Source organism: Rosa chinensis, chromosome 7, assembly GCF_002994745.2.
Source record: "Rosa chinensis cultivar Old Blush chromosome 7, RchiOBHm-V2, whole genome shotgun sequence".
Classification (NCBI taxonomy): Eukaryota; Viridiplantae; Streptophyta; class Magnoliopsida; order Rosales; family Rosaceae; genus Rosa; species Rosa chinensis.
The window spans coordinates 32217288-32332223 of record NC_037094.1 but is presented as its reverse complement, the minus strand read 5'-3'; the positions used below and the strand labels follow the sequence as shown (position 1 = coordinate 32332223).

Here is a 114936-nt window from a genome sequence, read left to right as displayed (position 1 = left end):
CCAGTGAAAGCCCGAACCAGCCCTTGAAAGCCCGACCCGTACCCCGGACGGGTTGGGCCCTATTTTTATTTTTCGTCAAAACGATTCGGGCCGGGCTTTAACTTTCGAAATACTGTTTGGGCTCGGGCCTGGATTTTCAGAAATGAAAAGGCCCGTCTGGCCCGTTTGACATAAAAAAAGAAGAAGACATGTGTCTCTATACTATTGGCTATAAAATAATTATTATTTTTATGTTGTTAGTCTTCATTACTAATATAGACCTCCCCACACCAAATCATCCTCTCTAATATTAATTCATAACCCTACTCTCTCTCCTCTCTCTCCCTTCTTCTTTTTTTACTCTGCCGCATAACCCCATTTCTCTCTTCTTCTTTTTTGGTTACAAGAACTCCATTTCTCTCTTTTCTTCCTTTGATTCTTTGAAGTTTCTCATCTTTGAAATCCAGAACCTTCCTCATGGCCATCGTCCCATCCCCTCATCTTCACTCACCGATCTCATCGTCTCACAGATTTCCATAACCTCTTTCTCTCTCCAATTGGATCCTCCCCTTCCATGGATCTCACGGTCTGCTCTTCCTTTTCTGCCCGCCATGGAAGGATCAGTTAATTGATTCAATTTTTATTTTTTTGATTTTTTTTGGTAAAAATCAGATTTGTTAGTTATGTTGTTCGTTGACAACTATATGAACATATATGGTACTTGTTGATATCACTTATATTACATACCGTCAAGCATAAGTAATGACCTCATAGGTGGGCCCCACAACATGGCTAGCCCCGCCTATGGCATGCATCCAGTAGACCGACACCCGAGCTACCCTGCCATGGTGGAGGTTGGCCGATACCTTGTAGGGAGGCCACCCTCCCATGATCTCCAAGAAGCTTCAAGAGAAGTAAATATGTGTATTATGTCCCACATCGAAAATGTAGAATAGAATGAGACTTCCTTTAACTATAAGAGGAAGTCCTCCCCTTCTTGGAAAGGGATGGGATCTATGATTCCCACACTTGTATCACTACAAAGGCTACTTGGCCTCATATATAAGAGGTCAGGAGTTCGAGCCCCATCAAGGGTGGGAATGGGGTGGGGTTTTTTTTTTAAAAAAAAAAAGGCTACTTGGCCTCACTCAGAGTAGAAATATCTAAGTGAAACGTAGCCTTGTCTCAAGGGAAAGGTGAACCATTATACATGCTTGTGTCTCTCTCTCTCTCTCCCCATCACGATCCATACTTAGTTCTAGTTCCGTATTCTCACACAGAAACAGTACTCATATCTTTGTTATGTTGTTCAGTTGTTTTGGATTTAGAACGCTACTAATCTTCTTCTTGTTTTTTTTTGTTTTTTCTGTTAATGGAAGCATTATAAGCCTTAATGCCCAGAAAAAGAAATAAGAAGTATTTCTATTCAGCCAAAGCTTAATGGAGGCATTAAAAGCTTAATTGATTTGTATTTGGAGTTTATACTTTGAATATGTTGAAATCTGGAAATATATAGAAAATAATTTGGGCTCGAAAACCCGGAAGCCCGGCCCAAAATGAAACGGGTTGGTCCCTGATGGTTGCAAAATGGGCTTTAGGCCCGAACCGTTAAAAAAGGGCTGGTCCCGGCCCGTGCCTAGGCCTAGTAAACACGCAGTATAAGAAAGAAGAAACATATGGAAGCATCTAGTATATCTAGGTCATGGGGGAAAAGCAAGGGCAAAAGACTCCTAAGTCTGCAATTGATAAGAACAACAAGGAAGCAAGGACATAATCGTAATTCCAATCATCAGCTCAGCTTAGCTCGGCTCGAGTCAATACACCAAACGGCTTGATCAGAACTAAGACGAAGCAAGGGCAGAATCAGCTCAACTCAACTCGAGCTAATACACCAAACAGCTTATGAACAGTAGTAGCAGTAAACCCAACTTTAGTATATTTAGAACAATCCCGTTCACCTGGTCACCTACTGACCATGGCTCATTTGCTCAATAACCATAAGATATGACCCATATTAATCTAAGGGCTGAGAAATAATTGCTCCACTTGAATTAAAATATATTATTTAACACTTATTTAATCACTTTCAATTACTTTATCATCTTCATTAATTAAAATTATTTATTGATAGAAACCATCAATCTTCCACAATTCCACGTTTTCTCCTCTTCTCACAATCCCAATAAATTTTCAGAACCCAAATCGTTCCCGTCAATGAACCATGTCAAGAATTTGATATCAAACACGTCTTCTCATCTCAATACCCAGAAGAATTGCACAACCCAGTTCTCATCCCGGATTTGTTCTTGCCGAAGATCCAAAATAATAGCCTCCGTGGTCGCTGCCGCTCTCCACCTCCGACGCTGTCGCTCTTCACCACCTACACACTCTCTGGAAAAGTATATTCTCTATCTCTTTCTTATCTCTTAATAGTTTTTGTTCCCTTAAAGGTTTGCTTTGAGATTCCATATAATAGAAAGAAAGTTTCCTATGTAATTGAACTACGACGTAAGCTATTGGGTTTAAAAAGGAAAACAGATGTTGCAACATCATGGAAAGGAAAAAGAATGTTGGGTGAATTTCTTTGTTCCCTTTTGTTTCTAGTCAATGGAGCCCAACGTTTTATTTATTTTTCTGTTTTTTTTATTATTTTTGTTTATAATTGATGTTATCGAGTCTTTGACTAGTTACAAACACGTGGACATCATGGAAAATACATCGGAGCAATGAAACTTTTTCCCAACAAAAACACAGATGGCATATATCCCTGATGTTGAAAATGATATGAAACCAAAAGCTGGGCAGCAATTCGAGTCATTGGATGCAACATACAATTTCTACAATGATTATGCACTTAAGGTTGGATTCAGTGTCAGAAAAAGTAAGGAGACGAAGAAGAAGGGAATAGTATATTGGAAACTGAGTTCAAGAAGGGGAAACTGATGATACATGGAGAAAAAAAAATGAAATTGAGGAAAGAGACCGAGGGAAGACTCGAACAGGGTGCAATGCAAAATTAATCGTATGTTATGATGGAAGTAATTATGTGGTCAAGACTTTCAATGAACACAATCATCCTCCTACAACACCAAGCAGAGTTCACTTGTTAAGATCACAGCGTATTATGTCTACCGCAAAAAAGAATCTGATACATGACTTGAGGTGGGTGGACATTCCTATATACCAGCAATTTGAATTATTCGAGACACAAGCTGGTGGGCATGCAAATGTTGGCTGCACTGAAAGAGATTTAAGAAATGTGGTGCGAGATGAGAGAGAAGAAGTCAAAGGTCCTGATGTTAACATTTTATATGAACACTTCAAAGCTGAGCAAGAGAAAGATCCAGATTTCTTTTTTGAATTTTATACAGATGAAGAAAACAGGCTTGTCAGATGTTTATGAGTTGATTCAATTGGAAAAAAATTCATATACATATGTTGGTGATGTGGTTGTTTTTGATACAACATACAACACCAATCATTATAAGATGATTTTTGCTCCAATAATAGGGAACCACTATGGGCAAACCATTGTTTTTGGATGTGCATTTTTGAGCGATGAGACCTTTGATTCTTTTGTTTGGTTGTTGAAACCATGGCTTGTAGCAATGCCCAAAAGTGCCCCGAATGTTATTGTCACCGATCAAGATCAAGCAATAAGTAAGGCAATTGCTCATGTTTTGCCAAACACATTTCACAGGTATTGTGTGTGGCATATTCTGAAAAAATTTCCAGAGAAGACTAATGTAGCTTTTGTGCAAGATTACTATGAACTTTTCAAAACATGTATATGGGATTCGGAGTGTCCAGAAGAATTTGAAAAGAGATGGTTTGAAGCATTGGAAAAAAGTCAACAGACAAATAATGAATGGTTAGAAAAAATGTACGAGTTGCGTGGTAGGTGGATTCCAGCATACGTAAATAAAAACTTTTCAGCATGGATGTCAAGCAGCCAAAGAGTAGAATCTGCACATGCATTCTTGAAGCATTATTGTGATAAAGAAAACACCTTGATGGATTTTGTCACGCGTTTCAATAGGGCGGTTGGTCATCAAAGACATGAAGAATTGGTTGAAGACCATAGAGATTTGAATGAAACACCTAATTTGAAATTAGGGATGCCAATGGAGGTCCAAAAGGGTCAATTATATACCAAAAAGTACTTTCAGCACTTTCAAGCTCAGCTTCATGATGGTAATGGTTATATCGTAAATGTCGTAATGGAAGATGACAGTCGTTGTGTTTACAAGACTAAAAGGGTATTTTCTCAAAACTTTAGAATGCGGACGCTTATACATGATAAGTATCAAACATAGTGACATGCAATTGTAAAATGTTTGAATTTGAAGGTACTCCTTGCAGACATATTTTGGCTCTGTTACGACTAAAACAGATTTTAGAATTGCCAAAGGAATATATTCTGCCAAGATGGACAAGGTTTTAGAGAATTCGTAGAGAAAGGTGCTAAGGGCAAGATGGTGCAGATAATTCATTAATAATGAGACACAACGATATGTTCAAAATTACATCCAATTTAATTGATGAGGTGGTAATTTCACCAGAGGAGACTGAACTTGTGCAAAAGGCATTTGAAGGACTTATGGAGCAAATTAAGAAACTAAATCTTTTTATTGGGCAAGCTTTTATCAACAATTCCTTAGTAGGAACTTCTGAAGAGAATCGTTTCCTAGATCCTTCTCTAGTGAAGACTAAAGGTAGTGGAAAACGCATAACATCATGGAGAGACAGGAAAAGAAAAGTCAGACATTGTTCTAAATGTCAAAGTACTAAACATACTAAAAAGACATGCACATTTGATAGGGGCGTTTTGGTTTATATACGCAAACACTATGTTTTCTATTCTAAAAGATTACTCCTTTGAAGTCGATAAAGCATTTTGTTTGCTATGTCAGAGAATGTGGAAAATGATGTCAACAATGCATTGGGTGAACAAGATTACTTGGTTGATGACTATAATTTGTAAGTTGTTCCACTTGATGCTTGTGTGTGTGCATTTTTTCTTCTTCTTGGTATTCTAATAATAATGTAATGAAATTCTATACGTGGTATTATTTCTTCATGAAAACTGAATTCATATATTAATTTATGCAGGTAACAGACAAAACAAGCTTTAGGAAATTTGTAGTTAAGAGCATGTTTTGGATAGTCTTGATGCTTTGTGCAAGTCCTGCTATGTGTGACATATTCTACTACTTGTGGAGTTCTACTTTTTGCATAGATAATTTACTTGCAGTAGATTTTTGCTTAGATAATTTACTTGCAGCAGTGGTTTGGGGCCACTGCATTCTTCTTGTAAGTTGAGAGTTTTTTTGTATATGAGAAGGTCAAAAACATCCTGGTATCTATTTCATACGCATGTAGACTGAGATCTAGTGAAATTTCTTTCCTTTGACTTATGAGCAACTAGTTTTCTGAGTCGAAAAAATGGAAGTGTAGCATTTAAATTGATATATTTCGATGTCAAACACTTAAGCTTTAATATATGCACTCCTTTGAAGAAAGATATAAGAGGAGATATGAACTGGTGTAAACTTTACTTGGAAATCAGTAACAAGTAACAATTCAAAAATGTAGTCATACAAATACACTTTTATTGAGAATTGAGAGTCTAACATCTTTCAGTGGCAACATGCTCAACAATATATACACCAAACGTTGCCAAGTCAACCGAAACAACAATGTTCAACATCCTTATACTCTCAAGTTAAAAGTAGAGTTCATCTACGGTTGGTACATAAGCATATTGTTGACTTAGAACTTCAATAAGCTAACCATGCTAACCATGAACTTGGTACTTAAGCAGATTGTTGACTCACTGTTTGTAAACCTCTGAGGAACTATTGTCAACACTTGGCAGTTTCAACCTGTTGAGGCAAAGTTACATTTCATAGACACCCCAACAACATTTGTCATATTTAGGCTAGCTAGGAGACTGCATATTGGCTGGAGCTTCTTCTTGATCACCATTTTGTTGTATCTTAGAACCAAGAATGCATGAACTCTAACTTCCAAAAAATCATAAACAACAATCAACAACTATTCCCAGAGAATAAATAAAAGCAAACTCAACCAACCATAGCTAACAACAATTACTTACATCTTCTCCAATATTTTTTTTTTTTTTTTTTGAAGTGCCCGCAAGCAATAAATATATTCATAAGCCAGAATAGGCTATTACATACCCTTCCGCTGCCATTTAGACAGACAAGAAGATAGTGGTAGTACCCACAGTGGTACATAGAAATAAACCTACTCATTGTACAATTAGGTACGTAGAACATAATGGGAGCCCCCTTTGGTACTACGCCGGAGGCGCTAGAAGGATCCGGCCCTCCCAACCTAACTATTACCCAGTAATCTAGTCGCCTAGAGACCTCAATTGGTGTACTACTAGAGACACTGAGAATTAAGTCGACAAGACCAAAACCAATAGCTAAAACTAGGTGCACAGAAGTGCCTAGACTGTCCCTGAAAATAGGGAATTATTGACTAAAGAAAACTAGATAAAAGGCAGGGCCCACAGACCCCAACCCAAACTGCAGCCCATAATAGGCCCACAGCCACTGCCAAAGCCCAGAGAAAGCAAACCCAGAAGATTGTCGTCCCCAACCCTTCCCGGCCCTAGACCAGCCTCGCCGCGCCGCCCCCCATCTCCACCACTGATGTCGGACAGAAAGACGTCGTCACCGCTGGACCACCAGTGAGAAACACCACCAATCATCATCCCAATCCCACACCAGGCCGCACCCTGAACTCTGCGCCATAACCAAGCCGGCAACCCGATCACTGTTGACAACCAGTCGAGCCAACATCAGATCCAATCCGGCGAAGTGGCCCTCCGAATGCAGACCGTCACCCGAAGCCGCAACTCCCCAGCAGAGCCCTGAGTCCGCACCGATCCAATCTGCAACCACAGCTCGACTACACCATCCACCGAGAAAGAGAGGGTAGGACATCCCCGGATCTCCTCCTCCAAGCCTGAAGCACAGCCTTAATTACCCGTCCGGGCGCACCCAACGTGCGTTGGCTAGGCCAGAGGCCGTCGCCATTGCCGGGGCGTAGCCGGACAGGCGCTAGCACAGTGTCGGCGGCTAGGGTTTCTAGAGAGAGTTTATTCTTGTTGAGGTTACAGAAGAAACTATGTGTACATCTTCTCCAATATGAAGACTAATATGAAGATTAAATTCTCTTTTCTATTTAACAAATCTGTACATGTCAAACTAACCAAAGGCCCCAAAAACAAATCGAATATCCAACAACTAATGCATGTATTGTAATAGAAATCATAGAATATAAATTAAAAGATGCAAATATTCATAGCGCAAATCAAATAGTAAAGAAAGAACATAATAAAAACCCCAACTTTCCAAATATTCTTTGAATTCAACTGGTCAAATCTTGTTTCACTTACACGATTCAAAATTTGGCCAAAGAAAGTGCACACTTGATGGAAACATTTCACCAAGGAAACAAAAACAGATTGATAGAAACCATTTCAGAAAACAAGAGGTCGAGAACTAATCCAAGTTTAAACCCAGTAGTTTCCAAGTAAAACTTCATATGAGATCGTAGAAGAATGTTAATTTCGGCTTCACTAATCTTTTGGAAAACTCTCAACTACATAATAGATAAGAAAAAGAGATAGAGAAGGTACCTTTCCAAAGAGGGCGTAGGAGGTGGAGAGCGACGGCATAGGAGGTGGTGGAGAGCGGCGACGACCACGGAGCTAGGCTATTATTTTGGGTCTTCAGCAGGAACGAATCCGGGATGAGAACTGGGTTGTAGAATTCTTTTGGGTATTGAGAAGAGAAGACGTGTTTGATATCAAATTCTTGACATGGTTCACCGACGGGAACGATTTGGGTTCTGAAAATTTGGGACTGTGAGAAGAGGAGAAGAGTGGAAATGTGGAAGATTGATTGTTGATATCAATAAAAAAATTTAATTGATGAAGATGATAAAGTAATTGAAAGTGATTAAATAAATGTTAAATAATATATTTTAATTTAAGTGGAGCAATTATTTTTCAGCCCTTAGATTAATATGGGTCATATCTAATGGTTATTGAGCAAATGAGCCATGGTCATCAGTAGGTGACCAGGGGAACGGGATTGATATTCAGAATATGCCTTTCTTGATATTTGCGAGCAAAGCAATTGTTTCCCTTACCCAAACTTTTTGTGTCCTTGATTGCAATGTATGAGGAATCTTTGATTATTACTTTGCATGGCTCGCGTAATCTCAGCCATATATGCAGCTTGCATGGTTATTGTCATGCCCTGAATTTTGAATAAGTAAATTCAAATCCAGAACATAAAATTCAACTAATTTAATTAATCGTTTAGAATTTTTTTTGAATAAACCACACAACAAACCACTCAAATTACACATCTCAATTTCTTTGAGCTAATTATTACAACACTCACTCACCAAATAAAATGTAAAGCTCAAAATGAGCATACACAATTCATACACAAATTAATTAGGTCTGAGCCTAATACAAAAGCGCTACTCAACTCGATCTCCACCCTAAATGTCCTGACCTACAGGATTATCCGCTAAACTGTTTGAATAGTGTACCGGGATTGCAAACACAAAACCCGGTAAGCTTTTTGCAAAGCTTGTATGAGTAAATTCAAATAAAAGGAAATAATACAACAACCTTTATTAAATCAATATCCTTTACAAAATTAAATTAAAGAAATCAAACATCAACTTCACAATTCATTCATTCCGAAGTCCCATGGGGACATCTAAGAAAGGACAACCGCACTTTCTTTTACACAAACATATACTCATGAGCACGATAACACTATATATCCCACATGCAGTACATTGTACTCAAGAGCACGATCATTCAAAATTATCCCCCAAGAAGTACATTGCACTCAAGAGCGCCATAACTCAAGGTTATCCCCCAAGCAGTGCATTGGCAGACAGACTAGAGTTCTAACTTAATCGTAGCCTGTCACCTTGACCAAGGTTCAAGCATACGCTAATAATTGCCTCGATCACTTTTGTGACAAATGATACTCAAACCGAACATTTTGAAGGTCCACACGACCCAAATACCACACTCTACTCAATTACTCTTTATCATAATCAAATCAACAATTATATTCTTGTAAGAGTAATGCTCGGAATGGTAATTCAGTCAAATCATAGTCATTACTTTACCCAATGCCACACCATCGAATATATATTTCACGTAAATATATATACGTAGTTATCCACACAGGAATGACCATTAATACCAACTATAGTTCACATGCACTAAAAACTAAGAAATTCATTTTTATAAATAAAACCTGTTTTTACTTACCCATGAACCATAGAGATCAAGTCCATTTTATTTAAAACAAATATTTATTTCTATAAAATAATTTGTGAGCCCCAGAAAAATGTATCGAGCTTAGTGGGGATCGTGTGACAAATTGTTTAGCGATCTCGATAAAAGTCAGGCGCTCAAGATAATTTTCAGAAATTTTCATAAAATGAAATCCTCAAACCAGGAGTTGGATAATAAGGTACGCAACACGATGAGTTTGTGGAAATTTTTCGAATAACCGAGCTATTTATCGTGACTTTCCGAAGTTTTGGGATTTTGGAAATTAATTCAAGAAACAGAAAACAAGTGGAGCAATCCTAGCCATCCACCATTCCCACTGCTTGATCCTAGCCGTCTATCATTAATTGGACACATCTATATAAGTTTGGGAACAGTAGGAAGACACAGGAAGATTTGAGAGAGAGAGAGAGAGAGAGAGAGAACGAGAGAACTCGGTGCTCTCTGACCCGGACTCCATCGACCCGAGAACTAACCCGACTATAGTGACACTGTCCGGCCACCTCAGGCCTCCGCGCGAGCTCCATTCTCTTCTCTCACTGTCGCCTACCTCCCTGTAGCCTCTGATCATCCATGCACTGAACGGAGAAGGAGTCTCGACGACGGGAAGCCCCGAGCTTTCTCTGGCCACCTCTGCAACTTCCGGCGACTCCGGCCACCGTTTAGGCCGTCTGTGGTACAAAACCTCCTCTCCTCGTCCTGCTCTACATGTCTGTATAATTAGTTTTTAAATTGGATTGGGTTAACCACTGCAAGTGGCCTAGTGGTTCTTGCCTAGTTGGGTGTGCTCCCCAACCAAGGTTCGAACCCCAAAGCTGTCAAAGTGACCAGGCACTGTGCTGCAATGCACAGTTGGAGCATTTCACATGCGCCAAAGGGGTTTATCTTGGACCTAGGAAGCCTTTGGGTTCCCCTTGACAAAGTCAAAAAAAAAAAAAAAAATTGGATTGTGTTTTGATGGTTTGCGTTTCTGGGTAGCTACGGCCCCGTCGCGGTTCCTCGAAGCCGGCAGTTTTCCGAGCTCTTCTCAGCTTGGTTTATGCCTAACCTGCATGTGTAGATGAGTGTCTATTCAGACTCGAACTAAATTCCAGAAGTACTAGTTTGGAGAAGCATTGAATCCTCAGTTCATCATTAATCGATTCTTGAAGGTATAATCCGAATTCTTGAATTGAAGTTTGGTTCTTGTTGTGCAAATCAGAATCTGTTGCTGGTAGTGAACTTTGGATTAGAATCGATTGTTTATTTGTGCAATGAACTGTGGAGTTGTGATGGAGCTCGGATTGCCATGGTTGTGTGCTTAGTTTGTTGAGTTGTTGTGAGTTAATAGTTTGATATTTTTATTATGGTTTGGATATCGATGTTCTGCTCATGTTGGTTAAAGTGGGTGAGAAATATTGTTGGTGAATTGGGCAGGGAATAAATATTTCAGTGAAAAATATTAGTTGTGTATATGGTTGTTGAAAATTGAAAAATGATCAAGTTATGAAGTTTGGGTGTCCTTAGTGTTTTGAGTAAACCATATTTGAGATTAAAGTGTGGGTGTCCATAGTAAATTTTGTCGAATTACTATGCGTCAAAATGTGAATTGGACATCGGAAACATGATCTTTGCTTGTGCATATGTTAAATTGATAGTAAGTAAAGAAAAGAAATTATATATGTGTTGGGTGGCCTTAGTAAATTGGGTGCACTTAATATATATTTGGTCAATATCGTAAACTTCAAGTGAATGTTCGGTAATTTGGGTTAATTGTCGAACTTGTTGCGATTGGTCAAACGTGGTCAAATTGGTCAACTCCTGGTCAAACCAGGAAAACTTGATTGTACGATTTCTAATCGTCGAGATTTCAATTATTAATTTAATGAGATATGAACTATCGAAATGTCGGGACTTAGGACTCCAGTTACCCGAGGAAAGGAAGGTTGGCGACTCTCGAAGTACGTGAGAGAAAGCATCGGAATCCAGTGACACTCCTTCACCGGATTTCATCTCTAGGGTTTCAAATTCTCTTCTGAGAGCTTGAAGGTGTGACCTCTTGAGTCTTGACTCTTGCATTCCCTTTAAACTTTTTCTTCATAGAGTCCCAGATTTGCTTGATGGTATCTTTCTGGAGTATGGTCTCCAGAATTGTTCGATCTATGGCTTGGAAGAGATAATTCTTCACTTTCAGATCTTTCAGCTTTATCTCCTCTAGCTTTCGTCGTTGTGCTTTTGTGACTTCTGCTTCATTCTCTGGCTCAACATATCATGTCTCCACGAGAATCCAACACTCTTTCAATCTGAGAAAATTCTCCATGAGCATGGCCGAATGGTCGTAGTGGCCATCGAACTTAGGTATTGCAGGCTGGACAAAGCTGCCTCCTTCAGTTGCCATCTTTTGTTCACTCTTTCTCACCTTCTGTTTTCTCTCTTTCTCACCTTCGTTAGGAAACTGCAATTCCTAACCACACTCGATCAGGCCCCTTGAGGGAGCTCTGATACCAGCTTGAATTGATAACACAAACTCGGTATCAAAATGGGAGAATGACTTAAGTTTTATTGAACAACAGCTTTTGGCTATATAGCCTTACATGAAACCCTAACAGAAAGATTAAAAGCAGCCCATGTTATCAACTAACTTGGTAAGAGCCTCCAGGTGTGGAACCCCCACACTCGGGTTCGAATCCCGCCGACGCTTATTGGAGTTAAATCCCAATATATTCTTGGTGGCCAGGGGAAGGAAGCGTTCTGACAAGATCCCCCGAGCACAGATTAGTCTCTGGGCCTAGGAAGCTTTTGAGGACATCGTGTGATTGACAAATAAAAAAAAAAAAACTAACTTGGTAAATGTGCAATGAAAGAGTCAAAACAATAACTGCACTACCCTAACAAATAGGTAGGCTATTAACATAATCATAAACTCTAACTGAAAAACTCTAAAATCCTAACAGCCACATCGATAACCTAAAAAGTCATTACTTATTCGGAAAAACCAATTTCCATCTTTGGACTCGAAAACCATTTCTGGAATATTGTTCACCATCTGGGGCTGGGTGCTTAGCACGTTCTAGATTTTCTCCCTCGTGCACAAAGAGAGAAATGGAACCCAGGACCCAGTGACCGAACAAAACGCCCTCTCGATTCGACCACAACCCCAGTATGCTTCCTCACCAGCACTACATTAGGCAGCACCCGAAGAACCTTCATGTCTGAGTCGTAACCCCTAAGGTGCTGCTCCACCATATCAATGAGTCTAAAAATAGCATTGCTCTCCGAGCAAAATAAAAATGAGCTCGGGTTTGGCTAAACATGATAGAGTGAAATAATGAGAAAGAGAGGGTGGTTGGTGTTACCTAGGAAAGAGGTTTTCTTATTGGGATCAAGTTATGGGATAAATTGAATTACATTGAAAATGTTAGTATACTAAGCACACATATAAACAAACAGTTTCCCTAATTTCTTAATTAATGAGAGTATTTGGATTTCTTTGCCAAGGACTTCCAAGTCTAATAGGTGTGTGTTAGTCAAGCCTTGTAATTGTCTTCTTGAGTCCAGTTCTTGGGTTAATATATAGATGAGGCTAAGCACAAACTCAGCAAATTCAGCAAAAGTAAATTGACAAAAATACATAAGAGCGCAATATCAACTGCAAATTGAGCGAGAATTGCGGGTGCTTGAGGCTTAGGGATTGGTTGAGCGGAGAGTTTTTGGTTTGCAATTTCATTATCTTGCAATATGAGTTGGAAAATCATACGAGCAAGACGTGAAAAGATTGATGTATAAGAATATTTTTTAACTTTAGATATTCGTGTTCGGATAACCACAGCGAGTCCAACAAACAAGAGCCATGCTAGGGAGAGAAATTTGAGAGGAAAAAAAAAAAAGATAGAGAAAAGAGAAGTAGAGACACAGACATGGACTGAATTTCACTATGAAATTGTGAACAATTTTTGGCACCCAGAATCCACCAAAAATTACGCTACAAATGGGAAACCATTACCTGTGCATTATTATTCGCGGCTTATACCCACCGAAAATACATTAATAAATTTTTTTTTTAAAGATGACGTAAGTTAATGTAATAATTGAATGACGTTTAAGGAAAATCATATATCTGCTCAAATGTGACCGATAACGTTCGTTCATTGGACTATTGGAGGGACAAATATGGAAAAACAAGAAATTCACCGTGTAAGATAGGGGAGATTCAAATTTAGCCTCACGTACTACGTATGAGGTCAAGGCAGGAATTTTGAAATCCCGCAAAAAGAGGCAGAGACACTCTCTGCGGCTCTCTCTGATTTCACGAGTCACACAGATGAGCTTTTGGCTAAAAAAAGCCTCAAAAAAGCGCCTTGCTTTCATTTTCACATCTCTCTCTCTCTCTCTCTCTCTCTTTTTCTCGCTTCTGCAACTAATAAGTTTTACTCAGTCTCTGTCTCTGTCTATCTATCTACTGAGCCACTGCCACCTCTCTCTTTCTCTATCCAAGATTTCTTTCCTTGTTTGGTTTTAAGCCGTAAATAAATATGATTGAAAATCCAATGCTCCTCCAGATCCCAATTCCGCGGTTTTGAATCGCATTTCTAGGCGCATTGGATTTGGAGGAGGGAGAGAGAGAGAAGATGGGATCGAGCGGCAGCAAAGCCACGTCGTCGTCGTCGTCCGGCGATAGTGGTCGGAGGCGACGATCCAAATCCATCGCCGGCAGAGTGTTCCGCTCGTCTTGTCTCGGAATCAAATCTCGATCTCGCCACGCCGACGATGACGAGCAGGTCACTCTTTCTCGCTTTAATTCAAAGATATGCATGTGATTCTAGATTTTAATGGACTTATCATACGGAATGCCTTGAATTTGTGTTGGATTTTGAAGCATGAACGCAAATTTGGTTGGAATGGTTTTTGAATTTTCATTGGCAATTTGATGTAGTTTTTTTTGTGAAATGGTAGTTTCCTATAGGATCACATTGTTCAGGTCAATTAGTCTTTGGTAGCCCCATTGATTGCCTTTGGGGCCCCATTGATTGGAAATTTTGTTCTCTGAAGTTGTTTTGAAGAGAATAGGTCAACTAGTTTTCGATTTTCATTCGCTGGATTACTTATAGTTCTCGACACCAGATAGGCTGTCAAGGTCAGTGCCCTCAGTGGAGGAGTTTAAGGCATGGTCAAGATAAACGTTTTCAAAAGTTTTGGTGTGAAAACCATTTGTCGTCTTTTAGTTAGTGTATCGATCATGCTTGCCATATTATAGAGTAAGAAATGTTTTTGAAGACATATATTCTTCAAAGAGAGGCCTATTGATGAAAATGTTTAACAGCCACCAACAAGTTTGGACTATAGAGCCTTGTGTTCTAACTTGGATCCTCCTTTTCAAATGTAGTCCATGGCTAATTTTTCTAATAAGGGGTTATCTATAACTTTTATCTATTTAACTGATGTGGGGCTAATTGGACAGCAGTTATTTACTAACAGTTGTGCAACTCATGGTGTAGGTCTGTGAACATCGGAACAAAGGAAATAGAATTATTGCTCCTTGTACAAACCAGACCGTCACAGAGCAGGATCGTGCAAAGGAGTATTTCGGAAAGGTTAACATTGAACAATCTGATGAAATGCCTTGTATATCTTCAAACGCTGAACTCAATGAATGGGGTGATGCTAGCATCACTGATACTGTCTCCAGAACTGGTCCCGGCTCTGCTCAAGATTCTGCTGCTCCATCTTTGAATCCTTCAAGTCGTTTCCTTTCCCGTTTTAGTTTTGTTCCTGGCAATGTAAGCTTCAGGCTAAGCCGAGCAACCAGTTTGGGGTCATCCGGGTCTTATCCTGTATCATCAACAAGTGTCACAGTATTGAATAATGATGATGACCTACATCTGCAAACGGGACCTTCTACCAGTTTGGTTGGTAGAGATGAAAGTCGAGAAGGTTGTGAATTCCTTCCAGAATCACTGGTTAATAGGACTCCTACACATTTTTTTGAAGACACTTCTGGTAGTTTAGGATTAAATAATGTGGAATCTGGTTTTTCTGACAATTTGCAAGATAATCAGACAAATTCTTCTATACAAGATGGCAGAAATGCTAATGGTAGAATAATAGGGGTACTTAACAGATACCCAGTATCTCAGGAACCTGTAGAACGAAATGTTCGTTTTAGCAGAACCTTAAGTGTTGGGAGACTTCGTGACAGGGTTCTTCGTCGATCATCTTTGTCTGATTTAGCATTTTCTTCTTTGCAACAAGAGGGAGAAGTGAGAGATACAAATCAGGGGGATGATACAGGGACATTGGCACCTGAAAGTAGTGTTGTAAATTTGCAAAATGGGTCTGGTTATCCTCCATCCAATATGTCCAATTCATTGTTTAGCAACCAAGACTATGAGGCGGAAACAATAAGACCGAGAGAAGCCAGGTATCATGATCTACTCGAACACAGATCAAATTTCCTCGAGCGGAGGAGAAGAATTAGATCTCAGGTTTGTATATATTCCTGTTCCGAGTAAATTTTGATACTTTGGGGTAAGATTGAGTATTGAATAATGTATAGCCCACAGGCATGTGATTTTCTATTTGATCACAGGTCTGTAATTTCTGTGCAGAGTTTAAATTAACAGCCTTATGCCTACTTTAATCCCATATGTGGATGGTCTTGGTGCGCCAACCAGTTGGCTGCCTTTCTATGGACATTTTAAAATTTATTGTTCCTGGTGGTTGGTTTTTAATATAGAACTATAGACTGTGCTTAAAGGCATCATCTAAACTTATTCATGCTATGTTACTCTTAACTATCTGTTCTCGAGATGTTTTCCCATGCCTTCTGTTTTCCATTATGAACTTAAAGGCAGCATCTAAACTTATTCATGCTGTGTAACTCTTAACTATCTGTTCTCAAGATGTTTTTCCATGCCTTCTGTTTTCCAGTATGAACTTAAAGGCAGCATCTAAACTTATTCATGCTGTGTAACTCTTAACTATCTGTTCTCGAGATGTTTTCCCATGCCTTCTGTTTTCCATTATGAACTTTATAATTTTAGATGTTACTCATTTGGTCATCTGATACACATGCCACTTGTTGCAGGTTCGTGCACTTCAGCGGTTAGGGAGCCGTTTTGAAAATGTGTCTGGACATGAGAGGTCTTGTATATTATCTGGTCAGCAGAGAACCGGTCGGTGTACATGTCGTTCAAGTAACCGAGATGCCCATCCAAATGATAACAGCAGTGCTAGGGCAAGCATATCCCGAATTGTTATGTTGGCTGAGGCTTTGTTTGAGGTAAGGTTAATGTATATGATTACAGTATCCTCAGCCATTCTTATTGCATAAGTTGAACCCTTTATACTTAATTTAATTAGGTTCTGGATGAAATTCACCAGCAATCTGTGGTTTTATCCTCCCGACCTTCTGTTTCTTCAATTGGATCTGTTCCTGCACCTAATGAAGTTGTAGAATCTTTGCCTGTCAAATTATTTTCCAAGTTGCAAAAACATCAGCATGAAGAGGCTGCGCAGTAAGTATCTTACTTGGTTTATCTACTAGATAACATTCAATTTACTGTAGATTCTGCGGACAGGTTGCTTTAGTTCTATTTTTGTGTTCCCTGATTACAAGACTTTTTCTGTCTTGCATTGTTTTGATGAGAGGCAGTGGCATTTTCAAATTGTGCTAGTGATTGACACGTTCCAATTAATATTTAGCCAAGGACATTTTTCCTTTACTTGCTCTAGACACTGAAAATTGTAGGATATGTAAACAATGATTTTAGTTCGTTTACCAAGTCAGTAGCTTCTTTTTCTTTTTCATTATAATTTTCTTAAATCTGGTAACTTGAGCTACGTTCTTAGTTTTGTCTTGTGTGAGCTTGTAGTCATGACTTGATGTTGATACAAACATTAATAAGACAGTTGGTGTTTTAGTTTTTTGTTTGATGCAACCAATTTAGCTAGTTTAGGTACACACAATAATAGGGTTTTCATCATGAGTGGCTAGTTCATAGCAAAACGCAACCGATCAATTACGTACCTGGACACAAGAAGTGATTAGTTTAATACCCAGATTCACAAGATTAGATAAAAAATAAAAAAAAAGTACCTCCCTGAACCCTAGCAAACTTTGAGAGGCCGGAAAGTCTATCAAACAGTTATATACGTTTGAGGTATTCAACCCCAGACCATACGGGATTCCCAGGGACCACAGGACTTGACTAAATTCTAGTTGGTAAATGATTCATCCAGAAAGAGCCAATACAACAGCTTAATGCCAGAGTTTCAGCTTTCCTAACTCCCCTCCCAAAAAAAAAAACATTCCTCTAGTCTCAGCAGCTTCTTGCAACCACCCTTGTGACTTTGGGTTATGATCATATCTGCATCTCTCTTTCTACATCTCAACCTTGGTTGTCAGTTTTTATGAAAAGAAATGAGGCAGTGCTTTGGAAGTAGCTTTGGTGATTGCGAAGAAAGAGATTCTTTATGGTATGCTGCATTAGAAGTAAATGCTGGCTCTAAGAAAACGGCTGGTATACCGATATTGTGATTCGAGGCTTTAGTCGAAGCCCATGGAAAGATATATCACAAGGCATCAATTCATTTCCTACTTTGTTGCAAGTTTCTCGTGCATAATGAGGAAAGGGTGAGGTTCAGTAACAGTTACTGACTTGTATAGCATGTGGATGTTATCTAAACTTGCATTCAGTGGTAGTAGAAACTTTGGAATTGTATTGAAATAGGGTAGCTGGAGGTGTATTATCCATCTCTTTTGATAAACAGTTTTTTTTTTTTTTTTCTCTTTCAAAGACAATTTTTGGGACGTGGTTGCAGTGTCTTCATTTACTCTTTCCGTTTCTTTTAATGATTTTGATTGAGAACAAGATCGTAAAATGCCTTTTGTTTATATTGTGGCACTATCTTAATTTCTTTGCTTTTGGTATCCTCTAATCTACCAGATGCTACATATGCCTTGTGGAGTATGAAGAAGGAGATGAAATGCGGATACTGCCTTGTAATCATGAATTTCATAAAGCTTGTATTGACAAGTGGCTCAAGGAGATTCACAGGTTTGGAATAGAGACATGAATATATATATATATATACATACATACATACATAGTATATAAGAATCTTCTACTGCGACTGATATCACTGAAGACATACTTGATTGCATAGCACAATTTGAGATGTATAATTTTCTTTTCCGTAGTAGCTGGCTTAGAAAAGATATGAGAGATGATTATCAGTCCATTAGCATAAGCTCAAGATATGAAGATGCTTGTTTCTGACATTTTGACCCCTCTAATACTGGAAAATTGCTATCTTATATTTGGTATGCAGGGTATGCCCACTTTGTCGCCGGGATATCTGCAGATCGACCTCTGAAGAGAACTAAGAGGGGTGATTTTGCACTCTGCCTCCGAAGACCTGAGTTGATGGACTATTGAGCACTGATATGCTTTCTACCTGGGAAACAAAAACTGTTAGAATTGTTTAATTCCTTGTGAAGTTCAGCCCTTTTCTGCTTGTATCATCATGGCTGCTTGCCATTAATTGCTTTCATTGCCAAGTGTAACATGGAACATTAGTAGAAACGGACTGAACTGCAAGTAATCTCCATCTTGGGAAGGCAGAGACAATGAGGGGGGAAAGAGAGAGACGGAGAGAGAGAGAGAGAAAGAGGGAGTGAAAGAGGCTATGTCGTTGTATCTAAAATTCTGTGCATTGATCCTGATTCTAAAGGGTTTTGGTTTTGTTCTTAATGGAAGCACATATTATGTCGGCCAAAATTTGATGTCTGTTAAGTAACTACGTACTATATTTCTGTTCGGGGATGCCTGCCCATTCGAGCTACATGAGTAATGAGCACTGTGTTCGGGTCTTGAATATGATAGGGTTCGTAAAATCAAATCATACTGAATTTGGTCATATTATTGGCTGTTTGGCAAGTCCACAGAAATCACTCTACCATATAAAATCGAAATGCTAGATTCCCATATAAAACTCAAATTCTCTCCACTCTTCCCTTGTGTTCTTCCCCTTCCCAAATTGATCAAATAAATTCTAAAAACCATCTAAACTCAATTCAACCATTACATTAAACGCCATCCACCCCAACTTCAACTTCAATCTCTCAAATATGCAGGAATCTGAGAATACTATCGTTCCATTGTCTGCAACAACAACAACAAAAGATCCAGAGAGTTGAAACAATCCCACCAAAATTCAAAACAAACAAGTCGAAGCGAAGTCAATTTCTTCTACAACATCTAAGGATGAAATAAAGCTTAAGAAGAAATTGAGGTCTTACTGTGTTTGCTTAACAACTGATACACAAATATCCATTCACAATATAAATTACATGGTATTAACTGCCCATATTATTTATGATGGTTGAAATAAGAATACGTAACTTTTGTGTTATTCCTAATTACCAGGGCATTAGTATAGGAAAGTTATTGGAGGCATGCTTGATTGATTCGGAAGTAGAGATAGTGTTAACCATTTCTGTTGACAATGCAAGTGCAAATAAAGTTGCACTTGATTGCATTAGGAATAAGAAGATGAGTGGTGGCGAGAAACCACATGTTCTAGGAGGCCAGTATAGGTGAAGCCCACATTTTGAACCTCATAGTGAGATCAAGACTTAAGATGGTGGACAAATCAATTGCTTCCATAAGGAATGCATTGAGTTATGTGACGAGTTCTTCAATTATGTTGGACACTTTTAAAAAGCTATCTTGAGAGGAGAAGCTTGAGAGAGTGTGTGTTTTTGATGTCCCAAGTCCCAACAAGGTGGAACTCCATCTATATATATGGATATAGCTTTAGAACTCAAAAAAAACCTTTGATAAAAGGGCAGAGAAAGAGGAGAGCAAGTCTCTCAAATACTTTGATGACAATGAAGATGATGATGTTCAAGTTGATGGAAAACAGAAAATGAGTAGGAAAAGGGTAGGGCCACATGTTGATGCAGATTTGGACAGAGCTGAAGTTTTTGTGAATTTTTCGATAGTCTTCTATGATGTCACAATAAGGATCCGTGCTTTCCATGAATTAGTGACAATTGAGGGTAAGATTGATGAATTGTTGATAAGCCTGAAATGTGCACTGTAAGTGACAGTGTGACACAGAGAGAATATCCTGTTTGATATGGCAGTGAGGATGTAGGTCAAGTTTTTAAAGTATTTTGGAAGCACTGAAGACATGAATCAACTGTTATTGATAACATTGGTCTTGGATCCAAGACACAAGCTCATAAACTTCTTAAGAGTTTGAAAATAGTGGCCGAAATGGATGACGATATGGTGAAGATCGACCAAGTCTGAGGAGATGAAGCAGCTTGTGGTGTCTCTCTGGGATCTTTATACATCATCGATGGGTTGTCAAGGATCCCAGACCCAAAAGAATGATAACATTAGGAATAGAGGTAGCTGTATCTGAGATGGAATAAAGAAATAACAAATAACAGAAAAAAAAAAAAAGGAATTAACTCTAACTCTTATTTCCAAAAAGAATAGAAATACAACAGGTTTTGATTTTGTATCAGAGATGATTCTCAAAGATTGTTGAAGTTAAAACTTGAAAAAAATATGTTTCTGTATGATGGTCAACAAGCTAACCCAGAACTTCAGTATACCATGTACTTTCTGATTGTCAACTGAAGAACATGCATTCGATAGAGAAGATACACTTGATCGAGAAGTTTGAAGGACGAGTTGGGGTGGTAAAGCTTAAGAGGCTGTGACAACCGCCTTGTTAAATTGCATGACTTTGGAAACTGAGTTAGGAATAATATTGAATTTACGGAACCAGTACAAACCGCAGATCAAAATGGTTTGGAAGATGAAGGTTTGTACTAAAATTTGACTTCCTATGGCAGTTGTGTGAAGCTTTCTACTGGACTGATAATTCTTAATTTCAAAGTAGAATTACTTCACGTTTCTTTTCTCTTTTGGTAACCAGTTTTGGAATGCTGCAAGCACAACTAGTTTTTCTAAGAGCTAGCTGTTTGGTAAATTTCAGAACATCATTGACTTGTTCCGAACATATATCTATTGGGAACCACCGATAGTTTATGCATGACATTTCTAATTTACTGGTAGCATTGAGATATGAGAATGAAGGCAACTAAATGATAAAGTGACCACCAGATTATTAGGTACTAATTGTACATCAGAAACAAATGCCGAGTTGAAATGAATTTTCCAGCTGATAGGACCTCGATAGCACCTGTAGGGTTCATGTAGGGTCTCAGCATTTTCCAACCTTGTGTTGTTTACTCTTGGAATTTGATGTTAAACTTGGGAGGACGATTCCAGTTCTGATTGCCTGTTTTGCAACACTGCAGTAGTATTTCTTTTGCTACTGAAGTGATATGTTATGAAACCTGTTTAGTTCTGTTTTCTTACTTGGGATCATCATGATCATTTTTCTATCTTTTTTCTTGATGAGATTTTAATTATCCTCTTTAGACTTCCTGGTCTGATCATTTTTATAGTCTGATAGTAAACAGTGTAACATATTTTTTCAATTTTACACAGAGGTCAAGGTTTGTACAAACACTTAAAGTTGATAGTGCCAAGAACACAACTAGTTTCAAATTGTAATAAATACTGTATCATTCCCACAAGCCAATGCAGTCCCAATCCCTTAGAAGATCCCAGAGCTCTGTGTCCAAGCATGACAGTGAAAGTCAAGGCCACTCATCATTTCATTAGCTGTATTGGTTGGTATATCATGACTTTGCTGCCCCAAGTTTTCATCCCTTAATTGTAGTTCAGTTACGGGTTTTTGCACTCCCAAGTCCTCATACACTTGCAAAGAAACAGCTGGCTCATCTTCTAGTGGTGTTGGCTGCAAGAATTGTTGGTCGAACCATTGTTCTAGTTCAGCCCACTCCAGTGATGGTGCTGCGACATTATTATCGGAGCAAGGTAGGAGGCATTGCCGCTTCTCATGCGGCTCCTCCAGCAACAATGCAGGATCGCAGTTCAAATCATTATCTCCATCACCATCCTCAACATAGTCCTCCTCAAGCATCTCCTCTTCTTGTTGCCTTTTTCGCTTCCTTTCCGGCAGTTCATCATTTTTCCTAAGTAAACGAAGAACATAGTCATTCTTGTTTACTTGTTTCTTGGGCAGGAGTTGCGACTTATGAAGTTCGAACTCATACATGATCCAGCGGCCATGATGCACAGAACGCTTATTCTGATAGGTGTAGGTTTTCTTGAAACCAAGAAGAGTGGTTGTTGGCTTCTGATTCTCATCAAGAAGATATATGTTCTTGGCTGCGACTTGGCCTTTCCAAGTTCCACTCCCAACTTTCCGACTTATACGCGAGGCCTTTGCACTGACCTTCTTCTTTTGGGTGAAGAAGTAGAGATCTTTGTTCTTCCTCAAGTCGTTTGTCCGTCTTGCTTCGAATCTTTCCCATATCTTCCATGGTTCTTGGTCACCATAAAGATCCAACTCGCAAATAAGGGATTCTTTTCCAGGTACCTCCTTCCCGTTCACCTTGGGCTTAAGGTAGTACAAGAGTAGTTCATCCTCCATGGGGCAAAACCTATGGCCAGGCAGAAGCATATGATCCTCCATGAATTGAAAACTTAATTCTTTCAGCTAGTGTTTCTTTGTGATCTTTGTTCTGGGATTTGTTCTATACAGAAACTTAAACTGATGAATGGATCGATGGAGAGATAAAGAAGATAATATACGGGGGATTTGAGGCTAAAGAAAGTACCCTAAGCTTTGAAGACAGGAGGTGGATTTTAGAAACTAGTGTGGTGTGGGAGATGTTAGCTAGGTTTTATAGAAACTTAATAGCATGGAGAGCAAGACTCGACTTAAGAGGGGGTTAATTTCTAGATGAATTAGGGGGACCAATCAGATTTCCAACCGATGAATCTTTTTCTTCTTCATTAAGTAATAAACTCTCTATTTATGTGGTGAGGCTTACTACACCTCGACGTAACATTTTACACTAAGAGGGTTTAGTAGGGATTTATAGTTATATACATAAGTTTGATTTCCAACGTCTAACCCTGCCCCTCCCCTGTGGTCAAGTTTAAGCTTGAAATTCTCTGTATTTACTATCAAATTAAGTTCCCCTGCTTGGTAACTTGACACACAACATGTCGATGGAAATTCACTCATCAAAATCCAGTTTCCTAATTTATAGCAGTCTTGCTACATTCAGCCAAATGAAGAATTATACCTTTCTTTATTTTGTATTCCCTTATTGGCAACATAAGTAACATCAGGTAAGATATGAGTTCTAATGACAGCTTTGGTTCTGGTAGTAATCTCAGTTTTATAATTAAGTTATAAGAATAGAAAGGGAGCTAGCCCATTTTTCATATCACAAATTCACAATACCACCTGCAATGTGCTCCAACTTTCCAAACCATTATGTATTTTTGGGTCTCCTTTCATGGATCATCATAAAAAAAAAAAAATCAGCCAGATCAATTTGTTTAGTCTCTGTTATCATCTTGAAATATTGATCTTGCATGTCTATTTATTTTTCAGAACTCGATGACAAAATCGTTTCCATTTGGTTGATTTTTTTTCCTTGTCTTGAGAGCAAAGGCGTAGCTACACACGGGCTCCGTTGGGCTGCAGCCCACCCCAGATTTTGAAAAAAAAAACATAAATTTGTAGTTTAATTATGGTTTAATAGATTAAATATTAAAAATTAACCCACCTCAAATTTCCAAACTTAGCCCATATGTTATTTTTTTTCTTATTTTAGTCATACACTAGTTTGCAATCACATACAGACATGTGTACGGAATTTTTTTTTTCTTAATAAAAATCATTTCTTGTTGTGGAATCATTTCTTTTTAATTTTCTTAATAAAAATTTATTTTATAATTGTCTTATTTATCCTTCTAATTTAATTTATTCTCAAAGTTTTTTAATATTTCAGGGTTAAATCTGTCAAAATTTTCAATTTTGGCTAACAAAGCCTTTTCTCTTAATAATAGTATAGATATGTTATTTATTTACTTGAAGTATTTGATTTGATTTTATTTTGTATTATGCTCGCATAAAAAATTTGTGTTTTTTTTTTTTTTGGGTAAATTAGGTCTGAAAAAGAGTCAACTGAGAATTATAATACATATTCTATAATTAAAATTTTGAGTTAATTAGTTATAAGTCCAAAAACCATGACCTGTTTTGATTGTAATCCGGACGAAAAGTTTTGTTAATTGCGGTCCAGTGACTAAGCATCCACATCAGCTTACTTTCCTATATTAGCATGATGAGTCAACTTCTACTTTTTCACATACCAAATTTACCCAGCACAATATTACTCAAAACAATCAATAATTTGTGTATCAATAAATTGAGAGTTAATGTTGTTTTTCAATCAATTTGGTATTCATAAAAACCATATCAATTATAATATGTCATTAGCACAACAATACCCTTAATTGATGCATCGTCATTAAAAAAAATTATAACTTATGATCATTTTACATACCTTACCATCATTTTTCTACACCCTATATAAAATGATCATACCTTACCATGGATTTAGATGACAGTTCCACTATTTTGGGTTGGGAAGACAGACTTCGAATAGCAGTAGACGCTGCACAAGGTCAGCAACTTAATGATTTTGGTCCATGTTTTTACCTCTTTTTGTTGAAAGTTTTTGTGATGAATTTTGAAATGCAGGATTGGAGTGTCTGCATTATGGTGGTAAGCCACCTATAATTCACAGGGATGTGAAATCAGCAAACATCTTGCTGACTGAAAACTTCCAAGCCAAAGTATCTGATTTTGGCCTATCCAGAAATTTCCCTACAGATCTTGTGACTCATATAACAACTGGCGTTGTTGGTACTCCCGGGTACCTTGACAGAGTAAGTAGTACTTCTAGATTAATTTTAGTTTATTGATCATCATTAGTTTTCAAATCTTTATTTTTCAAACTTCAATCCAACGTTGTAATTTTGCGAAATCATTGTGATTTGAGTTGCATGGTTTGGCTTTGCTGCAGGTACTACCTAACAAGCAGGTTAAATGAGAAAAGTGATGTTTATAGCTTTGGGATTGTGTTGGAAATTATCACAAACCGACCTGTTATATCAGAAACTGTAGAGATAATTCACATTAGTCAATGGGTTGCTTCCATGCTTGCACAAGGAGACATTTACAGTATTGTTAATCCAAGATTAGAGAGAATTCGCAGCTACCTTTATTATAGATTTGGTAAGAAGTTTTTACTTACCTTTAATATAGAATCGATTATGGTGTTATAGGTACGATTTGTCCTAGAATTTGATTAGATATTTTTATTTCACATTTACATGCCTTATTTATAGGTAAGATTTCACAAGTTGTAAAAAAAATCAAGTTTCTCTATTTCTCTATATCTAAGGTTCCATCATTGTCTCACATTTTCTCTTTCATACATTTTATCTTTTAATTAGGTATAAGTTCTATATATACATATTTGTACCTTTTGATTTATATTCTATGTTTTTTTTTTCCCTGCTTCGTATGTCTAGGTAGATTAAATCTCTACGATACAACTTTAAATACCTACTATATAGATACAAATGAAGCAATAATGTTTGAATTTTTGTTCTAATGTTTTTCATCCTATAATGTAGCCATGTAGGTATATAAGTATTAGGCCTACATCTTAGGTATATTGTGTTTATATGAATGCATTTAGTCTTCTTTGTCTGAAAATTATTTATTGATGAATTGTAAATTTTGGAATTTGAATTTAAAATTTAAAATTGAGCTAAAATTGTGATTAATTAATGAATTTGAAATTATATACCTTATTTGGTTCTAAGGGCAAATTGGACTATTAAAAAAAGCAAATGGACCGCAATTAACAAGAAAATATGTGCGGACTAAATCTAATTTTTATATAACAAAAAGGACTTGAATCGAATTAATTAACTCTAAAATTTTTTGCTTCTATTCAAGGGCGCGGGGTATAATTTGAGTAGGTGTGTTCTTTTGTCTTAAACTTTTGTTATCGAATTTCTATCACACGTTATAATGTTGATTTTTTGGGTCATTTAGCTATTTGATTATTTAATATGTATTTAATATATAATGTAGTTTAATTTAAGAAAAGAATAAAACATATTACTTGTAAAACTTAAGAAAAAAATAATAATTTGAAAGCATTAGTAAACTTTTAAGAAATTTTTTTTTTAGCCCACCCTATTTTAAAATCCTAGCTCCGCCATTGCTTGAGAGGACCTCAGATTTGGACCTGTATGGATAATTGGATCAGATTGGGGGGAGCCGCACATATATTAGGGAATCCTTCTTTTGAAGGAGGCTCTTAATCATATTTCAAACTCTGCGGATTCATTTGAACAAACCAGGAATAAGGAAAGTGAGTAAAAGTGAATCAATAGAGAGTTTTCCAACAAATTGTTTGTTTTTCATTTGTGTTACTCCTTTTGCAGAAGGTGAGTAATACAAAAGGATCTCTTAAACTTCATCTCTTGACATCCATGACAAACACAAATATTGGATTTAGAGCCAAATTGGCCCTAATTTATATGTATTAACCTTTTCCATTGATCACACTGGTTGCTAAAAGTAATGGGAATTGGAAGTTTGGTACCTCTTGAATTCTGTTTTGCAAATGTCGAGTTTGGATGCGAGGGTTTGTATTAGATCAGATGCATGAGATCACCAAATGGTGTGACCAAGTCTAAATCAGCTACATTAAGTTCAACAAGGGATAACAACCAGTCAGGTGGATATCCCATGCTAAACAACAGTTTGTTTGTTTGTTTGTTTTTTTTTTGAATAAAAACAACAGTTTGATTTTAACCGCACAAGAAAACATGAAAAAAATATAAGAGAATTACTATGCCTATTAATTGGAACCCTAGTTCTCCTCCTGTTGTTAAACAAAACAACTAATTGCCTTATAACTACAGCCATGAAAAAATGAAAAAATATAAGAGAATTACGGTGCCTAATAATTGGAACCCAAGTTCTCCTCCTCATGTTTAACAAAAGAAGTAATTGAATTGCCATAATGCTCATAACAGCCCCTTAAGCGGCAAGCTCGAAGATTTGGAACCTTAGAAGTAAAGTAATCTTGTAACTCGTCCAGACGACAAGAGCCTTTCTGCTCCTTTGATGAGAGGGAAGTGCGCAAGATCAACTCCTTAAGAAATGGAAACTTAGAAATAAGTTTCACAATATATTCTTTGGTAACGGTAGAATGGCCAAGGTATACATTTTGATCTCCTTTATGTTACCGCAGTTGAGTGCTCCGATGTCCGGCAGCGGGCTAAAGGCCATACAATCGTTGTGTATAAGAGTTTGAAGATTGGCTGCTTCAATCTTGTAGCTATAACCTTGAGGCCAAAATTCAACCTTCTTGAGCTTGGGAAGAACACAAAGTTCAATATATTTATCTATACTTCCACGAGATGGCTTGAGTATCAATATCTCAAGATTAGGGGATCTAGAAAGCAGCTCCACGACTACTCCATCAAAATCAGTCTCAAACAACGTGAGCTCTTTGAGCCGATTAAATCCGGTGTCCTTCTGAATTAGGGTTTCGTCCAAAACACAGTAATATAACTTCAAAATTAACCATTAACGACCCAACATCAAAACTAGTAGGAGGGAAATCTGTACTTTTTAGACCTGCCGTGGTACGGGAAATCTAGCACTATCTCTCGGATAATGTGTTTGGTGATCAAGTTTAGCCAGCGGTCGACATGAATATAATCAGACTCTGCTACAATATTATGCCTTACCCTAAAGCAATGAATTATTCTTTTTTGATCTTTATGGAGTATTGCCAATGATTTGTCAATAGAGTTGATATGACGAGTGCTACGAGGAAAAGAAAAGTAAGAGATTGGTAGTGATTTCCATGTCTTGGATACAGTGCTCATTGAAGAGCGTTGTCCAAGTCTTTAGGGTTTGTTATTCAGTTGAATAAAGTCCTGGTCCTTAGGATTAGGTTATGCTTTGAATTAGTTTTGTTTTCTGTTAAAGCATGTGGCTGCATGTAGCCGATATGTGAGCATGTTTTCAATTTAGTTTGTTAGAGTCTGAGGCTATATAATAGCCAGAGTTATAATTGAATAAGTAATGATCATCAATCCAGTTTAGAGAGTTTTAGTGTGTTGCAAGTTCTCATTCCTAACAAAGTGGTATCAGAGCCCCCACTGGGCCTGAGAATAGAGTAAAGCTGCAGCTTAGAGAGGGAAACACAGAGAGAGAGAGATGAGTGAGGATAAGAGTTATACAAAAATCCCTCATTTCGATGGCGTCCACTATGACCATTGGGGAGAGCTGATGGAAAACTTCCTCAGATCGAAGGGATTATGGAGCCTCATAGAGAATGGTTTCGAGGAACCAAAAGCTGGAACAGGGTTGACAGATGCGCAGCTATCGTTGTTGGATGATGCAAGGACCAAGGATCACCAGGTGATGCACTACCTGTACCAGGCCATTGACAGAGTCACTTTCGAGCAAATTCTGGACAGACACAACTCAAAGGCCGTCTGGGACTCACTGAAGAGGAAATTTGGTGGGAATGCTCGAGTTAAGAGGTCTCTTCTTCAAGCTTAATTTGAGAAGAGACTTTGAGGTGTTAGAGATGAAGAAAAGCGAGACAATCACTGAATATTTCGCTAGGGTCATGGCTGTAGCAAACAAAATGAGGAGCAATGGTGAAACCATGCCGGATTCCAAAGTGGTAGAGAAGATCTTGAGAACGTTGATTGAGAGATTCACCTATGTAGTGGTGTCTATCGAGGAGTCGAAGGACATAGACACCCTCTCAATTGATGAGCTTCAGAGTTCACTAGTGGTTCATGAGCAGAAGTTCCACAAGCTGAATCAAGAAGAGGAAGATCAGGCCTTGAAGATTGAAGATCGAGTTGGTGCTAGAGGTCGGGGGAGAGCAACTCTCAGAGGAAGAGGTCGAGGGATAGGACGACAGTCCTTCAATAGAGCAACAATAGAATGCTTTAAGTGTCACAATATTGGACACTTTCAGTACGAATGTCCGAAGTGGAACAAAGAGGCCAATTATGCGCAGCTTGATGAAGAAGATGAGCTGCTCCTAATGTTGTATGTGGAGATGCATGAAGCAAAGAGGAGTGATGCTTGGTTCCTAGATTCTGGGTGCTCAAATCATATGTGTGGTGATCGAGGTATGTTTTTTAGTTTGGATATTAGTTTTACGCATTCAGTCAAGCTTGGAAATAACACTAGGATGAGTGTGGCTGGGAAGGGAAGTGTAAGACTAGTGTTCAATGGTGCTGCCTTTGTTGTTGGAGATGTGTATTATGTTCCAGATCTTAGGAACAATCTTTTGAGCATTGGGCAGCTACAGGAAAAGGGTTTGGCAATCCTGATCCAAGAAGGAGCATGCAGCATTTACCTTCCACAAAGAGGGTTGATTGTGTACACCTTGATGAGTGTTAATCGTATGGTCATCATCCTGAATGAAGCTTCAGCCTCTACAAAATTCCCTCAACTAGAAGAATGTTTTCATACAAGCTCCTCAGATTTGACACACCTGTGGCACCAGAGGTATGGACACTTGAGTCATAAGGGCTGAGGACATTACAATTCAGGAAAATGGTGCATGGTCTACCTCACTTTAAAGCTTCACAGGTTGTTTGTACCGATTGCTTCAATGGCAAGCAACACAGGAACGCCATTCCACAAAGAAGTTTGTGGAGAGCAAGTCAAGTACTGGAGCTGACTCATGCAGACATTTGTGGGCCAATCTCCCTTACATCCACCAGTGGAAAAAGGTACACTTTATGTTTTATAGATGACTTTAGTCGAAAATCATGGGTGTACCTTCTGCTTGAGAAGTCAGAAGCACTGGATTGTTTTAAGATATTTAAAAAGTTGGTGGAAAAAGAAGCAGAAGTGTCTATCAAGTGCCTAAGGACTAACAGGGGAGGAGAATTCACATCACATGAATTCAATATATTTTGCAAAGAGCATGGAATCAAGAGGCAGCTCACTACTGCATATACGCCACAACAAAATGGCGTCACCGAGAGGAAAAATATAACAGTGATGAACATGGTACGCTCCATGTTATATGCCAAGAAGATGCCGAAGTCTTTTTGGCCTGAAGCAGTGGTTTGGACGTTCTATGTTTTGAATCGGTGCCCTACTTTAGCCGTGAAAGATGTCACACCACAAGAGGCATGGAGTGGTGTTAAACCATCTGTTGCTCACTTTCGAGTCTGGGGCTGCATTGCACATGTCCACATCCCATAAGCAAAATGAGGTAAATTAGATAATAAAAGTTTTCCTTGTATCTTATTGGGAGTCAGTGAAGAGTCTAAAGGTTATAGGCTATTTGATCCGAAAACAAAAAAGGTGGTTGTGAGTAAAGATGTTGTGTTTGAGGAAGATAAGCAATGGGATTGGGGTGAAAAATATGAGGACCAAATTAGGTCAGAGTTGGTTTGGGGTGATGATGGTGAGTTCAGTGATGAAGAAAATGAGGGAGAAAATAGAGGTGATGTTGGTGACGGTAATGTTGAGGTGAATGGTGAAAGACAGGATGGAGAAAACTCTAGTGAAGCAATTGGAAGCACTAGCGAGGTCAATGGCAATAAGGGTAGAGAAGTAGGTCACTCTAAGGGTAGCTTAGTTGAAGGGAGAGAAAGAAGACCACCATACTGGACAGAAGATTATGTGAGTGGTGAGGGTCTGAGTGAAGAAGAGGAGGCAGTGTATATGGTGCAAAATGCACCGGAAGAAGATCCCACCTTATTTGAAGATGCTATAAGAGAAGATAAATGGAGAAAAGCCATGGATAACGAGATCAACTCCATCGAGAAGAACAAAACCTAGGTTCTAACTCAATTGCCGGTAGGAGCTAAGAAAGTTGGTGTCAAATGGATTTACAAAACAAAACGTGATGAGCATGGTGAAGTTGTCAAGCATAAGGCTCGTCTCGTAGCTAAGGGGTATTCACAAAGAGAAGGCATTGATTATTCAGAAGTATTTGCACCAGTGGCAAGGTTAGATACAGTGAGAACCAATATCATTGCTCTAGTAGCTCAAAAGAAGTGAAGAATTTTTCAATTAGACGTCAAATCAACATTTCTTCATGGAGACTTGAATGAGAAGGTTCATGTAGAACAACCTAGAGGATATGAGAAGAAGGGAAAGGAGCATATCGTTTATCAATTGTACAAAGCCTTGTACGGTTTAAAACAAGCTCCCCGAGCTTGGTTCAACTGCATTGAAGCATACTTTGTTAGTGAAGGTTTTTAGAGATGTGAAAGTGAGCAAACTTTGTTCACTAAGAGGAGCAATGAAGGCAAGATCATCATTGTAAGTTTATATGTTGATGATTTGATTTTTACTGGTGATGATGCTAATCTGTTGCTTGAATTCAAGACTTCCATGATGAGAGAATTTGATATGACTGATATGGGGAGCATGAGTTATTTTCTTGAGATAGAAGTGATACAAAAACCAGGAGGGAATTTTATCTTTCAAAGAAGATATGCATTCATTGCATTGGAGGTGTTGAAAAGGTTTGGAATGATGGAGAGCAACATGGTTACCAGTCCAATTGTGCCAGGGTCCAAGATAGGGAGAGATAAGTATGGTGTCACAGTTGATGAAACTTACTACAAACAGCTTGTAGGGAGTTTAATGTACCTAACTTCTACACGGCCTGATCTAATGTTTGTTACAAGTCTACTAAGCAGATATAAGGCAAAACCCACTGAACTTCACTTGTAGGCTGCCAAGAGAGTCCTCAGGTATCTAAAAGGCACAGTAGACTGCAACATTTACTACAAGAATGAAGGTGGTGACAAGCTAATGGCATTCACTGACAGTGGTTATGCCGGAGACATGGAGGAAAGCAAGAGTATGAGTGGATATGTTTTTCTGTTAAGCTCAGGAGCCATCTCATGGAGTTCGAAGAAACAAACAAATTGTGACCCTGTCAACAACTGAGGCAGAATTTTTCGCAGCAGCAATGTGTGCGTGCCAAGCAATTTGGTTGAAGGGGATAGTGAAAGAGCTTGGGCATGAAGAGGAGGACTGTACCTACATCAAATGTGACAACACGTCCACCATTAAACTTTCAAAGAACCCAGTGTTACATGGACGCAGCAAGAACATACATGTGAGGTACCATTTTCTTAGAGATCTCACAAAAGAAGGTTCAATTGCTTTGGTTCATTGTGGAAGTACTAAACAAGTAGCTGACATAATGACTAAACCTTTAAAGTCTGAAACATTCATTAAACTCCGGAGCATGCTGGGAATGTGTGAAGTTAGTGAAGTAAGCTAAATTGTTTCACTGAATTCAGCTTAAGGAAGAGATTGAAGAGCGTTGTCCAAGTCTTTAGGAAGACCTGGTCCTTAGGATTAGGTTATGCTTTGAATTAGTTTTGTTTTCTGTTAAAGCACGTGGCTGCATGTAGCCGATACGTGAGCATGTTTTCAGTTTAGTTTGTTAGAGTCTGAGGCTATATAACAGCCAGAGTTATAATTGAATAAGTATTGATCGCATTCAATCCAGTTTAGAGAGTTTTAGTGTGTTGCAAGTTCTCATTCCTAACACTCATATCAACTCCAACGTTTGCAGGCAACCGTGAGAGGATTTCTAGCTTCATGGCTTCAAGTAACTCCGATATTCGATCCACGTCCTCGCCGTTGATTATCATTGCGGCCATGTCTTGATTTGATGGTCAAGAGTGAAACCCTAGAAGCAATCTTTGTAGAATGATAAATATACACGTACTCTCCCTTTCTAAAAGGTAAAGTCTCCAAACAAAACAATTAGGGCTAGGTTTACACGACATCCTACGCAAGTTCTTGACCATTGGATTTATAACTTTATTTCAATGCTATAGATTAACATTCTTTAAAAAAAAAAAAAAAAAAATTCTCTTAATTTTATTTTCTCCTCATTTATGATGTAAACACCCTCAAAACTATCTAATCACATATAATGGTAACATTGGTTGAGCGCACTAACATGGAACCCCCATTACCAATACCAAGTAAACATACATCCTTAAAACCATCTTCTCTCTCCTCCTCGTTAATTTCTTTCTTTTTACCTTTTTTGCTCCCTATTCTTTTTTAGGGCAACGGGAGACTAATTCATTGATGGTAAATCATACGACCTCACTCGGTCAAGCATGAATGGTACAGACCACCCCTCATATTACAATGCAAGCTCACGAAGAGTACTAAATCCAAAAGAATCCATACTTCAACAAAACTAAAATCCTAAAGGAACTGCGGAAAAAGAAAATGCAGAAGTTAAAAACTCCCTAATCCTACACTGCCCTAAAATTGAACCAATGTCCTGAACATCTTGACACCTAAGACCCTTTTGGTGTACGTCGCAACATTCAACACACCCATAGCAACATTCTAGGAACAGATGCAGGACAAAGAGCAGGACAGACGACCCCTAAAAAGCCCAAACCCAACCCAAGTGTGAGAAAAATAGGGGAATTGGGCTAACCTAAGCCCAATTCTCTAGATTGCATCTCTGCAGCCCAGGAAGGCAGAGGCCCGAGGCCCACTGCCCATACCCTACGCTCCTCACACCCAGCCACGGAATCCGGCCCTTTCGAAAAGCCGCCTGCCACTGCCTAATCAGTCTGGCGGCCTCCCTAAGCAGGAGACCACGCACTATGCCAATAATGTCTTCAGACGACACACTTCAGACGACAGAATTCTTGTTTTCTGTCGTCTGAATTTTTTAAACTTTTTTAGACAACATATAAATTAATTATGTTGCCTGAATAGCATGAGAATCCATACTGTTTTAGTTTTTCTTGCTTTGAAAAATTCAGACGACAGATAACTGTCGTATGAATAAACTGAGAGATTCTCACTTTCAATTGAAAAAATAAGACGACAGATTTATGTTGTCTGAATGAAACGGGGAAATTACTTCACCTTGTGTGTCCAAAAATTATTTTTTGTTACCATGTAAACTTATCATCAATTTGCCTTAACATGTCCGTGTTTTTCCCACTCTCGGTCAAAAAATCAAAAACACCTTCTCGCACCTAGCTCTCTCTCGACCCAGCAGCAACCCTAGGTAACCCAAAGGAACAACCCAGCAACATCCCATCCATTACCAACAACCCAACCTAGATTCCCTTGATTCCTTTCCATCAGAAAAGACAGAAGATTCCTTTGCACTCCCCAAACCAGGTTTTCCCAGAACTGGAGTTCTTCGATTTCAAGAGCTGGAGTCCGAAGTATTCAGTATTGTTAATTGCATGATAAGCTCATTCTTCCTCTTAGGGTTTCGACTTCGATTTGTTTTGGATTTTAGGGTTTTGTTGGGATATTGATTTGGGGGTTTTGCTAATCTTCTTTGAAATTAGATCGGGGCATTAGGGATTTTGTTGATTTACACATTGGAGGTGACTGAAATGGAATTGAATTTTACTCAGGTTTAGGGATCTGGTACTGGGTTTTTGGATTACCTTATTGGTTTATTCTTTAATTCAATTTGGGTGTTTATTAGCTATAACCTTTGAATAAAATTTGCTTAAACTTTATGGGTGTTCTTCAAATCGTTTTGAGCTGGACTCCGATTCATCGTCGTTGTACTATCTCCAGCTCTGAAGCCGTCTCTGCTCACTATACCCAGAAGACAAGACCTTGAGTATGAGTAACAAATGGATGGACGTAAGTACAGATTACAGGGCTGGAAGAACAGTAGTGGATCCTTTTGAGAGATCTACTTAGGTGCGTTGTTCACTTCTTCTTTTACTTTGCTTGCTTTTCATTATTGCTAAGTCATGTTTGTGGTTCTATAAACTCTATACAATTTATATGTTCGGACTCATTTTTGTGGACTGGAATATCCCTTCTCTTACAAAAATCTCTACTTTCTGTCAGTTACGAGTTATTCATTTGCATACTGACAATGGGTAGAGTGTAGTTTGATTAGTTCTGTTCATATAGCTTATCGTCAAATAGGTGCTAAGTTGTGTACAACAACTGTTTGTTAAAATGCCTCACCGATGGTTGATTAGCTAGTTATCATGTACCATTTGAATTAATACATAAACAATGAACTCTGTTCATCCAAGTAGTCCAGTCTATCCAATATAGAATTGTTTTATTTATTTATTTTGATTGATCTTGTTAGTCTTAAATCTCTGTCACATTATGATAAGAGCATATTGTATCTTTTTCAATTCTGAACAGGTCCGCACAAAAGGCTGGAGTTTTTGCTGCATCAATCTGCGAACAAGTCCTATGCAGATTGTGGATCTTCAGATCCAAAATGGGTACGTGCAAGTGTGGCTATGCCTTTTTCTGTCAACTGTCAATATATTTTATTTTTACAAGCTTCTTTTTCTTCATAGCAATTCTACTTTTGGCTTTAAATATATATATCAAAGTATGTACATCTAATAAGATGTCTACATCATATTGCTTTGGAGCAAGTCTGTGATGCATGTTTTCAATTCTGGACTCCAAGGTTTTTGAGACTTTGAGTTCCCTCTATTTTGATCAATTTAATTACTTAGCTTGTGAGTTATAACTTATAAGCAAGGTCTTGTCTTCATCTTTATAGCTGTTTGTGAGGTGGACAAAAGGCTCAGGGTCTGCCGTCGATGGATCCTCGGGATTGCTACGCAGGGGAGAGGACCGTGAACGAGGTTGAGTGTGCGTTCGTTGGCAGATTTGGGCTGGGATGAGAGGAAGCAGAAGGCGGGGGAGGGGTGTTCTGTGATTGTAATATGGATAGCTTCTCTGTTCAAAATTCTCCATGGTTCATACTCACCTTCCAATGGCACTATCTTGGATGATTCTAATAATGGTGGGTGTTCTGCACGAGCGTTTGTATTTTACATAGTGTTTTTTTTCTACTATTGGTTTACTATAATGTGTTGTTGATATCAAGTGGTAGTGCTAAGAAGAGAACTGCATTGCTGGTTGTTGCCCACCCAGATGATGAGTCCATGTGAGCATAGCTTTACAAATTGCTTTATCATGTTTCAAGTCCAATTGGCTTTAGTTGTGGCTGACTTCAGCTGAGTTTCTTTTTAGTGTAATTTATGTTGTGGATCTTGAATGATGGGATGGTATGAAGGAGAATTTATCTGCATCGTATAAACATCAGATTGCCTCTTATGATGCCTTTTGATTTTGATGTCTGCATATATTTTCAAAATTGATTGTTATCCTTGATGATTAACATCTGAGAAAAGTTCAAAGCCTGTTGCAGAAACTGCCCTCTGTGTGTGTGTGTGAGAGAGAGATATTAGGATACTCATAACTTGTAGTCCATAAGTTGTTGATCCAAGAAGTCATGGATAGGTGCTAACTTCTTTTGGAATTCTGCAGAAACTGCCTGCAGCACAGCTCTCTTTGGTATTTGTTTTACCCTACTTACTGATCTTCAAATATTCTGAAATTTTGATATGTTTCTTTTCTGTTAGTTAATAACAGATCTGGAAAGTTTCATCTTATTCTGAAGTAAATTTAATTTTCGGTGATTTTTCCAAATTTGGTCTGCATTTGGGAAAGTTCCAGCATTTTGAATGTATCCTCTGATTTTCTGTTGAGATTTGAAATCCTATTTGAATCATTTAACCTCTTATTTTTATGTATATTGAATTATGCATTTGAAATGGTTGTTTCAAAACTGATTTCATGTCAATTGGACTTACAATGAATTTTTGGTGAATTTTCTAAGTTGACCATACTGCTGAGATTTTTTTATATAACTCCTGCAGTTCAGTCAGATTGTGTTCATCTTTTTCCTTACTTTCCAAACTCCGAATTGTATGAAATTTCAATGTGTTTTACCTTAACATGTTTACTATGAGTCTGCAAAATTTCAAGTTCATGGCTATATCAATGAATTTTTAATAAATTCCTAAAGCTAAGCTGTTCATGCCTTAACATTCCAGTTCACTTACCTTTTGATGTGTGATGCAGATTGTTTTGACTATTTCATGTCGATTTTACTGGGAGAGAACAGCTTGCAGATCGCCATGTCAGTTCCATATATATATATATATATGATAGATGAACTGGTCACTATAGGATTATACTTAGACCTAGCTAGTTTTTTTGTGCCTTCATTGATCATACTTGAACCTAGTTTAGTATTAGGGAACTGATGGGATTGATCACTATATGTATTCATGTATTTTGGTGGAGACAATGACAAATATGGCTTTATTTTGATGACTAATTTTAATGGCTTTGGTGATTGTTATTTATGAATGATGTTGATATGGTTAAAATCCAACACAGGTTTAACAGTATATGTTGTCTCAACATATATAGGAACAACTAAACCAAACTATAATATGTTGTTTCTTCTTACTTTTAAACAACAGAAAAGTGAAATCAAAATCAATATCAAACAACAGAAAAGTGAAGTCAACATCAATATCAAACAACAGAAGTTGCAATCAGACGTCAGAACTCATCACATAGATGTTGTCTAAGTGACATTATAACCACAGATGTTTGTCTAAATCTGTTGTCCAAGATTATTTCCCAAAACATTTATCTGTTGTTTCTTCTTATTACAAACGACAGAAGGTCACCAATTCTTCAAAGTTGGGAACTTCAGACGACAGTTTCTTAAATTGCATCTGTTGTGTGAAGGAGGGTGAGACGACGGACGATGTCTGTCGTCTGATGCCGTAAGAGACGGCAGCTGAATACACAATAGAAAATTTGCATATCAAACGACAGATGATATCTGTCGTCTGAAGGCATTATTGGCATAGTGACGGTAACCATCTCGCCTCCCACCTAAGCTTGTGCTAGCGACCGTACTTGTTGCACTAGGCTGGTTCTTCAAGCACAAAACAGAAGCCTCAACCGGCGATCCGAACGCCGATCTCTAGCATAAATTCTCTGACCTCGCTCCTCCTTTAGTCCCGAAACCGTGACTCCAATCTCCTCCTCGTCAAACTTGATCCGACCAAAGCAGAACGCCGGTCTCGTTTGCAAACCCACAACGAAGTCTGTACTTCGCCTCTTTCCTTTAGAAAAATAGCGGAACGCACGAAGGAGATGAAGCCCTATCCTCTTACCGCTTGTAATGCCGGAGTGCCCTGTTGTAGATCGGAGCCAAGAAGCGCCGCCGCACTACTCACGAAACCTAGGTTTAGGTTTCGGTTTCGCTCTGACTTTTCGGGAGTCCTATTCGTATATTGGAATTAGTCACTCTTGCTCAGTAACAAGCACTTTTGCTCCCCTATTCTTGGCTACTCAGCTAACTGCAAAATTCTAATATAGTGAATGACTAAAACACCGCCGAGTTTTTACCAAGATTGTAAGGCTAACTCCTAATCATCTTGTTCCTGTTCAAAATCAACAGAATTCATTAAGCTTTTTTACATCCGAACAAAATGAAGAAGGATACTTGTGAAACAACATGCCATATCATAATGTGCAAAAAGTGATTTTCAAGTAAAATCCAACAAAAAAAATGAATAAAGATGCAAGTTTTGCAATTTTCATATGGAATTAAAATTTTTAAAGGTCTTGCAGTTGATTCGATTTGATGTTTTTTTTCTTTTTCTTTTTCTTTTTTGGGTTTATTTAGATTCTCTCTAAACATGATAATTGCTATTGCCAATTGTCATGAGCTCTTTTTTTATAGTAAATTATCTTGGTAACTTCATCATCCATTCATCCAATCAAAAGAGAAAAAACCCCAGAAGCATAAATGCTATGTAACCTCAAAATAAGAGAACAAACTTTTTAAAATTTATGGAAGAACTGTGAACCTACACCATAGGACTGAGAGATACGAAAACACAAGTTTTTGAGACCGATTGTTCAGTTTTCTCATAGCAATTTGGTACGGCTAAGAGGCGCGAAAGCGAACGTGACGACAGTTGGTAGACCAACATTTAGTGGTAAGAAAAGAAAGTTCAACATGTCGTAATAATATCATTAATGTTTGCACCGCTACTCGTGGAGTACATCTTGCATCCAACCAAGCCTTTGGCTATGAAATGGGAAAATTGCTACTACCTCTAATAGGCCGGCCAAGCTATGGGAGTAGTGGGAATGAGCTTCCCAAAAACATTTCGGTCGATTATCGGTTTTTCGGAGTCCAAAAGTCTAGCCCTAGCCTAATGAAAAGAAGACATTATATGCTTTCTTGTCCAAGTTATTATGTGGCCTATTTACTATTTGTTTTTTATTTTTCCCTTTTATTAATGTTAATAGATTTCACATTAGGAAAAGAAGGGGGAAAAAAAATCTGACTAGGCCTGTAAGTTGGGCGAATGTAAGCCAGATGCTCAAAAAGATCTAGCGTTCGATCATCCTGTGAAGAGGTTTTTATCTTAATCAGGTCTTGCCTCGGAGTAATAACAGACTTTGAAAGCACTTCAATTAGTAGGAAAAAAAAAGTAATTCTAGTTAGACCTCCTAATTTGCTATTTGGATCTCTCATAATTTTTGTAAAAATTTAATCCCATTTTTTCCCTTCTATCAAAAAAAAAAATAAAAGGAAAAAACACCAAAATTGTCTTCTCCTCTCTCTCTCTCTCTCTCTCTCTCTCTCTCTCTCTCTCTCTCTCTCTCTCTCTCTCTCTCTCTCTCTCTCTCTCTCTCTCTCTGTTGCTCGATCTGGGGCCATCCCAAAAAGAACTTGGAATTTTGAAGGACATATTTTACAGGTCTTCTTCTCCACTAATAATCCAAATTCTCTTAGGCCTCGTTTGGTTCCCAAAATTGAGGACTCAGGAAAGAAAAATCATTACTTTGTTTTGTTTGGTAACCACAAACTCCGGAAATACTTTCCTGACAGAGGGGAAAGTAGGGGGGAAAATCATTCCACTCACATCCCATGGGATTGCTTTTTCCTTCCCATTTCCTAGCATCTATTACAAAAGTTTTGGACAACAATACCCTCTTTTGCATAAAAAATTGGTGTATTTTTGAAATTTTATGATGTTTTTATTTTAAAATACAAAGGTATTATTGAAATATTGATATATTTTTACTTTCCTTTCCTGCACCGAAGGGAAATCAAATGGTCTTTCCTGAATACTTTCCCTGCTTTACCAAACAGAGGAAAGGAAACCTGACAAGGAACTTTAGTTTCCCTTCTCCATGGGAAAGACAAGGGAATTGATTTCCCTTCCGTGAACTAAACGAGGCCTTAGTATTGTTGTTGCTATTCTTTCCAGCAATCTTGCCAAGTCACGTCGCCCAATCACTAACGTTGAGACAAGGCAGTAGAGGACCCAATATTTGTTGGAATGAACAACCTAAACACAATATTCTAAAACTGGAGGAATGTTTTTCTTATTGAATTCAACTACAACTGATGGCTTTATAAGCCTTTACAAGAAAGAAGATAAAAACAAATTTGCACCCCACGTTTTCCTCTAACTAAACGTGGATCATGGTCTAGACTGAATCAAACCTATAAGCACTTCCCTAACAAATAGGGATTATTAACAACAATAATGGAAACAGTAACAAACAAACTTGACCGCTAAGCAACAACTTTCCAACATTTCCTCCCTTAAACTGGTTGCACTTGTGCAATCAGTTTATGTTTGGCATAGAACACATACCCATCATTCCTCGCAGCTTCTCAAACACCTCAAGCTTTAATGGCTTCGTCATAATGTCTACGATTTGATTCTGAGACATGCAGTGAACTAGTTTCAAGGTATCATCTTTAGTCAAGTCACGAATGAAGTGGAAGCGAACATCAATATGTTTGCTTCTTCCATGAAACATAGGATTCCTCGAAAGCTTTGTGGTTGAACAATTATCACAGTACACAGTGGTGCTTCCATGTTGAGCATGACCTAGTTTCTCAAGAACTCTTCGCATCCAAACCACTTGACATGCACAGAAAGCAGCTGCAATAAATTCGGCCTCGGTTGTGGACAAACTAACCATTGGTTGCTTTTTAGAGGACCATGAGACTGCACCCGTGCTTAACATAAAAACATATCCTGAAGTACTTCTCAGGCCATCCAAGTCACCTGCATAATCGCTGTCCGTGTATGCCTCAAGCTTCTCACTTCCATTCCTTTTATACAGAATCCACAAATCAGTTGTACCATTGAGACGCCCAAGCACCCTTTTGACCGCCTGCATATGTAGTTCAGTTGGATAGCTCATGAATCTACTAGTTAAGCTTAATACATACATTAGATCAGGTCGAGTTGCTGCCAAGTACATCAAACAGCCAGCAATCTGTTTATACCGTGTAGCATCCACCTTCGCACCATTTTCGTCTTTCATCAGCTTACACCTAGGAACAATAGGATTCTTTGAAGAATTACTCTCCCTCATGCCAAACCTTTCCAGCAGTTCCCTCGCACATTTCCCTTGACAAATGTAAATCCCCTCATCACTCTGAATTACTTCAACTCCAAGGAAATAATGCATTTTACCAAGATCTGACATATCAAACTCTCTTTCTATAGATTCCTTAAACTTTTTGAACATCTTCTCATCACTACCAGTATCAAATCATCAATGTAAAGGCTAACAATGAGAATATTGCCTCCTTCACTTTGCTTCACGAACAAGCTATGTTCATAAGGGCATCTCTCAAATTCTTCTCTGATGAAGTAGGCTTCGATGCGGCTGTACCAAGCTCGCGGAGCTTGCTTGAGGCCATACGAGGCATTCTTCAATCTATACACCTTTGACTCATCACCTTTCCTCACATAGCCTTGTGGTTGATTAACAAAGACTGCTTCGTTCAGCTCCCCGTGCAAGAATGCACTTTTAAAGTCTAACTAATACACACACCATCCTTTTTTAGTAGCGAGAGCAATTACCATGCTGATAGTATCTGACGCAGTCGGATTGATAACTAGGTTTACCAGCAATAAACCTAAGCAAAAGATTTTGGAGTCCACCAGAGATAAAAGAGAAAAATCTCAATTTTATTGATAAAAGATGAAAGATACGTTATGCAGCCGTTTAAGGTTGCTTATATATGGGAAAGAAACCCTAGGGCGACTAACAATGAAACCCTAAAGCCCACGGATTAAAACAAAACAAATCCAAAATAAACTAGAAAACCTAAAATAAAAAAGAATGTAAAACTAGCCTAAAAATATGAAATCACGAATCGGATAATTAAGACGATACATTTTGGCCTAAATCTGATAGGGCTCACTAAAGTGAGTCTTGAAGATCTCGTCGTTCCCATTCTGGAAAGCTATCATGCATCTCAAACGGACATTCTGGCCAAAAGTTAGTCAAATCTGATTCAAAATCAAAACCTGACTTTTTGTACGAGTAACTCGAAAGGTCCAAAACCAAATCTTCTTGAATATTCCAGCGGCTAATAATCTCATTACGCGTGAGTTACCTATTTTCCAATCACTCTTCTTGATTCTACGCGGCTTCTTTGCTTTTATGGTTTTTAGGCTAAACTGGGCACATTCTCGTCCTACATCAGTATCCCACCTAGCCACTGGTGCAAAAACTTCGGTGTAGTCGATTCCGTATTGCTGAGAATATCCCTTTGCCACAAGTCTGGCTTTATACTTCTCTACCTCTCCATTTTGGTTTAGCTTTGTTTTAAAAATCCATTTGACTCCAATAGTCTTAGCTCCTGTTGGTAAATCTGTAAGCTCCCAAGTGCCATTCTTTTCAATTGCCTCTATTTCATTCTCCATTGTGGTCCTCCATTTGTCACTTTGGACAGCTTCTTCGAAAGTAGCTGGATCAGAACCTGAAGTAAACAACACGAAGTTTTGACTTACTTCTTCTTCTGACAACCCTTCTCCGCTCTCGTAATCTTCCATCCACACAATTGGTCTGCGAATCCTCCCTTCTTCTTGAGCTTCTTCTGAAGTTTGACTTGAATCCGAACCACTTGCTGTTTCACCTTGGCTTGAAGTTGAACCATTTGCTACCTCACCTTCTGTATTGTCATTTGTATCATCTTCGTCTTCACCTTGAGTGAGTTCATTCCTCTCTTCTTCAGTTTCTCCCTAGTCTAACACACCTACCTGCATCTCTTTTGAACTTCTTCCCCAATCCCAGCACTCATCTTCTTCAAAAATCACATCCTTGCTGATCACAATACAATTTGTTGCTGGATCAAAGAGCCGGTATGCTTTGGATTCATCACTCATCCCCAACATCACACACTAGAAACTTTTGTCATCAAGTTTCTTTCTCTTAGCTTCTGGTACGTGCACATGAGCTACACAGCCGAAGACTTTGAAGTAATGAACTGATGGTTTGATGCCGCTCCATGCTTCCTCAGGCGTCAATTCCTTCATTGCCAAGGTAGGGCTTCGATTGAGAATGTGAATGGTCCAGTTTACCGCTTTGGGCCAGAAATACTTTGGGACATGCTTCTCTGACAACATACATAGAACCATGTTCATAATGGTATGATTCTTTCTCTCAGCCACCCCATTTTGTTGAGGGGTGAAAGCTGCAGTCAATTACCTCTTTATTCCATGTGAACTACAGAATGAATTGAACTCTTGAGAGGTGAACTCTCCTCCCCTATCTGTTCGAAGACACTGAATTGGAGCCCCTGTTTCTTTCTCAACCATACTTTTAAACATCTTAAATGAAGCAAAAGCTTGAGACTTCTCAGATAAGAACGACACCCAAATCTTTCGACTGTAATCATCTATAAAAGTAATCAAGTACCTTTTTCCACTGCTTGATGAAGGTGTGATTGGTCCACAAATGTCGGAGTGCACCAATTGAAGTCTATGTGTGGCTCTCCATAAGCTTTTCTTCGAAATGGATTCCCTGTCCTGCTTGCCTATGATACAATCCTTGCACAGCTTGCTCGGTGTCTTCATTTCAAGCAGGCCTCTCACCATCTTTTTATAGTGAAGGGTTCTCAGTCCCTTAAAGTTGAGGTGGCCTTAACGACAATGCCAAAGGTGTGTTTCATCTTCTGTGACAGTCTTGAAACACGTTGGAACTTTTGGCATCATGGTTGCAAGAATTACAAACATTCTGTTTGCTGACATCTTCGTTTGCATGAAAGACCCTTCTTTGCATGATAGCATCGACACACTCCATCTTGAATCAACACAGCAACTCCTTTCTCTGACAGTTGTCCGATGCTAATCAAGTTGGTCTTTAGCTCGAGAACATAGTACACATTGGTAATTACTTTTGTAACTCCATCAACATGCAATTTAATGTTACCTTTCCCAGCTACCACCATTTTAAAGTTGTTCCCAAGCTTGACAGTTTGTCTATACTGCTCGTCGATGTTTGTGAACCATTGTTTGTTGCCTGTCATGTGATTGCTGCATCCCGAGTCAAGGAACCAAACCTCCTCTCTTTTGGCATCGTTGAGCTCAACATAAGTCATTAAAAGCATCTCCTCTGTCTCATCTAATTCAGCATAGTGTGCACTCTTCTCCCAATCGGGGCATTCATATTGAAAATGCCCCAATTTATGACACTTGTAGCACTCAACTAGTGCCTTGTTGAGCTGTCCTCTTCCACGACCCCTTCCTCTGCCTCTAAAGATTCCTCTTCCTCGACCTCTTGCACCATATCTGTTGTCATCTCTTCCTCCTGCTTTCTCATCAAAAGTGACCTTCAACACTTGCCCTTCTCATCTAGTGTGAGCTCGAATTCTCTGCTCATGAACAAGCAGACTACTTTGAAGTTCATCGATCGACATTGTGTTCAGATTATTAGATTCCTCTATGGCAGCCACAACATAATCGAATTTCCCAGTCATGGACCTTAGTATCTTCTCCACAATCACTAACTGCTCCATTTGTTCCCCATGCGCTTTCATTTTGTTGGCAATGGCTAAGGTCCGAGAAAAGTAAGCATCTACAGTCTCTCCATCTTTCATTCCAAGTACCTCGAACTCCCTCCGAAGAGCTTGCAATTGAGCTCTCTTTACCTTCGTGGACCCTTGGTACTTCTGCCTCATTGAGTCCCATATATCTTTGGCTATGTCTCGATTGAGAATCGTCACCATAATACTTCTCTCAATAGCTTGGAATAGATAATTTTTCACTTTGAGGTCTTTCAACTTTGCCTCCTCGATTGACTTGTGTTGCACTTCTGTTGGTTGGACTCCATCAGCCACTGTTGGTATTCCATCCTCCACCAATCCCCAATACTCTTTTGATCCCAACAGATTCTCCATCAACATAGACCAATGGTCATAATGACCATCGAACCTTGGTATAGCAGGTTGAACAAAATTGTTGTTCTTTGCCGCCATTGTTGACTCTCTCAAACCCCAAGTGTTTCCCTCTGACCCTCAACTTCTCTATGTTTCACTCCTATTCAGACTTGAACTCTTCCTGAGAAAGTTGCAATTTCTCGGCTTCTCAAACCCCAACTCAGGCCCTGTGGAGGGCTCTGATACCAGAATTGTTGGAATGAACAACCTAAACACAATATTCTGAAACTGGAGGAATGTTCTTCTAATTGAATTCAACTACAACTGATGGCTTTATAAGCCTTTACAAGAAAGAAGATTTTACCCCACGTTTTCCTCTAACTAAACGTGGATCATGGTCTAGACTGAATCAAACCTATAAGCACTTCCCTAACAAATAGGGATTATTAACAAGAAGAATGGAAACGGTAACTAACAAACTTGACAGCTAAGCAACAACTTTCCAACAATATTATGCAAATATTGAGAGTGACCTATGGAGCTGGCAATGCAGGTTAACTTTGCTATATATGATAGCAAAGGAGAATTGTGTTTTGTGATGCCTCTCTTCAATTTGTTGTTAGCTCTGCTCGTCTATGAGTGATTTGCTTAAAGAAGGAGAGAAAGATCTTATTATTGGACAAGAATTCAAGCAATATGCAAAGTTATATTTGGGGGAGAGGCTTGTGGGTATTAAGGGTTCCTTTAATTATCACAAGTGTGAGGTCACAGTATCACTTATAAGATATATGAAGCTTTGATTCTCTAGTGGATTATCAGACTCCAGTTTCCAGTCATCAAGTAGTTATCTTCTCATTGGTGTCTGTATGTGGAATGGTATTAGACACGAAGTTGATCAAATCCAGGTTGTCCATAGTTTGAAATTATGATTGGAAGCAGTTACCTAAAAACACATGGTGTGAAGAAGATGGTGATGGACGTATAGGTGTGAGATGCAATATAAAGGGTAAGGGTGACACAAGAAGTTAAAAAAAAAAAAAAAATTTAGAGCAGATGTCCAAATAATAAATTTAGAACTAAAAAAAAAAATAGAAAAGAGATTGAATACAAATAGTGATTGAATACAAAGCGGGAGGGGAGCAGGAGTCAAAAGGGCGGAGCATCCTGTAGGTATCAGAGACCAACAAGATGGACTACAACAACAAACTCGTCCTCGCACCCATGGTTCGCATTGTCAGTAACTCCCCCCCTCTACCCAATTCTCATTCTTTTCAAGAAATTTAAGTTGCTCTTTGCCACTGAAATTTTCAAAACCCAAAATTTTTGTCAGGGCACTCTGCCATTTAGATTACTAGCTGCTGATTACGGTGCCGACATAACCTACGGCGAGGAAATTATCGATCATAAGCTCATCAAATGCCACCGCAGAGTGAATGGTAACTTTTACTTTTGCTCCATCCAGTATATTAGTTTCATGGTTTTGGGTGCAAATTTACTTGGGAACTAAATGATTACCAAGTACTTACTTAGATTGAAGAAGCTTTATGGGTTTTGTGTTTTGTGTTTGTTTCCCAGAGCAATTAGGGTCCATTGATTTTGTGGAGAAGGGGACAGGAGCTGTTGTTTTCAGAACATGCGACGAGGAACGGGATCGAGTTGTGTTTCAAATGGGTACTTCTGATGCTGTAAGGGCCCTCAATGCTGCTCACATTGTGTAAGTTGATTTTTGGTCACATTTCGATGTTCTTATTTTGTAGTGAAGTTCATATTTTGTTTGTGTGTTTTCGGTTAATTTAGCTCAAATTGAAGTTACAAGAAACCAGTTGATACACTTATTGCATTGCATCATGAAACTTTAATATGAAGACACAGAATCCAGATCAGAGCTGTGTGGGGGGTTCGGGAACCGGTGACTCTGCCTTTAGTTTGATGTTATGAATGTTTCTAAGTATTGAGTATTATGTATGCATAAAATCAGCAAGTGTAAATTCGATTGGTTTACATATTTGTGCCGTTTTGACTGTAATGTTAACGAAATTTCCTCAATTTGATAAAACTCTTTTTTTTTACCTAATTAAATGTGTGTGCCACTGAAATTAAAGAAAAAAACAAAGAGAAGTTCGAGGAAAACAAAGAGGTTATTTTCTTTTAGCTGGACCATGGTGTTTAGTTGTTACACACTCATGGAAGTGACTACTGACTGATAAAGGTAGAATGCCATGGTAGGTCTACCAAAAGTAAATTTCTTCTAACTTGAATCATCCCCTAAAACACTGTTGTTGATAGATTCAGGTCTGCTTGCAGAACTGGTTTTCAAGAAGTTGCTTTAATAGTGTTTGGTTTCACGGTCCAATTTTCCTGGAACATGTTGTATGTCGGCTACTTCACATGTCCCAGTCTAATCTGCTTACTCTTGGACAAAAGTCAGAAAACTAATTACAAATAAGCATGAGTTGTGTGTCCATATTGATCTCATTGTAGAGTATTGTCTCCTGTATCAACAGTGCCTTGCATACTTATGGATATTTTCTTTTTAGGTGTAAAGATGTCGCTGCGGTAGATATAAATATGGGTTGCCCGAGGTCATTTTCTGTGAGTGGAGGAATGGGAGCTGCATTATTGTCAAAACCCGATCTTATTCATGATGTATAAAATCTTATCCTCTAGAGAATCCCTTTTCTTTTCATCTGTTCAGAGTGTTGGCAGTTAATTTGTAACTCACATTATTGCTCTCTGACTTCAGATTATGACGACATTGAGGAGGAACATGGATATATCTGTGACGTGTAAGATTCGACTACTGAACTCATCTCAGGATACTGTGGAATTGGCAAGACGAATTGAAAAAACTGGGGTTTCCGCTCTTGCTGTTCATGGAAGGTCTGCCTTGTTTGAGAAGTTATTTTATTTTATTTATTTTTTTCATCTGAATACAACTGCTAAGTGACAACTTTATGCTTTTTTATATTTGTAAAATAGTATTTAAATTTTAAAGTATCTTTAATTCTTTATATACACGAAAATATTGTAGATTGCGTAAACTTTCTGTTAGCCCTTGCTGCATTGCTTTCAGAAGGGATTTCTTTTTGCATCTGTTAGCCCATGCTCATTAACAAAATCCTACTTTTTAACTTTTAAAATTTGAAGCACTGAGGGAAGATGAAGCTCAAGTTAAAGTGACTAAGGTGTATTTTCCGGGCTTATTTTTAATGTCACTGGTATAACCTCTTAACAAGGAATGCTAGGTCTCTATGGTCTTTACTGTCGCAAAACTCCTGACCGGTGTGTCATGTTCAAATTGACTGGAGAGACTATTAATCATGTGTTTGTGCAGTGTAAAGTAGGTACTACTCTTTGGCAGAAATTATGTACGGAGGCTGGGGTGACTTGGGAGTCCCAGCTGGGATTTCTGCTTTGTATTGCTAAAACCGCTCTGGTTTTGGTAAAGGAAAAAAGAAAAAGAAAAAGTGCTTGGGGCTGCAGTGTACTGGCTGTAAAGAATTATTGAGTCTATTTAGGTGTAGGGGTGGAAGAGTTTTGGGAGAGAGTGGGATTTTGTCGGCTCTTTGGGCTTCGGCTACTTAGGCTTTAAAATCTAACTGCATCTCATGTATACTTCTAGATTTTAAAGCAGCAGTAATATCGGGTTTTCCTTTTCTTTCGGGCGTCTTTGTGGGTTTCTTGGCTCCTGCCGCTTCTTGTCTGAGCTTCTACTTTTCTCTTGTGTGGACATCTTGTCCTGCTCTCTCTTTATTTTTATTTTTTTGGTACCTTGTTTATTAAATTTGTCTTTTCCCAAAAAAAGAAATGATGGTCACATGAATTTCTGGTTAATAAACTACAGAAGAGTTGCAGATAGGCCACGGGATCCAGCAAAGTGGAGTGAGATTGCTGATATCGTAGCATCATTATCCATTCCAGTCATAGCAAACGGCGATGTTTTTGAGTATGACGATTTTCAGCGCATCAAAGTTGCTACAGGTAGTAATGGCAATGACAAACTTTAAGTAATCTTAAGACAATAATTTCAATTTTGAAGCATATCATGTAGTTTAATGAGGATGGTTGAAAGGACACGATTCAGTGGGATATGATCAACACTTAAGCATTGATGCCAATGGTGCTACCTATGAGAGTCAGGATTATTTCATTTCTTAGGGCTGTCATTTAGGGATTCATTGTTGCACCGCCTTTAAGAAGCCTGCTTCATATGTGATGAACTGATGATGCATTGAAATGCAACCTTGTGTATCAATATGATCATGAAAAGATACACATAAGTAAATTGTACTTATATCTAGCAAGGCTCCATTTCGATTGAAAGTCTACATGTTAAGCTTATACTGGTTAAAAGATTGATACGTAATTACTAGATCTAATACAGAATTTGGATTCGAAATAACTGTGTTCAGGGTATGACTTGAATTCTATATATTTATTTTATTTCTTCCCATTGACCGGTTACTACCCCTCATGCATCAGCTTTAATCATATGCTAACACAACTGGCCTTGAGTTAAGCCAATATAAAATTGAATTATTCCAATCTAACAGGCTGTAAACAGACAATTTTACAAATTCCAGCTTTTAGATTTGAAATCTCACATTTGATATATGAATGCACACAATTTCTGAGTGCTTTTGGTGAATTTCAAGGTGCCTCATCAGTAATGGCTGCAAGAGGAGCACTTTGGAATGCTTCAATTTTCAGTCCGAAGGGCAAACTACCATGGGAAGACGTGAAAAGGGAATACGTTAGGAAGGCAAGTTTTTCACAGTGTCAAGTATTTTCAGTTATGCATCATGGGAAGAATTTGATTCTTCTCCTCAATTGGCATGGAAAAATTCTTTGGTGAAGCCTAATCCATGCTTTCATTTTGGCTACTGATTGAAAATCTTATACAGCATTTACAGCATGCATTTATCTCTGTTATTATATATCAGTGTTTGCAGATGTGATTCATGTATCAGTTGTACTTTTTTTTCTATTTTTTTGAAAAGTGTATCAGTTGTACTTTAACTGGAGCTAGTCTTGCTGATTTGTTTTTGTACTTATGATCACAGAGCATCTTATGGGATAATGACATTAAAAGCACAAAGCACACACTGAAGGAAATGATAATGTATTATTCATCCCTTGAACTACCGGAGGGAAAGGCTGTGATTAAATCAGAATCCTTGGAAGATCTAGCGTAAGTATTACTTCAATTGCCCATCTAGTTCTATTTGAGATGGGGTAAAGTTCTTATATCCAAAGAAGGCACCCATTATAGTACTTTTTTTCAGTTCAATGCTTGCGTGATCCCTACCCTGGTCACTTTAATCTATGTAATATTCTGTTATGGTTGGTGATGGTTAATGAACATATCCGTTTTCAGTATGTATCTGCAAATGAATCCAAGTCTTGGGAGTTAAATTCCTTGGTAAAACTGTTCCTTGTAGTTAATTGTTGTATGATATTCTTGTTGTCAGGAGGCTTTATGCAGAGGAGAAGAACTATGACCTTATTAAAAAAAAAAACTGATTTGTCAATGAAAGTAGATTAATATTCACAGTCCTGATGGCGCAGTGTTTATCACAAACTTCAGGGAAACCAAGTAAGTTTTGCTTTTTGGTCACTGATTTTACATCTGTTTAATCAAAGATCTAACTGAATTGTGTAGCACTTATTCCCTTTCTATCAATTGTTTATTTGAGGGCTTATGTGCGCAATGCAATGCCCTCAATGTCCTCTTGTTTGTATATAAAATGAATATGATTTTGCAAAAAATCTGAAAAGAATACTTTGTGCAGGTTATTGTTGTTATGGAGGAAAAAACCTAATTTTGACGTGCTTAGGAATTAGGAGTGGTGGAAGTAGTGAATCTAGAAAGCTAACAAGAATTTTCCGGCTAGATGCCCATATGTGGTGGGGCTTGTAAGATTCTGGGAAGCACAAGTTTTGCTTTAATTTATTTATACCTACTGTAAAATGTTCAATCAGTGTTGCAGTGTTGAAATTTGTAGGATCAAAGCTCTTAAAAAGCATGTGAAATACTAAGGTGAAATACTTTTGTACCAGTCTGTTGGGGATATCGGTGGAAGAGCCTTCTGGCCTAGTGAGACGAACTGTATCTCATGGTTTGATTGCAGAACAATCTACTGGATTTTAATCTTGTAATATTATTTGTTTGTGTTAACAACCACAAAACCCTTGCTGTGTACACAATTGTGAACAAGTTCTGAACGTTCTTATGAAAGCAAGCACATTGAACAATTCAATGTACAACATTTTGGTGACTTTCATTTCTGTTGATTCCCGCTAAAATTATTCCCACTCTCTGTCTTAAATAGTCAAAACTTCGATGTTTGTGGAATTGTGGATTCACCCTTTGTCATCAGATTTCATTACTTTCCATCAAGTTTTGCGGTAAGCTCACCTCAAAATCTCATATTGTGGTTACTTTTTCTACCCCAATTATTGTGTGCGTGTGTTTTTTTTTTTATTGAAAATGAATTCATTCATCATCAAAGGACTACATCAATGAGTATATGGTGGCCTCATTAAACCCACCACAAAGCTGTTTATTTTGGATCGAATATAGAAAATAGGAACGTGAGCCGTGAGGTGTATAGGAAATAGCTAAAAATTAATGTTAAACTTAGGATATACATAAAGTAGAATAGTTTGATTCAAAAGTAGACTAATTCTACGTATTGATACACTAATTTGTTTTTTTTAGTTTCTTTTTTATAAAAGAGAAAGGTATTGATACACTAGTTTAACACCACATCGTCAAAATGTATTGATACACTAGTTTAAGACTACTCTACTTCTATATCGAATTAATTTATTTCAATATCAAATAAAACCTAATTCATTATCAATACATTAATATACCGTAAAACGTGGCCCAGCCAGTAGAATCCTTAAACCTTCTCTCTTTTTGGGTCGGTTATTCCCGAAAGCCAAATTATAAAATGCCACAAGACCAAATTGGGTTCTTAGCTTTTGGTTAGTTTTTGCCGCTTCTACCAACCCTGTTCATATATATAAGAGTTCAATGCTGCGGAGGACGACTATTCCTGTGCTTCCCCGCCTACCCATTCCCTTCTTCTCCTTAACAAGGTACCAAACTACCCAATCCCATCTCCCTCGCACATTGATTCTTAGTCTTCTTAATCATTTCTACTTGTAGTGGCAGGTCTGTTCCGACCAAAATGAGCTCAACCCAATCACCAATCAAACTCCCAAGATTTGTTTCTGTTCAAGAGAGTGGCATCTCTTCTCTAAGCAAACCTGATGGTACGGTAACCACTTTCTTCACTTATGTTTGTTTCAGTGTTTTGCTCCTTTCTTTTGTTTAGTACGGCTCGAAAGCCAAGGCACCAAGCTTGAATTGTGTGATTTGATATTGCAGGTATCAGGTTTAGTCTTGTGTCGTATAACATTTTGGCTCAGGTATGAGTCACTGACTACATTTTTTTCTCTGATTTAATTTCTCTTTTTTTTTCTTTTTCTTTTAGTTAATGGTTTTGGTGTTTGTTTATATGATTGGTAATTTGGTATTGCATGAATAACAATCCATGTAATTCAGAAAGCACTTACTTTTTGGCTGAATTGACTGAATGGAAGTTACCATTGTGATGAATATTTAGGTTCCTGTAGGATTTACCATCTCGTTCGCAAACGTAATAATCTATACACCAAAGCATTGGCTTTATTGTACATGATATGGTGGGTTTGTATAACAAAACTCTGATGAATTTGTTTATGTTCTCTCCTACTCATTCCTGCTGAACTGTTGTGTCTTTGTGACGTAGATTTGGTTTTATTCCACTGAATTTAGTAGTTATGTTATTTTCTATTATACTATAGTTCTTTTTTTTTTTTTTTTTTTTAATGAGGAATCCATAAGATTAAATGTAAGGATATACCGCTTCTGCATGCTAATATTATATTTCAAATTCTGTTCTCCTATTGTAATCCTTTTTATCTTTTTGATACATAACTATTGTAATCCTTTGTCTAACAGTTTATCTATTAATACTCGATGTGTGTAGGCGTATGTGAAGAGCTCCTTGTTTCCCCACTCTCCATCTTCTTGTCTCAAGTATGAATCATAACTTCAGTTTTTCTTTTTTACTTTTTTGTCTTTTTGGTGAACTAATTACTTCAATAGTTTGCTTATATTGATATTTGTTTTGGGTATCAAAAGAATTGTTAGCTTATATGATATCTGCTTGTTTCATTAAATTAGCATGATGTAGCTTGAATTGGCTCATATGTATCTGGTCTCACAATCTTTAATCTGGTCTGGAAAGTACTAAAGGAACTCGTTCCAAAAACTCTGACAGTGAAGATAACTCCTCCCCCTCAAACCCCAATTCGCAACTCAATTTGGAGCTCAAAACCTCTGCCAAATGCGCAGTTTTTACCTTATGGTTATCTGACGAGTTGTGCAGCTGAGTGAAACTGATTTCGACATGACATTACATGTAATATTAATTAACTTGAGTTCTAGTTATACATTGCACAGAATCAACCCTATGCCCCTGCAATAATAAGAAGTGAGACCTATTATAAGGTAGAAAGTTGGGTTCAATTTCTTGTATATAACACCTGGTATGTGTTTTTGCCTACCCACTTGTAATGCCAAATTACTGTGTTTCCCTACTACATGGTGTTTATGAGTTTACTTGTGATGGCAGTCAACTCGTCTATGATATTTCATTTGTATTGGTTAGTAATATTTGTAAAGATTTGGCAGGGTTCTGCAAATAGTTACATAGGCTTCATATTTTACAAATTCTACGCATGTGTGCCCTGTTTGCTTACAAAGCTCTGTATATGTCAACATTCTAAATGTACTCAGATAGGCATCATCCATTGTTCTGCTTTGAAGAACTCTGTGTGGCATATAATGCTTGAAAGGATTTAGATTTGTACTTTCTGTAATTCAGGGTTTTATATCTTAGTTTTATCTGGTTATTTTGTATCTAGAATGATAAATCCCATATTTGCTAATTATGCTTACCATAGGTGGAAAGCCCGCTCACAGGCAATTTTGAGTGTTCTTAAGAACCTTGGAGTTGACTTTCTCTGCCTACAGGTTTTCTTCCTTTTCTTTTCTTATTTTCTGCATAAGTTACCTCCCTCTTTCCTCGTAATGTCAGCATGTTTGGAGCTTCAAAATCTTAATTTTCTGATTAAGATGAATCCTTACCAGGAAGTTGATGAGTACGAGAGCTTTTACAAAGGAAATATGGAGAGCAGTGGTTATTCCAGTACCTACATTCAGAGAAGTGGGCAAAAGCGTGACGGATGTGGAATTTTTTATAAGCATAACATGTATGTGAAAATTGATTTCTTTTCCAATTTGAGATGCATTTTATATACTTACCAACTAGAAACCACTGTACAGAAAATGCTAACTTGGAAATTTATTATCATCTCTAATTGAGTAAATTGATACTCCAAGAAAAACAGGAAATTTTGAGTAGATCCTTCATATTTGATAGCACCAACGGAGAGTTAACTACAAAAGGCTGATTGAAAAGAAAGAGGGTTAAAAACTAGTGGTGTAGGTTGAAAAGAGTAAAAGAAGTAGGTTAAGTAAAACAAATGTCAAGTCCTATTCACCCCCTCTAGAACACAGGTAAAGTGCTATATGATATTAGAGAGTTGAGAATTTGTTTAGTTATCTGAAATGTCAAAACTTTTTGCATTTTTATGTTTTGAACTTCTAGATGTTACATTACCTATTCAAAATAAGACCAACTTATTTTGATTTTCATCTTTTTAATTATTGGTGATGCTTCAGGGCAGAGTTGGTGTTAGAGGATATTATAGATTACAATGATCTTGTAAACTCAACTCAAGAGGGAAACGTTCTGGATGATGATAAACAATATGACAAGGACGCTATTGCAAGCAAAGATCCTGGATCCAAAAATGGTACCTTTACCATTTTTTTGTTTATTTAATGTTTCTTTCTTTTTTTCTTTTTTTTGTTGTCCGTTTTCAGTTCTGTATTCTCACAATCCTCAAGGCTCGAGTGTCATTGGCTTTAGTTGTGCTGCACTTGTACAATGTTGTTAGTGATGGATATCTACTACACTAGTTACTGTAAAATATACTATAGGCATCCACCCATGCCATATGAATTTGCTGATGAAGAATATTGCAGATAGAAGAAAGAGAAAGAAAAAAAGAAAAAAAAGTACGGTGGGGGAAAGAGAGTGGTCAAGTATAAAGGCTTTATAAGTAATATACCCTTAATTTTCAGATTCCTTGCTGCTTCTGCCCGTGTTATCAACTTTGCAATGGGGTTCATCGTTTATTGACAGATTTTTCGGGAAAACTAGGTTGTCTTTTGTCTCCTTATATGTAAATCGATACACTAATTTAGTATAAAAATTATGTATTGGGCATTATACACATTATGGTTGACAGCGTTTTCTTAACAATAGTAAATCAGTATTATTTAGATATGATATCCAGAGGTAAATTATACCTTTCAAAATATAGTAGTCTACTTCTTAAACAGAAGCAAATGGAGGATTCATGCTGCTGCAATATCTAATCTATTATTTGCTTCATGCTGCTTTTGGTGTACTGACTTTATGGTCATGCGACCCCAATATCTGTCTTTCCTCATCTGTTTGGTGCTTCTATTGTGCTTCCATTGTTCTTATTTTTTCCCATGTTGTACTCTTCTGTTTTCTCTTTTCCTTGGGTTTTGGGTATGTTCATTCTTGCTTCCTTCTTACCATAGAAGATTACTGATGATTATAATCTGGTCACCTATGACACATTACAGTTTCTTCATACATTTTCAGGTTCAAAATCAAAAAGCACTCAGGATCGTGGAGATCCTAATGATCCCCGTGTCAGACTAAAACGTGATTGTGTAGGACTTATAGCAGCATTCAAGCTTAAAAATCCTTCACAAAATGTTGTTATTGTGGCAAACACACACATTTACTGGTAATGGTAAACTGTTGATTATTACTTATTTGTTTCCTACTAGTTTAGTTGATCCTTTCTTTTGTGCATATTGGCTTATTAAGCATGGTTTTCATTGATATTTATGCTTCAGGGATCCAGAGTGGGCAGACGTTAAGCTTGCACAAGCTAAATATCTACTGTCACGCTTAGCTCGATTTAAAAAGTTGGTATCAGATAAGTTTGAGTGCACCCCATCATTAATTGTAGCTGGTGACTTCAATTCAACCCCAGGCGATAAGGTTAATGTCCTTAAAGTTCTTAATCTGCATAGTTTCCTCTCTCTGTTGCCTATGGTATTATTTTCTTTGGTGATTGTGCATGCAGCTGTTCTGGTAGTTAAAATTTCATTGCTGAACCATAGTGTTACCCAAATTTTGGCTTGAATGATTTCTACATTTAAGTCTTCTAGTTGGCATCTGAACTTGAAAGGGGAAGTGCAACGTGTTTTTTTTCCCCTTCTTAAAAGAGGTACCCAGGGATAAAGGCTTTCTATCCTTGCACTTCTTCATTTTACTTGGTTTCCTCTTCTATTTCCAATTGCATGTTTGTGTCTGACTTGTTTCAGATTTTTGAGAAAGGTATGCAGGAAGACCATCATCAGTTTAGTGTTGTCTTAAAATAAAATCCTTGCTTAGTAATGTTAGCCAAAGCTTGTTGGAACATTTGTGAGCAAATAGGTAGAATGACTGAAATAATACCAAAGTAGAAACATGTAAATTGTATGTGGAGATGCACAGCCTTAGCCGTATGGAGCCTAATATGTATACAAGTAAAAGACTTGCCAGGCAATCATTAGTTGCCTGCTTGCTTGGAATTTGGAAAATATATGTCTAAATACCTCTGTTCTCACTGTTTCTAACATTTCTGATATTTCAGGTTTACCAGTATCTTATTTCCGGCAACTCTTCATCTGCACCAACGCTTGATGTTGTTGAAGATCTGCCTATTCCTTTGTGCAGTGTCTACGGTTCTACAAGGGGTGAACCACCTTTTACGAATTACACCCCTGGCTTCACAGGCACACTGGATTATATATTCTTTTCCCCTAGTGACAACATACAACCAGTCAGTTTCCTTGAGCTTCCAGAACCAGAATCCTCTGATATTGTTGGAGGATTACCAAACTTTAATCACCCAAGCGACCATTTACCAATTGGTGCTGAGTTTGTGATATCCCGGGAATATATTCCTTGATAAGGCAAAGCAAATTTTTCTTCCTAAAGTTCATTTAGTTTGTTTGTTTAGGCTTTTCTATGAAACCTCACTGTTCCACATCTGAATGATATGGAAGGAGAAACCAATCAGTTTGAATATTTCTTGCTTAGGATTTCTTGTCAGGGCTTAGATCTTACGTTCCATACTTTTGACTTGCATTACTTTTAACATTCAATTGTTATTGCCTAGATGTGGAACAGATTGTAACATTTTATAGGTTGAATTTAAAGAGAATTTTTGGTTGTTGTTGTTATTGTTGATAACCCCCCACCCCACACTCCCCCACCCACTTAATCAGCTCACTGTCCCTGATTAATACCTTCCAAAAAAAAAAAAAAATAAGGCAATAGTGGTATTTCTCTTCTCTTTGTTGGAATAGGTCCAAACTTGAATTCCCCTCCCTTCACGAACTAACATAGCGTCCTGAAAGCGAGTGAAAGGTAAAGTTCAACCATAGGTGGGATACGTTCAGGCGCCCAGAGCTGTCACGCAGGTTTGGAAGAGGCTGGAACTGTCGGTGTCTCTACCTTTTGGGATGTGGACATGAGGACAGCACAAGATAAGAATTGTATGATCCAACACTTCTTTGCTAGAAGTCTTTGTCATAGTGTTCAAATTGTCACTCAGCTCGGATGATCTACCAGAAGTAATAACTAGCTAAATGAAAAGAGAAATAAACTTAAGACTGTTAGTTCAGAAAGATATGATGAAAACCCAAGTCCTGCATTTGAATAAATTTTATTCTCCATCAGCAATATGAACATTATACATTTTGCAAATTTAGAGAAAGAGCACAAGAAAAGATAACGTAGACTCCAAAAGCTTAACCCGACTCTTTCTCGTACGGTCTCAACTTGCACACAGAGATCATAAAGTTGAGACAGAGAAACAGATCTCTTGCAAACAAGGTACGCCGATATTATGTCAACTATTGGTTGAGGGATTAGCAACAATGTATATGAAGCTAACAGAATATCGATATCAACTATACTTCTTGATAACATAATATAATAACTCTTCATTAATTCTTAAGCATAAGCTTTACATCCACTACAGACGTACATGAATAGTAATTTCTTCAACAAAACAGTACATGGGGAACTATTAGTACTTGGTAGAATAATCATGGGAGGTAAAAGGAGTAATTGGGATTGAAAAATATGGATCAACCAACATGACTTCATGATTATATCCTTGCCTCCTAGTTGTGTCATCACCACCATCAGTTATTGCATCACAGCAGAACTCGTTGTAAAATGCTCTCGCCTTCCTTAAGATGTGACTGATACAAGTTGTCACGTACCACAAGCTTAACCCCCGGTGTTCTTGAGTCTCAGATCTTCCTTTGGCAAACTTGTTCTTTTTTCCCTTCACATGATCTCCATTTTCCAAACGAGGACTGCTACTTTCTAACTTGACATGGCTCCTTCTGCTGTGTTGGTCATGACCAAAATTCCGCTGGCTCACTGATGAAGAATTCATCACCCTTGCATATTTGTGTGATACTGTTTTGGTGGACTTTCTTCTACATTGGGAATTCCAGGATCCTGTTATGCATAGAAGTGAAGTCATGATAGATTGAGAAAACAAAATTATTGGTGATCTGCAATGTGGGTAGGAATGGGAGGTTATACCGGTTTATATGGTGACTGAATTGAATGTAATGTAGTACATGAACATTGAAATATTGGACCACAATTGCTTGCCAATTGTGTTGTCATTTTTTCAGCAACTGTTCATGCAACTTCATGACATTGGCCAACTTCAACCTAATAGTTTCATGGAGTGTGTTAATTGATAGAATCTCTGGCTTAACACCACTAAGGTATGCCTAACCATGAAAACCTTAAAAAAAAAGACAGAGAAAACAAATACTTGGCTATATAGTATTATAGTTAGACCAGATGAGGCTGCATCGATGATCGATCAGTATGGATTTGTATGTACGTAGCAACTGATGTAGATGGTTTACGACTTTACGTCCTGGTGTTATTTACACCAGAATTCAGGAAGCCGTCCTCTTATGATAGTTTCTCATCATGCATGATTTGGTCATTTTCAAATTGCCATGGACATTACTTAACTGAATAGTGTACGAGTTTAGTATGCACGGTACTGTCCTCTAACTTGAGTTAAGGACCACATCTGAAGGTTAGACCATCTAGCTAATAGGTTGCCCATAGCATAATTAAATAAATTAGTAATGCCCATTTCTGCAGAAGAGCCACCGAGTAGGAATGAGGAAATTTTGAGTACTTGGCCATTTCCTGAATAAATTAAAACTTTTAAGCCATCTCTTTCAGAAGCTTAATTAAATAAAACATCGAGTTAATTATACTTTCATGAGTTTCATCCATCTATTTTAGGTTCTGCCTCAGAATTCATTTGGCCTACAATTGAGAGGGAAAGAGATGGCCAAGTGTGCATCTAGTCCGTCCTCAACGGTTACAAGAAACACTGTAGTATACTCCAACCAAACACCGAAGTTTACATCACATGAAAATGAAGGCTAGAGTACACACGCACACTCTCTCTTTTATTTGACATGCCCAAGTGGTAAATTCCTCTATTCTTTGGCAAATTTTTTGATCCTGGAGAAGTTAATTGTCACCCCCTACTTAATTGCAAAACCGAGCTTGAAGCGCGTTTAGTTTGACTTCATCATTTGGTAATGAAGAGAACAAGATCGTCTCTCCGGCAGTCCGGCCTATTCAACTTAATCTCTATCAAGCAACCGATCACTTTTATGAACCGCCTAATAACAAACCCTATTATATTTTGAGATCGAATTAATGAGTCCTCGTGAAATTAACAAATATAAGAATTATCATCGAAAGCTAAACATTTGGGGTTACTGAAGTGGTGAGGGATGATAGGGAAGTGAAGAGAGTTGAATGTGGTTTATTTGCACGTAAATCACTAAATCATACCTGTGTACAATACTACATATGCTTACGACATTCTAGGTACTAGTAATGTATGTTCAAACTCAATAAATTTTCCGATTAGTATTTGGTTTAGTATCAGTGGCAGTGACATTAAAAATTGTTGAAGGAAACCCAATTTGCGTGTGCCTGGCCTAAACATGATTATTTCTTCTAGTTGTAATCAATGTATTAAAAAGCGCGCCTGAGGCTTAGAAAGCGCGAGGCGCTGTAGAAAATGAGTGTGTTTTGCAGGTGAGGCGCAGAGGCGGGCAAGGCGGCGATGCAGGCGGAAAAGGCGGCCAAAGCGCGCCTTAAGGCGTCTAAAGCGAACGCCTGAGAATTTTTTTTTTTTTTCGTCTTCACCAAAACGACGTCGTTTTGGTGGTTTTGAGAGTTAAAACTCCTTCAGGTCTCGAGCTGAAGTTATTTTCGATTCCTTCAGCCTCCTCCATCAAAACTCCGACTCTTTCACTTCCAAATCCCAATTCTCAAGAAACAAATTTGATAAAATCATCAAGAGCCCATGAGTTTTCTCAAGGATTTGGCTCTAAAGGAGGCTTTTTTCGCACTTGGAGCAAGAGATTTTCTCACTTGGAGATTTGGAATCGGATTTGCAGCAAAGGATTTAAGGTATGAATTTGATTTCCTCGATCTTGCTGGTGAATCCGATTTGCAGCAAATGTTTTGTTTTTTTTGTTCAATTAATCACTTTGGTGCAACTGGGAATGTGAGATTATGATAATAGCATAAATGAATGAAAATCATGTATGATAGCAATCGGTGCAGTGATAGCAATTGATACTAAATGAGGGAAAGAACATGGTATTGGCAAGGTTTGCAGAATATGCAGACCATAGTGTTGGGGATTATCATGTGCTTTGGTCATATTACTCATATATAATAGCAATCTGGGATTTTCATGTGTTTCTGGTAATCATTTTGTAATCAAAACAAAGGAGTGGTGTTTCATTATGGCCAAAGTTACTGGCTTTACCTCTAGCAGAATTGCTTTCTCAATTAAGTTTCTACTTATTGTAGTAATGTTCCTTGTATGGCAGATCGAACACCTTCAAGTATAGTGAGGCTGGCTAGAGTACTAATCACTGATAATTAGCTTCTGGTATAGCTTCTGTTATTATCTTTTAGAGAAATTGACAGTTATGTTTGTGTTGTGACGTGACAGTTATGTTTGTTTTGTGAGTTTCAGGGGCACATGATGTGGCTGCATAGACAAGACTCCTAGCAGAAGTTTGAGGGATCTCAGTGAAGCCAATAACAATGATGCTGATAATCAGCTTTTAAGCTTTGAGCCATTACCATCAGAATTGTATGTAAACAATTCCCAACTTCTGTTTTTTTCAGTCTGTGTGATTGGTTTCTGAGTTTCAGTGTGTAATTGGGAGGGAGTAGTCTGATTTTGGTTGTCAAATGTTAGTTTTTGGTTACAATACATGTTCTATATATAAGACTAGTTATATACATAAATACAACTGATTTATACGTAAGGCTTACGCCTTACGCCTCAAGGCGAACGCCTTCTTGAGGCTCTCCCGAAAACGCCTCGGCTACGCCTCGGCTACGCCTCAGCCTTTTAAAACATTGGTTGTAATATGGTAGAATATTCTAGATCTCCTAATCCATAGTGGTTATAAAGAGACCTCTATTATCAATGATGTCCCGAATTCTCTTTTCCTTAAACATATATGACTTTATTATTTTCAAAAAAAAATATTATACAACATTTAGACCATTTGATTTTATAACATTCAAGGATATACATCATATCATCACTGATCCACACCATTGAATGTTGTAAATTCAATGGTCCAACAAATGTTTAAAAATTTGTGTAATTTTTTGTGTCATCAAACCTGATTCTTGGTTATTATTCATTTTTCTCAATGCCTAAATTAAGATCTTGCCCTCCCCCTTGGATATTAAAAAACTAATAATAATAATAACTTATTGAGTGTTTATATTAGGATCTCCAAATCTGCTCACTTGACCTGTGATGAAGTCAGTTGTCTCAGATTTCTGTGTCTCAATTTTGTCCCCTCAACATGATTGGTCCACAGAGATTAAAAAAATATTTTATTAATCTTTTGTTTCATTTTTTAATCTCTGTGCACCAATCATATTGAGGGGACATAATTGAGATAGAACAATAGGTTGTCCCGATTTCATCCCACTTGACCTCATTCTATTATGAATTATTAAATGACATATATAACCTACTACAGAATGACTATTAAGGAAAATAATTATACAAAAAAAAATAGGGGCCGTGACCACTTACCCAATTTCAGCTTCAAAATTGTCCACTTACTCCACTAAGAGTTTTTTAATCCCACTTACCCAATCTAACATCTATTGACATTATTACCCTCATTTTAATTAATAAATTACACATCTCTCTCTCTCTCTCTCTCTCTCTCTCTCTCTCTCTCTCTCTCTCTCTCTCCATCCCTCTCACCGATTTCTCTCTCCAGACTCGGGTCTCTCCTCCATCCCCCCCACTGACGACCCGACTCGACGCCCAACCAATCCCCACCATTGACCTCTCCGATCGCCACTCTGCCATCGTCGACCATCTTTATCCACCCACCTGACGGCTGTTGACGAAGTTCCCATAACAATTTCATCCCCGGTAGATCCGATCTGGTGCCCAGAGCAAATTCTGGGACGGCAGCGAAGGAGGAGGAGTCGGCCGCATCTCGAAGCCTCCCCAATCTTCAACTTCCAAGCCTTTGACTCAGAGAACCCAGAGCCTCGATCAGAAGAGACCCGAATTGCCGGCCTCACACTCCGGTGGGTGCCTATAGAATTTTTTTTTTTTGGTATATTGTGAGCTCCGAGAATGGGGAAGGAAAAAAAAGAAAAAAAAAAGTAACGTGTACAATTGAACATATAAATTGATCAAATGCGTTTGTAGCGTGTTCATTTTGGTTTTGGGTGTTTATGCAATTCACTTGAGGGCAATAATATGATTAGTGGAGGGTAATAATAAGATTATTGGGAGGGAATAATAATATTACTAGGGGGTAATAAAATGTTTATTAGGGCAATAATAAGATTATTGGGGGGCAATAATAAAATTATTTATTTGGATAAACCTACTAAAACATTCAAAATTAAAAACATATTCATTTTTCACTAATTATTGATCCCCAATGAACTTGTTACTGGGGGGCAATAATATGATTATTGGGAGGTAATAAAGTCAAACGCCGGAATCCGGTCACCAGTCCGGCAGTCGGATTCGAGATTCCGGTGACCGTCGCCGGATTCCGGTCATCGGTTGCCGGAATCCGGTCACCGGAGACCGCGGCCGGCCACTGGTCACCGGAGCACAGCAAAGTGGATGATGACTTCTCTCTCTAAGTGAGAAAGACGGAGAGGGCAAAAAAGTCCCAAAAAAAATAATAATAAAAAAAGAATTAATTGGGTATTAGGGAAATAATCTCTTAGAGTGTTTTGGATAAATGGGGTTAAAGAACTATTAGTGGAGCAAGTGGGCAATTTTTAAGCTAAAATTGGTTAAATGATCATTTATATTATATTGATTTTTTATACACTTTCCAATTCAATAATATTAGATTGCATTCATTATTATTTTTCTTATCTATTTTCATTTTCCAATTTCACTACATACTCATCATAGCATTCATATATATTTAATAAGAATTAAAATTGTGAGTAAGATCATGTGACATAAAAATGTATGATATACATGTTGAACACATATTGATGAGGAAAAACAAAATAAATCATAGTATGACATAAATCTAAGTCTATCCATTATATTTGTAAAAAAAAAAAAAAGAGCTAGCGATTATTATTATTTTTAAATATTTAAATAATTAACCATGAGGTACAAAAAATAGAGAAAATATAATAAACGTTAAGAAAAAATAATTAATCTTCATTTTCCTTTTTTTGCACAGCTAAAATAGAAAGAAAGAAAAAACCCATAATAGTTCATGTTATTTTCTTGTTGATTAGAAATTAATTTTTAAAACTCAATACCTGGTTTTTGATTTTTTTTTTTGAAAAAGAGATTTATATTGTCTGATTAAGGAATAAATATGTAATTAAGATTTACAGAGTAATTAAATCATTGAAATGACTAAGTTTTTTATTTTAAGGGTTTTTGTCCATTTACCCCATTTCTAGGGATTTTTTTCCCACTAACCCCATTAAGTTTTTTTAATTCCCTCTTACCCAATACACTCTAAGGGAGTATTCCCTACTATCCCATTAAGATTTTTTTTTGTTTTTAATACCATTTTACCCCTAACCCCTTTGTTACTTAGAGAGAGAGAGAGAGAGAGAGAGAGAGAGAGAGAGAGAGAGAATGGAAGAGAGAGAAACCATAGGAGACTTCGCCAGAACCCGTCACGGGCCACGGGATTCCGATCACTAGTCGCCGGATTCAGGTCACACCGGATTTTTCTGAAAACCTCTATTGCCCCTTTAATAGACTTCTATTGCCCTCCAATAGACGCCTATCAGCTATGTATTGCCCTCCAATAGACGTCTATTACCCCCTAATAGAACTTTTGGTAGTCGGAATGAGAACTAATCTTTCTAAGATTAGACAAATAAAACTTTGATTAAAGAAAAAAACGAAGAGATTATATAAATTTAAAAACGTCTATTGCCCCCCAATAGACATTTAACAGACCTCTGTTGCCCCAATATGACTCCTTTTTTTTTCATTTTTCTTTCCTTCTGGGCCTTCTGCCCCAATTTTACCCAAAAAAAGAAATTGATTTGGGAAAGGAGAACTAATATATATGAAAGAATGGTGCTAGTTATGAAAGAATGGATGATGATATATATGAGTTACTGTAAGGAACTTTTTATCCCCCAAAGGTCCACCAACCTAGAATTAATGCTTAGCCTTACATTTAGTATACTAATATATATGCCTTCTGTACTTCTGCTATTTTCTTGAAGTTGTTTGGTCTAGTTGTAAAGCATGAAATGCTATCCACCATTGCCCACATAAACAATTGGACTTTGACTGCCAATAATTTATCATCATCAAGGGCCAAACGAACGGAGGATGATATCCCTGAGTTACTGAAGGAACCTTCTAAAGCTGCCAACGGTTCACCAAACCAGAAACATGTCACCTTCACAATTCAAAGCTGAGAAATTGCTGTCAAGGCCTCCTAAAGGCTTGAGAAGTGGCTGCAAATTCATTTTGCAGGCTATGCCTTCTTTCCCTGACGGTTCGTCAGACTTGCTTCCGCTGTAGCTCGATGTCCTCGCCGGATCGGAACTCCGGTCTCCAAGGAGCTGCGACATTGCCGGAGCTTCAGGACTTCTGAACCATCCATGTTACTATCTGAAATTTAAGCTCCGGCGGTAGATCGGTGGAGATAGACCTTGCCGAACACATGGAGATCGGTGATGAAGTCGATGAATCAGACGTTCTTGAAGAGTACGACGGTGGACGAGAGAGAGAGAGAGAGAGAGAGAGAGAGAGAGAGGCTTCGGCCGAAGGGATGAGATAGAGAGTGTGGCAATGGTTGTAATTCTTTAATTAGGTTGGGGGTAAAATGGTTATTTGTTGTTAAATTGTGTAGGTGGGAACAAAAATCTGTTGCTAGGGTAAATGAGATAATTTTTGCTCATTTTGGTGCTTTGGGTCAAGGACCCATTTTAAGGATAATAGTTTGTAAATTATATTAGTGAAGTTATTAGAGGAATTTTAGTGAGGTTTAGCGAGTAAATTTAGTATTTGAAATTTTTTTTGATCGGGTAGTATTTGAAAATTTAATATGACATAAAAAGTCAAGTGAATAAATTTAGAAATTACAATAAAAAAAACTCTAACTCTGGACTATGATCACAAATCAAAGATATTATGCAGAAGGTGCCATGCATGATTAAATTTGAGTGCTATCAAATCAAGCAAAAGCCCCCGACTTTATGGAACTACACATGACTAAATCACTAAAATTGTCTACATTGGGAATACCGTCATAAAGTGGCAAGGCTATGATGTCCCCTTTTGAACCCATTCCAAGCTCAACCTAATGGGGAATCTACAAAAGTCTTCCATTCCTGTGAAACAAAGTAATTTTTCTCTCTCAAAATAACCAAAATAGTAACACTTAATTAGCTGCATTATTTGCCGGAGGTGGAATGAATCAAATCAGTCGTGCTCCTCGTGTTTTGAAGATCACTTGGAGTATGATTGGCTAGCTTTCACAAGTCACAACGTCATCGCATTCAGGTATTGGAAATTCAGGGTTCTCTTCACAATCATGGTGCCTGCCAAACTCGACGATTCAAACCAAATGCATGTGCGTTCTTTCACCTAATTGTTTGTCAATCAATAGCGTCATTGTGTTTGAAATTGTGTGAAGTAAATTAAATTAATGTTCGATTGGAAAGTTGGTATTACGTATGCTAGAAATGATACCTAGCATTTAGACCTTTTTGAGATAAAACTTCACACCAATCATTGGTTAGATTGCATAACCAACAGTGTAATGTCTCGGTTCAGAGCAACCAGGGAGGTTCTAAGTCAAACCACCAAGCCACCATCAACTCATCAAGTGGCAACCTCCCCCAAGCAATGCAGTCAAGATCAATTTTGATGGTTCGGTTTACTAATAATTCTGCTGCTTGTAGAATTATTATTAGAGATTCTAATGGAATTCCTATCATTGCAATTACAAAAAAAACATTGGAAATTATGCCTCAGTGCCGACTGCAGAAGCAACAGCTTTAAGAGACAGCCTCATCATAGCAAAAGATAAAGGATGCCAAAATGTCATTGTTGAAGATGACTCCAAGTTAGTCATTGATCAAGTCAACAGCGAAACCAAGCCACCATGGAGACTACTTCAGATTGTTGAAGACATCCGGAGCAAGGCAAAAAAATTCAATTCAGCCAGTTTCAAGCACATTTTCAGAGAAGCAAACTTCGTAGCAGATGTGTTTGCCAACCTTGGTCATGGAATCACTGAAGCAAAAGTTTGAGAAAATTCTTTTCCTTTTCAAGCGACAAAAGCTTTATTATATTGTTTGACCGTTTAGAGTCAGAATGCCCTAGAGACACTTGTATTTAATTGTGTTGAATATTTCTTATAAAAAAAAAACCGTTTAATGTCTCGGAAGAACTAGAGACTATTTTCTTCTCAGACGAGTGATGCGGAAGAAGTCGACTCCAACTGGATGCGCATCCTTATCAAAAAGAAAAAACTGTAGATGTGCATCGACGATTATCCATGTAGCCAATTTTTCACAATGAAATTTCACATTTTGATAAGAAAAAGAAGAAATAGTAATTAGAGTTGATTTGGAGACAATATCAGTGCAACATTAAAAGCTGAAAGAGAGACGTGGATTCCTCAATCTCATTAACTTTTCAGTTTGAGTACTGCTCTCCCAACTAATATATTACACTACACATACTGTAATATTACTATATAAGCATATGCTCATGACCCATGATTCTTGCGCACTGCCATAAAGAAAGTGTGAAGAGCTCAGCAATACAAGAGCAATTTCTTCAATACAGCCCCATCAAGTTTTCAATGGAACTTGAGGCTGCTGAATTTGAGGTGAACTTCACCAGAAAATTCGTTGTCAAAGCTTCAAATCCCTTGGTGAAGCCTCATATCCTCACTCTCTCAAACTTAGACTTGCTCTCAGGCCGCTTTCCAGTCTCATACTTCTATTTCTATCCCAGCAAGCCAGATGCCAACATTAATATCATAGAATCCCTCAAGAGCTCCCTAGCCAAAACCCTCAATTATTACTACCCATTTGCTGGTCAGATTGTCCTAAATCCAAATACCAACGAACCCGAAATCATGTGTGACAATAGCGGAGCTCTAGTTCTTGAAGCTCAAGCTAACATTCCTTTAAACACATTAAACTTCTATGATCTTGATCAGTCTCTTCGAGGGAACAAGCTAGTCTCCATCCACCCCGACTTTCCTCTACAAATCCAAGTCACATATTACACTTGTGGGGGTGTTTCGATCACATTCACTTTTGACCATGCACTTGGGGATGCTAGTAGCTTTGGTAAATTCCTCCTTTCGTGGTCCGAAATGGCCCGAAACAAGCCAATCTCCTGCTTACCGGATCACCAGAGAAACCTCCGAATCAGTGCACGCAACCCTCCTAGGTACCACTCCTCCTTGGACCAAAGTTTTGTCAAGTGCACCATGGAAGAGATCATGAATATCCCAACACCCAAACCCTTGGTTAAGCGGCTTTATTTCATCAATAATTCGAGCATTAATCAGCTGCAAAGTCAAGCATGTAGAAATGGTACGAAGAGAACAAAAATTGAGGCAGTCTCGGCTTATGTATGGAAAACTATGGTCAAAGCCAATATCATCAGTACCAGCACTAACAAAACCCATACTGCAATGTGTAAGATGGGCTGGTTAGTGGATGGACGATCTAGATTGCATAAAAGAGATCAAAATCCCAATTCCAATATGTCAAATTACATTGGGAATGTGTTGTCTTTGGCTTTTGGAGAGGCAAGTGTGGATGAGTTGAAGAAGGGTTCTATATCAGATGTTGCTGACATAGTGCGTGAGGCAATTTCCAAAGTAACAAATGAGGAACATTTCTTGGATTTGATTGATTGGATTCAGTGCCACAGGCCAGGATTAATGCTATCCAAGATTGTGCTAGGACAAGGAGGAGTGCCGGCACTTGTTTTGTCATCGGGGAGAATGTTTCCAGTTGCTGAATTGGACTTCGGATTTGGGAGTCCGGTGCTTGGGACGGTCTGTTCAACTATTGAGAGGATTGGAGTGGCTTACATGAACCAAAGGCCAAGTGCAAAGGGTGATGGTTCTTGGACTGTTTCATGTATCTTATGGCCAGAATTAGCAGCTGCTTTAGAATTTGACTCCATTTTTCAGCCCATGACTGCAGGCTATCTACAACTTCAATCCTAGTTATGTATATATTCTTCTATTTTCTTTTCTCTGTAATTCAGTAAGCATCTCAACTCTCTAGTCTTGAATCCCATTAGACCTACTTCAGAGAGAGTGATCCAATGTAATGCAACTGTAAATGGGCTTTTATAACCGGAACTGTTTACTTTCTAAATAACCATTGTAGAATAGTCTCTATTAAAAATGCAATTATATTGTAGAAGTCATGTACTCATATTATTATTATTATTATAACTATACTAAAGCGCAAACGGAGTGACGACAAACGAAATGAACAGGGACGGGACCTTTTTTCCCTTATTTGTTTATAGGAATTGCATAGGCCACCTGTTGCATTGCTGAGATACCACAACTCCTTTAATCAAATTACGCTCATATGTCCCTGCCACCTGTTAATCCGTTGAGCTACCACCGAATGCTTCACGCGTCTTCCTTTCTCGGCTCCACGGAGGCGGATAGAAGGTGACGGGTAGAGATTTAGGTAGATTGATAGAGAGAGAGAGAGAGGTTGTTCCCTCAATAGACATTGATTTTGCCCAGGTACTGTACATCTGTTTTTCAGATAATTTCCTCAAACTCATTCTGAAGCTTTGCATGTCACTGATTTTGGGTTTGGGTGGTGCAGGCGTTGCTGAGATTGATATTGATTTAGGGGCATTTGGATTTTCAATCAGGATGAGAGCAGTATCGAAATTGTATGAGGTATGTTGATCCGGATAGTTGTTTGTAATTTTCTGGGAATTTGTTTGGGTGTATCAGTTGTATTAAATTGCATCATACAGGATACAATCACTATTACTTTATGTTATTGTGATATAGTACTGAACCTCTAATGTAAAATATGCTGTATTATATATATATATATATATTTGTAGCTTCTTCTCATTAATGCTCATTCATTGGTTTGATTGCAGCATTTGTTATTTGTAGAATTGTAGTTCTCTGTATTTGCAGTTGTTTCCGGTTTGATTTGTGGTTTGGGTGAGTGGTTTCTCTGATTGGTATGTTGCATGTTTTTCTGTTTTTGTTTTTGTTTTTGTTGGTGTTCGATCTATGGTTGAAGTCATGGTGAGTGTTCGATCTATGGTGTTCAGTTGGTAATTTGGATTTAGGGTTTGTAAGGTTGAGTTATTCATGGGTTTGATAAATTAAGGGCTCTGTTTGGCTGCAAATTCTCTATGTGGGTTTTTGGTTCTTTCCGATTTCTCTTGCGTTGGTTTTTGGTTCTTTCCTGGAAAATTCAGAAATTTCAAATTTAAACCCAAAGTTTTCCAGACAGAAGGAGATTGTAACCCCTGCTTGAATTGAACAGGGGTTACAATCTCCTGTTCAGAAATGTCAAATCTGAGCTGTGTTTTTGCTCTATATTATGTTGTTTTGAAGTTTCTCTATTTTCCATTATTTGCAGTCTTTATAAAGGCTTAGGCACGGAAGAGGGCAAATCAGTTTGTGTTTCCTTTGTAAAGGTACATACCAAGATTAGATCAAGTTGAACATCTTTATTTTCACAGCATTCATATTACTCATATTTTACAACATCTCTATTTCATTAATAAAAATTGAACCTATAAATATACTAGCTTTTCTGTTCTTATTATCATCTGTTGTCTACTTTCAATTTCTGCTAAAAACGCTTCAGTTCTGTATTTAATAATCAATCCTTTTTTTTTCCTCTGTAAATGCAGATTCCAGTTATTCATGATTACTGTCTTCCTCAGATCCTAGAATTCATGATTGAAATGGAATTCATCTAAAAAAAAGTCAAAGAAATACATGCAGGTTCCAGATTTTGATAACAGCAGGTATTTCAATCATGAATAGATTCAGCAAAGAAAACCTCCTTTTGCTATCTAGACGTTTGTTGAATTTAGCACGAGAATTGTTAGCACAGTAAACGTAATGAAGTTTGTCTGTCTTTAATTGAGGGTTTAGTAGGCGACATTTTTGATTGTATTACAAGTGATGAATAATAGTTGGAATAGTGATAGTGTGATACTATATCTCTTTTGGTGTTTGAGGTAGAGGTGTGGATGTATGAATCAAAGTTCAACTATGTGAATAAGGAGACCTTCTGCTTATTCTTTTTTGTTTTGAGAGTTAGGGTAGGATAGAGTGAATGGAGAAAAGCATGTTTGGTTTTTGTTAATGCATGACCTGCTACTGCTGTCCAAAGACTGCAGCAGAATCCTTTTTGCAGTGTCCATAGAAATAGTTTGTCCTCCTTTTGTATGTAAGTATTGTATTAATATATGCCTCCAAGATAAAGCAAAAACTTATTCTTTATTACGAAGAAAATCATTGAGGTGATATAAGAATGCAAATTTCTGTTTGAGATGGTGCTGCAACAAATATAGCTTTATATATATACCACAGCTTATTTTGTTCTCTTCTGTTTTTTCATCTATTTGCATGTGCAGCTTAGTGATGTGGTGAAATCTGTCTGAGCTGACATCTCTCTTATTAGATATTGTTTGAATTAATTGATTGTTTATTAGTTGAGAGAATAATAGAGGAAAACAGGACATAGATTATAATGCTCGCTTAAAGTCACTCTATGAACCCTATATTGTCAATGAAGGTTCTGTGATAAGTTGTGAGAAGGATTATGTGTGTGCATCTTTTCCTTTTTTTTTTTTTTTTCCTTTTATGATTAAGAGATCCAGGAAATCATGTAAATAAAGTGGAAAAGGGCCTAATTTATGTTACTTAATTCAATGAGTATGTTCTTTTGTTCACACAGCACTAGCATAACTAGGGGTGATTTTTTAACAATCTCTTGATTTTTCTTTGCTGACTTTCTTTATTATGTATTGTATGCTGATCATTTTCACAATCATTTGATTGTAGCTTAAACGTGGTGATTTGGATGAAGTAAGGAAAGAGCAACAAGTAGTTAGGTCCAAAATTCAGCAACTTGATGACGCAATTAAGGTCGTAGATAAGCAAATGGGATGAGCTGAAAACTGTAACTGATAAGAGGGATCAAGCACAACAGAGCATTTTTACCTTTAGGCAGCAGCTTGATTAGCAAGTAAGTGACATGAATTATGCTGCAACATTTCTCTCTTTTTATTTCACTTTAATTAGGTCTGCATCGATTAAGTTTTCATATCGATCGCTGATCAATATGTCTCATGTAAGATGGTTTGTGAAAGGAACTAAACCTTGAGCCAACATGCATGTATGCATTCTTCCACACAACTATTAAGACTAATATCATAAACTTCAAGAACTTCAAACATTCATCCAGATTCCACTTGACATAGTCTATACTGACACTTTTGAAATAGAATTAAAATAAATGAAAAGAAATCATTTTATTTGATTTAGTATGTTGTAGTCCAAAACAAGAAACAGAATGCAAATCTTTTGAACTTTGCATTTCTGATCAGTTTTGCTTCTCTATCTATCTCATTTGTTATTTCTCAAACAATGAAATTTGATTACTGTGTTTAGGCTCTTATAATATGTGCATTATTTCTGTTAAAGTTCAATTCGTAAATTCATTTACCTTTACAGCTGATGAATAATAGAAAACAAGTAGAGGCAATTAATATGAATCTAATTTTAAACAGTTATTTGCTGTTTTTTTTCTTAAGTTGCTAATGACCTATGCAGTTGATTTTCTCCTCTCTCTTTTTTTTTGTTTATTTATTTGTTTATTGTATTTTTTATTTGTAATTGTCTTTCAATTTCATACTAGGATATGTCTGCTGGAAAAAGGGACAACGTTGAAAACCAATTTTGGTTCGAAAACCAAGATAGTGGCGGCATCCATTCATCTACTGCAGGGGTGACATTCTTACAGATTCACTTGAAGACTCACTTCAAGACTCATCTAAAGACCTGATGCAAATAGCTACCCGTCTTCACATGTTTTGGTCAAGCCTAACCATTTTTGACACAATGTACATAAACAACTACTTCGTTGACATATGTATTTTGTGGAATCTGGCAGAGACATCACATTTGCAATCTGGAAAAGGCATCAGATTTTTGGTTAGCATCTGTAGCCTTTAACATATGCCTATAATGTAGTTTCGATGTAATATATCTATAATGTAGAACAATGTGTTTCAATGGAATATATCTATAATATAGAACAATGTGTAATATAGTTTTACTATATGTAATATATTTAGAACGTAGTTTCGATGTAAAATTCAACCATATCAATAGTATACCAGCAGCACCGCGTAGGCCTTCTACCTAGTGTATCCTAATTGTTAGCAAAAACAGTTGGATGATTTACAATGTTTTTCTAATCAAAGTATATTTTATTCCATTAAACTGCAATTGCAAACTGATCGCAATCACAATACTAAAGGGATTACATCCACAAAAACAACCAGCAATAAAACTAAAAACAAAACCTCTTCACTCAAAAAAGAGAAGACTAACATGTAAAATGGATCCACAATAGAGCCAAAATCAAGCAACTAATCGAGCCAAATTGATTTAAAAAATAGCAATAACAGAAATAGGTGACCACAATAATGAACTATTGGGTGAGTCATCTCAGGATCTCTTGATCACATCAACACATGCTACCACTAAAACGCATGGCATTAAACAGGCAATTTAGGTTATGTTGATAATAAACTAGCTACTCAAGTTCAGACATCAGGAGTCCAAGACAATAGCTTTGATTCAAAAGAGCATGGACTTATTTGAGATTTGACAACATATCCAAAAACTAAAAACAACTGTAAAAAGGAAAACTGAATCCAAACCCCTCCACCCCCAAATTATCACAATGTACCACCACCTCAATAAGCTTAACAAAGAAACCGTGTGACCACCACATTCGATCCCACCCTAGTTCCCGATCGCTTTACCCCTAACATTGAGCAGTCACCACCCAGGTTTTAAATATCGGTATTTTCATATCTATCGGTACTTTGAAAAAGGGAGATATCGGGGATACAGTGTACGAAAATATCGTTTTTGAAAAAAGTCAATTTATTAGAAATTTGGAACTACATATAAATACGTATGAATGTAAACTTCATCTACATCCAAAAAGAGACTTTAGGCGGTTGAAAAGCCGCTCGCTGGTCTACGAAAATGCAATAATCAGACTAAGACATATGACCCATATAGTGCGAATTGTAGTGATGAACATGATAGTTATAGATCTCTTTAGAGCTGCCGACTGTTTCCCCTATAAGGGGATAATAAGGATGAACCCAACTAGATGACTGATCATATACTTCTCCATATTGATTATATCCATAAGCATCATAACCAAATTGATTGTTGCCTTCATGAGATTCATTTGAGATCCCACTGCGCTCTGTGCCTAAACTGATAGAGTCAAAACTTAAGGCAATTGAAGAAACATCAGATGGGGTACTTTGGTCATCAGTTGCACCTCTAGTCCTCCTCCCATATCGGGTTTTCTCTTGAGCACCATGACCAGCTGTTCTCACTCCGTGGTCTTCATCTTGGGTGGCATGATCAAAATTACCTTCACAGGTAAATTGGAATCCTCCATCCACAGAAGATTGTCCATATTCATATCTTTCACCTCCACCACCTGTTCAGCTTCCACCCTTTCCACCATCATCAGAACTATCTAGAGTTGCTGTACCACCCCACGCATCATCACTATCTGAATTATCTTCTGGGTTTTTAACAACTTCTTCAGATAAGACTCTCTCTACGTTGATTCCAGCATTAGTTGCAGTTTCTACAACTTGTGGAAGAGGTCTTCCAGCTTCATCATCGAGGTGTGCAGGCATAATCCAATCATGAAGTGGATCAATGCCATTATCAAGCGGCTCGCTTGCAACATGAAGTAGATCTATATAGTTGTTTTCATTGACCACATTATTCTTTGCTTGTTTATCTCGCAGCCGCAGCTTCATGTTGTAGTAGTAGTATACAATCTTTTCCAACTTCTGATATGCCAAACGGTTCCTTTGCTTGGTATGAATAATAGCAAATGTACTCCAATTTCTCTCACACGCAGAAGAAGAAGCCGTTTGTGCCAAAACACGCATTGCAATTTTCTGCATGTTTGGTGCAGAATACCCACATTGTGTCCACCAATCAGCTGTAAAGCTACTACAATGAGTTACTGCTATAATAGATCAACATTTTCTATTAAAGAAATTATATGTGTGTGTATGTGTGTGTTTTAATGTATACATATACGGATATACCACAAACCTGTATTTCTGGTTTCTCTTGTTTTTCTTGCTATGGTTGACCCAAATGATTCCTTTGCATCTCTAAAGCATACAATCTGCATTAACCATTTGAAAATTAGTCATTTCTAATCCCAAATTTTTTTAAGGTTGTCATCAATAAGAAGTTACCTCATCCACAAATGTATCCGCAATTTCTCCATTTATGTTAAATTGTTCGACAACTATTGCCAGAGAGTTTGTGAAATGTAGGCTATAACCAACATCATGTCGATAATGAAAATTTGGGTTTAAGAAATGTGCTACAAACAAGAAACCAAAAAGTTATATAATATAGATCTAACTTAGTAATTATCAAGATACAACCGTATTTCGAGATAGATAAATAATACCTGCTGCATGCAATGGTTGACTTAATGTGTTATCCCATCGATCATTGATGATTTTAAGCACCCATTTCTTTCCTCTCATCTGTGATATTTGTTGTTTCACTCTTTCAAACATATCATATAATATGGGCATGGTTGGCTGAATTTCTGTGTCAACAATTCGAAGAATCTCATACAATGGCTTATAAATTTTATGGACTGCTTCCATGCCGTCGCAAAATGTCCCATTGAGGACTCTTTTTTATATCCTTTTGCCATCTCTGGTCCTGCTCGCTGCATTCTCATTCCATGCGCTACTTGTAAACAATTTTCTCAAATCAGATTTCTTCTTCAAAATACTATCGATGGCAATGTGATTTGTTGCAAATCGAGTTTTACCCGGTCGAATCAAATCTCCCTTCGTGATGCTCCTCATTTCAGCCAGTACCCAACCATGATTGTAGATGTAGTTAGTTACAGTTTGAGCCAATTTGACGACAGTGGAAACAGTCTCTTGCTTCCCGATATCTTCAAATATCAAATCGATGCAGTGGGCAGCACACGAGATCCAGAACAGCGGATATTTTTTCTGTAGTTCCCTTCCGGCCTTTTTAAATGCTGATGCATTGTCAGTGACAATCTGGACAACATTTTCTGGTCCAACATTTTGGATAATCTCATCTAACAATAGTTCTATGTACTGAGCATTTTTTTTTCATATGTGAAGCATCTACAGACTTCAAAAACATAGTTGAACCTTTTGAATACACCATGAAATTTAGAATAGACATTTTGGTTGGGCCAGTCCATCCATCACATATGATAGTGCATCCATATATTTTCCAGGTTTCTCTGTGAGTATCCACATGCCTTTTCATTTCTGTGTACTCATTCTCTAAGTAACGAGTCTGAATTTCATAGGAGGTAGGAAGCTTTACACCAGGACCTAAACAAGAAAATGATTTATTTTATAGGAATGTTCATTACATAAATTCTACTTAACATAATTGTCCATGAAGAAATATGTAAACGCAATATAATTTACCTAGATTTCCAGCTGTAATCAACATGTTTTGGAAATATGGAGAATCAGCTTTGTTAAAAGGGACAGCATCATATATGTGGTATTTGGACACCATTGTTGCCAATAGTTCTCTACCACCTTTTAGTAATGATTTAATTGTGCTTTGTTTTGATCGATTATGTTTTGATGGCATTACTACTGGAGGCTCAGGAAATGAGCACCGATAGGTTTTTGATCGATCAACTTGTTGTAGCTGTTGACTGCTACTACCGCCTCTCGATTGTTCTGGAAATTGAAATCTTGCACTTCTACTAAACTGAGAGTTCTTATCACGATCTACGGTTGATCGTCTTACTGCAGCACGATAATCTTATCGTTCTGCAGGGTGCATGTTTGGTGGATACTGAAATCCATCATCATCATCATCATTGTCGTCATTGTCATTGTACAGACTTGTTTGATTTCCAAGATAATCATTGCGGAGTTTTTCTTTAATATCATCTTGAACAGCTACCTTTTCTTGCTTAATAGAATCTTTTCTCTTTATCCATGCTATCACCTCTGTTTTGATCTCCGGTGGCACCTTATCACATTTCTTTACACTCTTGTGAGGATCATAACCCGATAAATGACTCTTCAATCTTGTAATTCCTCCACTTTTAAAAGTGGCAAAACAAAATATACATGTTGTACCATTTCGATTTCCTTCGACGGGAGTTGCGTACTTCCATGCTGGATCATTTCCACCTCTACCACTGCTTGTCATTTTTAATCTAGCATATAAAAATGTACTAAAATAAGTAAATATTTATTGTAACATCAATTTCACGAAACTCTACTCTTACATACCTAGAAGGTTCTTGCTCAACCGAACTTGGAATATCACTCATAACAATTAACATCATTTTTCAGAAAATATGAATGTACTTTTTTTTAGGAATCAATAGATTTGATTACTTACATCAAGAAATCTAGAAAAATACCGAAGTTTTAATCTAAATTACATTCTAATTTCATAAAAAAAATTCATTATAGAAAAGAAGTTGAAGTGTAATACCTCAATAAAGTTGAGAGAATGAGAGCAGATTGCTGAGAAGAGGAGAGAGTGACTTGGTAGAGAGAGGTGAAAGACTGAGGCTGATGTGCAAAGAGAGGTGAGAGTATTGAGTCTGAGAAACAAGAGAACTGGGTTATTGGGCAGAGATGAGGAGGGAAGGGGAGAAATTCAGAAAAGATGAGGAAGGGATGACATAAAAGAGAAGAAAAGGTGATGAGAAAAGGGGAAGAAAAGATGAGGAGGCCGACAGAAAAGAGAAGAGGAGAAAAGATGAGGAGAAAAGGAAAGAAAAGACAGAGGGGATGACAGAAAAGATGAGGAAAAGGGAAGAAAAGGTGGGGAGGGCTGGAGGGGACGACAGAAAAGAGGAGAAAATGGGAGAAAAATAGAGAATTGTCGGTTGCAGTTTGTTATATATATTATATATGTTTGATTCTTTTTTAGAAGTACTATAACGTAGTCTATATATATAATCATTATTTTTTTCTCAAGATGTTGAGGTGTGCTGCAGCCCCCTCTCCGTCCGTGCCTGAGTAGCCTGCTCTGAGTCTCTTTATGCATGTTATTCACCTATTCCATTTGATAGTTACTTTAGCATTTGAACTTTTAGCTTCTTTATACTATTCAACTACAGACTATACACTCACAGTGTGAGTAATAATAATGCCTCTCAGGTGGAGGAACTCGCCAACTAACAATAGAGGACAAACTAAGCATCATCACCAACCAAGAAAGAGTAACTTGACGACCAAATTATTATTCAAGTCTCCCACCAATAATTTCTATGGGAAATTGGTAGGAAATTTCCTTCGCTGATCAATTTGGGGCCCTTTGTATAGTTTTATAAACATTGCACTTAATAAAATAAAATCAATAAAAAAGATGAATTACATTTAACTATTTAACCGTCTGTAGTTTGCTTCATATCATATATCACTTTCTATTTTTAATTATGTTGATCCACTAAAACAAGAGACAACTTCCAAAAAAAAATTTTAGGTTTAAGACACAGACTACACAATAGCTTCGTTATTCCTCACTTTTTCAAGATGCATAGCCAAAATTTAATACTCTGTACTCTGCACTCTCTTCTCATCATGTCATCCATATATGGTTCCTTGACTTCCTTCTGCAATGTCATTTGGCCTCATTTGAATAATTGAACCTTTATGGCTTTATCTTCTTTCTATTATTCAACTACAGAGTTACAAACTGCATACAGAGTTACAGAAATAGTCACAGACTACAGTCACTACACAGTACCAAATCTCTCCTCACACAGATTTGCATTTAGACTTTTAGAGAATTACTTCTCACCCAAAATCGCCTTGAGGGTATTTATCCAATTCTCCTCACCTAGATTTGCCTTGAGGGGATTTTTTTTCCTCACCTAGATTCGCCTTGAGGGGATTTTCTACTCACCTAGATTCACCTTGAGGGGATTTCTCCTCACTCAACTTTGCCTTTAGGAAATATCTCTTCACACAGATTTTCATTTAGAGAATTACTGAGTTTTTTATTTTTATTTTTACCTCAAATTTTACAGATATTTCTTCACTTTATCTTGATATATCGCAAATATCTAATATATCGGGGATATTTGACGATGTCGGAGAAATTTCGCAGAAACGGTGACAGATAAGATATTTACCCCCTAGATATATCGGTCCGTCGAAAAAAGGAGATATCGGGGGATATATCGGAAATATCGCAGAGATTTAGAACCTTGACCACCAAAGCATTATAGCCGCAACATAAAAATTGGGAACCTAACCTCCCTTAAAGTGACCCTTCAGCAAACTCGTCCTTTCACAAGAACGCGCCACCCACATCATTAAGAACCAATAACCGATAGGAAGATAACACTAGTGGTAGTAGCACCCAAAGTTTTAAATATCAATTTTAAATCTCTATCGAAACTTTGAAAAATGGAGACATCGGAAATATCGGGGCCAGGATATAGGAGAAAATATACCGTTTTTGAAAGAGTTAATTTATTAGAATTACATATAAATACATATGAATGTCAACTTCATCTACATCCAAAATGAGACTCTACGTGATTGAAAACCCGCTCGCTAGTTTACGAAAATACAATAATCAGACCAAGACATATGACCCATATAGTACGAATTGTAGTGATGAACATAATAGTTATAGATCTCTTTAGAGCTGCCAACTGTTTTCCCTATAAGGGAATAATAATGATGAATCCAACTGGATGACTGATCATATACTTCTCCATATTGATTATATCTATAAGCATCATAGCCAAATTGATTGTTGCCTCCATGAGATTCATTTGAGATCCCACCGCGCTCTGTGCCTAAACTGATAGAGTCAAAACTTAGAGAATTAGACTACACAGTACCAAATCTCTCCTCACACAGATTTACATTTAGAAAATCACTTCTCACCCATATTCGTCTTGAGGGGATTTTCTACTCACCTAGATTCCTCTTGAGGGGATTTCTGCTCACCCAGATTTGCCTTAAGGAGATCTCTCTTCACACAGATTTGCATTTAGAGAATTACTAAGTTTTTTCTATTTTTTTGTTCCATCAAATTTTACAGATATTTCTTTACTTTATCGGGGATATATCTCAAATATCTAATATATCGAGGATATTTGACGATGTCGGAGAAATTTCACAGAAACGGCAGAAGATAAGATATTCACCCCCTAAAATATATTGGTTGGTTGAAAAAAGGAGATATCGGGGGATATGTCATATCGTAGATATTTCAAACCCTGGTAGCACCTACTCGCCATCGAACACCACACCACCTCAGTCCGATCCAGTCTAGTTGCCTGGCACCAACCCAAGGGTTTATATATTTTTGTTTTTGTTTTGATGAAAGAACTTATTTGGTACGAAAGAAATTGTTAAAAATGATACGATTAGGATTTAATAACGGGTCTATTCGTAAGAAACATCATACCATTGGCCATGAACAGAACTTCTCAAGTCTAAATAGATAATGATAGAGTTGTGAAAATTTCCGGTTCACCTTGAGGCTGGAAAGATGATCATGATGACCAAAGAGAGTCATATATCAACAAAGTGCAAACATCATCGGTAAAAATACATACACCGGTATCGCAAATGATTTATATATTCTTGAATCAATTTCTGACTCCTAATTAATGAATAGTTATAATGTAATTGATAAAATGTAGGTTATATCGTGGCTCTATTTCCCCTTCTCAAAGCAACAGACTCTCTATGAGGCCATGGCCGGCTTCACTCTCATAAACCCTTCCCTAAAACCCTCAAAATCCAAAATCTCAAAAGCACTCGGTACATGCAATTCTCAATGGATTTGAGAAGGCTTCCGATCTCCAAACCTGCTTCTCTCTTCTATCCAATCACACGCCCCTTAACGGCATGACATTGACCTTCCAACGCCTCCACGACCCTCCCAAGCCGCCACTGTTACAGCCTCCGAGTCCACCACGGCCTCCCAATCCGGTTTTGCTCAACTGGGTATCTTCTATTCTCTCAAACCCATCTTTGGATTCTTCTAAATGTGAATCTCTCATGCCCCTTTTGTCCCCTCATGAATTTGATCAGTTATTCTACTCCATTAGGTCCAATGTGAACCCCAAAACAGTCCTTCATTTCTTTCATTTTGCTTCTCAATCCTTTAAGTTTCGGTTTACTGTTCGATCTTTCTGTGTTTTGGTTCATTTGCTCATTGCTTCAAATCTTGGGCCTCCTGCGAGGTTTCTTTTGATTCGTTTGATTGATGGGAATGTCCCAGTTTTGTGTGCTGACCCCAACAGCAAGCATATTGAGATAGCCGTGGCAATGTCGGAGTTGAACAATGCGTCCCAACCGGCTCTGGGGATTCAGGCATTGGATATATTAATTTATGCTTACTGTACCCAGTTCAAGAATTTGGGTTTTGGTTATGCTGTTGATGTGTTTGAGCATTTTTCGGATAAGGGTGTGCTTCCGTCTTTGAAGACTTGTAATGTTTTGCTGAGTTCTTTAGTGAAGGCTAACGAACTTAAGAAGAGCTATCATGTATTTGAAGTTATGACTCGAGGTGTTTGTCCTAATGTTTTCTTGTTTACTACTGCAATTAATGCGTTTTGCAAGGGAGGGAAGGTGGATGATGCAATAGCTGTGTTCTCAAAAATTGAGAGCATTGGTGTTGCTCCAAATGTGGTAACGTACAATAGCGTTATCCACGGGCTATGTAAGAGTAGAAGATTAGAGGCGGCTTTCCAGTTTAAGGAGAAGATGGTAAAGAATAATGTGAAGCCGAGTCTTATAACATACAGTGTGCTCATTAATGGTTTGATTAAGCTGGAGAAGTTTTATTAGGCAAATTGTGTTTTCAAGGAAATGCGTAGTTGGGGGTTTGTCCCGAATGAAGTTGTATATAAAACTCTCATTAATGGGTGTTGTACAATGGGAAATATTGGCGAGGCACTCGAGGTAAGGGATGATATAGTATCGAATGGGGTTACCCCTAATTCTGTTACTCTGAATTCGCTACTGCATGGATTTTGTAAAAGTAATCAATTTGAGCATGCTGAGCAATTTTTGGACAAGATGCTAGCCAGTGGTTTACCAGTCAGCCAAGTTGTTTCTTACTCAGTCATTGACTGGTTATGCATGAAATCTAGGTTTGATTCTGCACTAAGATTCACTACCGAAATGTTATTAAGAAACTTTAGGCCCAGTGATAGTTTGCTTACTACATTGTTTGTTGGGCTGTGCAAAGATGGGAAGAATTTAGAGGCAATCGAACTTTGGTTTAGGCTATCGGAGAAGGGGTTTGCAGCCAACACAGCGACCACAAATTCTCTAATCCATAGACTTTGTGAATTTGGTAGCATCAAAGAAGTTGTTAGGCTACTCAAGGCAATGCTTGAGAGGGGTTTGGCATTGGATAAGTTCTCATACAACACACTCATCTTAAGTTGTTGCAAGGAGGGAAGAGTGGCACAAGGTTTTAAGTTTAGAGAAGAGATGTCTAAGCAAGGAATTGATCCTGACATCAACACTTACAATATGCTATTGCATAGTCTATGTAGTATGGGCAAAGTGGACGATGCTGTTAAATTTTGGGTTGAATGCGAAAATCATGGTCTTGTGGCCAACGTTTATACATATGAGGTGATGATGGAAGGATACTGTAACTCTGGTAGAATCAAAGATGCTGAACTCCTGTTTAGTAAGTTGGTGACTAAGAAAGTGGAGCCAAATTCCGTTGTTTATAATACACTAATCAGTGCATATTGTATAGATGGGAATATGATTGGAGCTCTTGGCCTATTCCATGACATGAAAAACAATGGCATTCAACCAACTTATGCCACATATTTTTCTCTTATAAATAGGCTATGCAACATTGGCCATGTCGAGGATGCAAAAGAGCTCATTGATGAAATGAGGAGGAATGGTTTGGTGGCAAATGTCGCTTGTTATGCTGAAGTGATTTGTGGTTATTGTAAGCTAGGCCAAATGGATAAAGCGAGGAGTATTTTTCTAGAGATGTCCCATATAACATACAACCGAATGAAATTACATATACTGTCATGATGGATGGGTATTGTAAGCTAGGCAACATGGAAGAAAAAAATATACTTCAATGTGAGATGGCAAAAAAGGGAATTGTCCCAGATGCAGTCACTTAGACCTAGTTTTGCAAGCACAGGAAAGTGGAATATGCTTTTGAATAATGTGATCTTGTCTGGTAAAGATGTACCTCTAGATGGAATCACTTATGCAACATGTATTGACAGCTTGTATCAGCCCAATAGATGTGAATATCAGGAATCATATGGAAGCATGCAAAAGGTAATGTATTCAAAATTTTGCATGAAAAATCCTTGCATGTTTAGACATGCTAACATGAAATTTTTTTGCCAATGAATGATGCAGTTCTATTGCATGGAACTATATATTCTTTTTGTTATTCAATCTCTTTTTCTGGAGTTAGAAGCCCCTATGTATGTTGGTGGTTGGAAGCTAGAGTAAAGGTTTTCAAGGCTGTGGCATATAACAGAAATACCTAAGGTTAGAATTCAATTTTGGAATAGATATGTTTGAGGATAACAAAATTGAGATTTCTTTTCCAACTCCTTTCTTTGTTTACTTTCTCTTTTCCATTGTAAGAGGTTAGGATTTGGGATAGAACCCATCAATTCAGGGATTACAATCCCTAGTTTATGGTAATGTTATGAACATGTTGATTAGTTGGGTTTTTGGTGTTCTACTTGGGAAAGCATACTGAGTACATGATTGTTTCTTTCATGTGATTACTCTAGTTAGCAATTTTGAATTTGGTTGCCTAGTTCAAGATATATTTTGAATCTTGTCATTGTAGTAACAACGGTTGTACTAAATGAATTATGATTCTGATAATACATGATTCCCTTGAAAAACACAAAAAGAAAGGGAAAAAAAATTTATGTTTTATAAAGACTACTTTTAGTGGTTATTCCCCGGAATTATGTGATATTTTCCTAGTTGCTCTCCTTTTCCTTCTTCTGGTTGGCTTTGCACTTCATCTAATTTCTTCTCCTTACATTTTTTTTTCTTTTGTCAGAAATTTGTCCACTATATTGAGAAAGGAGTCTAAAAATCCTCTGGTCCCATATGAGGGGGCTCAAGTAGCAACTTCACTTAATAAGAGATAAGGTATGAAGCATTAACTAAGATAACAAGTATGCAAAAATCAGTATGAGAAATACATATGGAAATAGAATAAATGATTTCTTATTTTGATAAGTTATAGAAACAAATTTTTTTGTTAACTTTTTTTCAAAAGAAGTGTTAGATTTTGTACGAAAATCATACTGCACTGGGTAAGATCAATTTTAAAAATAAAATGCTGATGCTGTCACTGAATTATTTTGAAAGTTCTTGAGACCTTTAATGATGTAAAATTTTGGAAGTGAAATGAAATGTAGCATTTTGGAAAAAATCATTTGCAATTGTTCTCGTAAACTGTATTCTTATGTGGTCAAATTTTTCAGGTTTTTACGGGAATTTGATCTGTATAGGCAACATATACTTTTAACTTACATGGAATAAGGTTAAGCTGACTAAGGAATGTAATTAGGATTCACAATGGGATCCTTCAATACCTTGATAAGATGAATTTATTTATTTTCTTTATCAGGCAGGGTTGGGGATAGCATTTGTAATCTAAAACTAAATTTGCTGATTTAAAATATAGAACGGGAAGATGATTATTGGGAAGCTGTTATTGGCATACCCAAATAGTAATCTTGAACTCGTTAAATTTCTCTTTATCTAAGATTTTACAATTTGCACTTCCAATACTACCCTTGGTTTCTTTATCTGCTCTTAAACTAACCCTTCTTTCTTAAAGATTTTATTTTAATTCTGGTCTTGTCTTAAAGGTTTTGTATGCTTTTCATCGTCTCACTGTAGGTGTGATGTTGCTGTTGACAGTTTTTCTTCCTTTTGGATCAACGTATGGAGCAGGGACATTAAAGATTGGATGTAGATATCCTTTTCTCGGTTTCCAAGGCAGTACACTCAATTAGGTGATAAAGTTTTGATGCTGCGAAAATTGGATGGCTAGTTGTTTTGATGCGATGCTGGTTGGTGTGTATTTATTACCGTTCAGGTTTTCAGTAGTAAAGCAAGAAGATGACCTTCTGCTTCTGCTTGTTCAAGAAAGTGAAAAGAAAACGACGACCATTGTACAGATATGGCAGCACTTGGAGGAAGGATGAAGAATGGGTAAAGAACTTGGAAGATGGCAGTCTGGCCTGGCACGCTTCTAGTACAACGCAGCTTTCAAGTCTTATGAATCAAATGAAGAAGACCTGTTTTGCTTTGGATGTTGCCATCAAATTCATGTGGGAGTTTTTCATTTACTCCACCAACATGTTAGGAATTGTGAAGTACATTCTTAACATCACAGTCCAAATGCATTAACTCGAAAGATCATCAATTGAAACCCTGAAAATAGGGATAGAGGACAGTTAATCTGATAGACTAAAGGAAGAACAAGTCATGAGAATAGAGGGTTCAAGAAATTGAAAAGGAAATGAGGGAAGTATTGGAGGATATATCATGATTGAAAAATTTCTGACTGCACGGCGACTATGGAGAAGTGCTAATAACATCAGCTCCCTTGTTTTTTTTAAATTTTTTTTTTTTCTTGTTATATGGAAAGCTCAAGAGTTTTTATTTTAATTTTATTATTATTATTATTATTATTATCATTATTTTTTATGATTCAGTTTTGTTTTTCATGGTGGTCCACTGTGTGCCACTGTGCCTTGTCCATACCCTAAACTTCCAAGAAACAAGGAGAGATGTGAGGTCCAAAATTTTGGACAAAAAACTATGGGCAATTCATATCTTTGTGAGCATTATTATTTTCAGATATATTTTTCTGTTTTGGCTTTTGTAGATTTGGACTTTGGAGGATTGTGATTTTATTACCAAACGTACAAGAAAATGAAAGATATTCATATATAACTGTTTTTTTCGTCTGCCTCTTAAAAGCGAAGATCTGGTGACAAAATCAAATAATAGGCTCCACATAGCAAAAGGTCTCTCGAGACCCACTTGAGACGTGGAGAGGTAGCACTTTTATTAGATTAACTCCATTCTGCACAATGAATTAACATTAATCTGAGATATCCTAAACAATGTAGCAAAACTGTTGATACACAAACTGATGTTTTGAAAAGAGAAGTTTGACATCAAAAAAGAAACACAACAACACGAAGAATATACAGTAATGGGTGGATTATTGATCGTAATAGTATTGGTGTCTTTTCAGATATAACTCCCTGCGTGTTGGTGCTAAATTTGTTGAGTGATAGGAGTGATTCCATTACACAACACTGACTACATATCTGGTTAAACAGACCAAAACAAAAAATGATATCCCTTAATTTAATTATGAGATGGGAGCTTTAAAGATGATGGATATATAATTGGACCAACTAATGTTTAGTTTAGTGAAATTTTTCCTCTTCTAGATGGTGGAAATTCTAAGCTTGAAAACCCTAATCTTGATAAAAGAAAAAAGAAAAAAGAAAAAATTCGGAGAATCGTGTGAAAAAAAGCATTCAAAAAATCCAATATCAATGGTCCTATTGTCCAAAGAATTCTTGAACTATTGAGCAATTGGTGTGTGGCAAATTTCAAATCGTTGCATGTTTGATGTTGATGAGAGTGGAATTGGTGGATGCAGTGTGAGAAAAATCTCTTTGTATAGGATAGAAGTTTTGGTGAGTTGTTTATAACCTTTCACATCGACTTCAAAACACCTAGCTACAAATTAGAAACATTCAACATACGTCATATCAACATTGAGTTAGTTCTCGGCCAAAACAAGGAAAGAGACAAAAATAGGAGCATCTCAAGAAAATATATTTTTTGTCCTCCTCTTTTAGTAAATTACAACACTTCCATTGCTCCTAATCCAAAATCTTTATAATGGCAATGGTATTTCCGAATAGGACCATTACCATATTGGGTAGATTGTTCTCTCTTAATTTTGGTATGGTGATAAAGGGATTAACAAAACTGTGTTTTTTTTTATTGGCCAATAATAACGAAATTGTGTTTTGTTCAAATATAAATCCATGCACATTAGTATGGTATCCAAAAAATTTATACTATTTGATGAAGTGCACTACATAGGAGGATATATTGGTTGCCTAAAAGAATTCATTGTCATGTATTAAAAAAACAAAAAGTATAGTTTCTTTAAGGTTGTTTTGTTTATCTACACTATTATTAAGAGAAAAGACTTTGTTAGCAAGAACGGAAATTTTTTACTTTTATACCCTCAAAATATTAAATAACTTTATATATCTATCTAATTGTTAGGGATAAAAAAGTCAACAGTTAAATAAATAATTTTAAAATATATATATTATTTTTGAGAAATTAACTACCCACTTCTAAACTGGTAACCACCACTTCTCCACACTCATAGGATGTGCACAGTTTCTAGTCGATATTAATTAAGGACCTGTTGAGATTGGGATTTTGAAATTAATTTTTTTAGATAAAGAAAAGCTGATTTTTTATTTTGGTTACAATTAGGGCTGTCAATGGGTTCTGTTGTGTTGGGATTGTGTCGGGTCAAGGTATTTGTCGTGTCACAGGAGACACACCCAAATCCAACGCATTTAATAATCGTGTTGAAAATTTAAACAAATTAAAACCCAAATTATTTATTAAACTGGATACCCGTTTCCAACCCGCTTAACCCATTTAATGAATATGTCGTGTCGTGTTGGACAAATGACCCATTTAAAGGTTATCATTGCGACCCATTTAACTAAAAAAATACATAAATTGATTAAATTACTAAAAATTCCATAAGACGAAGAATATAAATAAGGGGAAATGATCATTTACCCAATTTCAGCTTAAAAATTGCCCACTTGCTCCACTAACAGTTTTTTAACCCCGTTTACCCAAAACACTTTAAGGGATTATTTCCCTAATACCCAATTAATTCTTTTTTATTTATTTTGGGACTTTTTTGCCCTCTCCTTCTTTCTCACTTAGAGGGCAAAAAACACTCTAAGGTAGAAGTCATCCTCCACCTTGCCCGACTCCAGTGACCAGTGGCCGACCGCCGACAGGTGATCGAAATCCGGCGACCGGAATCCGGCTCCGGACTGGTGTCGAGATTCCGGCGTCTGAATTTATTGCCCCCCAATAATACTCAGTAACCATATTATTGCCCCCCAGTAATCATATTATTGCCTTCAAAAAAAAATTTCTATTTATTAAATAGTAGTAGTGTGTGAATAGGGGGTAAAATTGAGGGCTGTTAGTTGGTATACTGGGGGGCAATAGACAGATTATTGCCCCCCAATAATCTATTGACTCTATGTTATTATTTGTGGGAATTATGTTTTTGATAGCTGATACGTTTATTTGTGTTTACAGAGTGGAAATGTAGTGTACTATGTTGGTCTATTAGGGGGCAATAGACATATTATTGCCCCCCCCCCCAGTAATGTGATTTCAAGGCTGACTCGCTCATGAAGTTTCTTCTTCCAGACCAAAAAAAAGAAAAAAGAAAAAGAAAAAAGATAACGCTCTTCACCGCCTCGGTTGCTGTGACTCACTGAGTCCACAACTCGTCGCCCGAGTCATCGATCCTTTCCTCCTCAACCACCACTCTCTCGCTCTCGGCTTCTTCAACTAGGCTTCTCAACAGCCCTCCTTTTCCCACACCTCCACCACCTACCAATCAGTCCTCAAGTCTCTTTCTTTTTTCCGCCAATTTTCCGCCATTGATGCTCTGCTCAAGCAAGTCAGAGCCCAGAGAATCGGCCTCGATGCATCGGTCTATCGCTTCGTGATTGCTTCACTCATCATAGGAAAGAAAACCCACACTGCCTTTTGGTGTTCGGCGAGGTTGGGATTGAAGATATTGGGCATGAGATTTGCAACTCACTCTTGGCTGCTCTGGCTTTTGATGGGTATTTGGAGCATGCCCAGAAGGTGTTTGATGAAATAACTCTGAGAGCTGTGCCTGTGAGCACCGCTGGATTTGGTGTGTTTGTGTGGCGGCTATGTGGAAATGCTGAATTGAGTAAGATATTGAGTATGTTTGACATGTGTTGGGGAGGTGGGAAGAGACGAGAAGCTGGTGGTCTGGAGTCGGATTTCCGACGTAATTCCAGCGACGGTGGAGAGAGAGAGTCTGGGAGGTGAGAGGTTGAGGGGAGTCGAGTGAGAGAGAGAGAAGGAGGGGAATGAGGGCAATTTTGTCAAACACTGTTAGATTGGGTAAATGGGGTTAAAAAACTCTTGCTGGAGTAAGTGGGCAATTTTTAGTTTAAAATTGGGTAAGTGGTCACGGCCCCTATAAATAATTATATATGAAATATAAATAGTCAAATTCAATAATGATGAAGAAAAATATTTCAAATTGTCTAATCCTAGGATCAAATATTCAAATATTCCCAAGTGCCGACATCCAAAATTTCAAGATAAAATATATCATAATTGGGTTATACAGATTCACTTTGTCTTTTCGTGCGACCGACCCACTTTTTAATCGTACGGATTTCGACTCGTGTTAAGACAATTGCTTTCTATTTGAGATGTCATGTGTTCGAGCTACATCAAGAGTGGGGTTAAAAAAAATAAAGGAGGAATTCTTTTACACAATAGTCCCCAAAATGGGCCAAGCTACATGCTTTTTTCTAATTGATATAAGAATGAAGGGGGGATTTGAAACTCAAAATGAAACGGTGGTTGAAAATTTCCTCCACAGGTATAATGTGAAAGCAGCAGCAAGCCACATGAAAACCTGGGACAAATATGCTTGGCCACTGCGCAAAGTTGGCAGAATGACATATTAAGAAACAGAATTTATGTTATATGTTTTATATGTATAAGAATTTGTAAAAATAAAAAAAAATACAGGTGAGTCACAAGACCCATCTAGTCCCAAAGTGGCTTCGACACTGAAAACAAGAAATTCATTGGGGTGATGGGATGCCTTACACTTGCCGCCTTAAGCAGGGCTTCTTTAATCTCCCCGCATTTTACATAAAGAGAAATCTGCTCTAGTATCATTTGATCTAGCTAGTAAAAATAGTCTCTAATTTATAGGTTGAAAATTGAGTTCAACTCCTAAATTAGTTATTGTGTATTGTGAGTTATTTACTACGAAACCTTCTGTATATCAACATAATGTTAGGATACATAATACATGGCAATCAAGGGGCAGCTTAGGAAATCTGTTTGATGCATCGACGATGCATGTATATAATATATTGTAATACGGGGTCCTGGAGGCACGGACGAGAGTTTGGTTCACCTGGTAATGAATAATTATTTGGATTATATAGACTGAAGGATTTTGATGGGTATAGTCAAGCTTGTAGCAGTATAGTTGAAATCAAGTTCAGACTTGTCTTAGTATATTGTGTTACTTTCAAAACTATAAAGATCGAGCACAACTTTTTTGAATACGTATTTATACAATTTCAAATCCAAATCCTACAGCCCTTTCACTTTTTGCATCCCCTTGGTTTTACTTTCCATTCCTTGTTCCACTTCCAAGTTGTGACTCGATTGCATGCAAGCACAGACACCAACTCCAACCGGCAGCCCTTTTAGAATCCGAATGTACAAGACAAGATTAGGACGGTGTCCTTCTAGGCTCCACCAAGCAAACTCTTGAGGTTCTTAGAATCTTAGGTCGAAATCTCATACTTCACCATGTTCTCGTAAAAGTTGTCGCTGTGTTTAACTAAGGATTTTATAAACAAAAATGTGTGTCAACGTTGTATATGAGCTTAGTTTTGACATTAAGTGGCTAACTGCTTCTTTTGACTCTTTCATTAAGTGGCTAGCTGCTTCTTTTGACTCTTTCCTTTCACCACATACTTTTGTAAGAGATAAATTTTACTATTGATAGATTAGTGAAGATGGGGTCATTTGCTCAATGCAATTACTTCATGGAGGCCGTAATGTCTTCATGCCACTAATGTTGTTGTTGCTTCAATTTTGATAATCTCAGTGTTGGCTGCATTGTGTATGGATTTTTCTTTGTAGTTTGTCGTAACCGGTTTCGTATCAATAAAGACAAAAAAAATTGTATATAACCTTGCCATGTTGTTTTGATGACATATGGACATGACATGCATCAACAACCAAAGAAATGAAAAACTTGTGTTTATACAACTCACAAGTGTTTGACATGTTATCTAAAATTTGTGGTGATAAAGAAAATAATCAATATCTTTATCATCATTTTCCTATTGAATTGCTCCTATTTGGGACTTTCCAGCATTGAACTCTGTAGGGCAATCATCGGCTCCCTAGGAGTAGTATTCTTTTCATCTTTTGATAATCATTGACGATAAATAAGTTAGTTGCTATACTTGTACCTAAATCTACAAATTAAATACAAAACAGCTTAATCTTCACCCTTTGGTCCATATCCAAAGTATTCCTAGTCAAGATAAGGAGAACGTACAACATTATGCTATTCGTGTTTTTAGTTTATCTATACTAAACCATGCTTATTTACGTGGGCACGTCCATCTTTCAAAGTTAATTTGGTCAGTTGGCCATTGCCACTATAACAAGTTTTGGAGATTTTTAATATCGACATAAATTTTTATTTAACATCGATATCACTATTAACAAATTCTAGGGGGAATTGAATCATTACTGTAAGTACAAGATTTTGTACATGTTGCTTGTTGGCATTCCCATACAAGGCAAGTGAAGTATATCATCTCATTTCATCCTGTAGAAGCTGAAGAAGGGCCTCAATACTGATCTCAGAGAAGTCTCAAGTAAATGCATTTCTTGTGTCTGCATATGCACTGGGATTGCAACGTTGCAATCCCCGAGTCTGTCTTGGGTTTTAGGTCGTCTTTATTTGGAATGTATCTTTCTGGTATTTAAATATTGATTACAAAAGATATATTCCAGCTGGTTAATTCGTACTGTTTAAGAGTATCCGTCCTAATTGATTTAGGATTGTTAAAAACTAATTAAAAATATTTTCTTAGAAGGTTTTTTTTCTAATAGGAGTCAATTAGGTTACAGACATTGATTGAGTATGAATCTTTTTTCCTCCATATAATTCTGAGAAAGTTGTCTAGATTTTTTTAGCTTTTTGCGTGAAATTAGTGTGCATCTCATATCAGTAAAAAAAGTGTTATTGCTTAGCAAGAACGTTTCATGTATGCATCATTAAAATCACTTGTTCCTTATTAAGTGATTCATTGCTCATACACTTGCATAATTCTCTAAAGATCAGTGGAGAAATTTGTGATGCAAGAAGATTGAAGGTCGAGGTCAGTGCCTTTCATTCATGTGAAGAAGATAGAATAGGTTCGAGTCAAACACATCATCTAAAAAGTCTAGCGATTGTAGCTGTGGTTAGTGCTACTTTTGTTTGTAAAGAAATTCTTTCTTCACCATTAGTGGATTGTCTTTCATTTGGGCCCTCAAGAGTTAGAGCCCCTCAGTATTTTTAACCTCAATTTGAGGTTTTCATTGGGTAAACAAATTGTTGTGTTTACTACAAATTTTTGTTATCAGTACGACAATACCTGCCAGGATAGCAACATTGCTTTCAATCCCCGATATCCAGAAAACATTCATCCTAGCATTTTCAATTACAATTAGAACCAAGTCTACTAAGATCCTTAAAGAAGTCGAATCTAGGCAAGGAATGATACCAATAAGCAAAAGCGTCTCACATCCGAATGACATGAAAGAGAAAGATTGATGCTATGTGAATTACCAGTTGGTGTACTAACTTAAAGCCCATCTTATGATATAACATAATTATTTATGAATCACAAACTTTCATTAAATGATGTGGCAATACTACATTTGCTGCTATATAAAATGAACTCCATGTGATACATTAAAATGTTATTCACTTATCATTATTTAAAGAGATAAAATTGTGGCGAACATGAAAAACTCCCGAGAGAGGTGCTAGCAGCACAAACAGTAAGTGCAACTTCAACCAATGGCCCAATGTTGCAACCTAGCTTTTGAAACTTCAAAAACTCCAGAGTTCAGCACCCACCACCACCCATCAAAGGTAGCAACAACCTAAACTCCAAGCACTAACTCTTGGATCAGATCCACACCGAACACACCCATAACCACCATGCTTCACCCTGAACTAGAAAGGAATCTAGATTTTGAAACATGTGATCAGAACCAAATGGTCGAACAATGAGAACTCAACCGCTTCTGACATTGACATTGCCTACCGTCTCAAGAACATAACCCGCCCACTGTGACAATGGATGATGATTAATAATTCTTACTGGCAAATGAAGTGCGATTGAACTTCTATGCAGCATCAAACTTTTAATGTTAAATAAAAAATAAAAATATACATACCTAACTAGAAGCCTCCAAAATCCCGAATGCACCCACAACATTGTTGATATTGTGCGTATTAAACCTAACTACCTAAGAGATGAAAATATTATAATGAAAAGTGAAACTTGGATTCAAGGTTTTGCTTGCTGGAAGAAAATGATATTGTTCAGTGAACGCTATGAACTTCTGGATACAAATAGAAAACATGATTTTAAATTTTATGGTTGTTGTCCTTTTTGTTATTATCGTAATTTACTATGATTTTAAACGTCATTTCTTATGGGGGATTAACTGTCTTTCTATACAAAATTGACAGATTTGCTGGGTATAATTAAATATTTGCTGGGTACTTTTTGAAAGACCTTTTTTGAATCAAAAGAGTTGTCCAGCTCTATATTATTTTATATGAAATAATCATTGAAAATGCAAAATAACACAACACTGAGAATACAAAGTCAATTAAAAAATTCATTACATACTCCTCCATTCCAACCTCATTATCATCATAACCCTATTGATTCTCATCATCTATGTATTTCTCATTATTCTCATTCTACATAGTTTCATGATGATAATGAAAATCAAGAGGATACCAATGAAACTATGTGGAATGAGGATAATGATGAACTCATGGATGATGAAAATCAAGAGCTTTATCATGATAATGAGGTTGGAATGGAGGAGTATGCATATTTTTTTAATTAACTTTACATTTTTCTATATCGTGTTATTTTGCATTTTCAATGGTTATAATACCTTTGTGCTACATTTGGGCAGTTTGTTGGATGCAACCCCTTCATAGATAACTAAATATTCTCCTTAGTAACCTACATACAAGTAATAAATTAGTAGTATGTAAAGACCTACAAGTAAGTCAGACCGAGCATTAAAGTATAAGCCCCTAAGAGTTAACATGACTCATAACCTTGACATCCATTATAATATCCAACCAAGTTTTTGGGCAAACTAAAATTTACAGAAGGAGACCATTAGGTGATGTGCCAAGCTTCTAATATTCCACTAATTAAACCAAGAAAGGAGGAGTATGCATATTTTTTTAATTAACTTTGCAGTTTTCGGTATCGTGTTATTTTGCATTTTCAATGGTGTTAACTCAGTGGTTAGAGCGCCCACTACCTAGAATCAAGGCACTGAGTTCGAGTCACCATGGGGGTAGGAGTGAAATCCTTTGATCCTCTTTTCAGAAAAATTTAATACATTTATGCTACATTTGAGCAGTTTGTTGGATGCAACCCCTTCATAGATAACTAAATATTCTCCTTAGTTACCTGCTGTAATACCCCGAAAATTCCTTATTAATTTCTTAGAAATTTATGGAATTAATAAAGTGTTCTTTTGTACGTTTTCTCGAGTTGTTGGTGAAGTGGAAGATTTTCGAACATTAAATTGCCCGGAATGCTTTGTTTTCAAATGTTGACTTTTTATTCATTGTGACTTTGGGGAAACTTTCTTCACGAATGTCATAGAGCGCGTTAATACGAGTTCGGTGGACATGCGGCGCGCGAAAATTAGAGTTCATATGAAAAAGTTAAGGTCAGCGAAAGATTTTCTATTTTTGAAAATTTCCAAAAATATTTTCACAATTTCTGGATTTCCATTTTCAGAAACCCTTCCCTCCACACTCTCTTCTCAGAAACCCTAACTTTCCTTTTTTCGCCGCAGACCCTACCCAGTTTGTCTGGCCACACCAGACGTCCTCTAGCAGCACCACCAACTTAGACCGGCGCGCCTCGTCGTCGCCATTTTCCCTGTGGCGGTTGTCCCCCCAAATATCGCCGGAAATTGGAGATCGAACAGCTAGGTTTCAACGACGGCAGACCTTGTCGGATTTTCCTATTTTGGTGGCGGTTGGGCTTGAAACATATCATTTTTGAAGCTCGCCTGCTCTAGATCACAACCTTACAGCCTTGAAGCTCGATTCGAAGGGTGGTGGCTGGAATCATGAGTTGAAACTCAATGTTTGAGATTTTTCGAGCTTGTTCTAGCTTGATCTAGGTCGATTCGGCCTTAGCTCCAGGTATGAAAGTTTTTCCTCTCTTTATTATCTTCATTTTGACCGGTTGGATCGACCTAGTTTGAAGATTGATCCAACGGAGCGTGGCGGCGCTTCTAGCCACTCTTTGTGCTTCTGTTTTCTCCGTTATCATTTACTCGTCGATACAACATTTTATATATGATTTATAGCATTTGGATATTGTATGTGCATGTTAGGGTTTTTAGTGGTTTCGATCCGTGAGGATCCCACCTTTGCATCATCCTTTTGTTTGGGCAATCTGATCGTATGAGTATTTCGAGACTTTGGGCAATCTCGGATGATGCTTCGTCTCAATTGAAGTAGTATTTGGGCTTTAGTTCGCGTGTTTCGAACTTAGAGTCTTTGTACCTCAAGTGGTATTAAAATGTGACCTTGATGTGACTAGGTACGTGATGAAGTGGTTTTGAGCGGAGTTGATGGTTTTGAGCTTTATCTGGTGGGGAATGTGAAGACGCAGCGAGATTTAGAGGTGAGTAAATCTCACGAGGTTCATTTATGAATGGAGTTACTTTATTATTATGAATTATTTGTTCAACTGTGAAATTATTTTCTGAAAATAAATATTTGTTTTAAATTATATGAACTTGATCGTCTACAGTTCATAGGTAAGTTAAAATGAGGTTTTATTATAAAAATGATTTTTCTCAAGTTTTGTGATTATAAACTATATTTGGTATTAGTGGCATTTCGAGTGAATGACTCTATATATATATATATATATATATATACAGGCCCGATCACAGGCGAACGTCCGCACTTTCGCTAAAGTACGGACGTTGAAGCAGTAGGTGGTTCCAGGCGGCGACGACAGTGCGGGGCTGGCCGAAGGGAGGCCGGAGGCGTCCCAGACCTCTTCTGGGCAGCGATGGAGGTCGGGGTTGCCGGTTTCTGGGCAGCCACCTCACCTGCAACTGCAGGTTCTGTGCAGCGCTGCAGAAAGGTTGCCAGCGACTCCACCCGACCGCAGACCGGCTTCGCAGACCCCCGGCGTCCATTCAACAAGCCGAGCTGCGCAGTCGATGCTCGATCGAGGCCGTAGGAGCGATGTCCGCACTTTTTCTGGGTTGCGGACGTCCACTCTCGAACGGCTCCATATATATATATATATATATATATATATACGTGAAATATATATCTTGATGGTGTGATATTGTGAGAAGTATAATAATTGTGGTTTTATTCAGGTTATTATTTTGAGCATTTACTCTTTTTGGGTATGCAATATATCATGCAATTGTTGATTTTTATTGTGTTGAAGAGTACCTTGAGTTGAGTGTAATATTTTGAGTCATATGGGACTTTTTAAATATTTTCGATCTAAGGACCTATTATCACAGTGGTGGTTGAGTTGAGTGTAACATTTTGATTCATGTAATACTTTTTAAATGTTTCGGTCTGAGGACCTATTGTCACATTGGTGATCGAGGCAAGGAAATCGGGAACGACACCTTTTGTTGGGTGAGTGGTTACGATCAGTTAGAGCTCTAATATGTCCGCTATTGTACTGCTTGGGAAATAACTTTGTGTTATTGCACTCAAAGTACATGTTTGTAAAAGAGAGTTTAGGGTGTGTTTTTTCTCTTATTGTCCAAGAGGGACATGGGTGCTATATTTAAAATGTGGGAGTTTTCACTTGAGTGGAAAATGGTGATTTCTCAGCTTTAGCGTGAGTTGTTTGATTTTCTTATTTATTTCTTTTTTCATTTATATTGTTGATTTTAATATAATCTCCTTAACTAAACTATATGTAGGGATTACCATGATTTCTATTGTTTAATTTTAATGTAATCTCCTGAAATAAACTACACACAGGGATTGCTATGATTTTGGATTGTGTGCTTTTTGGTGATCTCCTGAACTAATTTTCTATGCAGGGATTACTGGTTGTGTTTAGTTTAATTTGTGAGTGCAGTTGTGAACTTGTGATTGAGACTCGTAGTGAGTTGAGAAATGTTTTATCATGTCATTGTGATGATAAATGCTTCCTGTCGAGATGAAAGAAGAGTGATTTCTTAGATTTGTTGTTGAGATTACAAATGATTTGTTTTGTCACGATGACTTGTGTTTTCCTTAAAAAGAAAAGGATTTCGATTTTGGGAATAATCATTGTGTTGATTTATTTTCTTGGGTCGAAAATGTGAGTTTGAGTTTACTCAAGCGAGCTTTCAAAAGTTTACCGGGTTTGTTGTTTTAACTCGGTGCACTATTCCATGGTGTAAGGGTTATTCTGCAAGTCAAAGTAACGAGTAACCGTTGTCGAAGCTGAGGTTTTGTTGCTGTTATAGCTTTGACGTAGAAGTATATTTTTGGTTTTACTCTCCCGTTGTATAGTGACTGTGGTGGGTATGTTTACTTATTGAATTGTTGTTCATTTTAATTTGTAAACTCTCTGTAATGTAATATGGGACTCTAAAGAACGAGTCGGTATTGAGATTGGGAGTTCGGTTTGTCTTGTTGCTTAGTTTAAATGAAAATTTTTCTAAGAGTTCTTTTTAGGCTTGTTAAGTTATTGCGCTTCGGATTCAAATTTCTTTATTTGAAATTCGGGGCATGACACCTACGTACAAGTAATAAGCTAGTAGTATGTAAAGACCTACACGTAAGTCAGACCGAGCATTAAAGTATAAGCCCCTAAGCGTTAACATGACTCATAACCCTGACATTGTGAGTTTGGTTTGTCTTGTTGCTTAGTTTAAATGAAAAATTTTGTAATTGTTCTTTTTAAGCTTATTAAGTTATTGTTTTTCGGATTCAAATTTCTTTATTTGAAATTCGGGGCGTGACGTACACCTGCGTACAGGTAATAAGCTAGTAATATGTAAAGACCTACACGTAAGTCAGACCGAACATTAAAGTATAAGCCCTTAAGCGTTAACATGACTCATAACCCTGACATTCACTATTATATCCAACTAAGTTTTTGGGCAAACTAAAATTCACTAAAAGAGACCATTAGGTAATGTGCCACGCTTCTAACATTCCACTAATTAAGCCAAACCAAATGTAATCCATCATTATGGTTTGTCATAAAATAAAATAAAAAATCATTATGGTTTATTAATTAGCTTGGTTTTGTTGGTTTCCCCAAATTTGAAACGTACTCTTGGATCTCTTGGAGTCTTCCATATAAAAACTTTCCATGATTCTCACATGAGCACTAGACTAATCAAATCCATAACCATAAGCCCAAAGGCAGATCGCTACCTAATTAGAACCGAACCCTAAGTTTGTCCCTGAAAAATTGAATACGTTCCACATCAGTAGGGATTCCATTTGATCTCTCATGTGTGATCGTAATAGATATGTACGAGGTGCATTTTTCTTCATCAATTTAAAATTGGTTTAACAGAGAAAGAGCCAAACACATGGTAGTGACTAGGGTGACCGATCGACCTGACCCAAAGTCACAGAACACGAATTATCTATAGCACTTTGGACCCTTGGATGCCTCTGGTCTGTCATATCACATGGTGCCACGTTAACCTGAATTAGATCCTCAGTCTCTCTGGATTATTCATGGGAAAATAGTTATACAAGGTACAAGCAAAACAATCATTCATTGAAAAGAAAAGAAAAATATTGTAAAAGAAAAGAAAAATCTTGTACAGTCTTTTCCTTTTTTTTACGTTTCAGCAGTTCGTCTGTATGGAGTATTACAGAATGAATGAGTTGTAACTTGTAAGATTTGTCCCATGAGTTTTCGAGAGTTTAATTTTAGACGTATACGATGAAGACGAAGTAGATAAATTTTTAGCTAATTTTGTTTGCAATTTCAAATTTTGTTTAGAAAAGAAGATGAAAAACTGTGAATTCGATGGAATACGTGGAAAAATGTTATTGAGCTTAATTATTATTATTAAGACCTGTTGATATTTTTTAAGTAAATTATTATATCGCTCACATTTAGTGCGTGATGGGAATAATCTATCTTAAGAATATGTATTTTGTGGGTCTGTTTTACTCATGTATTAAGTGTGCAATAGTTCAGTAACTAAAAGATTATATGTGTTGGAATCACATACACTATTTTTTACTGGTTTGCACTTGGTATTACCATGCGATGAGAAAAATCTCACTTGAATAACAAAATACTTCTAATAAGACACTTATGGCTAGTCATGTGTTAAGTGGAGAACATTTCAGTTTAGATTTTAGAAAATTGTACGTGTTAAAATTGCGTAACAATCGCATAATAACATGATATTTTGTAACAGAACTGTTGCGTTATAATCGCATAACACTTATCTTTTATTGAATTATTACGCTGAGGAAACAAAATTGCCCAACACCCAGGCTTTGCCCTCCAATGAAAAAACCCCCAATTTCAAATCAAAAAATTGATTGACAAGAAAAGAAACAAGAAGCTAGACGATGACAAGGATAGAAACTAGAAAGAACGTCACCATTATTATTATGACTCATTTACACAGAATAATGGAGTCTGTGGATGCATATAAATGAGAGGGATTGTAGGTTTATAAATGAGGCCACGTCGAGACCACTCCTCCTCCTCCTCATCAGATAGACGTGACAAACCCATTAGCATTAACAGCGGCAGCGGCAGCCATAGCAATCCAAAGCCGCGGCCGCCGCAGTCGTCGCAGGAAAAGGTTTCCCGGCGTACCAGTTACTACAAACTAGCGTTTCTCGTGTTCATGGCGGGTCAGTCGAGGAAATGGATGATTCTGCTGGCGACGATATGGATTCAGGCATTCACCGGAACCAACTTCGATTTCTCGTCCTACTCGTCGGTGTTGAAATCCGTTCTGGGGATTTCGCAAGTCCAGCTGAATTACTTGGCCACGGCCTCGGATTTGGGGAAGGTTTTCGGGTGGTCCTCCGGTTTGGCCTTGATGTACTTTCCTTTGTGGGTTGTGCTGTTCATGGCCGCCTTCATGGGGTTCGTCGGTTACGGCCTTCAATGGCTCGTCATCCGCCAAATCATCGTCTTGCCTTATATCGTGGTACGTACGTTTCCCTTCTTCTCTGAAACATCCATAACTTGGTACTTGTGTAATTGTGTTTGTTCTTGGGATTTGGAAATCATTTGATTTCATCTACTAATTTGGTTTGATTTCATTTCAAGTAAGTATAACCATACATGTTTTTCTTCTTTCTGACCAAAAAAAAAAAAAACCATACATTTTTTTCTTTTAGGCTATTGTTCCAAAGTGTGAAATGGGTTTCTTTGATTTTGTGTTTGATGCAAAATCTAGGCTATTTTCACCTCTACAACTTTTTTTTTTGGTCAGACACCTCTAGAACTTTGTGGATGATAACTTGGTTAACTTCAACTTCAACCACTTGTTTTTTTTACTTTTTCCAAATACTGTTTCTGTTGCTTGACACTGGAAAGTGAAAACTCTTCGGCCTCTACATTTCTTCTTTCATTTTTACTTGGAGGATAAATTGTCAATATCAGAAACAAAAAGAAAGAAGAAAGCAAAGCTCTCCTTGCCGTTCATTTGTATGTGGGGTTTGCGTGATATCCGTGGTTTGAACTTTTAATCCAAACACTATTGATTTTTTTTTTTTGACAAGATTTTGGTCTTTCTGTTTTGGGTTCTTATTCTTTTTTCATTTTTGGGGTTCATTTTGATTAAAATGTTTTTTTTTTCCTTCAATTTCATATGCTTAACAAACATTCACTGGGATACCGGTCATAAATGTTGAGCACCCACTTATCTGCAACTTATTAGTTAGAACTTTGAAGTGAGAGACTGACTGGTATGGTAGTATGGTACTACGAAACTTTGATTTTTTTTTTTTTTTTTTTAATGTATATAAACTATCAGCTTTTTAGAAAATAATATATTTCAACTTTTCAAGTTTCAGATGGGTTTTGTGTGGCTCAATTAGAGGAGAAAAAAGAAGATGGTCTGCCAAAAAGATTAGTATACCAACAAAAAGAATACTAAATGCTAGATTTCATAATTCTCTTGGGCCTGGCCCAGTGGGCCATCGTATTGATTTACCACACTAGTCTCTTAGATTTGTCAGTCATTTTCTGTACTTGTTTGGGGATTTTTCCGGTGGTCCATTAACTAATTGGTAGTTATTGACAAAAATATACGTAAAGATGTACCAATTAATCGCGAGACATTTGGCCTTATCTATTTCTTTTTATTGGTAAGATGTTACGTGGAAGTCATGAATTCAAAAATCCGTGATATATGAACTTTTACGAATGAAAATAAAAAATAAAATAAAAAAATCCGTTTTTCTTCTTGTTATTAATAGTAAATAGGAAGAGGTAGTTGAACTAGTGCATGACAGAAAAAGAAAATGTTTGAACTTTCTCTACTCGTAGAAGTTTAACTCGTATGGCAATAGGGTCTAGGCAGAGATCAGTTGGCTTTTTTTCTTTTCCTTTCTTCTGCTTCAAAAAGAGAAATGATATTATAATTTGCGGTCGAAAATAGAAAGCATATTTATGTTTGTTGAAACTTACATCAATGTCTGCATTTCAACCAAAAGTGTACGAAAGCATCCTTGCATGATTGAAAATGACCAGCAAAAATGTTGGAAGGACACCACTTGGTAACTTCTTAGAGTTTGTCAATAATATTTGGTTTTGTTTTCACTTTTACTTTATCTTGTTTTTTTTCACATTTCTTTGCATTTTTCTTTCCTTTTTTTTTTTTTTGGTAAGTTGCATTTTTCTTTCCTTTGTTTTTCTCTATTACTTCTGTTCCTTTTCCTTTAGGTTTTAAAGTAACCACTCCCTTCTCGTTGACTATGATGGTTGTACCAAAAAATCAATCTAATTTTTGTTTTTTGATGATTCTAATTAAAAGAAGACCTATAATGTAATTTATTTCCTGAACCAAATGAATCTATATAGTGAAATATGCCAGGATCAAACTATTTGGTGCTTCTGTCTATTACATTAATACCTAACTAATCTTCCAACCAAACTCTGAAACACTGGAGAAACATTGCATGTGATGGATCCATAGATAGCAGGCTGTATTGTTTATCAATCTTAATCAGATACCAACGTAGGAGCACGTATGCATGTGATAGATGACTAGATGATTCATTATTAATAAAGAAGTTTTAATTCTTTGAATGGTATAGCTGATTAATTGAGGCCTGTTTAAAAATTATTTAATTATGACTTTGAGCCACTGTGATAGTTTGGTAGATGATAATTTGATTTTCTTGGTATGACTTTCATGGCCTGCAGATGTTTCTTCTGTGTTTGTTGGCTGGGTGTAGCATCTGTTGGTTCAACACAGTATGCTTCGTTCTTTGCATTCGGAATTTCCCGGCTAATCAACCCTTAGCAATATCACTCACAGTGAGCTTCAACGGTGTAAGTGCGGCCTTATACAACCTCGCTGCAGATGCAATTGACTCCTCTTCTACTTCTTTATATCTCATTTTGAATGCTGTCATTCCCCTTCTCACTTCTGTAGCAGCATTGATTCCAATTCTCCGACAACCCTCTCTCGACCCCCTTCCACCTGAAGGAGTTCGTCGTGACTCCGTCATTTTTCTCTTTTTGAATATCCTAGCTGTTCTAACTGGCATTTACCTTCTTCTCTTTGGTTCGTCCTCTTTTGACACAGCAACTGCTCGCGTCTTCTTGGGTGGAGCCGTTTTCCTACTCATTTTCCCTTTGTGTATTCCTGGCATTGTCTATGCTCGGGACTGGTTTCGTCGTGCCATTCACTCTAACATCCGCATTGAAGGTTCAGGCTTCATTCTTGTCGATGTAGATGATCTAGAGCTTCACAAAGAGCTGCTGAGCCGCGAGCCTAGTATTTATGGGAATGGATCGCTTTCTCACCTTCTGGTCAGTAATGGTGCATCTGCTGAAAGTTTGTCATTTCGAAACAAGAGTGCAGAGTACACAGGGTGTTGTGGAACAATTGTGGGAAAGGATCAATTGGCAATGCTTGGAGAAGAGCACTCGGCAAGATTGCTTGTGAGAAGGTTGGATTTTTGGCTATACTACATTGCATACTTTTGTGGGGGTACCATTGGTCTTGTTTACAGTAACAATCTTGGACAGATAGCTCAATCATTAGGGCAGAGCTCCAATACCACAACACTTGTGACTCTCTATTCATCCTTCTCATTCTTTGGCCGGTTGCTATCAGCTGTACCCGACTACATACGAGCGTAAGTAACTTCCAACTCTAACACCTTTTGAGAATTACGTACGGCTGAAGCAAGGGAAATTGTGCTTTTGGTCCGGTGCTGTGGTGAGATACAGCTTTTGTCCATGGGTTTTGACTTCGCAATTTTGGTCCTTATGTTTAAGCAATCGTTACAATGCTGGTCCTTTTCATCATTTTGACGATGAAATGACTTGCGTAAATGGTCACTTGAAGTCCCACCTCTTTTGCAACTTAAGATTAATGTACCTTGCTCCTAAGAATCACCTTCAGCGTTTCACATTGAAATGACAAAAAGGACCAGTATTGCAAAGATTGTTCAACAAAGAGACCGAAATTGCGAGAAACCATAACGTAACATCAGGACCAAAGTTGCTATCTGACGAAAACAAGGGACTGAAAGAACACTTTTCCTAATCTAGGTTGGAGCCCAACTACCGACCACCTTGCTGGCCGCCTCTCCAATAGAGGTGCGGCCACCTATGTACGCTTTGGGTTGATGCCACCTTTATTGGAGAGACATGGAGTATCTAGTCTAGTCAGTACATATGATTTAAGTAGCAACACCTTAATCTAATGAGACTAATAGCTTTGGCCTTAGCTTAACAAAACTAACAAATTGAATGATACCAACTCTGCAGGAAGTTCTATTTTGCAAGGACAGGATGGCTAACCATAGCACTTTTGCCAACCCCAGTTGCTTTCACATTGCTTGCTGCATCAGGCAGTACCATGGCTTTGCACGCTGGCACTGCACTGATCGGATTGAGCTCTGGTTTCATTTTTGCTGCTGCTGTTTCCATTACATCAGAGTTGTTCGGGCCTAACAGCGTAGGTGTCAATCACAACATTCTGATTACAAACATACCACTCGGTTCACTTGTTTATGGTTTTCTAGCTGCAATTGTTTACGATGCCAATGTAAGCACTGGCCTCAACATCTTAACAGCTGATACAACAGTGTGCATGGGGCGGAACTGCTATTTTCTAACATTTGTGTGGTGGGCGTGCATATCTGTTTTGGGGCTGGCGTCAAGTGTGCTCTTATTCTTAAGAACTAGACATGCCTATGACCATTTCGAGCATAATCGCTCTACGCAACTGTATTAGCTTAGAGAGCGGTGGAGGCAACAGATGACACATTCCTTAGGTTGTCACTAAATTTTGGAGAGTGACAACAAGCTTTCTTAGGCTCTGAGCAGAAGTTTAAATTTAACAAGATCAATGAAGCTGTAGTTCATATTCTTATACCAATGATGATACAATATTGAGGTTTCATGAAGCATTTATAATTTTGACATATTCTTGTACCAGTCTCTACATATAATTTTGACATAGGATAGGTTGAGAAAATTCCACTTGTACCGCATTTATACTATCTCTGATGCTCTGTATATATACTACAGCTCTTTAGCCTATTCTACATATATGGGATTTTTTTGAATATGTTACTAAACTAACTTTTGAGATATACTGAGAACCATTTGCTTCAACATCCACAAGATGGGATCTACCTTCAAAAAATTCATCAACTTCAGAGGTCCAGCCGTCAGGTGCTGCACTCCCCACATCCCGAGACTGAAGAAGTATGAGAACCATCGGTCTTGTTCAGATTGGAAGATTTAGTTCATAAGCACAATCTAAAAGCATTATAAAAATAAATAAAAAATTTAATCAAGCGTTGCAATAGCAAGGTAAAATTTTATTAAAATAAAGAACGATACAAGCATGAGGAGAGGATATACCCTACCCCTTCACAAAATATGGTACCAATGATGAGAAAGGGGCAAAGGGCAGACAACATCCTGCCTTCCAAAACAAATAAAACACCAATAGACATAGGAACATGACTTCCAATGCTGAAACAAAAGAAATCATTTAAAACGAAAATGAGGAAGACTTAATTTAACTGTTATCATATTTTTAGGAACCCTTCCTTTTGTTTTGTTACTGAGGGTACAAAAACATTAAGAACCATTTGCTTCAAGATCCGCAAGATGAGATTTAGTTCATAAGCACAATCTAGAAGAATTATAGATAAAAGCAATACCAGGAGCAAGATTAGTCGCAGCATTTGCATGCCTTAATATACCCATTATGATGAACCATTAAACACCTTTCCAACGACAATCCTCATCTCTTTATAAGCATCTTTATGTAATGGATGAATATGCATGAGAACCAAAACACAGAAGTTTTCTTAATTTCGATAGAACACTAGAATGTACATGTGAAAGATTTATAGGCATAAATCTATTACTACCACCACCTTATTCACCTTGAGGGGTGATTATTCATTATTCTATTACTTTGAATGGGTTCATCTATGAAATAGATCATTCAAAGTTTAGTTTAATTCATCGAAAATGGGCATTCAAAGTTTCATGTTAGAACACCAGAACAGCTCAAGTCAATTGAGATCGTCATGGTGAGTGAGAGGGCCCTGTTCAAACAAGCATTCACCCTCTCAAAACTCTTTTGAGGGAGGTAAGTATGAAAACCCAGACAACTTAAGAAGGCGAAGGCTTGCTTCTCTCTTTTTGTAGCATATCAAACATGTTTAATACGCAATTGACATTCCACTACTTTGAAAAAGCTTTTCAAGATGCCACAAAGAAGTTGCACATCTTGAAAAAGTTAGTGCATAGTTCTTTAACCATATAATTAGTTAGTTTTTTAGAGAGTATCTAGTTGAAACTCTAAATTTAATATTTAGACCTCCATCGTTTTTCAATTGCTATTGGAATTTGTCAACTTATATGAAAATATAAATAAGGATAGAGAGAAGAAAAAAATAATGTAAGTGTTTTAGGAAAACTGAAATTGGGAGAGAATGAATAGTGTCTTTTATTGATAATAAGGGTCTCTTTATATAAAGGATTACAACAGAGTATATGAGTCTTACAAGGAAATTGAACTGTATAATAATTAGGATATCTCCGAAGATATCTGTAAGACTAACTCTATTACAACTTGGATAAGTAACTAGAGTTTGGGCCAGACACACAAATTATATGTCCTTAAACACTCCCCCTTGTGTCGCTCAAAAGCGGTGCTCCTCTGGTTGCCTTGTCAAAAACCTTGTTGAGTATCAAAAACCCAATGAGATAAAAATAACCTCGGTCAAAGGAGAAAAAGAGTACAACACACCCTTCATGTTTTGAGACCATACATGTAAACATCTCCCCCTGTTGTCTGCACTTCCCCCTGATGATTACGGTCCTGGGAGCTCGGATAACTTCAACAAACGATGCTAGCAACATGTTTCTCAAAAGTGAAATTTAGGCGATGACTCAATGAACAAGTCTGTCACATCGTCCTCAAATCGAATCTAGTTCACTTTGGTCTTAAGAAGAGTCTGTTGTTACTGATGATGCTTGGTGTTGTCGCTTTTGATGTAGCCTTGCTTCATTTGGTCAAAACAAGTAGCATTATCCTCATAAATGCTTGTAGGCTCATCTTGTGGTAGACTTCAAACCACAAGTGCTTCGAACATGCGTAATTATGGATTCAATCCATATACATTCACAAACTACTTCGTGAAGAGCACTAATCTTTGTATTGTTTGAACATATAGCGATTAGGGTCTGTTTTGTTGACCTCCAAGGTATCACGGTCTTCCTATGGTGAACACTTAACCAGTTTGGGAACGACCTTTATGTGGGTCAGAGAGATACCCAAAATCAGCAAAACCTTCCAAAACATTAATGTCGTTTTGAGATGGGGATAGAGGACGCAGGCCAGTGTTGGCAGTGTTCCTAGTGTGTGATGGGTTCGAATCCATCATCTCTTTGTAGGGATAGAACAAGCCCATATCAATCATACTTCTCAAGTATCGAAAGATATCTTTTACAGTAGTCTAATGGCGTCACGTTGGTACAGAGGTATATCTAGCTAACAAGTTCACTGCACATGAGATGTTCGGTTTTATGCATTGAGCAAAGTACAATAATGCACCTATTGTACTCAAGTAGGGCACTTCTGCCTCTAGCACATCTTAGTCATCATCCTTGGGATGAAATGGATCCTTCTTTGGATCAATACCATGGACGACCATTAGGGTGCTTGAAGGCTTAACTTTGTCAGTATTGAAACGCCTAAGCATCTTTTGGGTATAAGTTGATTGATGAATCAGGATACCATCTTCATGGTGCTCAAGTTCTAAACTGAGACAAAACCGTGTTTTCCCAAGGTCTTTCATCTCAAACTCAGATTCCAAGTGTTCAGCGGTTTCCCTTAACTCTTTAAGGGCTTCCAATGAAGATCATGTCACCAATATAAACCGTAATAGAATCTGGAACTTGTCATGGAAACACGCGGCATATCCTTTCCCAATCAAGTAGTCATTTAGTGAGCGTTTCAACCTCTTTGCAAATGCGCTCCGTGGCCTAGAGCCACTTGACTTGGGTAAATGAAGTTTACCATAAACCTTCATGTATATTCCATATCTAGATTCCCATAGATATACGTAGTGACCACATTTGTAAGCTGCATGTTCAGTTATTCGAAAACTACGAAACTAATAGGGTAGTGGAGTGCAATGATATCCATTACGAGAGAATATGTCTCCTCGTAGTCGATTCCAGAGCATTTTTGTGGGAAGCCTTGCACCATAAGGCGAGATTACCATCTCTATTTCTTATTACGCTTTCTAACGAAGACCCATAATAGGTTTTATGTTAGGAGGTGTCGGCATCACAAGCCTGAAAATACCTTACTCTTCGTTAGAGAATCCAACTTAACCTAGATCTCATCTTTCCATGTAGGCCAATTTTCTCTACGTTGGCATTCATTCATCAATGGAGCGTGGTTCGATATCATCAGACTCTTCAAACTCATGCGCAATGAAATGCCCGAATACATCATCAATCATGATGGAGTTTCTATCCCACGTCTCATGTACGCTAGTGTAATTTTCAGAGAGTTCTATATCCTCAAGAATAGGTTTTGAGATTGAGATGACCCCTAACTATAACCCTAATCAGGAACATTCTCATGAGATTGATTTTTGAGTGTCGATGATCAAATAATTGGATTATGCCAAAGTATCGTTCGAACTCACGGGCCTCCCACGCATCCTAACTGGGGCCATAGCCTGTAACGCCAGAGTGCCACCCTCTATAGCGTACACAGTGGCGCTACGTCCACTTCTAGGGACGTTAGTACTTGTAGACATATTTACAGTAGATATATGTGATATCATCACTTTAGCGGAGATCGAGATGAGACGTAGTGGGAACAAATTACGACAATTCTTGTGGTTCCTGCTGAACATCCGTGTTCTTATCTCCCCCTAACAATGGAAAGACTGTCTCATATATCAAAGTGACAATCCACAAATCTAGCTGTAAAAAGAGCGCCTAGCAAGAGCATTAAGTGGCGGATGATTGTTGGAGCTTCATATCCAAGATATATATCCATTCGTCTGTGAAGACCCATCTTCATGTGTTGCGTGGCACAATATGGCGCACTCAAATATGTGTAAGTACGAGATACTAGTACCCAGTCACTAGTTATGACGCAAAGATAGATTGAGTGGTAGTGGGTCGTAGACTATTTAGCATAACTGCATGCGATATTGCATCACCGCAAGGGGATATATGGAGATTCATGCACATTACCAATGTCTAGGCTATCATCGTAGTCGTTTCTGTGAGACCATTTAGGTGTGTACATGGGAATATGATGTCCAACAGCAGTCCCAATGCAATAATCATCGAAAGCCTTTGATGTAAACTCTCTAGTATTGTCAAGTCCAATTGACTGAATGTGATGATCCGGAGAATGAGCTCATCACCAGATAATTTGTGCTAGGAATGTAGCATAAGCAACATTAGAAGTGGATAATGGCACAACAAGTAACCAGTGTGTTTGCATGTCAACCAACATCATGAAATATTTAAACATCCGAAAGTTGGTTGAATCAGTCCATAGAATCTCCTTGGATTCTATGTAAGAACAGAATGGGTATTATCGTATCCTTTGTATAGGATAGTCTAAGTACTAATTTTCAGGAGGAACAAGTTATGTAGAATGAGCGAGAGGCCTTAGAAGCAACCAAGGAGGATTTTAGTTGGGCCTAAGCGTCTTAAACGCTATTGGAAGCAAAGTTTGGTGATTGCAGCATCACCTGGGGTGACATCACTATGATGGACGCCATACATGGCGTCATGGATAGGGACATCACCAGCCCTAGGCTGGTGGTGGACGATGGCAGCGGCAGCGGCAGCGGCAGCGGTCACACTCAGTTCAGGAATCAACCTTTGATTCTTGCTTCATTTCGCTCAAAAGAATGGATGTCCGTGTGAAGTCTTTAGTATACGGATCATCATATCTGGACTAGGATGACCTATTATGTCGTGACAAAGCCAATATGTGTCTAAATTGAAGAGATCTTCTCTCATAACTTTATTGGATTTAATTACTTGAATAGTGGTGACATAAAGTTCACCAGAGAGACACATAAGTTTCTCTAAGATGCGCCTTTATTCGCAATCATTAGAGGAAATTCAAAGGAACTTTTTTTTGTTATCTACATGCATTTTCGCATGGAATCCTTTGGCTCGAACAACTCAATAGGGTTCAACTTGTCCTATGAGCGTAAAGAGTTTTTTTGTGACAGTAATTAAGGTGCCATTTAGTAAGAGGAATTTGGGCGATTCCATGTCCTAGAATTAAACTTGATGGGTAGGCAACATCTCTAAGAATGACTGCCTATAGCGGTGTATGATGTGCGTAGTCGCACTATCCGTAAGACATTGAAGTTCTCTAGGCTTCATTCCTCAAAAGCTCAGAATTGAAATGGAGTCATAATAAAAAGGACTCGAAATTTTATTCATAAGCCAATGATATACATCATTGTTTCTTTGACCAAAAGAAAATCTAATCCGAAATTAGCTAATGCAAAACAAAGATAGTTGTTTAACTTCTTTCGGTAACTCCAAAATTAATATGACCAGGTGATTGGAGAGATGTAGGTGGAGCAAAGCTTGCCTAAGTACCACTGATCTCAAAACCTTCCTAGACATCACACTCACTTTGGATGAGCCTAGTTGAAGAAAAACTTAACCAATGGCATCCACTAATAATACTGTAGCAATTGTCATATTATATCTCTTGGAAAAATAAAGACTTAAACAAAATCGGCGATCTATTGGTCCCAGACAGATTTGAATCCATCAACCCTTAACTCGAGATCACCTTCTTGATCTTCTTATTCCACATAGCGAGCTTTTCTTACTTCATAATATGTTTTGTATGCGGTGACAATATCCTCATGAGCTTTATAAATGTGTGCCCAATGACCGATTGCTCTACATCGAGAACATACATCTCTTTGCTCAGACTCCCATGATTGAGGCAATTTGAAAGCAAGCATCATTAGGATGGCACTTAGTGTTGGTGGTCCCACCAACATGGCCAAAGGCATTGCCTCCCTCTCTCTTTCCACGTTGACCTCTTCAGTTCCGTGTTCGCCTATTTCGGTGGTTACCTTCCCAAATAGAGCTATTATATGGAACAAAACATCCAGAAGTATCCCTAGGATTAAGGTTTCGCTCTTGGCGCCCGCCCTTTGGGGCGCGACTATAATTGGACTCCGGAATAATCTCTATTCCCACGGGTCTCAAATTACAGTTTTTCACAAGGATGTTGTCATGCTTTTCAAAGACATTTATGGCTCCAATGAGCTCATGAACCTTGTGATCCATCCTATAGTAACATTGATCTGATAGTTCTTAGCAACTATCAAAGCAGAGACGAGGAAAGTAGAGAGAGTGCTCTCAATCATCATCGCATCTGTGATCGTTTTACCATAGAATCCCATCAAGGATTTAATGCGAAATGCTTCTGAGTTGTAATCAAGAACTGTCTTGAAAACATAGAAGTGGAGGCCATGTCATCTCACTTCTAGGTCAAGAAGTACAGAGTCATGGATGGTGCCAAAGCGTTCTTTAAGTGAGACTCACAGCCTTCTGTGGTCTTTTTCATTCAGATACTCATACTAGAGCGAATCATCCATATGGCAAGTCATTAGAATGATGGCTTTCGCCTTATTTGCCTCCAAGTCTGCACTATTTGCTTCCAAAGCTTGAGCTTACTCAACAGTTAGCATGTTCGGGCTAGGCTCCAGGATCGTTTCCAAGATTTCTTGGGCCTTGAGATGCTAGCGACATCACGAACCCACTTGTGATATCCAGAGCCAGTTGTTCCTAATAGAGAAAAGTCCAGTTTGCTCAGGTTATTCATCCTGAAAAGGAACAAGAAAATGATTAGTTTCGGAGTGGAAAAAGTTACCACGAAAACAATAGAAATTTTTAGTGTTATTGCCCACAAGAAATTAGGAATTTCTAAGCATAATCGCTCTGAAGAAATTCAATTCCAAGAGGTATTGGATTAGATCAAAACAATGATGTGTATGTGGTCGGTCATATATTCTCAACAAACTCTAAGTTTGGAGATCTCAACAAGCTCCAAGCTTGGAGATAGCACGAACCCCCACAGTTCAGCTTTTTTTTTCCCCATGAAAGAAGAAATGGGGGTAAAAGAAGGGAGATTGCAAGTCCCTGAGAAAAAACAAAAAAAAAGGAAATTGAAAGTACTGAAAGCGGGAACTTTTATAAAATTTTACCTTGAAAAGTCAACGGAAAAGTGGCCGGAAAAAGTGGCATGTTGTCGTTGGTTGCTGTTGGTGGTCGGAGGTGGCTAGAACATGGCCGGCAGGCTGCTGGTCGAGTCTGGTCGCATCTGGCCGAAGCTTGGCTAGGCGTGGCCGGCAACGAGACTAACGTTGGCTGCTGTGCGTGCCTACATGAGTGGGCAGGCAGGCAGAGGCTACTGGGCAGCGAGGGTGCTATGCAGGAGGGGTGCCTAAGTTGTGCGAGGGTGCTGCGCAGGGGCTCCGAGGGTGTGCAGGCTTGAGTAAAGGCTACTGTGTGCATGGGCAAGGCTAGCAGGGAGGCTAGTGAGGCTAGCAGGCAGGCTAGCGAGGCTATTTGTGTTGAGGTGAGGTTATCCGCTTCGGCAGGTGACGCGGGGGTGTTGTAGGGCTGCAGGTCCTAGCGAGGCTAATGCGCTGGTGAGCGAGGCTAACGGCAGCCTGAAGCTAGGCTAACATGCTTGGCAGGAGGTGCAGGGGTGCGCGCGGAGACAGATGAGGCTCTACGCTAGCAAGGCTAACCAAGCCAGGCTAACTCGGCAGGTTCAATCTTTCCAATGGCCTGTTCGGGTGTTTTCCAGCCTATTACTATGGTTCCGCATCGGTTCTGGACTCTTAGGATCGAGGGCATCAAGGTGTGTAGCGGAGGTGGCTAGGGTTTGAAGGTTATGATTTTAGGGTTTCAGGGTTAGGGCTTCGTGCTGATAACGTGTTTTAGGAAAACTGAAATTGGGAGAGAATGAGTAGTGCCTTTCATTGATAATAGGGACCTATTTATATAGAGGATTACAACAGAGTATATTAGTCTTGTAAGAAAATTGAATCGTACAATGATTAGGATATCTCCGAAGATATCTGTAAGACTAACCCTGTTACAACTTGGACAAGTAACAGCAGTTTGGGCCAGACACAAGAATTAGATGTCCTTAAACAATAAGCAAATTTTGTCAACTCATTCTTATAATGAGTTGGGAATTACCCGACAATCAATTAAACAAAATTCTTAATTTCTTATAATGGCCCCCCAAAATCTAATACAAGAGTAAATCTGGGAATGAGAATGGGTTTATCCCAATATAGGATTTTCTTAAATCAATGGTCATTTATAATTTTGTATGGTAGTTAAAAGCGAAGTCCACCAGCTGCCTTCAAATTTTGAATTAATTTCCTTTATTTTCTTCTATAAATTGAGTATGTTTCCTTCTATTAAGTCCCTTCCTTTACAATCTTACCAAATTGTTCCGTCATAGACTCATTGATCAGCTTGTATACATAGTTAAGAGAACTAACTATATATGGTACCACCCTTGACGAAGAAGATGAAGACCTATTGCTCTAATTAGAATTCTTCATGGTTGAATTGATGGAGATGAAAAAAAAAAGTAAAAAATAAAAAAAGAAATAATAGGAAAAAAAACGATAAATTATTGAAAATACATATTTAATTGTTTAAGGGTGTTTTGATAAAATATAGCAAATATACTTGCCTTTTTAGGTATTCAAAAAAATGAATTGGAGGTAGCTTAGTTTACTTTTAATAATTCTCTAAACCTTTTAGAAAGCTATGCACTTTTTTTTTCCCTAACAAATCTTCTACAGTAGTACCGAAAGAAGATTCAATCTCTTGTTTTCTGTGAGTATTGTTCAATGAGTGACCTATTTGTATGTACAACTGTGGATATTAACATATCTTCTTGTTCTGTCTAATGGCAGTGGAAGGGTATGTAATGGCCATTTTGGCTTAAGATGAATGAAATAAGAGACTTTTGTCTCTTAAAAAAAAATATGAGAGGTCCAAATATCAAATTTAGATATCTAATGAAAACCACTTTTTAATTTGAGTAAAATGAGTTCTTTGCTAATATTTCTTAGTATGTGCGTATTGAAAACTAGAAGATATATAGGTAATATTAATTAGGTAATCGGTAAATTCGATATTTACCATAACCAAACCAATTTTGTTAGTAATTTTTTATTTTAGTTTTATTAATTTCGATTACTAAAAAGTTGGTTTACCAAACTTAAAACGTATATATGTTGGTATTCGGTCGGTTTGATAATTAGCAAACCTAATAATCACCCTAAGCAAACTACATTAGAGTCCAAATAACTTCTTGCATTGTATCGCAATTGTGTCCGCACTAGGTA

General features: G+C 37.6%; 9 protein-coding genes and 3 long non-coding RNA genes across 16 annotated transcripts; 10 read left to right on the top strand and 2 right to left on the bottom strand.

Moving 5' to 3' along the window:
• Positions 1-13588: 13588 nt before the first annotated feature.
• LOC112175181 (uncharacterized RING finger protein C4G3.12c) lies at positions 13589-19093 on the top strand. 2 transcript variants are annotated; one of them, XM_024312844.2, is made up of 6 exons: positions 13589-14103; positions 14821-15807; positions 16410-16604; positions 16706-16839; positions 18271-18381; positions 18656-19093. In XM_024312844.2, the coding sequence occupies exons 1-6, from the start codon at positions 13954-13956 to the stop codon at positions 18708-18710; spliced, it is 1632 nt and encodes a 543-aa protein (XP_024168612.1). In that variant the 5' UTR covers positions 13589-13953; the 3' UTR covers positions 18711-19093. The 2 variants fall into 2 exon arrangements, with proteins under 2 accessions (XP_024168612.1, XP_024168611.1); XM_024312843.2 differs by having other exon boundaries at positions 13591-14103; positions 16685-16839.
• A 2874-nt stretch (positions 19094-21967) lies between these two features.
• LOC112177787 (NAC domain-containing protein 67-like) lies at positions 21968-22912 on the bottom strand. Its single transcript, XM_024316042.1, has one exon. It carries the CDS (start codon positions 22910-22912, stop codon positions 21968-21970), a length of 945 nt encoding a protein of 314 aa, XP_024171810.1.
• Positions 22913-24850: 1938 nt separating this feature from the next.
• LOC112177786 (probable LRR receptor-like serine/threonine-protein kinase At2g28960) lies at positions 24851-27874 on the top strand. Its single transcript, XM_024316041.1, has 5 exons — positions 24851-24923; positions 25001-25175; positions 25326-25483; positions 26764-26766; positions 27579-27874. The coding sequence occupies exons 1-5, from the start codon at positions 24851-24853 to the stop codon at positions 27872-27874; spliced, it is 705 nt and encodes a 234-aa protein (XP_024171809.1).
• Positions 27875-34346: 6472 nt separating this feature from the next.
• LOC112180165 lies at positions 34347-37500 on the top strand. 2 transcript variants are annotated; one of them, XR_005803855.1, is made up of 4 exons: positions 34347-35056; positions 35522-35604; positions 35895-36140; positions 37265-37500. It is a non-coding gene; the product is annotated as an uncharacterized LOC112180165 (long non-coding RNA). The 2 variants fall into 2 exon arrangements; XR_002928131.2 differs by lacking the exon at positions 37265-37500 and having other exon boundaries at positions 35895-37253.
• Positions 37501-46491: 8991 nt separating this feature from the next.
• On the top strand, positions 46492-51676 carry LOC112175922 (tRNA-dihydrouridine(20) synthase [NAD(P)+]-like). The gene is made up of 10 exons (XM_024313659.2): positions 46492-46649; positions 46747-46852; positions 46992-47130; positions 47954-48062; positions 48160-48296; positions 49261-49397; positions 50072-50178; positions 50480-50607; positions 50888-51012; positions 51209-51676. Exons 1-9 carry the CDS (start codon positions 46605-46607, stop codon positions 50937-50939), a joined length of 960 nt encoding a protein of 319 aa, XP_024169427.1. The 5' UTR covers positions 46492-46604; the 3' UTR covers positions 50940-51012; positions 51209-51676.
• Positions 51677-52392: 716 nt separating this feature from the next.
• LOC112175770 (carbon catabolite repressor protein 4 homolog 4) lies at positions 52393-57866 on the top strand. Of its 2 annotated transcripts, none has more exons than XM_024313514.2 (10): positions 52393-52523; positions 52594-52700; positions 52816-52856; positions 53459-53508; positions 54438-54507; positions 54625-54746; positions 55219-55352; positions 56237-56384; positions 56497-56644; positions 57282-57866. In XM_024313514.2, exons 1-10 carry the CDS (start codon positions 52459-52461, stop codon positions 57597-57599), a joined length of 1203 nt encoding a protein of 400 aa, XP_024169282.1. In that variant the 5' UTR covers positions 52393-52458; the 3' UTR covers positions 57600-57866. The 2 variants fall into 2 exon arrangements, with proteins under 2 accessions (XP_024169282.1, XP_024169284.1); XM_024313516.2 differs by having other exon boundaries at positions 52395-52523; positions 52600-52700.
• Positions 57867-60759: 2893 nt separating this feature from the next.
• Positions 60760-61893, top strand: LOC112175091. 2 transcript variants are annotated; one of them, XR_002926301.2, is made up of 3 exons: positions 60760-61177; positions 61586-61667; positions 61755-61893. It is a non-coding gene; the product is annotated as an uncharacterized LOC112175091 (long non-coding RNA). The 2 variants fall into 2 exon arrangements; XR_005802544.1 differs by having other exon boundaries at positions 60764-61177; positions 61606-61667.
• Positions 61894-68027: 6134 nt separating this feature from the next.
• Positions 68028-69724, top strand: LOC112180810 (coniferyl alcohol acyltransferase). Its single transcript, XM_024319373.2, has one exon. The coding sequence runs from the start codon at positions 68104-68106 to the stop codon at positions 69490-69492; it is 1389 nt and encodes a 462-aa protein (XP_024175141.1). The 5' UTR covers positions 68028-68103; the 3' UTR covers positions 69493-69724.
• Positions 69725-70057: 333 nt separating this feature from the next.
• Positions 70058-73670, top strand: LOC121050760. Its single transcript, XR_005803798.1, has 5 exons — positions 70058-70194; positions 70901-70958; positions 71178-71294; positions 72340-72523; positions 73196-73670. It is a non-coding gene; the product is annotated as an uncharacterized LOC121050760 (long non-coding RNA).
• A 107-nt stretch (positions 73671-73777) lies between these two features.
• On the bottom strand, positions 73778-76270 carry LOC121050642. The gene is made up of 5 exons (XM_040511422.1): positions 76037-76270; positions 75816-75946; positions 75667-75742; positions 75321-75550; positions 73778-73795 (listed from the first exon to the last, which is right to left on the bottom strand). The coding sequence occupies exons 1-5, from the start codon at positions 76239-76241 to the stop codon at positions 73778-73780; spliced, it is 660 nt and encodes a 219-aa protein (XP_040367356.1). The 5' UTR covers positions 76242-76270.
• A 5017-nt stretch (positions 76271-81287) lies between these two features.
• LOC112180451 (pentatricopeptide repeat-containing protein At4g19440, chloroplastic) lies at positions 81288-84752 on the top strand. The gene is given in 6 exon segments (XM_024319017.2): positions 81288-81478; positions 81481-83607; positions 83610-83796; positions 83798-83909; positions 83994-84128; positions 84661-84752. Coding segments are annotated over 5 exon segments (2601 nt in total). The 5' UTR covers positions 81288-81399; the 3' UTR covers positions 84090-84128; positions 84661-84752.
• Positions 84753-100270: 15518 nt separating this feature from the next.
• LOC112177080 (protein NUCLEAR FUSION DEFECTIVE 4) lies at positions 100271-105550 on the top strand. The gene is made up of 3 exons (XM_024315274.2): positions 100271-100970; positions 103196-104136; positions 104774-105550. The coding sequence occupies exons 1-3, from the start codon at positions 100488-100490 to the stop codon at positions 105240-105242; spliced, it is 1893 nt and encodes a 630-aa protein (XP_024171042.1). The 5' UTR covers positions 100271-100487; the 3' UTR covers positions 105243-105550.
• Positions 105551-114936: the final 9386 nt, after the last annotated feature.

What these genes read in the sequence shown, in the direction of transcription:
- LOC112175181 (XM_024312843.2), top strand. Translation starts at nt 13,954, where the DNA reads ATGGGATCGAGCGGCAGCAAAGCCACGTCGTCGTCGTCGTCCGGCGAT. An exon ending in CAGCATGAAGAGGCTGCGCA is followed by an intron (nt 16,840 to 18,270) that starts GTAAGTATCTTA and finishes CTAATCTACCAG; the next exon opens with ATGCTACATATGCCTTGTGG. An exon ending in TGGCTCAAGGAGATTCACAG is followed by an intron (nt 18,382 to 18,655) that starts GTTTGGAATAGA and finishes TTTGGTATGCAG; the next exon opens with GGTATGCCCACTTTGTCGCC.
- LOC112177787 (XM_024316042.1), bottom strand. Translation starts at nt 22,912, where the DNA reads ATGGAGGATCATATGCTTCTGCCTGGCCATAGGTTTTGCCCCATGGAG.
- LOC112177786 (XM_024316041.1), top strand. Translation starts at nt 24,851, where the DNA reads ATGGATTTAGATGACAGTTCCACTATTTTGGGTTGGGAAGACAGACTT. An exon ending in AGCAGTAGACGCTGCACAAG is followed by an intron (nt 24,924 to 25,000) that starts GTCAGCAACTTA and finishes TTTGAAATGCAG; the next exon opens with GATTGGAGTGTCTGCATTAT. An exon ending in GGCGTTGTTGGTACTCCCGG is followed by an intron (nt 25,176 to 25,325) that starts GTACCTTGACAG and finishes GCTTTGCTGCAG; the next exon opens with GTACTACCTAACAAGCAGGT.
- LOC112175922 (XM_024313659.2), top strand. Translation starts at nt 46,605, where the DNA reads ATGGACTACAACAACAAACTCGTCCTCGCACCCATGGTTCGCATT. An exon ending in AACCCGATCTTATTCATGAT is followed by an intron (nt 48,063 to 48,159) that starts GTATAAAATCTT and finishes CTCTGACTTCAG; the next exon opens with ATTATGACGACATTGAGGAG. An exon ending in GAATCCTTGGAAGATCTAGC is followed by an intron (nt 50,608 to 50,887) that starts GTAAGTATTACT and finishes TCTTGTTGTCAG; the next exon opens with GAGGCTTTATGCAGAGGAGA.
- LOC112175770 (XM_024313514.2), top strand. Translation starts at nt 52,459, where the DNA reads ATGCTGCGGAGGACGACTATTCCTGTGCTTCCCCGCCTACCCATTCCC. An exon ending in CCCTTCTTCTCCTTAACAAG is followed by an intron (nt 52,524 to 52,593) that starts GTACCAAACTAC and finishes TTCTACTTGTAG; the next exon opens with TGGCAGGTCTGTTCCGACCA. An exon ending in ATTTTTTATAAGCATAACAT is followed by an intron (nt 54,747 to 55,218) that starts GTATGTGAAAAT and finishes GTGATGCTTCAG; the next exon opens with GGCAGAGTTGGTGTTAGAGG.
- LOC112180810 (XM_024319373.2), top strand. Translation starts at nt 68,104, where the DNA reads ATGGAACTTGAGGCTGCTGAATTTGAGGTGAACTTCACCAGAAAATTC.
- LOC121050642 (XM_040511422.1), bottom strand. Translation starts at nt 76,241, where the DNA reads ATGGAAGCAGTCCATAAAATTTATAAGCCATTGTATGAGATTCTTCGA. An exon ending in CGGATACATTTGTGGATGAG is followed by an intron (nt 75,743 to 75,815) that starts GTAACTTCTTAT and finishes TGGTTAATGCAG; the next exon opens with ATTGTATGCTTTAGAGATGC. An exon ending in AAGAGAAACCAGAAATACAG is followed by an intron (nt 75,551 to 75,666) that starts GTTTGTGGTATA and finishes GTAGCTTTACAG; the next exon opens with CTGATTGGTGGACACAATGT.
- LOC112177080 (XM_024315274.2), top strand. Translation starts at nt 100,488, where the DNA reads ATGAGGCCACGTCGAGACCACTCCTCCTCCTCCTCATCAGATAGACGT. An exon ending in TCGTCTTGCCTTATATCGTG is followed by an intron (nt 100,971 to 103,195) that starts GTACGTACGTTT and finishes CATGGCCTGCAG; the next exon opens with ATGTTTCTTCTGTGTTTGTT. An exon ending in GTACCCGACTACATACGAGC is followed by an intron (nt 104,137 to 104,773) that starts GTAAGTAACTTC and finishes CCAACTCTGCAG; the next exon opens with GAAGTTCTATTTTGCAAGGA.